Below are 120759 nucleotides of genomic sequence, written 5' to 3' on the forward strand. Positions count from 1 at the left end.
GTGAAGTAAACACAAAATAATCTGCAGATGCTGTGATCAAAGTGAAGTCGGTGTGGGCTATGGATAAGGGCAACTTCCACAGCACCGCTCGTTAACAAAAATCTTGACTCATCATCCTGACCCCCTTCCCTCAACCTCTCTATATTTTTACAGTTTTCTACTGACCCAAGTTATTCTTAATATCTTGAAAACTTTGAGCAAATAGCCACTGAATGTTTTTTTTTAATTCAGCACTGGATTGAGGATTCTCACTTTGTAACCTAAGCCAGAATCGAGGAGTCAGTCTGGGCAGTCTTCAGTGCACTCCTGCAAGGCCAGAGCATCTTCTCCGAAGGGTGAGCTTTCACTGTGGGGTAACATCCACCCTCTTGTAGCCCAGCTGTCTGGGTACAAAAGCCCACGTCATAGGGGTAGGGTATTGTCCTGATGACTTTATGTGATTTTCCTGATATTGTTCTGGCCACCTACCTAAAATAAAAAGACATTTTACTGGGAGCTCCTCTTCCTTTTCTGCTCCCTAAGATTGGTAGACAAGACCTTAATCCTATTACTAAACATACATTAAGAATTTGGTTTCAGTTTCGCAGATTTTTTGAATTAAATAATTTTGTCCTTTCTAGTAAAATAGATCATAACTATTTTTTTAAACCATCAATTTTAGATCAGGCTTTTTTAACTTGGAAAACCAAAGGAATAATAACTTTTTCAGATTTGTTTATAGGGGATTGTTTAATGTCTTTTACTCAGCTAGCGGATAAATTTGATTTATCCAATGTACACTTTTTTAGATATTTACAAGTTAGGAACTTTTTACCTACTTCACTTCCATATTATCCCTCCGTTTATCTATCTAATATAATAGATACCCTCTTCCAGGTTAAACTGCTCCAAAGAGGATTAATAGCTACAATTTATAAATGGTTATTGAATTTACAAATGAAATCTAACGATAAAATTAAAGCTGCCTGGGAATTGGAATTTCAAGAGTTACTTTCAGATAATCAATGGAGTAAAATTTTTCATCTGGTAAATACTTCATCTATTTGTGCCCATCATTCCTTGATACAATTCAGGGTAGTGCATCGGGCACATATGTCAAAGGATAAATTAGCCCGTATTTTTCCCAATATTAATCCTATTTGTGATAGATGTAATACTCAGGTGGCCACTTTAACTCACATGTTTTGGTCTTGCATAAAGTTGGAGAATTTTTGGAAAGGTGTTTTTAAAACCTTATCAAAAGTGTTGGATCTGGATTTACAACCAAACTTATTTACAGCTATTTTTGGGATTATTCCATCAGAAGCAAGATATACTCCTGTTTCTGCTCAGCGAATGATAGCCTTTTCAACCCTATTGGCTAGGAAAGCCATTTTACTTAAATGGAAGGACCCTAACCCTCCTACCACCTTTTATTGGCTTTCCTTTATCATATCCTGTTTAAGTCTTGAGAAAATAAAAAGTCGGACATTGGATACATCCTTTAAATTTGAAGAAATCTGGTGACCTTTTATTCAATATTTTTACATGATCTGATTTTTGTACTGATTCTCTTCCAGCTGTTTTTTCAGAACCTTGGATTTGATCAGACAGTCTCTGTTTTCTTGGTTTTTTCTCTCAGGATGGACTGCCCAGACCTTTTTTTTTCTGTTTAGAACAGTGTTTTTCTTTCGTTTTTTATATAAAAATTTCTAATAGTCTTTCCTTTCTTCATAAATTGATAAGAGGAGAATAAATTATATTCTTTTTTTCTGTATTATACATTCTATATCAAATTTATACTTTGTAGATCAACATTATGTGTGATTCTAATATTGTTTATTTTACCTTCTGTATATACTGTTACTGACATATATACCAGAGATATCCTCCTCCTGTTTGTATACACACTTCTTTAAAAAATCAATAAAAAGATGGGAAAAAAGACATCAATAAGATTGAAAGAGTGCAGAGAAAATTTTACAAGGATGTTACCAAGACTTGAGGACCTAAGTTATAGAGAAAGATTGAAAGGTTAGGACTTTATTGCCTAGAGTTTAGGAGAAGGAGAGGAGATTTGATAGTGTATAAGATTATGTGGGTTATGGATAGGGTAGGTGGAAGCTGGCTTTTTCCACTGAGGCTGGCTGGGTGTGACTAGAATGAGAGGTCGTGGATTAAGAGTGAAAGATAAAAAGTTTAAGGTGGAGCAAGCTGCCAGTAGAGGTGTGGATGCGGGTTAGATTTCAGCATTTGGGAGAAGTTTGGATAGGTACATGGATGGGGTATGGAGGGCTATGGTCCAGGTGCAGATCGATGGGATTAGGCAGGTTAATATTTCAGCATGGACTAGATGGGCTGAGGGGCCTGTTTCTGTGTGGTAGTGTTCTACGACTTCTATATTTTGAATGATCTGTCCACAATATCTTTGCAATTTTAGTGCCACTAAACATCAGCACTTAAGAAGTATCATTTTGATCATTTTACATAAAACATAGAACATAGAATAGTACAGCACAGTACAGACCTTTGGCCCATGATGTTGTGCTGACCTTTTACCCTACTTTAAGAACAATCCAACTGCTTCACAGTACTCCATTTCTTTCTATCATCCATTGCCTATATAAGAATTTCTTAAATACCCCTAATGTAGCTGCCTCTACCATCACCCCGGCAGGATATTTCACATACACTCTTTCTATGTAAAGAACTTCACTCTAAAATCCCTCCTAAATACTTTCTTCCAGTCTCCTTAAAGTTATGTCCCTTGTCTTAGCCATTTCCGCACACTTTGCACTCATCTGCCATAAAATCCATTGTCCACAGGTTAGCCCATGCATTAAACTTTATTGTTTTAGCTCCCCCTCCCAAACTTGCTAGGTGACAATCACCGTGATAGAAGGATACTTGGTCACATGACCTCTTGTCCCACCGTGTAGTTGGGTCCCATCTCTGGGAGGTGCTGAAGACAACACAAGGCTCACTTCAGCACTGTGAGCCCCAGTGTGATATTCCCAGCCTGTCTCCCGTGCACAACAGTCGTGGGGAACTCTGTCCTTCCCGAAATGCAGAGAGAAGTCACAGACAGACAGCCTGTTACACCCCAGCCAGAGTCAGCTTGGCCCCAGCATCGGGAATTGCTCTAATATATTTTTCAATCTCTTCCCACCTTTCCTCAATTCCCCTTTCCACCCTCGACCTTTATGATCTACCCTTGAAAGCTATTCTAGTCTGAGGCATGGGCTTCACAGTCTCTGTGTCCCATTCAGTCCGGAACAATTCTGGAAATATGCTTGCTAATATCATCTTCCTCTACCCAATTTTAACTTTCCTCCTTGCTGTCTATCTATGTTCTCTGCAAAGTGTCCCAGCAGTAAATAATGTGAGCCGTTTCTGGATAGAATGTCAGAGATGTAGAACATGGAGCATTACAACACAGGAACAGGCCCTTCAGCCCACAATGCTGTGCTGAGCTGGTCACTAGTAATCAATTTCTGATCAACTAGTAATCAGATACTGGGGTGGCACAGTAGTGTAGCAGTCAGTGTAACGCCTTTCAGCATGAGTGGCCTGGATTCAGTTCCCACTGCTGCCCGTAAGGATTTTATAATTTCTCTCTGTGACCACGTGGGTTTCCTTCAGGTTCTCTGGTTTCCTCCCACATTCCAAAGACATAGAAACATAGAAAACCTACAGAACAATACAGGCCCTTCGGCCCACAAATCTGTGCCGAACATGTCCTTGCCTTAGAACTACCTGGGCTTACCCACAGCCCTCTATTTTTCTAAGCTCCATGTAACCATCTATGAGTCTCTTAAAAGACCCTGTCGTATCCGTCTCCACCACCACCGCCGGCAGCCCATTCCACGCACTCACCACTCTCTGCGTAAAAAACTTACCCCTGACATCTCCTCTGTTCTTACTTCCAAGCACCTTAAAACTGTACCCACTCATACTAATCATTTCATCCCTGGGAAAAAGCCTCTGACTATCCACACAATCAATGCCTCTCATTATCTATCAGGTCACCTCTCATCCTCCGTCGCTCCAAGGAGAAAAGGCCGAGTTCACTCAACCTGTTTTCATAAGGCATGCTCCCCAATCCAGGCAACATCCTTGTAAAACTCCTCTGCTATGGTTTCCATGTCCTTCCTGTAGTGAGGTGACCAGAACTGAGCATAGGACTTCAAGTGGGGTCTGACCAGGGTCCTATATAGCTGCAACATTACCTCCCGGCTCTTAAACTCAATCCCACGATTGATGAAGGCCAATGCACCGTACGCCTTCTTAACCCCAGAGTCAACCTGCGCAGCTGCTTTGAGCATTCTAGGGACTCAGACTCTAAGATCCCTCTGATCCTCCACACTGCCAAGGGTCTTACCATTAATACTATATTTTGCCATCATATTTGACCTACCAAAATGAACCACCTCACACTTATCTGGGTTGAACTCCACCTGCCACTTCTCAGCCCAGTTTTGCATCCTATCAATGTCCCACTGTAACCTCTGACAACCCTCCACACTATCCACAACACCCCCAACCTTTGTATCATCAGCAAATTTACTAACCCATTCCTCCACTTCCTCATCCAGGTCATTTATAAAAATCACGAAGGGTAAGGGTCCCAGAACAGATCCCTGAGGCACCCCACTGGTCACCGACCTCTATGCAGAATATGACCCATCTACAACTACAGTTTGCCTCCTGTGGGCAAGCCAGTTCTGGATCCACAAAGCAATGTCCCATTGGATCCCATGCCTCCCTACTTTCTCAATAAGACTCGCATGGGGTACCTTATCAAATGCCTTGCTGAAATCCATATACACTACATCTACTGCTCTACCTCCATCAATGTGTTTAGTCACATTCTCAAAAAATTCAATCAGGCTCATAAGGCACGACCTGCCTTTGACAAAGCCATGTTAACTATTCCTAATCATATTATGCCTCTCCAAGTGTTCATAAATCCTGCCTCTCAGGATCTTCTCCATCAACTTACCAACCAGACATCGGACTTAATAGGTTAATTAGTCCCATGGGTGTAATTGGGCAGAGCGGGTTGTTTGGGTCACAAGGGCTTGTTACCATGCTGTATCTCAAAATAAATAAATAAGTGTGCAACTAAACTAGTTCCTTCTGCCTGCACAATGTCCATATGGTTCTAATTCCTTCTGCCTACACAATGTCCATATGGTTCTAGTTCCTTCTGTCTACACAATGTCAATGTGCTTCTAGTTCCTGCCCGTATTATTGTGCCTATGCAATGTCCATGTGCTTCTAGTTCCTTCTGCCTACACAATGTCCATATGTTTCTAGTTCCTGCCATGTTACTGTGCCTGAGAATTCATAAACACACCGATCATGCTTGTGTCCACCACCAAACCAACCACAGAATTCCAGGCACCCGCCAGTCTCTGTGAAAGTACATTGCCCTACACATTTCCTTTGAACTTACCCACTCTCACCTTGGATGCGTGCCCTCTGATATCAGACATTTCAACCCTGGGAAAAGATACTCTACATCCATCGTAATCCAACTTCAGTCAGATCCCCCCTCAGCCTCCGCTGCTCCGGAGAAAACAACCTCCCTTCGGCACGTAATCCAATATCCAGGCAGCTTCTTCTGAACTTTTTCTGCTCCCTCACAAAAACCTGCACATCCTTCCTATAAGGGGGCAACCAGAAATGGATGCAATATTCCAGATGCAGCCTAATCAGAGGTTCGTAAAGCTGCAACTTAACTTCCTAATTCTTGAAGTCAGTTCCTTGACTAATAAGAGCAAATATGTCAAAAGCCTCCTTTGCCTCCCTATAGCCTGTGTAGTGACTTTCAGGGAGGTATGCACTTGGATCCCAAAAGCCCTCTGCATATCAAAACAGTTAATGATTTCCCCATTAACAGTATACTCCATCTTGACATTTTGATCTTGCAAAGTGCAACACTTCACATTTGACCGTGTAAACTCTATCTGCCATTTCGCCATCCATCTTTGCAACTGATCAATATCACGCTGTATCTTTCGGGTGTCTTCTACACCATCCACAACAGCACCAACCCTCGTACCAATTGCAAATTTACTAGCCCACACACCCATCAACGTTTTCATCCAAGTCATTTATATACATTACAAACAGCGGATGTTCCAGTACAGTTCCCTGCAGAATTCCACTGGTCACTGAGCTCCTACCAGAGTAAGTCCTATCGACTTCTACCTTCTGTCTTTTATGAACAAGTTAATTCCGAATCCCAAAGGCTGAGTCACTCTAAATCCCATACATCTTGGTCACTGGATGAGCATCCCATGAGGGACCTTACTAAAATCCAAGTAGACGACATCGACGCCTTTATCAATTACCTTCGCCATCTCAAAAAAATTCTTCCAAATTAGTAAGACACCACTTGGCCTGCACAAAGTCACAAATTAGGCCATAGTTTTCCAAATGCGCTTAAATCCTATCCCATAAGACCATAAGACAAAGGAGCAGAATTAGGCCCTCAGCCCACCATCCCATCATGGCTGATCTCAGATCTCACTCAACCCCGTAGACCTGCCTTCTCGCCACATCCTTTGATGCCCTGACCGATCGGGAAACTATCAACTTCCACCTTAAGTATATCCACGGACTTGGCCTCCACTGCAGTCTGTGGCAGGGCATTCCACAGATTCACTTTGCCCTGGCTAAAAAAAAATCCTCCTTACCTCTGTTCTATAGGGTCACTCCTCAATTTTGAGGCTGTGCCCTCTAGTTCAGGATACCCTCACCCTAGGAAACATCCTTTCCACATCCACCCCCTCTAGTCTTTTCAACATTCGGTAGGTTTCAATGAGATCCCCCTGCAATCTTCTAAGAATCCCTAAGGATTCTCTCCAGTAACTTCTCTGCTACTGAAGTGAGACTCACTGGTCTATAGTTTCCTGGGCTATCCCCATCTCCCTTCTTGAATAATGGAATATTAGCTCATCACCAGCCCCCTGCAATCAATCACTTCTTGCCTCTCTCAGTAATCTGGGGTATACCCAATCAGAGTATGTCAGTAATGACCAAGAACAGAAAAGCCTACAGAAGCTGGAGGTCTGAGCCAAATCCATCCTCCCCACCACAGAGCCCACCTACTGGAGCACTGCCTCAGGAAAGCAGCATCCATTATCAAAGGCCTCCACCATTCTGGCCATGCTCTCTTCTAGCTAGTACCATTAAGAAGGAGGTACAGGACCCTCAGGTCCCACACCACCAGCTTCAGGAACAGTTATTACCCTTCAGGCTTCTGAACCAGTGTCGATAACCTCAACACTGAACTGATTCCACAACGTATGGACTCACTCTCAAGAACTCTACACCTCGTGATAAAAAAAATTATTTCTAACCTTGAACTTTGTACATTAACCTCTGAAACACATTAGAGATGTGGAACATAGTTGATACAAAGCATTGGGAACACGCACCACTGCGCGAGGATTGCTTGTATGTTGCCTCTTGAATGGACCGTGTGCTGTAAAGACCTCCTGGTCTCTCACCTCCCCTCACCCTGGCCTCTGCACCTTATTGTCTGCCTGCACAGCACTTCCTCAAACTGTAACACTTTACTCTGCGCTCTGTTAGTGTTCTTTGTTTTTCCCCTTTGTGCTACCTTGGTGGGTGCCGTGCAAACAAAAGCTTTTCACTGAACTGAGATACATGTGACAATAATGATCCGATTACTTACTTGCATGGTTCATATCGTCAGCCAAGGAAGAGTTAGGTCGTACAGACTGCAATATGTAATGCTTCCCTGATAGACATTGAACAAGACTGCCCGTGTCCAGGCTCTCGCACAATTACTCTGTTCAATGTGTGGGATCCAAGCTTCCTCTGTTCCTCTGTAGAGTTTGAATGACAGTCTGCAGCTTGACTCCTTGAATGGAAAGTCTAACATTTTGGCGGGGGGGGGGCTGTTTTCCTCCCCGCCAATGCAAGTTTCCTGCACCAAAGCTGAATAGAGAGAATTGAAGCAGAATTAATGAACAGGGGCAGGTCGTGTAAATAGGGAGTGTGGAAAATGTGACAACGAGGTGGTGAATGCACCAGTCAGGGTCCTTTCCTCCACCATCACTCAGTGAGCTGCACGCAGCATGCGCCCTGCCACCCACAACTGATCTCTTCTGTGAGTCTCAGCAGGTACGGTGAAAGGCCCTGTGTTCCATTGTCATTGCGCCACAAAGCCCTTCCATCGCTAACACATCATTGGCTAATTAACAATTCCCAAACACGGCATTGTTATACCGTCAATTGTATGACCAACTCAGCAAAAACCCAAGCCCGAATAATTGAGGCCAGCATTCAGGCCTGATACCGGCCATTGTAGAGCTGCATGTATCTTACATTAATCACTAAAGTCAGATAAAGCGTGAGGTTAATGGGCAGGTCAGAGTCTGTCCCTATGCAAAATCTGATAAGGTGTCAGTCCATTACTGTTCTTTATTCCCACCTCCTGATCAAGACTGGGCAGAGGAAGCAAGTCAATCTGGGCAGCCATTGCAATACATCTCCTGGCGTATTGTATAAATGAGTCCTTTGACTGCCTATTCAGGTTTCAGTAAAGATGTAGCGCCGTCTCAGAGTGCCTGGTCACCGCACGCAGTCCAGCTTTTGTGCATCTGTCAGCACCCAGCACAGGATTTACAATCTCCAATTGTAAGTGTGGCGAGTTCAGCCTTTGCAATTACTGGCTGGGTTTACCCAGTGAATGTGAGTGGTTTTCACAAGTGTGACTTTATACCTGTAGCGCTGGGCAGACTGGCTGGGGTGTCCTGTTCTCCCCCCCCCCCCACCACCCCCAAACCCCGCACTGCTTTGTTTCAGGGTCAGTGTGTAAGGTGCTAGTAAATCATACTGCAACACCTCACTCTGAATGGATGAGACAGACTCTCCCTCCCAACAACTCTCCCAAGCTGGTACCGCCAGTGCTGCAATGTTCTGGAGGTAATAATTCAGCACAGACTGCACACATCAAACCACTCTCCATAAAGGACTGAACACACCACGCTCTGTGTAATGAATCAATTCATCAGGAGAAACGTTAACGTCGTTTTGATGGTGCTCTCTGGTGGTGCGAAGTAAGCAAAGGTGGGCTGCTCCTATCAGCAGCTGCCGGAGATGGTGTGGGCACTGCCCTGGTGGGCTGTCATAAATGTGCCGTCTCTGGGCTCTCTGATTTCCCCGATCGCCGAGAGCCAGCGGTGGGTGGGGGTGAGGGCGACTCACAGGCTGCAGGAGTACAGGTGTCAGTTGGCAACCCCTCTTGCCCACCTCCCACCCTCTCTGAGCCTGGACGCGAGAGATAAGACAAAACCCCACCCTGGCCCTCCCCCAGACTGGACTGCAAGACCTCAGCCAGGACCTGTCTGGCAGGATCCTCCACTGCTGGATGTGCACTCAGTCACTCAAAATTTAATGGTGAAAATGGACAAAAATAGGACCAAGCTGAGGGCTGCTCTACTACACTGCTGGACTTACTGAACGATGAGGTGACTGAGGGGCTCAGGGCTGGGCCAGGGTGCTAGCAATGGCCAGAAAGTGTGGGGAATTTTGTGGAGACATGGAGGTCGGGGGTGGGGAGTGGTGTCTCTGCAGTATCACTAGATGGCTGATGTAAATTGCTCATGTCCCAGAAATATACAGAGTAGGGAATCACTGTGGGACGGTCACACTGCAGGAGAGAGCGCAACACTGTGGGAGGGGCTTGGTGATGCACCCCTGTTTTAGCTGAAGTGAAGTTTGGATATTGGCAACAGTGTTTGGAAGAACAGCTTTGGGAATTTAATCATATTCAGGAAAGTTATGTTTATGATGGCCTCCTTTTGGGCTCTACTTGATCAGAACTTGGTCAACACAAAGCTGGGGTCAAGTCTGTTGAGATCTCACAGAACCATAACCTGCTCAGACATGGAGGGCGATCTGTCAATGTAGTTGGGTTAAACACAACAACCGTTAGCTTCAATGCAGCTTCCCAACGTGATGTCAATCTGGCCGGCTTTAAATGCACAACCACTCCCAAATATCCTCAGTGCCGATCCCAAATCTTCACCACTGCCAAATTCACAATCCCTCCCAATTCCACAATGTCTCCCAAATAGCCAATGTCTCCAAATTCACAATATCTCCCAAATCCACACCTCTAAATTAATATTCCCTCCCAAATCAACAATCTCTCCCAAATCCATAATCCCTCCCAAATCCACATCTCCAAATTCAAAATATCTTCCAAATCCACATCTCTAAATTAATAATCCCTCCCAAATCCACAGCATCTCCCAAATCCATACCCTATCACATTAATCATCAGCCCATGCACCATTGAATGTACTCCTGCAGTTTTCACCAGAATAGACATTATTCCCAGTCAAGGCTCTTGAATTAAATGAATGGAGCTCCGAGTTTTCTGCTTGTCCATGTGAGACGTACAATCCAGCTGACAAGCCATCCCACTCCAGGTTCTGACCAAAAGCAAGCAGGAAGAGACCAAAGTTTCCCAGTCACTGCCCCCTCTCAATGGCCATTCATGTTTTGCTGCAACAGGCCATTATCTCCAAGCATGCTTTTCCCTGAGCTTTGCACCTAGCATACTGTCCGGACAGTGAAACACAAGAAATAGATCCAGGAGGAGTCCATTAAGCCCCTTCAGTCTGCTCTACCACAGCAGGTCAAGCTGGCCTTTGCCTTAATTTTCCTAGCAGGGCCAGAGAGCACTACAGTACAGCCTCTTGGCCCACCTAGTCTCTGCCGAAGATCCGCATATTTCTCCATACTCTTCCCGTCCATGTGTTCATCAAAACTTCTCTTAAATGTTGCAATTGAACCCGCATCTACTGCTACCACTGGTAGCTCGTTCCACACCATACCACTCTCTGAATGAAGATGTTCCCCCTCAAGTTCCCCTTAAACATTTCACCTTTCACCGTTAAGCTGTGATCTCTAGTTCTAGTCTCACCCAACCTCAGTGGAAAACCCATCTATACCCCTTATAATTTCATTTACCTCCATCAAATCTCCACTTGTTCTTCTATGCTCCAGGGGAAAAAAGTCCTAACCCATTTGACTTTTACCTATAACTCAGTTCCTCAAGTCCCAGCAACATCCTTAAACTGGGACTTGTCTCTGTACTCATCTAATCTTATGGATATCTTTCCTGTAGGTAACTGACTAGAAATGCACACAATGCCTCACCAGTTGCTCTCCAGTATTTGCTCAGAGGAAGGCAATTGCATTCATCTGCAGCTGCACTTGTGGGAGATGAGGGACTGCTGCGTACTTGTTCTTGCAGAAACATGGCTCCAAGATCATATTCAAACACCATTAATCTACAGGCCATGATACTCAGGGGCTTGAGCTATATTGATATTATTTTTATATATCTTTTGTATTGTAACTGTATGTTTTTCTGTTATTGTAATTATATGTGCTATGTGTGTCTTGTGCTGTGTGTGAACACGGTGCAGTGTTTTGCACCTTGGCCCTGGAAGAACATTGTTTCGTATGTCTGTATTCATGCGTATGGTTAAATGCTAAGTAAACTTAAACTTAATACTCTCAATACTCTGATTTATGAGCACCAGTTTTTCAAAAGCTATCTTTATGACCTTGTCTACCTGTGACACCACTTTCAAGAAATTATGGATCTATTCCCCAGATCCCTCTGTTCTATTGCATTTCTCAGTGTCCTACCATTCACTGTGAAAGTCCTACACTGGTTTGTCTTCCCAAACTGCAACACCTCACACTTGATGCATTAAATTCCATCTGCCTTTTTTTCAGCTCAATTTTTCCAGCCAGTCCAGATCCTGCTGCAAGGTTCGATAGCCTCTCTCGCTGTCCACTAGGCTCCAGTCTTGATGTCATTCACAAATTTGCTGATCCAGTTTACCACGTTACCATCCAGATCATTGAAGTAGATGACCTGCGACAACCTGTCCCCATATCCAATGATTCCCTAAATATTCCGAGATCTCCTCACCTCTGTTTCAAATAAACTCAACGACTGAGCCTGCACAGCACACCCAGATAGAATCCCAAAGATACACCACCATCTGACAGAAGGGATTTCTTTTCAGCGCAGTCCCCAGTGGCCGAGCCTTTATTCTGAGTGTCCCATGGTTCTGCACTTCTTGGCCAGGGGAACACCTGTCCTGCATCCTACCTGCTTCTAAACCCTAGAGAATACAATCCTTGGCTCCTCAGTCTGCAAACCCAGCACCCTGGAAGTGCTCTGGTGAATCGCTGCTGAGATGAGTTCACAGAGAAATGCCATTTCATGATTTTCTATAACGCAAAGCCAGACCATCTGTGCATGCGACAAGAAACCTAATCCATGAGAGTGAATTACATACCACAATGTGAACTACACTCAGACAGGGAACCCACAAGAATTCCATATCTCAATTTTCGGGGAGTGATTTATGGATGACATGGATGCAGCGGTCACCTTTGTATACGCTTTGACGTTAAGAGACTAATGCAGGGGTGATCTGGCCAGGGCCCCTTGAGACGTTTTTAGTCCTGTACTCAGGCCCTCTCATAATGAAAGCTAACCTACCATTTCCCCTCCTATTTGTTTGCAGGACTTGTATGTTGTTCTGCAGTGACATGAGCACAACGTCCCCAGGTCCATTCGAACATGAATGTATTCCCAAACACTCACCATTTAAAGAGCACACTGCCATTCCTGGCCTAACAGTGTATCCACTGCATTCTGTTACAAGAATCACCCCTTGTAGTAATGATCAGTGAGGCACAGAGAATCTGTATTAACCAACAAGTAACTTTTACTGTCTCAACTAAAAAGCAAGTGTATTCACCTGAACTAACTACCTGTGTGCACTCTACTGGAATTCCTGTCCATCCATGAACAGTCAATAAAGATAAGAGCTATTACCTGGGAAGGGAGTCTACGGTGGTCCTGATCTCCACGTGCCTCCATCCCATTGGCTCAAGGTCACCTGACCTACCTGGGTCACCTTCTTACTGGTTCTAGTCCAGGGCTACAACCAACATTGTTTCATGGTTCTGCCCACTCCAGCCTGTGTATTTGTGTCTTTCAACTCTGACTGGTCCAAACCAGTTAAATGAGGCAACACAGACAGAGTCTAATGAGATTACAGATTGGTTCTTTGGTAGGTCTGGCATTTTACATAATACATAACTACTCGTCTGAGAAATTTCCTTGTGTCCACATTCAATTGCTCTGATTAGATTGTCCCAGAGCAAGAATCAGTTCAGAGTTCACAAAATGGGGGTGGGGGGGGGTGGGAAACAAAGACAACCGTCTGGTCTGCCTCCTCTGTTCTTGATTCATCAAATCCACTAATTGTAGACTGTAGTATCTTCCGGCCAACATCTCCTCCATTGACAGCCCATAGGACTGACATGAAACCCCATTGGGTGTGCAACACTTACAAATCCATCTGCCACATTCTTGCACACTCAAAAATACTGAGCTTCTTGAGAAGTCCAGCTTTGTTGGTAATACAGAGGCACTGACCTACGCTCCAGTGACCTGGGTTTAATCCTGACCTTGGCTGCTGTGTCTGTTCTCCCTGTGACCATACAAGCCTCTCCCATATCATCTGAGTGCTCCTGTTTCCTCCCACATCCCAAAGACATGTGGTTTGTTAGGTTATTAGGAAGCTCTATGAATTCCTCCTCGTAAGTGGGGGAATCTGGGGGAGATGTTGGGAATGTGCGGAAGATATATCGGGATTAGTGTACACAGGAGTTAGGAAGCATACAGTAGGAGTGAGATAGATCACCTGATTGAGTTGTGTCTCAACAGCATTGCACTCAACAGCAGTAAGACCAAGGAGTTGATTATGGATCTCAGGAAGATGGAGTCAGGAGAATATTCATTAGTCTTCATGCAGGGATCAGTAGCGACATGCCCTCTATTTATTTTACAGCTGTTCAGACCAGCCATTGTTCTGAGCAGGAAATTCTTACACACCCTGAAAACTGTGCAGCACTTTAAATTGTTTTGTAATATGCATACTATGAATATTTAGGAAAAAACTGAAAAATCACATTGAATTTATTTAGTAATTGAAGGGTATAATGAAATACAGCAGAACAAAGAAAATCATCCATGTTTCGTAGTTTTTTCTTACCAGTCTTTATTACAAATCCATCGTCTATAAACACTACCAGAAAAATTCTGCATCCAGATGAAAGATACGCCTTAATCCTCTTTACATCATCCAAGTTTTCCACTTCCAGTCTGTTTCCAGATTTACATTTGATTGAATCCATGGTCACAGTCAGCACTAGAAGCTTGAAATGTTCCAATTATGTCAAAGAGAATTGGCAGTTCTTCAAATTCTTTGTTTCTAAGCACAAGTTCAACATATCAGTGTACATCTTAATAGAACCAGTCTCAACTTTCTCAGAAACAACAAATTTCAAATCACAGTATTGCTGGAATTTTTTGAGACATAGTTCGTAATAGTAGCTGCATATATTTTTGTCAGTCATATAACATTCTCTTTTACAAATTCAAAATTGGTCATGTTTGCATAGCAATAGGGCCGAAAGCTTTTCTCTTAACTCATCATCAGGAAATCTATATCCAAGTGATTGCACATATGTTGAGTGAAACAGAGTGGCAGTTTATTAACAATGAGCTACCGACTTCCATTCTGTGTGTATTGTTACAATTTGTAACAGTGCTGTAACTTGAAACACTGACAATGTAAAGACATTGAAACTCTAAAATGTTTTAAAATAAAGGTAGTGGTACATTTATTATTTAGAAAATTTATGGATTATATTTATTAACACAATTAATTACAGGGTATTCCACAATTATATTGACAGATTACTAACAAATCATATTAGCATAAGTTCAAATTTATATTAACATAATATAGAAGAAACTTCCACCTGTGCAGCAACAAAGGCTACATGTGCAGGAGCATTTCCGTTACTGTGCACCCTCACACCAATGCACCTTAGAGAGAAAAGTCAAAAGCAGTAGAAAGGGCGAGTCAAAAACCTAAATATACTATGTTCACTGTTTCCCTGTAAAAGCTGCAGCAAGGCAAGGGTAAAGATAATTGCCTACTGACTTTTAACAATTCTACCGTGAATGGTGATTGATCATGGAAATCAGGAATTTGAATATACACAGTTTACCAAATGGTCAATATCCATAACTACTAGTCAATTCTATATAAAAAACGCATTTCTCTGTTCAGACCCCAGAAAGGCGTAAAGTTGTTTTTCCTGTGCACAAGTAAATAAAGTGTATTTGAAAAATGAGTGTGAGTTATCAGATTCCAGTTAATCAGTGACAGCATTCCTCCCTTATTACAGCAATACAGACAAAATGTTGGAAGAACTCAGCGGGCCAGGCAGCATCTTTGGAAAAAAGTACAGTTGCCGTTTTGGGCCGAAACCCTTTGGCAGGACTTTTCCAGCATTTTGTGTGTGCTTCTCTGATTTACAGCACCTGCAGATTTTCTCTTGTTTGTGATTTGATTCTTCCTCTGTTACATCAGTCACATCCTCAAAGCTTTCCCCAACACGAGTTTCCTCACATAAATCCATGCTCTTCCTGTTCAACTCTGTTATTCCTTTCTGAGTGTTCTATTGTTCTATATCCTTCGTTACTGATTCCAGAGTATGCATCAAAGTGAACATTGAGCATTAAAGTGCCAGGGAGTTCTACTGGGGGCCCTGCGGCCTTGATAACAAGAAGTCAGAATAGGTGACCTACAGGCCAATAAAACAGAAATTTGGCCTTAACCTTCACCATTAGTTTACGAGAAAACACTTTTTAGGTTAGGTTCAAACTGCTGGTGGCTGATGTGCTGTCTGCGATCTCAGCCCAAGTCTTGCAAGAGATGGCATTGATCGGGTTCTGATCTCTGACAAGCAGAGGAACAGAGGTGTCCATGCAGGTGACAGGAATGACGGCCTTCATGAAAGCATGCTGTGTGTCCCTTCCCAAACAATGTCCACACTCTGAACAGAACCACCGCCCAAGGAGAACTAATTCTAATTCAGCAGCAAATGGCGGTGAAAATGGCCCACAACGGGACAGCGGCAGCTCACAGGACATTTGAACAACCCATTAAATTCCAAACACAGGCTGCTGCAAAGACACTGGCCTCACAGTCAAAACCCTGCCAGTTGCCACAGTGCAGCAAATTACAGCCCAGCCACACGCTCATGTTGTGGCATCAGGCGCTGGTTTATACCAGAACAACGCACACAAAATGCTGGTGGAACCTAGCAGGGCGGGCAGCATCTATGAAAAGAGTATCCATCACACACAGAATTTCTTGTGTTTACCATTTCCATTATCAAGGACTCCCGCCACCCAGGCCATGCTCTCTTCTCACTGCTACCACTGAGGAGGTGGTACAGCAGCCTTAGGTTCCACACTACCAAGTTCAGGAGCAGTTACTACCCTTCAACCATCAGGCTCTTGAACCAGCATGGATAACTTCACTCACCTCAACACTTTACCGATTCCATAACTCAAGGACCCTACAACTTTACAACATTATTTATTCACTTATTTATGCATTATTTGGTGCAAGATGAATAATAAAGTCATTATATCTACTTTAAAAACAATCCAAAATGCTTGTGGACCAGGTGATAACACTAGAAATCAAATTGACTTTATTTCTATAAACCAAATATTTAGAAACTCAGTGACTCAATGCAAAACATATCCAGGTGCAGACTGTAATAGTGACCATAACCCAGTAGTGTGTCATGTAAAAGTAAAACTTAAAAAACTAAAGAAGCAAAACCCTGAACAATCCCTTGACTACTCGCAATTAAAGAAAACTTAAGACAAAAATTTACAATTGAAGTAAGCAATTGATTTCAAAGTCTAGAAATAGAATCTGTTGAAGATGATAGCAATCATATAAAAATAAAATTTAACTCTCTAAAGGATGCCTTGGTAGAATCAGCAAAGTCAGTGATTTCTAAAAAAGAAAAAAGCACAAAGAATAAATGGATGACAGATGAAATCAAAAATCTCATGGAAGAAAGGAGATGGAAGAAAGCAAATCCTACGGAATATAAGTCCTTAGAAAAAGAAGTTAAAAGCTTATGTCAAAAAGCCAAAGAAGAATGGTTAAAGCAGGAATGTGAGCAAATAGAAAGAATCCCTATTACTGATCCAAAAAGGATACATCAACAAATCAAGAATATTACTGGTAAAGAGCCCCTCTGTTCTTCAGGTGGATGTTTGAAAGCAAAGGATGGTACCATTATCATGGAAAAAGATGAGATTATGAACAGATGGACTGAGTATATTCAGGAATTGTTTGAAGACGATTGAGGCAAAAAACCAGAAATTAAGAAAAACATTGAAGGTCCAAGTATTTTAAAATCTGAAGTTTGTAATGCAATAAATAAGATGAAGAAAGGAAAGGCAGGAGGTCCTGATGAATTAGTAATAGAACAGATTATCACCCTTGAAGATTTTGGAATTGAAAAACTTACTGATTTAATTAATGCCATATATGAGACTGGAACAATACCAGAAGAGATGAAAAAAATCAGTATTTATCACTCTTCCTAAGAAACCTGGAGCACTAGAATGTTAATTACATAGGACCATAAGTTTAATGAGTCATATTACCAAGATACTTCTAAGAATTTTGATAGACAAGAGCTAAAAGTAAAATACAAGCTGAAATAGGTAAAGAACAATGTGGTTTTGTGAAAGATAAAGGTACAAGAAACGCAATATTGATGTTAGGGATACTATCAGAACGAGCTATTCAAGTGCAAAAAGATTTGTTTGTTTGTTTTATCGAGTACACAAAAGCATTTGATAAAGTGAAGCACAATAAGTTATTTGAAATATTACAGAAAACCCTAGATCTAGATTCAAAAGACCTCCGCCTAATCAGAAATCTGTACTGGGAACAAACTGCCGCTGTAAGAATAGACGGAGAAGTGAGTCAGTTTACGAAAATCAAGACAGGCGTTAGATAAGAGTATATTTTCTCCCCTGATTTATTTAATATGTACAGTGAAACAATATTACAAAAAATAAGAGACATCTTCGGAATCAAATTTGGCAATGAAAACATCAATAATTTCAGATATGCTGATGACACTGTTAATTGCAAGTACAGAGGAAGAACTACAAAACTTAATTGATATAATTGTTGAAGGAAGTGCAAAAATGGGTCTATCTATCAATTGCAAAAAGACAGAATATATGGTGATATCCAAAAAGGAGAATCCTATCTGCAGGCCGAGAATAAATGGGAAGACATAAAACAAGTACAGAACCTTTGCTACTTAGGAAGCTGGGTGAGATCAGATGGCAGGTGCGACATGGATATCAAAAGAAGAATAGGGATGGCAAAAGACACCTTTATGAGAATGAAGAATATACTGACCAATACTAAACTAGGCATGACAACCCACCTCAGAGTACTGAAATGTTACGTTTATCCAGTTATGTTATATGGCTCAGAATGTTGGACAATATCTAGTAACAGGAGGAAACGAATTGAAGCAGCTGAGATGTGGTTTTTGAGGAGGATGCAAAGAATATCATGGACAAAATGAATATCTAATGAGGATGTCATGAAAAGAGCAAACACAAAAAGAGAAATAATGTATGAGATCATGAAACGGCAACGTGACTTCATTGGACATGTGATTAGGAAAGAGGAGTTAGGATGCACGATAATTATGGGAAAGATTGAAGGGAAGAAAGCAAGAGGAAGACAAAGACAAATGATGATGAAGACAGCAGCCAGAGAACTGGAAATGAATACCAATAAATTGATCCACTTGACCCAAATCAGGAGTGTGTGGGCCACAGCAGTCAAAGCTCAGACTGGGCACAGCACCTGATGATGATGATGATGATGATGCATTCTTATTTCTTCATATTTGCGCTGTCTTCTTTTGCACATTAGCTGTTTATCAGTCTTTGTGTAGTTTTGCATTGATCCTATTACTGTATATTTCTTTGTTCTACGTGAAAATGAATCTCGGGTTAGTTTCATACTTTGGTAATGAATTTATTTTGAACTTTGAACTGTTGTATTAAGCCGCGGGAGAGGCAGGAGAAGGAAGTTCATTGTGACCAGGACCCCTGTTGAAGGGTCAGGGTTTAATATTATTCTCTGTCAACTGGAAGGCTGAAACAGCAATGACACATTGAACACAAGTTCTCTCCATGTCAAAGCTGCATCCATCCCGTTCCAAGCCCTAAACCCTGTAAGGGAGGAGACTGACAATGGAGATCCTGACACCGATTGTCTGTAGCTGTTACACTTTATTCTGCATTCTATTATTGTTTTATCTTGTTCTACTTCAATGCACTGTGTAATGATTTGATCTGTATGAACAGTACGCAAGACACGTGACAATAATAAACCAATTCCAATAACATTGCCCGAGCATTGGTTTCATTTTTGAGGAAGCAGTGCCACCGTGTGGCACGAACAACACATTGCAACAAAACGGAGATTTTCCTCAAAAATACCCGGTGGTTCACCTCCGCCCCACTTCCACGTGTGGGGTCGATCCTGACCTGTGGGGGGCGAGGATCAGTGTAGGATTGATAGTAGACTTCGAGGAGAGAGGGAGCATTAGTGTGGATGACTGCAGGACTGTTGCAAAAAGTGGGACAATAGGAATAGTTTGGAATGGATGCATAATTCCGAGATTAAGAGCAGAATTCCACTGGAGTTAGTTCCTTGCCTTCTCTCTGTTCTAGAGGTTTGCAGCCTGTCTAAACACTGAAGTCGTCCAAGAGGAAGTCACATGCCCCACTGGGAGTCACGCCAGGTTTCTCTAGGTCAGTGCACATTTCCTCTGGCACGTTATGGTGACCAGGATTGACTGACAATTGATGTCACTGATCCCATGTAGATCAGGGTCACCGAAGTTTTTCGGGCAGAATCAGACCCTTCGATGCGAAACTACAAACAAGAGAAAATCCGCAGATGCTGGAAATCCGAGAAACACACACAAAGTGCTGGAGGAACTCAGCAGGCCAGGCAGCATCTATGGAAAAGAGTACAGTCGACGTTTCGGGCCAAGACCCTTTGGCAGGACCGGAGAAAAAAACCTGAAGAGTAGATTAGAAAGATGGGGGGAGGGGAGAGAGAAACGCCAGGTGATAGCTGAAACTTGGAGGGGGAGGGATGAAGCAGAGCTAGGAAATCGATTGGTGAAAGAGACAGAAGGTCATAGAAGAAAGAAAAGAGCACCACCAGAGAGAGGTGATGGGCCGACAAGGAGATAGCATGAGAGAGGGACAAGGGGATGGGAAATGGTGAAGGTGGGTGGGGGGATGGAGACATTGCCAGAAGTACGAGAAATCGATGTTCATGCCATCAGGTTGGAGGCTACCCAAACAGAATATAAGGCATTGTTCCTTCAACCTAAGTGTGGCCTTATCCGGACAGTGGAAGAGGCCATGTATAGACATATAGGAATGGGAATGGGAAGTGGAATTAAAATTGGAGGCTACTGGGAGATCCCGCTTGTTCTGGCGGATGGAGCGGAGATGCTTGGCGAAGTGGGTCTCCCACTAAACCAGTGACATGAAATTTGCTGTTTTGCAGCAGAGGTCTGGTGCAAGGACATAAAATTATTTTTAAAAATATAAATAAGCAGTTCAAATAGACATTTTTTTAAAAAGCTTTCATGTCCATTCATGAAATGTATAAAGCCCAGCATAAACCCAGCCTGTCCAGAAGGAGGCATACGTAATGTTTAGGAAGCAAGGATCAGACAAGGCTCTTCATAGTTATAAGATAGCCAGGAAGGAGCTTAAGAAAAAGGACAGAGAGCTCAAAGGGCACTTGAGAAGGCCTCGGTGAGTAGGGTTACAGAAAATCCCAAGGCATTCTACACGTACAGTGTGTGAGGAACAGGAGGTTGACCAGAATGAAGATAGAACCCAAAAGGGATACAAGAGGAAACATGCCTGGCGGGCCTTAATGAATTCTTCACTTCAGAATTCACCAGTGGCAGAGGTTCACAATCTGGGGTCCACGAACTAGGTTAATGGTCAGGGTCAATGATACCAAAAAGGTTGGGAACCCCTGAGAGGGACTTTGATGGATGTGAGGTCAGTGTAGAACAAGCTAATATACTAATGATGCACTGGAACTTTTAAAAAAGCGTTTTAGAATAAGTTCCAGAGCCAGACAGGATATGCACCACATGGTAAGATATTTTCCATCCTATGGGTCAGAACTCCAGATAAAATTTTAGCATCAACATTAAGAAAGGAAATTGGTCTATATGAAGAACATTCAGATGGGTTCTTATTTTTTTTAAGGATAAGAGAAATAGAAGCTTTGTAAAAAGATTGTGGCAACCTACCTGACTTAAAAGAATCTGAGAAAAACTGAACATAAATGGGGTATGAGCAAAAAAGAAAAAGCCTTATAAAATTCTCCAGAAAATCCGTCAGGACCTGTAGCTTTCCCTGAATGCAGTGAACGTACAGCCCAGGCTATTTCTTTGTGAGAAATACATTGATCCAACTGTTTTTGGTCATCAACAGAAAGCATGGGGATATTTATATGTCTAAAAAATTATCCATTACATTATTATCTTTAAGAAGATCAGAACTATAAAGTTGGAATAAATTTTCTCTAAAAGTATCATTTGCGTTCACCAGCAACTTTGATGTGTTATTTATTTCTAAATGATCAGTTGTCCTAATACTGTTTGCTTTATAAATTTCTTTAATCTGTCGTTTAACACTAGAAGTTTTAATTTGGTTAGCCAATAATTTACCTGTTTTATCTCCATGAATATAAAATTGACTTTTATCTTTTAGTTGAGTTTCAATTGGGTATGTTAATAAAAAATCATAGTTTTAATTTCAACCCATCTTTTATATAAGACAGGATCTGAAGTCAAAGCATATTCTTCACCTAATCGTTTCAGCTGCTTGACTAAATTAATTCTCTCTTTATTAGCTTTTTTCTTAACACTTGCAGTATAAGAAATGATTTGTCCTCTAATACATGCTTTAAAGGCATCCCATATGACAAGGCTAGAAGTCTCCTCCACCGTATTCTCTTCTGTACTTTAACAAGTCAAAGATTATGAAAATAATTTTTAAAATGGCCCCCACAAATTTTGAAAATCTTGGTTAGATTCAGAAATTGAACAATGAATCTTTTCTAAATTTAGGCATGCCATAATATCCCGTAACCACTGAGCATGATTACACGGAACAGCATCCTTCCACTTAAACAAAGGCGCCCTTCTAGCCATAAGAGAGATAAAAGCCAGAATGTGCAGATCAGATGTCTTCAAGATGATATCTTTCCTTCCAACAATACCGAATAGGGCAGTCAAAGGATTAGGCTTAAAATTTACTTCAAAGAGTACAGAAAAAGTTTGGAATACTTCCTTCCAATATTTTCCAAGACGTGGGCACGTCCAAAACATGTGAATAAGTGAAGCTTCTCCATTGTTACACCTATCACAGTAGGGAGATATATCCTTATAAAAACGAGATAACTTATCCTTGGTCATATAAGCCCTATGAACCACTTTAAATTGTAGGAGGGAATGATGGGCACATAGCGATGAAGTATTAACCAATTTAAAAATCTCATTTCAAGTTTCTTCAGAAATTGAGGTCTGTGAATCTTGTTCCCAAAGATTTTTAATTTTGTCTAAAGAATCATTTCTTATTCCCAACAGCATATCATAAATATTGGATATTGAACCATTATAGAATTTCATATTAAGAATTTCATTTAATACGTTCTTATCAGGACTATTAGGAAATGTATATAATTGAGATCGCAGAAAATCTCTAAAAAAAAAAGTACAGAAAAAATGGGTTTTTGGTAAACTATACTTAGTTGACAATTGTTTAAACGAAGAAAGACTTCCTCCTACAAACAGATCCCGGAAACATGTAATGCCCAATCTTTCCCATTGTTTAAAAACTACATCAGTCATAGAAGGCTTATAAAAATAATTTTTAAAAAATGGGACTAGAAAGGGAGAATCTCAATAAATCAAAGTGTTTTCCAAATTGTATCCAAATCCTCAAAGTTTGTTTGAAAAGGAAGTGAAGATCCCAAAAGGGAGATAATAGAAAATTTATTAACCCAGTTAGCTTCTAAAGAAACCCACCCAGGACAGTCCTCGTGCTTAATATAGTATAACAAAAACATGAGATTCCGTGTATTAGCTGCCCAGTAATAAAACCTAAAATTTGGTAAAGCTAAACCTCCATTCTTTTTAACTTTCTGGAGATGGACTTTATTCAATCGAGGATGTTTATTCCTCCATATGTAGGAGGATAAAATAGAGTCCAGAGAGTCAAAAGAGGATTTAGGAATAAAAACAGGTATCGCCTGAAAGAGGTATATAATTTAGGTAAAACATTCATGTTAATAGAATTAATTCGGCCAATCAATGATAACGAAAGGGGTGACCAATTTGATAATGTTCCTTTTATATAGTTCAATAAAATAAGAAAATTTTCTTTAAATAGGTATTTAAAATTCTTAGTAATTGTTACACCCAAATAAGTGAATTGGTTTCTTACAATTTTAAAAGGAAGGTTAATATCAGTTAACGGCAAAATATTCAAAGGAAAAAGTTCACTCTTGTGTAGGTTCAGTTTATATCCAGAAAACTGACTAAGACAAGAGTAAAGAAAGCACAGAAGGTAATGAAGTTTCAACATTAGAAATGTAAAGCAATAATAAATCATCTGCATAAAGTGAAACTTTGTGGATAGTACCCTTTCGTAAAATACCAGTGATATCGTTAGATTCTCGAAACGCAACACCTAAAGGTTCTAAATCCAGGTCAAAAAGCAAAGGACTCAAAGGGCAACCTTATCTGGTTCCACGTTGAAGTTTAAGTGGCTTAGAATTCTGAGAATTAGTAAGAACCTGAGCAAAAGGGGATAAAGTAATTTAATCCATTGAATAAAGTTGGACACAAAATTAAATTTTTCTAAGATTTTAAATAAATGTCATTCAACCCGATCAAAAGCCTTCTCAGCGTCTAAGCATATTACACACTCTGATATCTCCTTAGGAGAATAAATAACATTTAATAACTGACAAATATTAAAATGAGAATATCAATTTTTAACAAAACCAGTCTGATCGTTAGAAATGATAGATGGAAAGATTGGAAGGTGGCATAAGTTATCCCTTTATTCAAGAAAGATAATAGGAATAAGCCTGGGAATTATGGACCAACAGATCAAACTATTGGAGAGGATTCTTAGACATGATTTCCAAGCATTTGGAGAAGCCTTCCTTATAGAAAGAGTGAAGGTGAGATTTTCTGGGATGCTGCCCGGATTAGGAAACGTGTCTTTTGAGGAAAGGCTGAGTGAGCTAGGGCTTTCCTCTTTGGAGCAAATGGGGATCAGGAGACTTGATAAAGATGTATAAGGTGACAAGAGGAATTAATAGAGTGAACAGCCAGCACCTTTCTCCAGGGTGGCAGTGGCTAAAGTGAGACGGTATACTTTTATAAGTTGATTGAAGGAAAGCATGGAGAGTATGGCAGAAGTAGGTTTTTACACAGAGAGTGGTAAGTGCATGAAAAACACTGGCGGGGGTGGTGATGAATTTGAATATATTAGGGACATTTAAGAGCATCTTAAGACAGGTAAAGGGATGAAAGAAAAGTGGAGGGTGACGTGGTAGGGAAGGTTCACACAACATTGTGGGCTGAAGAACCGGTAAGTTCTATGCTCACTATTCTGTGTGATGACCTGCCTCTTAAATGCCATGATCGTGTCTGTCCCCACTGTTCCAGGCATGCACCACACCGTGTAAAAATTATTTTCCTTCTCTTCTTCAACCTATATCCTGCAGTATTTAACATTTTCACTCTGGGGGAAAAAGACTATCCTCAGTGATCTCGGCAATACATTATCTGTTCTGCCTTACCAACAGTAATAGCTAAACTGTTAATTACCATTTTGCTCTAACCTCATTTTAAGATGTTCTAGAGAGAGGTATGCATTAGCCCATAACGTTAAAAGAACGTCCAAAATGACAAAAAAAACAACTTCACCAACCAGATTAGAGTCACCGTTGAGCTAACTCCCTGAACCAAAAATAAATTGTTAAGTATTATATTCTTTAAATATAAAGTTTTAGTTTTACCCTCGTCTCACCAGTTACTTTGTCGACACTCTGATGTGCTTGGACACACTGCACCTTGGTGGAATCCAGATTTAAGTTCCAGTTACAAGAGGATTTGAATCATCTCAGAGTAAAATCAGTTAACTAGTTTTAGCTGGGAGCCTGGCAGGCAAATTGTTACCACAATTTAATGTTTGTGAACCACACATCTGAAAGTTTTTTTTCAGTCCCATGGCATTCGAAGTTTTCCCCACATCCATGATTAAAGATCAGCTTTGTCACATGTACATCTATACTTCAGGTGAAATGAGTCTTTTTGTGTCAAATCAAATCAGCGAGGATTGTGCTGGCAGCCCACAAGTGTTGCTACACTTCCAGCATGCCCGCAGCTCACTGACCCTAACGGCAGGTGCTTGGAATGTAAGAGGAAACCCAGGCAGTCTCAAGGAGAACGTACAAACTCCTTACAGGTAGCAGCGGGAATTGAGCCACGATAGGTGATCACCCGCTATAAAATGATACACTAACTGCAACACTACCATGGTCCAATTACCGAAACAAACCTGGCTGGTACCTCATTTCTGTCTGAGGGATATACCCATGTAAAGTTACAGCTGTGATTTACTGCCTGACTGCACAGTCATCATTGGGTTAAACAGGCAGTAGCAGACAACCCACAACTTGTCGCTGGGTTGGGCTTTTATTTATGAGTTAACTTGCTGACAGAGTTTAATCTGTGGCTGGGTTAACGTAGAATACAAGAACGTTACAGCACAGTATAGACCCTTTGGCCAACAATGTTGTGCCCATCTCTTGACCTACTCCAAGATCAATGCAGCCCTTCCCTCCTCAAAGCCCTCCATTTTTCCTACTTTATATACTAGCCCCCCCTTAAATTCCATGTCCTTTAAGAAACTTCCCATTAATCACTTTGACTAAGTTTATGACCATTTATCTTCAATTAGTCCCTTTTATGGTCAGTGTTAGCAGTGTTTGATAGGCTCCACTGAACTAGTTTTGTATATTCATATTATAGCAGAGTATTATACAACTCAGTACGGGGAACAGTCATTTCTGAGTTTTGCTACTGTAAGATGAGGCTTCCGTAGCTGGGGACGAGGTGGGAACTATCTGAATGGATTTCATGTGAAGTGCTGTTTAAGACACTTCCTATGGGTCCCAATGCTGGAATATTCAGTTAAATGGTGACAGAAAAGGAGCTAATACCACAGTCAGGAGGTGCTCAGCAGTGGGGGAAAGCAGGATGTTCGTTCTGCTTCCATTTTGTAAGGGAGTATTCTGGAGTTATGTCAATACAGAAGCTATTAATTCAAGCAAGAACTGGGTGTCAGTTCTTACTGTAAACTGCAAGCAGTAAATTGAAGTTAAAAAGCACAGGCTAGCCCACAGATTAATAGATACGGTTTGCAAAATGGTGAACAAAGTATATCTGCATATGCATTAGCCAAACAAAAAGACAATGGGATTGTGTTAATTGGCCTGCATCAAACCCCCAGGCAACTATAGGTTTAAGTAATTTGCACCGTTGTAAACAAATTCAGGGAGCTTGTAATTAGTTTATTGCAGCAGAGGTATTTGAACAGTCAGAGTTGTTTTCCCACTGTAGATTCAAAGGATTCACTTAGTATTGAAATAAATAATGTCATTGTAACTCTTGAAACTGTATTGAATGACCCCACTCAAACACAAGGAATTGTGCAGATGCTGGAAATTCAAGCAACACACATCAAAGTTGCTGGTGAACGCAGCAGGCCAGGCAGCATCTCTAGGAAGAGGTATTGTCGACATTTCGGGCCGAGATCCTTCGTCAAGACTAAGGGTGTCGGCCCGAAACATTGACTGTACCTCTTCCTAGAGATGCTGCCTGGCCTGCTCCGTTCACCAGCAATTTTGATGTGTGTTGCTTGAATCAGCTACTGTTACATTTGATCTCAAAAGGTATAAAAATGTGACGCACTGTTGAGTTTGAGAGACTCTACAGGGTCTCTAGAAGAGCATCTGCTTGTAGTGATGAATAAAAACTTCTATATCACCAGCTTCTGTGTCTCTCCAGTGACTTTGATCACAGTCACAACACATTTTACTGATTTACAAAGGAGTGTGCTCATTACTGATGGAAGCCACAGGTACTGAGTCTCCCAAATCGCTGGAGTGGCTTGCTTTAACACGAATGAAGTTGTCTGTTAGCGGCACCAAAATACTCCCGCATAAATGCAGAGAGATGTTGTCTCAGCAGGGCAACAATGAACACTTGGCTATGGCAGGTTCGGACGGGAAGATAAATTACACTGCATGCTGAAACAAACACAGGATCAGGTTTCAATCAGAAATATTAAAACTTAATCTTTCGGAATTATTCACTGGTTGGAATTGGGATCCTTTCAACAGGCGAGTTGGCAGAGGTTCAGCCCTGAGAAGCACCTTCATGAGCAAGTCTCAATATGGGGTATTTAAACTGAACAGTGAAACAAAGTGCATGCTAAACTGGGATATACAATCTGTATTAGAGGACTACTTTAACTCCTGACGTACTGCTGGAATAAAGGGCCCATCCACTTCACCCCATCAGGTCTGAACACTGAACAGGGGTAAATTGTGGAGAGTTCAACAGAGTTAGCAGGCGCTCTTGCAGACCCTCCGATCTTAGGCAACAAAGTGGGTAGGACGACAGGCTGAGAAAGAGGAGTGACCCACACTGATCCCAACACCTTCCGAGGCCAAGTGGTTGTGCTCAAGGACGGAATGAAGCACCCGGCACTGCTCCCTTGTGAAGGCACGTTGCTGAATGGTGCGTCTGTTGTGATGAGGAAAATACTGGGAACACTATGACTAGGTACGGCAGACAATGTCCAGAAATGCCTTAAGGAACTGAAGTGAAAATTGCCAGAGTCCAGGGTGGGGCAAGGTTATGAATCCTGTGAATTCTCCCATCTTCTCTTGCTCTGGTCTCCAAGTGGGTGTGAAGCACCATCCACATTTGTGGAACCACAGAACCAATGGCTTTAACATGCAACTTGAGGAGATCAAACAGCCAAAATGGATAAACAACATAAGAAAACTTAAAACCACCTTTATTTTTCCAGTTAGGTCTTAGTGTAAATTATCACCCATGGCACCAGGAGCTGGTAAATGGGATATTTTAGAGGCTATTGTAGTGCGAATCCGGCCAGTGTGGTTCAATACCAATAGGGAGCAGATTTCAGAAAATATCCAAGGCAAAACCTCATTTGTCGGGAGAGCTGAGTGTTTCCTGATCTCGTTCCTTCCAGGGGAGCTCTTTGTAAGAGCACAACTCCCAGCACATTCCATGGGAAAGCAGGAATTACAGAGTTAGACAGCTCCAAAATTAAACACAAAATAAAAAGCTGGATCCATTCCTTCGTCAACACAATCAGTGTGCGAACTAACAGTTCACTCCCAACACTGACCAGCACAGAGTCTACTTTTACCAGATACCAGAATTGATTCACAATCGGGCTCTGCACCATTACTAAGCTGAGAATGGGAAAGGAAACTTCAAAGCATAACACCATCACCCAGATCCCATGAGCCCAGGTTTGAAGTTCCATTGGAATGTCAGTTGTTAAAACAATGCACCACTTGCAGTCAGGATCCGACCTCCAAACACTCTGAACACACTCCTGCAGACTGGTCTCCACCGAAGGTTCTTGTCCTAGGCTCTCTTTAATACAGCAGCCCCAGTGGGCAAATCAGCCAGAAAGCCACTGTCCGCTGGCTTCTATCCTGGGAGCATGAGTCACCCGATGCAGTAACAGAAGTGCAGGGTTCAGCCTCAAAGCTTGACACCTCCACAAGGCAATCTCCAGCCTACTAAAGATATTTAAATTATTAAAATACTCCAGTCAATGTTTGTACTGTAACACCAGATAGGCCAATGACAGGGGAATAGGTCAAGTGCTTGATTGCTAATTACATGAACCAATTCCCAGGTAGATATGACCATTTCTGGCGCGATAGATTATTATAAGTTAGTTTCATCCCAAGAAAATTCGTTCCTATTCTTTAGAACTTTTCTAATGAGCTTCTCCAGTTCCTTGCGAGCTCTCTGCTCCTCTTCCAAAGAACACCACATCTTCTTGCTTTCCTAGACCACAGATACAAATGAAAAAATGAGTCAGACTGCATTCAGGGATGGAACAGAAGCTCTGAAGGAAACAGAGTCAGATTTGTACAGCACAGAGACAGGCTCTTTGACCAATCACATCCATGCATCATCTACACTGATCCCATTAACGTCCATGACCTTGGCGACTCAGTTACTTAAGCTTCTTGAACGCTGTGGCGCTCTGCCTCCACTACCACCTCAGGCAGCACATTCCAGATTCGAACCACCCAAGGTTGAAAACCTTCCTTGTACTTATTAAATGTTAAACTTATCCCCATATCTTAGATACCTGTCAGGGAAATCCGCATGTCCCCTTCTTCTTGCATGATTCTAAATACTTTCAGGTCACTTAATACCTTCAGCTAAATACTTTCACTTTGTTTCAAGAAAAACAAACACAGCATCTTTAATCTCAGATCCTGGGAATATTCCACCTCTGACAATGTCCTGGGATGCTTTGCACCCTCTCCAGTACGATCGCAGTCTTCCTATGGCGTAGAGAGCTAAACAGCACACACAGCTCCAGATGTGGCCTCACCAGTGTCAGATACTCTTCCACAAGGTTAGCTCACCAGCGTTGCATGCCACTGAACATACATCATGGGTGGGGAGAAGTATCAGTAGCCGCATGGACTGAAACTGGGTGCATTTTAATCTGCAGCTACCTCTCCAACATCAGTGCCGCCTGTAAATTCTGCCAATCAGAATGCCTGAAACGTACCAAGTGTAGTCCTGGCGCATATTTTATCCTCTTATCTGGAAACGAGATGCTCCCTCGGCACCGTCCCTCCCACAGTGTGTTCGCTCAGGAAGGCTAACATGGCATCGAGGATGCCTGCCACCCTAGCCATTCCCTTCCCTCTCTTCTACCTTCCGGCAGATACAGGTGCTTAACAGCCTGGATAACCAGACTCAAGGACACCTTCTTCCATAATACCGTCAGACTCCTGAATCAGTCACCTCTTTCACATCCTCTTCCCAACAGGGCTGCCACATTTTCAAACCTTCAAAGCTACATACCTCTTCCATTGTTATCGTGTCAGCATTTCTTTGCAGTACCTCAGTTTGCACGACTTTGCACCTTTCTTTTGCTTTATTTACGCTCACTGTATTTATTGTTGTAATATCTTTACTCTTTACCATGTGAACCTTGCATAAGAAGCAAGGAATTTCATTTCACATGGTGTACACGAGCTCTGCTCTGTGAATTTGTTCTGCCTCAGTGCTCTGTCTATCTCCCAGGATCCTCACAGTTGCCCCACAACAAGAACTATAAGCAGAACTATGGCTTCCCTGTCCCACTGCTCCCTCATATATCTCTAACTAAATGCTCCTTGGTCTCAGCCAGTGGTCTCTTGTGCTCAGTATTGTAGACTTACGTACCTGTTTCAGTTCAAGCATCTCGTCCTTTAATGCATAAACTGTGTCCACAAGGGTCCTGTTTGGAAAGGAGAAAATGGAGGCACGGATTTAGATCAAAGCAGTATTTTGCTTCCCTGGGTAATGATGGTGCAGGGAGTGGGTTAGCCATTCCATTACCAGAACCAGCTCCGTAATTCAGTGACTCTCCATCCCAACTCCACTACCCCACCTGCTCAGGACGTGGAACAGTACAGCACACCATGTCCTTACCAACCCCCCTCTTTCTGCACCTTCTGTATCCTTCCATTCCCTGTCGATCTGTGCCTGTTAAACATTGCTAAGGAGCACGATACACGCTTTCTGAACATCTCTAAAAATCTATCCCGGACCCAACCCAACATATTGAGACAATTACAAAGAAAGCAGCCAGCGGCTCTACTTCATTAGAAGTTTGAGATTTGGTACGTCACCAAAGACTAGCAAATTTCTACAGCTTCTTCCCCTCCACCAGATTTCTCAATGGTCAATGAATACTACATCACTAACTTGCTCCTTTTGCACCATTTATTTATTTTTTTTGTTTGTTTATTGAGACACAGCGTGGAATAGGCCCTTCTGGTCCTTCGAGCCACACCGCTCAGCAATCTCCAATTTAATCCTAGCCTGATCAATTTACATGACCAATTAAGCTACCAACTGGTACATCTTTGGACTGTGGGAGGAAGAAACACCTGCAGTCACAGGGAGAACTTACATTCAGCGATGGGAATTGAACCTGTACTGGAAAGCTTTGTGCTGACCACTACGCTACCATGACTCCCCATCTTCTTGCTGTAACTTGTAGCAATTTTTTTTGTGCATTGCATGGTACTGCTGCCACAAAACTGTCATGACAAATGCCAGAGCTAATAAATCTGATTCTGGTTCTTTCCACTGCTGACTTCCCTTGGGTTAGATAATTCACACACTCCAAACCAAATCCCTCATGGACCCCTCTTACTTTTCTTCGATGATCGTTTGCCCATTGCTGTTGGTTTCTTCCACAATCATCTTCTCCTCTTCTGGCAGCAAAACCTGAGGTGCAGATTCTTTACGGCTCACTGCAACACAGGTTTAGAAGTTGAAATCCCCATCCCAGGGCACCGACAAGTACACACAGACAGACAACTCTGATGTTACAATAACGGTGGGAGTTACACGTACATGTGTATAACAGATTCAGACTGAGCACATGTGAAGGTGCTCATTTTTGCATGTATAAATGTATGCACATCTACCGTAACTCAGGCACATGCAAAAGCATATTAGTCTTCCAATCTGCGCATGAACGTGTGTCAGTCGAGTGCAGTGTACAGTCCAGTGACTGTGCTTTCAGGCTTCAGCTGGTGCTGAACGCATCCACAGAATCTGCATGCATCCGTGTGCGTGAGTGCACACGTGCCCATTTGTGTGCACATACACGTCAGTCCATGCGCGGTCCGGTGTGGCCATGCACAGACGGTCATTGTCAGTATCTCACTGACTGTAACACCTATTTTGAACTCGAGCCCTTTGGTTTCTACCAGCAGTTTACTGGAAGGAAGTTATACTACACTAAATGCCAATTCCCTCCAAATGAGATAGGAAAATTGTTGGATAAATTTGCCTTTTTTTTTTAAAAGAAAAGAAAGAAACACACTAGGAGGGCCAAGCTCATCAACAAAAACAAAAAAGCCTGCCTCACATTGCTACATCTCCTATCTGCCAGTCGTCTTGATCCATACAGTTCCTGTGACTGTGTGAAGAGGGCAGATACAAGCTCAGCTCACCAGTTCCTCACCAAGACCAAGCCTGAGCTTCAGTAAAATGCTCCAAAGCATTGCTATTCACCAAGCGACTAGATCTGCTCCCCTTCCCTGCACTGGGCCTGGTAGTTGCCCATGAGTAACAGAACCCTAAAGACACCACCCCCCCACCCCGTTGAACACTGAGGCTGTCTACAAGAAGGGTCAGAGCCGTCTCTATTTCCTGAGGAGACTGAGGTCCTTTAACATCTGCCGGACGATGCTGAGGATGGTCTATGAGTCTGTGGTGGCCAGTGCTATCATGTTTGCTGTTGTGTGCTGGGGCAGCAGGCTGAGGGTAGCAGACACCAACAGCATCAACAAACTCATTCGTAAGGCCAGTGATGTTGTGGGGATGGAACTGGACTCTCCGACGGTGGTGTCTGAAAAGAGGATGCTGTCTAAGTTGCATGCCATCTTGGTCAATGTCTCCCATCCACTACATAATGTACTGGGTGGGCACAGGAGTACATTCAGCCAGAGACTCATTCCACCGAGATGCAACACAGAGCGTCATAGGAAGTCATTCCTGCCTGTGGCCATCAAACTTTACAACTCCTCCCTTGGAGGGTCAGACACCCTGATCCAATAGGCTGGTCCTGGACTTATTTCATAATTTACTGGCATAATTTACATATTACTATTTAACTATTTATGCTTCTATTACTATTTATTATTTATGGTGCAACTGTAACGAAAACCAATTTCCCCCGGGATCAATAAAGTATGACTATGACTATGTTCCATGATAGGTAACCTTCGGGTTTAGTTCTGCCATTTTAAATTCGGAGCAGTTATCAGGATCCCTTCCTAGGCCAGGTACCCATGAGCCACCACAACAGCCATTGGATTATATAGCACCTTTCCTCACAGCACAATATTGTGGCCTGTACCATAATGGTCCATGTTTGAAAATGGTGCAGGTGGCTCACACAATACTTGCCTTCTTTAGCTGAGGTACAAGGGTAGGGAAGATATGCTACAACTCAATATTGCATAGAGCACATGGGTGCAGTTCTGGTTGCCACATTATAGAAAGGACGTAGAGCGTGCATAGACTTTTCACCAGTACAGAGCACTTCAGTACTGAGGAGAGACTGGATACTAGTGCTGTTTTTGTTGGAGCCGAGGAAGATGAGTGAAACGTGAATAAGATATACAAAATTATGTATCAGCACAGACAGCAGGAGGCACTTCCCTGTGGCAGATGTGTCTACCATTGGACAGAGGGTTTGGGCTAAAAGGACAGGTTTAGAGGGATGAGGATGGTTGAAATCTGGAGCTCACTGGCCGAATGGGTAGGTGCCCTCACATCTAGACGAACCTCTGAATTGTCAAGGCACAAGCGTCTGTGGACTGAGTGGTGCTACAGGGGGCTTGTAGAAGCACACAATCAGCTGGAAAACTCAGTGAGTTGAGCAGCATCTGTGGGGGGAAAGGAGTTGTCGACATTTTGGGTCAAAACCCTGCATCAGAAACCTGACAATGTTGACAATTCCTCTCCCTACCACAGATGCTGCTCAACCCGGAGTTCTTCCAGCAAATTGTGTTTGCCAGACTGCAGCATCTGCAGGCTCTCATATCTACATGGGATTGGTGTAGGTGGGCACCCAATGCTTGTATTGGCAGGGTGAGCTGATAGGCTTGTTTCAGTAACATAAGATTTGACAACTCTCACAACGGGAGTGCTAAGTGCTCAAGTCTGAATCCACTTAAACCTAAACCATCTGCCCCAAGAGAGAATCTTAATCACTGAGCCACAGTCAATAAAGTAACTGGACAGAAATTAAGTGGATGTCATAGCCCAGACTGTCCAATCCATGCCTGCAAAAGGTACTACCTGACCCTTCAGTATGGAGGTGTGTAGCTCTACAATTACCAAGCTGCAAACCCTCTACTGAGAAAGTGTCCTTGCCAGCCCTGCTGTCCCGTACAATACTGATGACCCTTGTGTCGATCAGTAGCCTCCTTTCCCAGTAATCCGAGCCGAACTCATAATTCCCTGAGTGCTGATAAAGCCCAGGTGAGAAAGACAGACTTTTGCATCACAAAATATAGTCTAGCCCTTTTGCAAGTATGGGTGGAGATGAACTGCAGTTTGCAATGTCAATTTTACTTGGCATTCAGGATGAGGTAGTAAATTGGATTAGACATTGGCTTCACAGGAGAAGCCAGAAAGTGGTACAGGTGTCCCCCGCTTTTCGAACATTCACTTTACGAAACCTCACTGTTATGAAAGACCTACATTAGTTCTCTGTTTTCGCTAACAGGTGTTTTCACTGTTACGAAAAAAGGCAATGCACGAAAAAAGCAACACGTGATTAAAAAAAGGCAGCGCGAGCCCCGAGCAGCCGCTCCTCCCCCGGATTCGGAACGGCATTCTCGCTGGCATTGCTTAAATACGTGCCTGTGAGCATCCGTTAGCAAGATGAGTTCTAAGTTATCAGAAAAGCCTGTAAGAGCTCGTAAGGGCGTTACACTTAGCGTAAAACTAGACATAATTAAGCGTTTCGATCGTGGTGAACGAAGTAAGGACAAAGTGAGTTTGGCTTGTGGAAGTTGACGAAGATGATGTTGAAGAGGTTTTGGCATCCCATGACCAAGAACTAATAGATGAATAGCTGATGTAATTGGAAGAGGAAAGGATAACAATCGAAACCGAATGAGTAATGATAAAGTACGACTTTAATTTTGAAAGGGTACGTCATTTTAGGGCATATTTGTAAGATGGTTTGAGTGCTTACAAAGAACTGTATGATCTAAAAATGCGCGAGGCTCAGCAGTCAGGCAAGCCTTCCACATCAGCCACAGCAGACGACGAACCTCGACCTTCGACATCAAGGCAGGCAGAGATCGAAGAAGATGACCTGTCTGCCCTAATGGAAACAGAGGACGATGAGATGGCACCCCAGTGTCCCACCATCCCAACCCCCAGGCCGTGGACAGATACCGACTCGCAGAGAATGCAGCGGTAGCCGGGAGGCACACAGCACATCTTTAAGAAAAAAGCCGAAATAAAAATGCTAATTAATTAGGTGCCACCTGGCACGTAATTAATTAGCAAGCTTATTTCGGCTTTTTTCTCAAAGATGTGCTGTATGCCTCCCGGCTACCGCTGTATCCCCGCACGCTTCGCGGATCGGTATTGGTTCGCTGCCCGGAGGGTGGGGGCCACTGCACCACCCCAACCTCTGACGACTCAGCCTAACACACCATCATCAGTGTGCTCGGCAAGCTGTCTTCCCGATTCCCGTAAGTGATACTACACTGTACATACATTATTTCTACTTTATATCGGCTGTGTATTTTTACGTGTTATTTGGTATGATTTGGCAGCTTCATAGCTTAAAGGTTACTGGAGAGCACTTGCGCCGTGTTTTTGCCGACGGCGCTTGCGTGAGATTTTCGCTACGGAGAACAGTTCAGGCAATGATTGTGGAAAAGTATTTCTACTTTATATAGGCTGTGTATTTATCATATCATTCCTGCTTTTACTATATGTTACTGTTATTTTAGGTTTTATGTGTTATTTGGCATGATTTGGTAGGTTATTTCTGGGTCTGCGAACGCTCACAAAATTTTCCCATATAAATAAATGGTAATTGCTTCTTCGCTTTACGACATTCCGGCTTACGAACAGTTTCATAGGAACGCTCTACCTTTGGATGGCGGGGGAAACCTGTAGTAGATGATTGCTTCTCTGACTGGAGGCTTGTGACTGACAGTGTGCTGCAGGGATCAGTGCTGGGGTCCGTTGTCTATATCAACGATCTGGATGATAATGTGGTAAACTGCATCAGCAAATTTGCAAATGATACTAAGATTAAGGGCGTAGTGGACAGTGAAGAAAGCTATCAAAGCTTGTACTGGGATCTGGACCAGCATGAAAAATGTGCCAAAAAATGGCAGCTGGAATTAAATGCAGAAAAGTGTGAGGTGTTGCACTTTAGGAGAACAAAACAGGGTAGGACTTACACAGGCACTGAAAAGTGCAGTAGAACAGAGGGACCAGGGAATACAGATCCATAATTCCCAGAAAGTGGCATCACAGGTACATAAGAACATAAGAAATAGGAGCAGGAATAGGCCATCTGGCCCATCGAGCCTGCCCCACCATTCAATAAGATCATGGCTAATCTGTCCGTAAACTCAGCTCCATCTAACTGCCTTTTCTCCATAACCCTTAATTCCCCTACTATGTAAAAATCTATCTAACTGTATCTTAAATATATTTAGTGAAGAACCCTCAACTACTTCCCTGGGCAGAGAATTCCACAGATTCACCACTCTCTGGGAAAAACAGTTTCTTCTCATCTCCGTCCTAAATCTTCTCCCCTGAATCTTGAAGCAATGTCCCCTAGCTCTAGTCTCACCTACCAATAGAAACAACTTTCCTACTTCTATCTTATCTATCCCTTTCAAAATTTGTATGTTTTTATAAGATCCCCTCTCATTCTTCTGAATTCTAGAGAGTATAGTCCCAGGCATCTCAATCTCTCCTCATAGGTTAACCCCTACATCCCTGGAATCAACCTGGTGAACCTCCTCTGCACTGCCTCCAAAGCCAGTATATCCTTCCTCGTGTATGGAGACCAGAACTGCACACAGTACTCCAGGTGCATCCTCACCAGTACCCTGTATAGTTGCAGCATGACCTCCCTGCTCTTGAATTCAATCCCTCTAGAAATGAAGGCCAACATTCCGTTTGCCTTCTTAATAACCCGTTGTACCTGCAAGCCAACTTTTTGCGATTCATGAACAAGCACTCCCAAGTCCCTCTGCACAACAGCATGCTGCAATCTTTCACCATTTAAATAATAATCTGCTCTTCTATTATTCCTTCCAACGTGGATGATCTTGCATTTACCAGTGTTGTATTCCATCTGCCAGATCTTGGCCCACTCACTTAACCTATCTATATCCCTCTGCAGACTCTCCACATCCTCTTTTTCACTCAGTTTAGTGTTATCAGCAAATTTTGCTACGCTACACTCACTCCCCTCTTCCAATCATCAATGTAAGTGGTAAACAGCTGGGGGCCCAGCACCGACCCCCGCCCCCCCCCCCCCAGCTACGGGCATAAACAGAGCTTTAGGCACATTGGCCTTTATAAGCCAAAGTACTCGGTACAGAAGTTGGGATGTTATGTCGATGCTGTATAAGATGTTGATGAGGCCTAGTTTGGAGTACTGTATGGAGTCTAGTTCACCAACCGGCAGGAAAGATGTCAATAAGATTGAAAGATTACAGAGAAATTTATAAAATGTTGCCAACGCTTGTGGACCCGAGTTACAGGGAAAGATTAAATAGGTTAGTACTTTATTCCTCACAGCGCAAGAGAATGAGGGAGATTTGAAAGAGGTATGCAAAGTTATGAAGGTATTGACAGGGAAATGTAGCCATGCTTTTCCACTGAGGTTGGGTGAGACTAGAACTAGAGGTCATGGGTTAATGGTGAAAGGTGAAATGCTGAAGGGGAACATGAGGGGGAACTTACCAACACTCCATTTGGAAAGGTACAACAGTTTTAAATTGAAACCAACACAGCCTGTAAAATTATTTCACCTATGCAGTATAATCAGTTCCTCAAACAAAAAACAAGTGATCTGCCGAATATTAGAGTGGGCACATCTTCCATGTAGATGTTTCTACTCCTAATGGCAGGCACCCCTCAACCTCCTGAGTGGGTGTGTGTGGTTGAAGGAAATAAATTGTATAAATAAATTGCATAATGAAGAGGAAGGTATCATTCAAACAAGATGCAGTAAATCTGGAATAAAACAGGAAATGCCCAGCAAACCAGGCGGCATCTGTGGAGACAGAATCGGACGTAAACATTGCAGGCTGATGTTCTTCGAGATCATTTAATACTGTGTTCAGATGGAATGGGACAGACAGCACTAACTGGTGTTGATGGCCTCTCATTTACAACAGGTGCAACCTCTACAAGTTGCTCATTTGGAGGGGACAGAGTGACTATGGCAACTCACCTAAACGCAGTTAGCCTCTTGAATGCTACAGTCATTCGGGATGCTAAGCGCCACATGCTGAGACCATACCGCTTCAGTAAGACTGGGTTAGATACTGTGGTCCAATGTGCCAGATCCAAGCAGACTGAAGTTGAGCTTTACTTATCATATGTACATCAAAACATACAGTGAAATGCGTCGTTCACATCAATGACCATCACAATCTGAGGATGTGCTGGGGGCAGCCTGCAAGTGCTGCCATGCTGCTGATGCTAACACACATGCCAACAACTTACTAACCCTAACTTATACATCTGTGGAATCTGGGAGGAAACCAGAGCACTTGGAGGAAACCCACACATTCATGGGGAGGACGTACAAACTCCTTACAGTCAGTGGAGAAATTGAACCCAATCACTAGCACAGTAAAGGGTTACACTAACTGTCTAGCAACCAGCACCCCTAGAGTAGAGGGGCTTCTGCTGCTCATTATAGAGGGGTGTCTTTTGCTGTGGTGACAGTAGTTGTGCACTTCCCCGGCAGACAAGCCCACTGTTCTGAACATACATTCAGTGGCTACTTCATTAGCTACACCTGATTGTTAGTGTTAATATCTAATCAGCCGATCATGTGGCAGCAACTCAATGCATAAAAGCATCACAGACATGGTCAAGAGGTTCAGTTGTTGTTCAGATCAAACTTCAGAATGGGGAAGAAATTAGATCCACGTGACTTTGACTGTGGAATGATTGTTAGTGCCAGACGGGGTGGTTTGAGTGTCTCAGAAAGTGTTGACCTCCTGGGACTTTCATGCACAACAGTTTCTGGAGGTTACAGAGAACGGTACAAAAAAAAAGCATCCAGTCAGCGGCAGTTCTGTGGGCAGAAGCACCTTGTGAATGACAGAGGTCAGAGGAGAATGGCCAGACTGGTTCAAGCTGACAGGAAGGTGACAGTAACTCAAATTACCATATGTTACAACAGTGGTGTGCAGAAGAACATCTCAAAATGCACAACATGTCAAACCCTGATGTGGATGGGCTACAGCAGTATAGTCCTACCTAGTACCAGAAAGGTTCACCTAATAAAGTGTCAGTCCTGCTGCCGACTGCCTTCAAAGCTCCTCTGTCACTGTCTTCTTGTAGAATTAAACAGCGGGCAAAACAGACACTAAGCTCGAGTGTGTAAGCTGACTTCACTGACATTACAAAAAGGTGCATTCAGGGTGACCAGTGTACCTCTGCCCAGAGGCACAATTGTTCACACCAAATGATAAAGACCAGTTCAAACCAGTCCAAAATGACACCTGGACATTACACACCTGGAATTCAGGAATTCTGGGCAGCGCCTCATCACCACTTCCAAATAAAAATCCGTGGGAATTCTCAGTGGGGAAACTATCGAAACCTTTTTGAAGAATGCACCAGTATGATATAACAATCATCTGCTCCCAATCTACCCCACAGCACGAGGACAACATTGGGCTCAATGTGTATAGGGCAACTTAAATCCAATCTCAGCACAAGCTGCTTTAAGCAGGGTTTATGGTTCCAGGTTCCTGTTGCAACAACAGTGAGGTTGGAGCTGGAAGCTGCCCAGTCAGAAACCCACTTTATATCCCACTTCAGTCTTCAATAGGATGCTGTTCAAAATCTGTGCAAGATCCTTCCCTCAGGTTGGAGAAGAGAACAGCCTGGAATGAAACATTGCTGAGTTTTTTCAGATAAAGCATTGTTTGCTCTCTCCCAGGAAAGTCAAGAAGAAACAGAAGGCAATTTTGCTCCTGAATACTATCATTGTAATACTTTATAAATTAGTTGATTTGTCTGGACAGATGAAGACATGGGGCTGGATTACATTAATCACAAATGGCCATTGCTTCATGTCACTTGAATAAAAGTTTGAATCTGAAAACAGATGGCACTATGGGATTATAAATTCAGTAAAGTATCAAACATCAATATCCATTACAACTGCTGTCAGTTTTATTAGAATAATCTAGGAGCTAATGACCAGTGATCTACCTGTGAGAATGACTAGGGTTCAGATTGCAAGGTGAAAAGATTTCTTGGCTCACTTTGCTGAACACAGCATAGACAATGATCCATACAGTCCATTTCTGTTCCTACACCATCACCAGCAATGCCCTTTCATCAGGCCATAATATCAATTAATCTCAGCTTTGCAAAGTTCAACATATAATACAAAACAACACTATAATAAAGACATTTTATTTTCAACTGTATTTTACAATGGAAGTGAATTACTTTAAAAAACAAACACTTGAGTTGGATAAATGCAGATCACAAGAGACAGTCATACACTGTACAAATGCAACACTCAAATATACAAAAGATTGTTTATTTAAAGGCCTTAATTCTTGAAACTGCTTTTTTTTTGCAAACAATTAGCTATTACTGAAACAGAACTGCACAGCACAGAAGCTACCGAGTGTACAACAGGACACACTGAGTTGTGTTTGGTTAAGTGCTACCCTATACATACGAGTTGTCTCCACCCCACCTCATTATACAAGGAGCCTTCCTATGTGTTATGATAAATCACTCACTCACATTTTTTAAATACTATCACGCTCCAGTTAACCAGAAATTACAGGTTGCTGGTATAACTAGAATCCAATCAATGGCCTGAAACCATCTTATTTTATACAATGTAGGAAGGTTCAATTTGGAGAAATTGGACATTCCAGCAGCATTGTTCATTATACCAGATAATGATGAATACAGCACAAACAGTATTCTTATACACACCTAACAACCAGGAGTGCCCAAACTGGAGTTCTATGGACACATGCAACCTGTTAGCCCCAGTCTGTAGCCTCCAATCCAAGGCAACTTATTACCCTCTTCCCTTACCATTTCACCTTTCTCTAAGTGGCAGCCTATCTCAGTAGAGGATAGATGCCAAATCAGAAAATCAGGATCTGGAGCCACCAGAACTTGCTCAGGGGCCAGTTTTACAGAAGATACACCTGCTGACAACTGCAGCTGAGTGATCAAATAGAGAGCGAATCAGAACACCATGGATCTGTGATCTGAGGAAATCGTTGTGATTTTAGATTCAAACATCACCCTTAACCCCAAACTCGGAGATGCTAGACCCTGCTGGAAGTCATCAGCCAAGACCACATTTAGTGTGTAAATGAAGAGCATGCTGAGAAATCAGGCAGAAATCGATATGACAGCTGCCACCATCATGCCATGCTCTGTTCCAGGTAACAGCTATAAATCCAAGCTCCATCAGAGCAGGTTGTGGATTGAATTCAGGAAACAATCACTGCAGACTGAGAGAGGGTTATAAATTTTTCAGCTGGTTCACTGAAGAGCTTCCAGGAGGATTGCTAACATTACCCAAGCCCCAGTGAAAGCCTGATCCTCAGCTCCTGGGTGAGGCTATGAAACTTGTTGCATGTGCCACAGATGCAGAACATTGATATCAATCACAGAATTAAAACTAGCGCCATGTTTGACCCAGAACTAAAACAATCACATTGAACTGGAGGTGCCCACATAGTAATTGCTGAAATCCTGACTAGGTGTGATAAACAGTGAATAATATTCAGTGATCACTGCAGAGTTTAACCTTCTAAAAACAGATTACACATTGTGAAACAGTGACCTGAATAATTACTATGCACCAATTTACAAAAACACCACACAATATCAATGCCAATCAAACACAACCTTTCACCAAGTATCTGGCGTAAATGAAAACAGTGAAGTATTTCAAGTTATTTAAATTCTGCTGTCAAATAATAAATTACAATGTTTGGCTACTCCGATATAGAGTGATATATTATATCTTAAATAAATCAGAAATCACAGCTTAAATTCAAAGCTAGACTTTGAGTTTGAAATCTAACTTTATAATAAATAGATGTGGCTGACAAATTGATGAAGTTAATTTGCCTTTTGCTTTCACAAACACTGTTAATGCTCAACATGGTATAAAATTTAATAGTTAAAACTATGCTGTATAATTGAAATGCAGCTTTTATTTTGAAAATCTGAAAGACTCAATTGGTTTATGTAAAATACAAAATAATAGGAAAATCAATTTTCAACAATGAGGCATGTTACAAACTCACTGAAAACTTAGAGGTACTTCACATAGAAACCCACAGTAAGTTACAAACTACAGCTACAATTATGGCAAAACAAGTCTTTAATTACTTCAACTGAGGGAAAGGGCAGGGTTCTAAAGACCACACAGCCTCTGGAAGCACTGCTACCCCAACACTGTCCCAATTCTCCCCCATCAGCTTGGTGACAATTAACAAAAAAATCTGCTGATGCTGGAAGTATAAAACAAGCAAATGCTGGAAACACTTAGCAGGTCCTGCAGCGTCTGTGGGAAGAGAAACAGAGACAGTGTTAGGGTCAAAGGCCCTCTATCAGAAGCAGGAAAGGGTCCCCTTCCACTGATGTACCTTGGCCTGTCAACTATTTCCTGCATTGCGGTTCCTGTTTCAGACCCTGGTGACCAGTCTGGATGTTAATATCTCCTATTCACTAACACATCTGAGTGCTACACTCCTCCAATTCCAGCCCATTTATCATCCCTGTACTGCACTGTCCACCACTGGCAGCCAATCATTCAATGGCCTGCAATAAATTCTGGGGTTCTGTCTCTGAATGTTTCTGTCTGTCTTTTTTGTTATCTACACTAATATCTGGCTTTACGACTTGATCAGACAAAATCATTGATGTGAAGAGCACTGGGCCATTTGAAAACAGTAAAAGGTGCACAGCCACCCACACATCAACATCCGCAACTTACCCACACTTGAGCCAGACTCTACTCCACCCCACAGCAAGACCCTGCCTCACATCCACACAAACATCCAGATCCTGCCTCATAGACTGGACCACCTTACATCCAGCCACAGCTAGTGGGGAACAAGTCCATAGTGAGGATGTTGCCAGGACTGGGAGGTGCTGGGCAAGCAGTACAGCCCAATGAGAAACTTCTCTGTGTTACACCAAGTGAAAGCCCCTCCCAGCAGGAATGGCAGGTAGTCCCCCACTTCCCATTTCCAACCAAGGAAGAAAATACTTGTTGCTCAGCCTAAACTAATGTCCCTGAAACAAATCACCGCAGCACGCAGGTTGAAACAAGAAATCACTCCCACCATCTTCACCACCGGGCCTCAGACTTAATAGACAGAAGAGGGCAATATCTGAGCATGAACAGCGCAGCTGAACTTTCCATTAAGCAACTGCATTTGCTGGTCTTAGAAGTACCACATGCAAGCAGCCTAGGGGAATAGAAGACCATACACATTTCTGAGCACCACCACTGACCAAATACAGCCCATGTACTTGCCTAGGCTACTCCCAACAGCACCTTCCAAACCTGCAATACCTCCTGTCCAGACAAAGGGCTTCAGGTACATAGGAGTGCTGCCCTCTTCACACTGCACAACATCCTGATTTGGAACTTTAAGCGTTGGGTCCAAATTGTGAAACCACCTCTCTGGCACCACAGCCACAGCTGGTCAAGGAGAATCCTCACCACCACTGCCTCACAGAAGGTTGATGCTGACCTTTTCGGTAACAAATTTAGATCGACATTGGCAGATGTCAAGTTGAAGTAGATCAGCTTTCACCACAGATCTGCTGGAACTGCAAGCAGAACTTAGTGCTTCCCTGAGAGGTCAATTCCATCCAAGAACACCATCAAAAAGCAGCCTCAATACACAAGTGCTTAACCCTTCCTCCCACAGTCATTACCCAAACAGCTTCAGTCTGAAGTGTTACACCATCACTCCCAAGGCTTCTGTTTACCCTCTCCAAGCTGCAGCCAGAGTCCTCTCACTATGAAGCACACTAGGTGGTGTGGCAATGTTTAAGACAGTATTGCAAGTGCTGTCCCTTTGATGCGCATGGCTTGCTGTGGTCGTCTCCCTGTACAAATCTCAGCTCCCCAAGAATCTCAGACCCTTGACATTCATCTCTACACCAAGCACTGGGCTTCATCACCCTTGCATAATTCTGACAGGGAAACAATTCCAGGTCAATCTCTGCTTCTAAGTGCAAATGAAGCCCTGCACTGAAGTGCAAGGTCACAGAATTTAGCCGGTACTTCAAGTGTTTCATGGTCAAACATTTTATCGAGAGCTTCTCATATCTTACACTCCAGACAAGCTAAGTTTTACTTTACCCCAGGACTCCACACTACCACCCTCTGCTCAATGACCCTGCACATCTGATTTTTAAACGTTAAACAGTATAAAGCAACCACTCAATCAAAACACAACTACTGCCAAAATATTTTTGATGAGAAATAACTGACTATTCTGATGAGACATAACTGACTATCAACAAGAGCAGAAAGCACAACGTCAAATGAAAACAGCCAACGGAACAGATGCAAAGGAATGCAATGAATATCATCTTGGACCTGCTAGGTATCTGCCAAGTTTGGCACATGCCAAGACCGCAATTGAACTCAATAATTCTGGTTCTACTGAGCCTCTAAATTCAAATACTTGTTTCTGTGAGCTCTATACCCCATCCAGCAGCAGAACTTATGTTCCTCTCTGGCATTCAGTTACCAAGGACCAACATTCACCCTGCAGCACCTGCTGCATGGATGACTAAGTCACACAAAGCAGCATTCTATCAACCAGCTATCTGAACATGAACTCCCCTCCAACTCCCATCCAGAAACCACACCCACAGGAAGGTTGGTGGCTACCCATAACCAGCAGGACTCTGGTCAGTGAACTGCCCCTGGGTCAAGGTAATGAAGTCAATTGCAGCCCCAGCTCGGTCAGCAGCCTGTGTTGAGGTCTGCTAACCACAGAGTGAGTGCTCCTATACTGCCTGACTCATTAGCACCAAGGACAGGGAGATGAGAAACAGGAGCCTTGGATAGAACAGCCAAAGTATCTGGCTTTGACACATTAACATTTTGGTACAGTACAGTAGGGAAACATAAAACAGCCAAATTTATACAAGCAACTCTTACAAACTGGAGCTCTTAGTTCTGGTGAGAAATATACGAACAGCAGCTTTTACGAGAGGTTGAGGCCGTTCGGTAACTGTGGGCCAGCCATATACTGTCATAATCAGAATCCTCGGACAGGTCAGCAGGTTCGAGGCGGGAGAGGCTGCTGCGGCGAGCCGAGTCCAGGCTTGACAGGTCATCGTCACTCAGGACATGATTGTGCATCAAGTCAGTCCCCTGCCATGCTAGGGTGGTTTATAGGAAATGACAGGTACATATGAGGGCAGGGGAGGGGTCAGGGCAATGGAGAAACAAAGGAACCAATCCAAAGGTGAAATTAAAGCAAAAGTGGAGTGAAGACAAGGAGAGAAAACACAGTGTTAGGCAGTGACTAAGGTTCAGCTTCACCAGCAAGGTTAGATTCAGAATTGAGATTATGCGATGATTATAAAAGGCCTTTGATAAATTGGAGAGCATTAAATAACTACAGGTTAGAGGCCTCAAAAGTTAAAAGTAAATTTATTAGCAAAGTACATATATGTCACCATACAAAAACCTAAGATTCATTTTCTTGCAGGCATACTCAATAAATCCAATAACCATAACAGAATCAATGAAAGGCTGCACCAACTGGGCAAACAACCAGTGTGCAAAAGACAACAAACAATACAAAAAGGAGGAAATTAATAAATAAAGAAGCAATAAATATCCAGAACATGAAATGAAGAGTCCTTGAAAATGAGTCCAGAGGTTGTGGGAACATTCTAGTGATGGGTCAAGAAAAGTTAAGTGAAGTTATCATCTTTGGTTCAAGAGACTGATGGCTGAGGGATAATAACGCTTCCTGAACCTGGTGCTGCAGGTCCTAAGGTTCCTGTACCTTCTTTCTGATGGTAGCAGCAAGAAGAGAGCCTGAGCTGGGTGGTGGGTGTCCCTGATGATAAATGTTGCTTTCCTACAATAACACTCCGTGTAGATATGCTTAGTGATGGACTGAACCACATCCACTACTTTATGTAGGATTTTCTATTGAAGGGCATTGGTGTTTCCGTAGCAAACTGTGATGCAGCCAGCCTTCACCCCCAGCAGTGAGTCACAGAACCAGGAGCTCAGTGCAGTCTCCCACAGCCCTGACTCGTGGTGGGAACTTGGAGCCAGCAAATTTCTTCCTTACAAACCAAACATTCTCCATATGATTCCCACATTAGCTCACAGAGCACCACGCTAACACAAACACAGAGGTCAGCACAAGTCTAAGTAATGTCAAGGAAATAGAAGAAAGTTGATGCTGTGCTTCAGGTCCATGGACTGCAGCAACCACTCTAGGTTCGTAGGTCAGTGCTTTGTGAAGCTGATGGGAAATGAGTATTAGTAAGGACATCAATAGATAAAACACTGATTATAGTAAGCAGAGTTTACAAAAAGCAAACCTGACATTAAACCCTCTGCTCAATTTACGAGGGGTGATTGATAAGTTTGTGGCCTAAGGTAGAAGGAGACAATTTTAGAAAACGTAGCACATTTATTTTTCAACGTAGTCCCCTCCTACATGTACACACTTACTCCAGCGGTCGTGGAGCATACGGATCCCTTCTTTGTAGAAATGGTCCACAGCAGGGGTGATTGATAAGTTTGTGGCCTAAGGTAGAAGGAGATGAGTTATTAACTTCAAACTTTCTGCATTATCTCTCAAAGAGTTGAAGTGCACGTGCATGTAACAAGAGTGTCTTGGACCTCCAGGTAATCCACAGCAGGGGTGATTGATACGTTCGTGGCCTTGGGTAGAAGGAGATGAGTTATACAGCTCTTGTTACATGCACGTGCGGTTCAACTCTGAGTGAAAACGCAGTAAGTTTTAAGTTAATAACTCATCTGCTTCTACCTTAGGCCACGAACTTATCAATCGCCCCTGCTGTGGACCACTTTCTGCAGGTCCAAGACGCCGACTTCTACAAAGAAGGGATCCGTATGCTCCACGACCGCTGGACTAAGTGTGTAAATGTAGGAAAACTAAATATGCTAGGTTTTCTGAAATTGACTCCTTCTACCTCAGGCCACAAACTTATCAATCACCCCTTGTATGTTCCTCAACAGGCACCACATCGATATCCTGCATAATTAAGGATTTCACTTTGCCATTGACTTCGAAAAGTTAATTTCACTCAAAGTGACATGATAGGAGTGACGGGAACCAGCAGGTAGCCCCAGGTTTACTGAGCAAGTGCAGTTAAAGGGGCAGGAGCATCTGGGGGCCCACAGCACGGACCAATTGAAGACCAGAGTTTGAATGACTCATTGGTAGGACGTGAGTAACAGAGGCAGAGAAGATGACAGGGAGCTGGCACATTGAACCATTGATGGCACTCCTACAGCATTATTGGGAATGGATATCATGATTTAGATCAAATCCGACAAAAGAGTGGCATGTACCTATAATTCTCAGTCAGAGTGGTATGTGAATTATAAGGGAAGCTCAGGTAGTTGGGCCCTTGTGTGTCCCACTGCCCTCTTTCTTGCAGCTGGAACAGCATACAGGATTGCGAGATGCTGTTAAGTAAGTGTGCAGAGTGCCTATCGAGTAAGCCGTACTTACATCAAGCTTCTTGGGTGTGTTATAAACCCCCTAGGCTTCATTTTTTCTGTGGACTTTCACTTTAAAACGCCGAGAGAATGAGACTGACCTTTGGGACACTGTTGGATTTCTACTGACTACAAAATTGCTTGGTTACTATGGTGAGAGAGGTGGAGTTGTTTGATGGACAATGAATGTTTATGGTTTCTCGTGGCTTGTTTTGAATAAGCAAGGTCAGATGATCCTCTTACAGACACACACAATTCAGTCGAGATGGTTTCGATCAATGAAAGACACCAGTGAGTGGGATCACTGGTTTAAACTTCCAGTAGCCCAAAAGGGGTGAGTTGAGATCGATCCAGAGTATTGATAAACAACTCTCACAAAGTATTGCATCTAGAAGAAGTTGGCAGAGAGGAGGGGAGAGGAAGGTTTGAAACAGAAAGAAACCTAGTGACAAAGAGATTACTGTTTGGACTCTCCAAGTAGCCTGTAAGGGTGAGTTTCATTCCATTCGGATACGAGTGTGAGATTGTCACATAGTTAATCCACAGGAGTGGGTTCTCTGGTGAGGGGAAAACCTTTGTGAATACGTGTGTGTTTACCCATTGTCTGGGTGTGGTAGTTCACTGAGAAAGGCAAATCACTGTTGGAGTTATTTCGTATGTCATGAAAGTGGATACGTGGTTATCACGTTGTGTGTTTGGGGTAACCGTGTGGAACCTACCGGTGTGTCGACCCTGGCCTGGGTGGTGGTTCCCTTTGCGATAAGCTACTGTTGGTGATGCCTTCTCACAACACTCGCCTTTGGATTACAAACATCTCGCATTAATTAACCTGAGGATTGAACTGAACTTTCTTACATACCATCGTAAGATTGTAACTCTTGCCACCTGAGCTTGAATAAGTTTGGGAACTTCATCTATACACCTATATATGCATAATCCTGCTAACTTTTGATCACCTGGTTAAGTTACTATATTTAGTAGCTACTAACAAAGATAGTGGATTTTAACATCAAAAACAGACTCAAGGTGGGTTCTATTGTTGCTGATACTGTTAGTGTTGCTTGCATATAACCGGTACTTTCCTCAGGGTTGCATGTACCTAACAGGTGATATTGGTCACACTCACTGAGGAAAGTAGAGAGCATTTCACCACACTCCTGATTTGCCCCTGCTGGTAGGAGCAAGGATGTAAGGAGTTAGACAGTTAGTCACCTCTACAAGATTCCCAACCTGTATCCTTCACTTTGTGGCCATGCTATATATGTAGTTGCTAAAGTTTCTGGTCATGGTAACCTGCCCAGAATAGTGAGGTTGGTGCAGGGGAAGTCACCACTGGTAATACCCAGGGATGAAGGTAGATAGTTGACAGGGTAGCCTCAAAGTTGATGGCATAAATTTTAATTTCTCCTCCCCCCAACCCACTCTTTATTACATTCCCCATTCAGTTACCCTCCTACCCCTTCTCTTCACCTGCCGATTATCTGGTTTCCTTCCTCCTATGGTCCGTTCTCCCCTCCTATTAGATTCCTCCTTCTTCAGCCCTTTACCTCTTCCACCTATCTCCTCCCTTCTTCACTCCATCTCCCCTGCCCACTCACTTTCCCCATCACCTGGTCTATCTATCACCTGCAACCTTGTATTCCTTTCCTTCCACCCACCTTCTTGTCCTGGCTTCTGCCCCCTTCCTTTCGAGTCCTGATGAAGGGCCTTAGCCTTTCCAGTCGACTGCATATTCCCCTCTATTGATGCTGCCTGACCCACTGAGTTCCTCCAGCATTATGCATGTTCATCAAGATTTCCAGCATCCGTAGAATCTCTTGTGTTAAAGACAGCTAACGGCTCCTGATAGGAGTCACTACACAGAATTTGTGTAGTTAAAAAGTTTATTGCCACTGTCAACCTAAGCCTGAATGCTGTTAAAAGTCTTCCCACAGGTTGCCCGTGACCTCCACAACCAGTCAACCTTAATTAGAAAATGCACCACAGAAACAGCCCATAGTGCCCCATCCAGTTCACACTGGTATTTATCCTAAGAGGAACAACCTAACTCTACTTTACCTACTTCTTCCCATATTCCCCTTTGTTTAAACTTCTTCAAATCTGTTCCTGTTCCTGTCTCGTGTCATTTACCAACTCTGCTCATATTTTCACAACTATACATAAAACTATCCTGAACTCTAACCACAATCTACCTACTCTCTTCCTTTATTCACACCGAATTGAAAACCTCTACAAAAACACCTCAACCTCTTAATGAAAACACTCTGGAGTTGGTCACTGTTTAACCAGGATTCAATTTCTACCACTAAATGTATGCGATGTAATTGAAATACTCAGCAGATCCTTCAGCATCTCCAGCAGGGGAAAGCAGAATTGATGCTTCAGACCGATGACTTTACAGGAGAACTGTGAAGTAGTAACACTATGCTGCACCGATGGAGAGATACAGAGAAGGCCAAGTGTGAGGGCAGAGACCAAGAAACTGAATGGCATGAGGGGTGTGTGGTCAGCAGGGGGGAAGAAGGCTTGTTAACCATAGTTGTCTGTACAGAGGGAGATGAATGAAAACAGTGTTGCAAATGACACTGGAACTGTGAGACTTTCTGGAAATCTGAAACAACTTCAGAGAATGCCGGTAAATCTGAGCAGGTCAGGCAGCATCTCTGCAGAGGGAAACAGAGTTGCTGACCAAACACCAGAATCAACCAAGTCTGCTACAAAGACTGATTATCTAAAACTGGCTGAATCAAAGTCACAGTGGATACAAGATACACCTACACTGACCTTCATTGGAAGAATGTGCAAGCTCAAACAGGGAATTCACAATGAGAAATAATGTTCTGCCCTCGGGGACTAATTAAAGGTATTTGGTAAAGCAATCACTCAATCTGTATTTGGGTTTGAGTTTGCAAAAGTAACATCAATCCACCGGTGTAATCCTAAACTCTGGCTGTCCATTACGTTAATCCTCTACCCACTGTTACTCTGATCTGTTTTTTTGGATTTTACACTGTTACAATGAAACCCAACATAAGCTTAAGGGCCAACACCCTTTCTCTGACAGCACATTCCAGTCCTCACAACTCAGTAACACATTCAACCACGTTCAGAGAACCAGCCCTTCCAATTTTGATCAGTTCTGATCAAGGTCATTGACTTGACATGTTACAAACTGCTGGAGGAACTCAGCAGGTTGAACAGCATCTAGTTGGGTGGAAGATGCAGAGGGAACCTTGCCCCAACTTCATTACAGATGTCCAGTGTCTATACACATCTCATCACTAAGGTCCCACATCTTTCTGCAACAAAGATCCAACCAATTCCCCTCACCAACACTGACTCTGAACAATTTCTCCTGATTCATTTCATGTCCTACAAATTAAAGGTGTAGCCTCTGGAACCTGTATGGGCCCCAGCTATGTCTATCAATTCCTGTTCAAAATCTTTTTCGGTACTACTCCCCAACTCACTCTCCATTACAGCAATGACTACACCAATTTTATCTCTGCTACCAGCCTCCACATTGAGCTGAGGACAAGGGCCTGTGTTCCAGCCCAAACATTGACAATTCATTTCTCCCCACTATCCCTCCAGCAGGTTGCTTGGTGCTCCAGATTCCAGCAGTGTCCAACTTCACACATTAATTCTGCTTCCCCTACATAGACACTACTTGACTGAGTATTTCCGGAACCATTCTTATTTCAGATTGTAAGTATCTGCAGTATTTTGTCTTCATCTCCTTTTACATCTCCCCCCAGAAAGATCAGTTGAGAATATTAAGGTTTAATGACCTCAGCCAATACAACCACCCCTTGATCATTCAATCTCTCTGGAGCTCCACCCTATTTAAGATGCTTCCTTTCTTTTCATCAACTTGCCCAAGGAAGTTTTATTTTTAACTATTCTCTGATGGAAGAACACAGACCTGAACTGTTGACTCTTATTTCACTCGTCACAGACGCTCGTGTGCCTAACAAATATTCCCAATATTTTCTTCTTTTTGCTCACATTACCAACACATGCAGGGTTTTATTTGCTTTATGACAAGCAGCACTTCACAAATACATCAGAAATTACCAAAGAAATCATGTAGATTAGAAATCGATAACTTAAATAGGATAAATTAGGCTGAAGACTTAAATTAGGGTGTGCACTTAACACAGGAAGTGTGGTAGCAAACACTGCACTAGCAAATCTGTACATTGCTGGTAACCTGCAACTGGACATCGTGCTCTATGGGTTGGGATTACTGAAAATGGTATCAAGCAGATATTTGCAATACCTACTGAGAAAACAAAAGGTCATCTGTCTGCAGCATCAACTCTCTTCCTCCCTTGACAGATGGCCCTGATATGCTGAGTATTTTCTAGCATTCCTTCAGTAAAGGGGCGTGGGGAATTTTTTAAAAGATATTTCAAGAAGGGCATCAAAGCAGGAGAACGGAGTTGAGAGGGATAATAAATCAGCCATGATAGAATGGCTGAACAGACTTAATAGACCAAATAGCCTAATTCTGCTCCTCTGTCGTATAGTCTCATGTGTTATCACTGGCCAAGAAATGTTATTGCCCATACTTAACTATCCTTAAAGGTGGTAATGAGCTGCCTTCTTGAATCACTGCTATCTCTACAAGTACCTTCATCTTGCCCACTCCATATTATTCTACTTGCCTGGAATGCAATTAAACAGCCCATGTATTTAAACAAAAATACTCACAGTCAACACACCATGGATCTTGGCCTCAATCTAAGATAATAAACAGAATCAAAAAAAAATGTTTCTCTTCGATTGACCTTTAATCACTAATATTTAATGCCCAGCCCAGTTGATTGTGATGACACATGGTAGTCCTTCACAAGCACAGTAAAATGTGGAACTCTCCCCAGGGAAGCAGTAGACTCTGCGACGCAGTATAGTTTACAGAAGTTGTGTGGACATTCATTGGGTGAGGGGCAGGATTGGATTAAGTCAAAGCAAAAAGGCAGAATCCAGCCAAATAAAGGGGATGCGCTCAAAGGTCTTAGAGGCTCCTCCTATTTCTGGATTATTTTACCGTCTATCACAATATTACAGTGCTACAATTACAAGTTAAAGGCAATCCTTTAATCATTCAGTTATTAAGCGACCTGTGACTTTGATTTATAAATGACCGACCACAGCAATGGTCATTATTTTAGTCATTGAATCTTAAACTGAAACAGACTTCAGATACTTGGGAAAGGCATTATAATGATTTAGTAAGTTAACACCAAGATTCAAAATGCAAGGATCTCTGTGCAATCTTTGCTGAAGCATCACACTAGTCTCTCATTGAACTTCAAAACTGATTCTTTAAACTTAATGCTGTGAAACAAGAGGCCACTCCTTCTGGGAATAGAACCAGCATTCACAGTAAATGGAAACATGACCATTTGGCTTCAAAATATAATACATAATAATTCCTCTAATATCCATTCTGACTTTGTATCTGACAGTAACTATACAAACTGTATAGTAACAATGAAAGATACCATTTCTTCCATGGGAATTACGTGAAAAAAGAACTTAATCCACATTTGCTCTTGCTTCTATATACAAAAAAATCAATTACTAACACACTACTTTGAAAATTCTACAACACCTCACAAATACAAAGCTGCAAACATCCAACAGGCAGGCAGCAATGAGATGAAATGTTAAGCACTCCAGATGCTGCCTGACCTGCTCAGTACATTACCATTTATAGATTCCTTCCCTGTTTTGCTTTGGAACAGATTTTAGACATTGATACAAAATTATAAAGATGCTGAATGCTTAAAAATGCAGCTCTGATTCTAAACGTTAATTGGTTTGAAATTAAGGTATGTATTGAAGTGAAAGGTCATCACTTACTTGAGTTCAGAGTCTGACGGGTTTTGGCACTAGTGCAGTAAGCTTCAATAACTTTCAATATTTGTGCATCTTCTTCAAGAGCTGCTGTGCCTGGGTAATAAAGATAAAACCCTGGTAGAAGACAAGTCACAAAACACAAACATTGGATTGATGACACTAATGTTTTCTGGGCTTCCAAATAACTACAGATTCAAAATCTCAAATAATAGATTTGCCGGCCAGCCTGAGCTTTGAGCAGCTTGCTGACTGTGATCCTAGTACAAGGCACATTGGGCTACAATATCAAACTAGAAGCTGATTACTTCTTTCTACTCAATCCATTTTGTTGACACTGAAGCTGCCGATAGCACAAAATGTCTTATCAGAAGTTACACAGTGTCACCCACAGCTAAACTAGCTACCAAGTCTAATGGAGACACCACTTTTTCCCCTTATTAGGGAGAGAGCGAGCCTGTGTTATGTCGAATTACCAGGTGAACAAGTAGTCTCATGAAATGTACCTATTGAAACCTATTGGTTACAACCTAACGGATACCTGTGTGCCAGCATTGACCAAGAACAATACTGATTCAGTGAAGCCTGCCTCCCTTATGTGAAGCACAGATCTTTGAATGCTCTCTCTACCCTCAAATTAAACAAGATCTAATTCCAAACCAATATTGCAAAGACCTGTAGAACCCTAACCACATCCAATTCTGAACCATCAACCCACTGTTGGAGGAATGTGACAAAGAAACGGGTTGTTCTTCCTCCTTCTGGTGAACTAGCATTTCTGTTCCTTTACCCATATATCCTACCTCAACTTCCCTTGCCTCTGACGTCCCCATCATCTGACAATAGTTCAATCAGGTCAAAACACACCAGGAAGTTTCCTCCCTACAGATCATATTCAGAAATCATTGACACTGACCACATCGGCAAGCAGCTGAAGCCATAGTGACTCCCTCCTCAGCATACTGACTCAGAAAATGTTGAACACATCCTTCTCCACACAATTTCTTGTTGAACAGAGTTCTAAGGCATGGAGGGGTTGCTATGGACAAAAAAATCACATCCAATGCTCTTTTCTGATTAGAAAACAAACTCTGTCCCTCAAGTCATTAGTTTCAGTGACCAAACACATTAGGCATTGAGTAATGTCATGTTAAACTATGTTGCTTGCAAAGTTAAAGTAGACATGATGTGATCCAGCTCTTTTTGCTTTAGAGAACTAAAATCTTCCAGGCTTTTACCAACTGCTCACCTCGAGCTGGCCAAGGGGCAATGTAAGTATAATCCAAACCAGAAGAATGAAGGTGATACAGTCAGCTGAGAGAAGTAAAGAATATGGCAGAGACAGTCAACATACTTTTCCTCAGTGCAAACTCCTCATCAGAGGGTTTCCTCTCTGGTTTCCGTTTGGGAAGCAGCTTCTTCATGGTTTTAGGGCTCCTGCTGAGGTCCTGCACAAAAACAACACAAAATATGCCATCAGCCATTGCACTGCCTCTAAACCTGAGGTGGATGAGCTGCCCTGGTAAGCCAGATTGATATAATTAGTGAGAGGTCCAGGGGCACTGAGGAGGCAAAGACAGTAGAAACATCTACAAGTATGCTCCACATCAAAGAAAGTGTCAGAGGCTTTTACACAATGGGACAAGTATCATGGTGCCTGGGTAAGTCAGGATATTGTATACCTCAGGCTGGGGGGTGGGGGCTGTGGGGCCAAAGGAAAATGCAACAGCCTCAGTTAGATACAGCAACTCTGTATTCTCCAGAGCCTAACACATACCATATAGGACAACTAAACACATGCACCAAATTGAAGAATCATATCAGAATGCAGCCAAAGTAAAGACCAACCTCCTTGTAACAAAGAGCGGCAGAAGGTTTCAATGGGGCTGCTGGCCGGAGGCAACTCAAGGTCCACGGCTTTGGCATCTTGGGGGGTTCCAGAGGTCCCCAGCTCAGCGTGCTGTGGGATGTCCCATGCAGGGAAGGATGAGGAAGGGTATGGTAGGGTGGAGTCACGGAGATCGGATACCCATCAGAATGCTTGTTGAGTGGCGTCACAGGGTGCAATGGAAGCTGAATATGGAACACAATAAGTACATTAGTTCTTCAATTGGAAGAAGTCAGCTTTTATTAACATGATTCGAAAACGACTCAACCCGTGATGGTACAGGATCTGCATGAATATCCAATGTCTCACACAACCAGCAAACAAAACAAGTGCCCTGATGTGAGACTGAGCTCTGAGACTGAGTCAATGGAGCAAGTGAAAGGTAGGACTGTGACATTAGCAGGAATGGCTTTCTGCCCACAAAATACAGTTCCACAATATCCAAAACAGTTTGAGGAAGACAGAGGGGGATATATGGGTTTGCCAAGTTCAGGTGCCTGAATGACTGGATGCATAGAAAAAGAGGAAAGGCAAAAAATAAGTGAAGATGACATAAGTATTTGGATAGACAGAGACTGATTAGGGACAGTCAACAGGGCTGTGTGTATGCAGGTTGGGTCTAACCAATCTGAAGTTTTTTAAGAAAGTTACCAGGAAATTGATGAAGAAAAGGTGGTAGATGTAGTCTACATGGACTTTTGCAAGGCTTTTGACAAGGTCCATACTGGAGGTTGGTCAAGAAGGTTCAGTCGCTCGGCATTCAGGACGAGGTAGTAGTAAATTGGATTAGACATTTACTTTGTGGGAGAAAGCAGGGAGTGGTAGTAGATGGTTGCCTCTCTGACTGGATGTGCAGTTCTGGTCAACTACCTACAGGAAAGATATCAATAAGGTTGGAAGAGTACAGAAAAAAAATTACAATGATGTTGCCAGGACACTGCCAAAGACGAGAGTTAAAGGGAAAAGATGAATATGTTAGGACTTTATTTTCTGAGTGTAGGAGAATGAGGGGAGATTTGATAGAAGTATAAAATTATGAGGGGTATAGATAGGGTAAATGCAAGCAGACTTTTTCTCACTGAGGTTGGGCAAGACGACAACTAGATATCATGGACTAAGGGTGAAAAGTGAAATGTTTCGGAGAACATGAAGGCGAACTTCTTCACTCAGAGGGTGGTGATAGTGTGGAATGAGCTGCCAACGGAAGTGGGGGATACAGGTTCAATTTCAACATTTGAGAAATTTGGATTGATACATAGATAGGAGAGCTATAAAGGCCTATGCTCCCAGTGCAGGTCAATGGGACTAGGGAGAATAAGAGTTCAGCACTGACTAGATGGGTCAAAGAGCCTGTTTCTGTAGTGTAGTGCTTTATAACTCTATACAGAAAATGAAGCGGGTGTAGGGGTAAAAGGAAATTCATAAAGTTCAGAGAAGGCAGATAAAAATAAGCATTTTAAAATTACATACAGAGCAAGAGGATAACCAAGTATTGAGTATATCAGAGACTCAAAAAGCAACCTGGTGTACAGGCAACAGAGATGGGTAAGATTTTTAATGAATACCAAAAGAGATAGATGATATTGACATTGTGGTTGAGGAGGAAGTGCGTGAAATATTGGATTGATAAACATAACAGACAAATATCAAGGGATTTAGCAGCATTTGGAAGTAGATAAATCACCAGGACTAGACAAATATAGATATTCCTCCCATCACTTTCCTAGCCTCCTGTGATATCAGAATGGCACCAGAGGAGCAGAGCACTGCTAACATTACAACATGGTTTCAAAAGACAAAAGGTATAAACCATGTAACTGTAAGTGAATCAGTTGAATTTTGGTGACAGGCTGTGAGGGGCTGAATAAATGTTTGTTTAGAAAGGCACAGATTAACTCAGCCAGTACAGCAGAGATAACTACACTATATAATACTGGCAACTAAGTCAGTTTTGTTTGAGAGACAGCAAAGAGAGTCAATAGGGCAGTAGATCGATGGAGTCCAAACAGACCCTAACCAGGTTGTTCACCAGGTCCTTAAAAGGCATGCTGTTCATAAAACACACACAAACACAGAAAGCTCACGGGATCCAAGAAAGAGCAGCTGGAGCAAAGCATGAGAGGCAAGTACTGGAGGATAATGCCGGACAGGTGTTTTAGTGGTTGCTGAGGTTCCACAGGTTCCTTCTACCTGTAGCACTTAGTAACAAGTCAAACTAAACATGTCATAAAGGAGAACAGCAGCAGATGCTTGAAGTCAGAAATAAAACCAGTACTGGAAATGCTCGGCAGATCAGACAGCTCTTTGCTACTGTGAAGCCATTGGAGATGTTGCCAAGACTTTGAAAAGATTCCATAAGACATAGGAGCCGAACTAGGCCACTCAGGCCATCGAGTCTGCTCCACCATCCCATCATAGTCATAATCATAGTCATACTTATACTTTATTGATCCTGGGAGAAATTGGTTTTCGTTACAGTTGCACCATAAATAATAAATAGTAATAGAACCATAAATAGTTAAATAGTAGTACCTAAATTATGCCAGTAAATTATGAAATAAGTCCAGGAACAGCCTATTGGATCAGGGTGTCTGACCCTCCAAGGGAGGAGTTGTAAAATTTGATGGCCACAGGCAGGAATGACTTCCTCTGACGCTCTGTGCTGCATCTCGGTGGAATGAGTCTCTGGCTGAATGTACTCCTGTGCCCACCCAGTACATTATGTAGTGGATGGGAAACATTGATCAAGATGGCATGCAACTTAGACAGCATCCTCTTTTCAGACACCACCGTGAGAGAGTCCAGTTCCATCCCCACAACATCATTGGCCTTACGGATGAGTTTGTTGATTCCGTTGCTGTCTGCTACCCTCAGCCTGCTGCCCCAGCACACAACAGCAGACATGATAGCACTGGCCACCACAGACTCGTAGAACATCCTCAGCATCGTCCGGCAGATGTTAAAGGACCTCAGTCTCCTCAGGAAATAGAGACGTCTCTGACCCTTCTTGTAGACAGCCTCAGTGTTCTTTGACCAGTCCAGTTTATTGTCAATTCATATCCCCATGTATCTGTAATCCTCCACCATGTCCACATTGACCCCCTGGATAGAAACAGGGGTCACCGGTACCTTAGCTCTCCTCAGGTCTACCACCAGCTCCTTAGTCTTTTTCACATTAAGCTGCAGATAATTCTGCTCACACCATGTGACAAAGTTTCCTACCGTAGCCCTGTACTCAGCCTCATCTCCCTTGCTGATGCATCCAACTATGGCAGAGTCATCCGAAAACTTCTGAAGATGACAAGACTCTGTGCAGTAGTCATGGCTGATCTAGGATCCCACTCAACCCCATACACCTGCCTTCTCACATCCTTTGATGCTCTGACCGATCAGGAAACTATCAACTTCCGCCTTAAGTACAGGTGTCCCCCGCTTTTCGAACGTTCGCCTTACGAAACCTCACTGTTACGAAAGACCTACATTAGTACTCTGTTTTCGCTTTCAGAAGGTGTTTTCACTGTTATGAAAAAAAAAGCAGCGCACAATAAAAGGCAGCGCACGCCCCGAGCAGCCGCTCTCCCCTGGATTCGGAACGGCATTGCTTAAACACATGCCTCTGAGCAGCCGTTTGCAAGATGAGTTCTATGGTATCGGAAAAGCCTGAAAGAGCTCGTAAGGGTGTTACATTTAGCGTAAAACTAGACATAATTAAGCATTTTGATTGTGGTGAACGAAGTAAGGACAAAGTGAGTTTGGCTTGTGGAAGTTGACGAACATGATGTTGAAGAAGTTTTGGCATCCCATGACCAAGATCTGATAGATGAAGAGCTGATGCAATTGGAAGAAAAAAGATAACAATCGAAACCGAATGCAATAGCGAACTGAACGCGAAGCAACTGCGTGAGATTTTCGCTGCAATGATAAAGTACAACTTTAATTTTGAAAGGGTACGTAGGTTTAGGGGATATTTGCAAGATGGTTTGAGTCCTTACAAAGAACTGTGTGATAGAAAAATGCACGAGGCTCAGCAGTCAAGCAAGCCTTCCACATCAGCCACAGCAGACGACGAACATCGACCTTCGACATCGAGGCAGGCAGTCATAGGAGATGAGCTGCCTGCTCTAATGGAAACAGACGACAAGATGACACCCCAGTGTCCCACCACCCCAAACCCCAGGCCACGGACAGATACCGATTCGCGGAGAATGCAGCGGTAGCTGGGAGGCACACAGCACATCTTTAAGAAAAAAGCCGAAATAAACCTGTTAATTAATTAGGTGCCGCCTGACACGTAATTGTCGGCCCAGATCAGAGACGACGCAATCGGAAATCAGCACTGACCTGGGCCAACAATTACATGCCAGGCAGCACCTAATTAATGAGCATGTTTGTTTCGGCTTTTTTCTTAAGGATGTGCTGTGCGCCTCCCGGCTACCGCTGCACGCCTGCATGCTTCGCGGCAATGTATCGGTCAGCGGCCCGGAGGGTGGAGGTCACTGCACCACCCAACCTGTGACGACTCCGTCTAACACACCATCATCAGTGTGCTCAGCGCTGACCCAATTCTGGTAAGTGATACTACACTGTACATACATTATTTCTACTTTATATTGGCTGTGTATTTTTACGTGTTATTTGGTATGATTTGGCAGCTTCATAGCTTAAAGGTTACTGGAGAGCGCTTGAACCGTGTTTTTGCCAAAAGCGCTTGCGTGAGATTTTCTGGCGACGGCACTTGCGCGAGATTTTCAGTACAGAGAACAGTGCAGTAATGATTGTGGAAAAGTATTTCTACTTTATATAGGCTGTGTATTTATCATATCATTCCTGCTTTTACTATATGTTACTGTTGTTTTAGGTTTTATGTGTTATTTGGCATGATTTGGTAGGTTATTTTTGGGTCTGCGAACACTCACAAAATTTTCCCATATAAATAAATGATAATTGCTTCTTCGCTTTCCAACATTTCGGCTTATGAACCGTTTCATAGGAACGCTCTACCTTCGGATGGCGGGGGAAACCTGTATACCCACGGACTTGGTTTACGCTGCAGTCTGTGGCAGAATATTCCAAGATTCACTACTCTCTGGCTAAAAAAATTCCTCCTTACCTAATAAGATCCTGGTTATTACACAACACCCAATCTAAGATAGCCTTTCCCTGAGTAAGCTCAAGGACAAGCTGCTCTAAAAAGCCATCTCATAGGCATTCAACAAATTCCCTGTCTTGCGATCTGACACCCACCTGATTTTCCCAATCCCCTTGCACATTGAAGTCCCCCATTACAATTGTGTCATTACCCTTATTACGTGGCTTTTCCAGCTCCCTTTGCAACCCCATAACCTGGCTACTATTTGGAAGTGTATATATGATTCCCAAAATGGCTTTTTTTAACCCTGACAGTTTCTTATCTCAACTCTCAGATTCTCTGACCCTGTGTCACCTCTTCCTAAAGGTGTAATTCCATCTCTTACCAACAGAGCCACACCACTACCTATGCCTTCCTGCCTGTATTTCCATACAAAGTATATCCTTTGATTCTGACCACAGGAAGATACTGCAGCAAATGGAATTCAATTCAGAGAAGCGTAAAACAATGAATTTGGGAAGTGGCCATGAGACAAGGAAACACATAACACACAGGCAGCAGGATCAGGAGCATGCCATCCGGCACCTCAAGCCCGCTTGGCTATTCAACAAAACCAGGCCTGGACTTTTCTGGACCTGGAATATTTCTTGCTCTGTCCCCATTTCCCTTGATTCATTTAATATCCACAAATCTATCCACCACAGATTTGAACAACAGTTAGGGTAAGGCTTTCCCACCTTCCCCGTGAGAGCTTCTAAGAGAACAACCATATAATAAGGCACATCAGAAATCACTGGCAGCTCAGGGTCTAGGCATAAGCATGGCATTGGAAATTGGTCTCTTGTAGAACCTACCGAGTTTTTTTGGTAATTGTCCCTACCCTGTTACAGGTTTTAGAACCCTCTCCCATGGTAGCCCACAGGAAGAAACTCCCAAGTTACAGCTGGTGATGAGGGAATTCCCCCTTACAAATCTTGTTAAAAGCACACCCGGCTGAGATTCCCCCAGCCATCGGTGCTGCTGCTCAAAGCGGTTCCATGACCTTCGGGGCACAGGTATTATAAAGGTGCCAACCCCACCACACTCCGCAGTGGTCACCCCTTTCACTTACTGTGTGACATGGCATAGACTGCTGCCTCACAACTCCCACACTTGGGGCTTTTGTTTGCTTCTGCAGATGGTCTGCCCATTCCTGCATATCCTGGTGGTTCGAGCACGACACCAAAATCCGTTCAATCATACTTCCTAACCACAGGGAAACAAAGAGGTACACAGGTCAAAAAGGTCAGACACTGAGCTGTCACATTCTCTTGCAAGGCAATTAAAAACCTGACATTCGGGAGTTAAGATTACACATACAGCTTGGTTCAATGTCAGCTGGTGTGCTAATGACAAGCCTGGTAAAACTCAAATAAAATGCTCAACATGCATTCCACTCTAGCAGACACCAGCACCTCAAAGACCCCCTCACACTTCTGTCTTGGAAATGCACTGAGTGAAGCTCCTGGAAGTTCTTCACTGTGGGAGTACCTTCCATAACAAACAGACTGCAGCTGCTCACCGTCACCTTCATCATTAGTAACCCTTGGGTTTGCTACATCCCAGGAATGATATACTAAAGAAATGAGACACCTTGTTTTCCACCATGATATTCTGTCCTACCTGGCAATTTATCCATTTTTTAATGCTGATAAATCCTTTCATACTTCATCTCTATTGTGTTTTTTAACCATCCAATATTTCACACACTTATTCCTTAACCGTAACATCAACATCTGTCTCTTTTCTGAAGACGGCTGCAAAGTATTCATTAAAAACCTTATTCTTCTCTGCATCCACACCAACTTGTATTTTTGATGACATTCTTAACGCTTCTTGCTGTACATCATAAAATATCTGCAAATTTCATCTATCAATCAATTCAACGAGGCCAAGATCATGTGGTCCCAAGTGGCCAATCCAAGGGTGGTAGCCCAACCTCAGATCCATTTCCCAGTGAAGCTCCATATCAGGTAACAATCTCTGAACTAGCTCAAAATTATTCCTGCAAGTCACAATTTTTTTTGTCAAACAACTTCTGAAATACAAATGTAACTTTTATTTGCAATTTAAAATGACAAGAATGCACTTAAAGCAAGAGTGTGTTAAAGTAAGAACTTGTTCATCCAGCTGGTTTCTCAGGGACTGGTCTCACTGGGACGGAGCAGAGTTGGTCCCACAGACCACTGCTCCCAGGCCATTGCTCATCACAACACCGATTCCAAAACTGAGCAGCACCAAATCCTAGCTGTGTCTGCAAAGGAAGGCAAGAGTAGAACAAAACATTCTGAGCAAAATTAACTCACCAGTAATTTCAAAGCTGTTCTTGTTCTCATCACTGTCCTCTAACTTTGTGACGGTTAATCCTGTTAATGGTAATTTCCCCTAATAACCAAGTAAAACAGATAAATTGATATTATACCTCACAAACATTAAAAGCATTCCACATATGATTAATTAGCTTGTTATTCTGAAGTATTTAATCACAACTACAAACTAATAGCAATAACCTGCAATAAACAGAGATACATCAACATAACAGACATATCATCCTTATAGTAAGGTATTCCATCATGCTCCATGGATATTGTCAGAAAGGCATTCATATATTCAAATGAAGTATGTCACCTTGTTGACTTGGTACAAATACTAAAGGCACATTTTAAGCCACAAGTTGCACAGCTAAAAGGTCGTTTACAACAAAAAGCAGAGTTTTATACATGCATGTTATCTTACTGGTGAAATGTTTGTACTAATTACCACAGAGGTCTGTGCCTGGTTTTTCATCTATAACCTCATCTATCAAAGATTGCCTATGATGAAGTAAGAAGAATTACAAGCCAAGTCAGACATGACAGAACTGAATAATCAAACTGCACGCTTGGTTCAATAACGAAACTGGCTGCAGCCAGGGGAATAAGCACAGTGAGGTTGAAATACAGATGACAATGACCATGAAACTTGTGGATTTTATATCAAAATGTTCACATTTACAGCTTGGAAACACCTCATTTACAAAGTGTCACTGGCATTTTGCTTCACACAAACTTCCCCAATCTGATTGCATCTCATACTAACAACCTATCCCCTACTCTTTTTGTCTCACGTTCAGCTCAAATCTCTGAGGGAGAGAATTGTACAGATTAAAGATTAGCTTCATTTGACAAATGTGCATCAAAACATCCAGTGAAATGCATCACTTACATTGAGAATGCACTGGGGGTAACCTTCAGTTATCGTCAAGCTTCAGGCACTAACAGCATGACCACAACTTACTAACCCTCACTTGCACGTCTTTGAAACATAGGAGGAAACCCACAGGGTCACGGGGACAGCATACAAACTCCTTACAGACAGCAATGGGAAGTGAACCCTGATCTTGCGGCTTGTACTGTAAAGTATCACAATAATCACAATGCTACCATGCTGCCTCACCAATCACAATGAGAATTTTACATTTATCACCCTCTGAGTGAGTTAATTACACTTCATTGAGAAAAAATATTGGATATTACTGGATTCAGGCACACTTATTCTAAGCATCAGCATAACTTCTATTGCCAGATAGCAAGCATTTCATCACACACACACCAGCTTCCCAACAGAGTTGACTTCTACTGATCCTGGCAGTAACAGAGCAAGGTGGTGATGGTAATCTTGGATATCAGTTCTATTCCTGCAGGAGAAGAGGACTTTTTTTTTGTTACACAAGTTTTACAGACCAAAGAGACTTTGCTGATTTTGCAAATAGCCGACTATAAAGCAAGTGAGATTCCCTCACCTGATAAATGAAACCACTCATCCTGGGACTGGCAGAGAGCATGAGAAGGACGTATGGAAACAGGAGAAAATACCTCTCACATTTCTCCTAAAAAGGAACATCAGTTAGGAGTAGTTAGTTGACAACTACTTCATTCTGCAGACACACAGAATGGAGGCTGATAGAGTGACAAATTATCGGGCAATCATTTTAACACAACAACTTCTGACATATTGACTACAATTGGTGGATCCCAGTAGGAACAGTGGAAACATATTTGTTCTAGTGGTGAAAGCTCATTTCCCTAACTCCTCAAACCAGCTCTACATCGTACTTCCCCAAACCTGCACATTCCCAGACTTTTTTTTTTAAGACATCCATTAGTCTTGCGAGACCATGGATCTGCGCCTGGAAAGTCTTCACTCTCCAGGGCGCAGGCCTGGGCAAGGTTGTATGGAAGACCAACAGTTGCTCATGCTGCAAGTCTCCCCTCTCCACAACACCAATGTTGTCCAAGGGAAGGGCATTAGGACCCATACAGCTTGGCACCAGTGTCGTCACAGAGCAATGTGTGATTAAGTGCCTTGCTCAAGGACACAACACGTTCCCTCGGCTGGGGCTTGAACTCACAACCTTCAGGTCGCTAGTCCAATGCCTTAACCACTTGGCCACGTGCCCACACATTCTCAGAATGCCGCAAGTAAAATATCACCTCCCAATCCCACAGTCTCAGAGCTCTCGAACCCTGCACAAAATCCAAGCGGGAAAGTGGAAGGGAAGAGTGAGGAATCTGATGAAAGCACCAATCAGAGGCAATGACAGCCAGCAGCAAACAGGGTTTATAAATTAACATTCAGATAATCACTCTTTTCACTTTGTTTCAGGAAACAGGAAATTCCCAGATTACTTCCTGATTTTATTCAGCAAATGATGCGGGATCAATAATTCAAAAACTATTTAATTAGAACAAAACACTGCACCGCAGGAAGGCCGACATGCAGCACCAAAGACATCGACGATGTCATTCAGTTCCTCCTCACCGGATACAGTGGGGTCAATCCCAAAAGGTGGGTGGGATGAGGGGCAGAGAACCTCACACTGAGAGAGACCGGGTCCAACAATCCGTGGCTGCCAGGATCAGGCCAGAAGGTCAGTTACCTCGTTACCGCTCTGTACCATGACCTGGGACATGTAAATGACGTTGCCCAGGGATCGAATATCTTCTCCCTCCCAACCATGGACTGTTTCTGTCAGGATCTGTAGTTCCAACTCCTTTCTCTTCCGGACTTCTTGACACTGAGACTATTGGAGAAAAAGAATTAAACTTTAGCTACTGGATGCACAGACCGATAGTATTCAAGAACAGAAATAATCCATCCAACAAAAGTGAAAACACCCCTCTCTGAAACCTCCCTCTTTGCCACTGTCACTCAGAACACACTGGCAGTCATCTGGTCCATATGCCAGCAGAGAGTATGTGGCCTGAACACAGCAATCACACTCAACCACCTGTCAGTGAATCACTCCATCTGCTCTCTCCTTCTCCTTGCTAGCAGACCTTCCCTAAGCTCGGGACAATAAATGTCTACTTGACGAGAAGCAGCTCACCCCACGCACTTGAGGTGTCCCAATTCCCCTATTTTGGGCTTGGGTATCAGCCATTTAGGTGCTTAACCAGTTTCCTAGGGAGCACTGCTCTATAAAGAGTGTACACAGTGAAAAAACATTGAGAGATCTAGGATGCTGAGTACCAGATTTATATAAAATTATTTAATAAAAGAAACAGTTAAGTTAAACAAATTAATCAGTGGAAGTCTAACTCCAAAATATCCAGTCACATAAAGAATAGCAATTATGACAGCAGCTATATTTCATTAGGAGTTTGAGGAGAGTTGGTATGTCGACAAAGACTCCAGCAAATTTCTACAGATGTACCATGGAATTTCTAACTGATTGCATCACCATCTGGTACGGAGGGGCCACTGCACAGGATCAGGAAAAGCTGCAGAGGGTTGTAAATTCAGTCAGCTCCATCAAGGGCACTAGCCTCCACGGCATCGAGAACATCTTCAAAAAGTGTTCCCTCAAAAAGGCAGCATCCATCATTAAGGACCCCCACCACCCAGGACAAGTCTTCTCATGCCTATGAGAAAGGACTACAGGAGCCCAAAGACACACACACACAACACTTCAGAAACAGCTCGCTCCCTCCTTCATCCAATTTCTGAAAGAACAATGAACCCATGTACACTGCCTTACAATTTTTGCTGTTATGTAATTTTCCTTATTGAAATTTATAATTTTTTTTTGGGTCGGCTGGTGGTGCAATGACATCGGCGCCAGACCCGGGAGGGTTCGAAACCAGTCGGGTCCACTCCCAAGTATATTTCCATCCGTGCCAAGTTGAGTGTTAAGATCGCAACTCAATCTCGTAAAATAAAAAAGGGGAAAATACTGTGAAAATGTCTGTGTGAGGAGTGGTGTGTCACACAGTCTCTCTCCCGCTCTGCACCTTGTAAAAGCCATGAAAAAGACATCACGGATGCACGCACAGACTCGCACACACGCAGGCACACGCCAAACAAAAAGAGAAATTTGTAATATTTTTAATGTATTGCCTTGCAGTGTTGCTGCAAAACAACAAATTTCACGACATATGCTAGTAATATTAAATCTGATTCTGACCCGGAATAATAGCAATACACTGCACAAACACTCACAACGAACATGCTGCAGCAACTTGCACCTTACCGAAAGACTTTTGAATGCAGTCATAGCTCTCTGAATGTCAGGCCAGTCTGGGTGGGATTCCTGTGGCAAAGGGTAAATGTACACATCACACATCTAGATTTGGTACTCAGGAAGCCTTTAAGAAATTCCTTCACCCATTCCATAACTCTGTGACCTTGTTTAGTTAATTGAGTTTGTCTACTGTGAAACAGCCAACTTTCAAAGTGCCAAACCTGTCAAAGGCCAGAGTCCAACCTGCACATCCACATCAACGAACCAGGGAGATGACATATTTCAAAATCACCCGATTTGGTTAACATGTTTACAGAACTAAGCACCATTAGCAATTAGGAATCACTTACCTCCATGTGACGCTCCAGTTCCTTCAGCAGAGTCGGGTATTTGTCCAATCTCATGAAAGGTTTGCTCAAGCTGGTGGTAAGCATGAGGATCCCAGGACTGGTTGCTCCTTTCATTTCCATAAACTCCCCCAGTTCCTCACTGAAGATAACAAAACAGCTCAGAAAATGACCCCCACTAACACTCCATGTTCTCTGACAGAGCTCAAACCAAAAAGACATTCTTTTACCTCATACTTGCCGTCAGCACGCGGCCCCCTTCACACACCTGCCATCGGCACAGCCCATAGACATGTGTGGCCTTCACACCTGGTTATCTTATACTGCCTTCACTCAATGTTTATACACACATCCTCTCATACACAACACCTGGTCCCACTGCATAGACACCTTCCCACATACCCATCAACGTTCCCCACTTATTGACACAACGTTGGGCAAGGCTCAGTGCTTGGAATTTCTGCTCCTTTGGAGACTTTATTCCTTTCATTGAAATGGGCCAAATCACATACCTGTGCTCTGTGAGGACATTCACAGCCCAGGGATGGTTGGCACAATATGCAAGGTACAGACTTTTCATCTGAGACATCAGGTTTGCGAAGCAGCCACCGACTTTCTGCTGGGATTCGGGTAACCTACAGACACGAAGCAATGAGGGAAATGAAAATCAAAAACTGCTGATTCCAGCAAACTAAAATAGAATAAAGACGCTGGAGTCTGACAGAGTTAATACTTCAGGCTGAACATCTTTCATCTTAGCCTTTTTAACCTGAAACATTAGCACCTTCTCTTTCCACAGCTGCTGCCTGACCTGCTGGGTTTTTGCACCACGTTTCTTAAGTTAGGGCACAAGGTAAGCTCTGAATCAGGTTGATATCACTGACATACGTCATGAAATTTGTCATTCTGGGGCAGCTGAAACGTGCAAAACAAAAAGTACAAGTTACAAAAATATATAAATAGCGTAAAAGATGAGTACCAAGGTTGCGTTCATGGTCTGCTCATAATAGGGGAATTAAGGGTCTTGGGGAAATGGCAGGTAGGTGGAGATGAGTCCATGGTCAGATCAGCCATGATCTTATTGAATGGCAGAGCAGGCTCAACAGGTCAGATGGCCGACTCCCACTCTTATTTCTTATGTTCTTATGCTATCTGATGGCAGAGGGGAAGAGCTGTTTATGCATCATAGAGTGTGGGCCTTCAGGCTCCCTGATGGTAGTAACAAGAGGGCATGTGCCAGGTGGTAAGAGTAATTAGTGATGGGTGACACCTTCTGAAGACACCACCTCTAGAGGATATCACCTCAATGGCAGGGAGGAGAGCTTACGTTTATTCACATAAATAATGTAAATATGACTAAGCAATTAACAGAAAATTTAAGGGATAGCCAATACACGTTTGGTTTGATTTTCATTCAGTCCCTGGTGGTGGGCCTCACATCAAATGTAGCACCCATAAGTGCACCTGGGAAAGTCTGACAAACTTTCTTTAGCTCCACGGCAGCCCAGTAGTAAAGGAGTTTTGGTCTGTTGACCCAACAACAATGAGGCAACAGCAACATTTCCCGGTCAGAATGATACACAATTAGAAAGGAACAGCCGACTTATGTATTGCATTCCCAGTCCATGAGGTTCTCTGAACTATCATCAATGTAAACACCGCAACAAAATGAGGATTTCGCTCACGCATGCCTTGACACCAATCCCTACATTCTCCTCAGTGTCAAACAGTTCAGGACTCAAAATATACAGTGCATCCCATGTGATTCTGCATAAAGATCAAGTAATGTGAGACTAGGAAGGAAACGTTAAGGCAGTAGCATGGAAAGAGGCATCACTGAGAAGGCATGCAAATGCACAGCTTGAGGAAACATTGCAGCAAAGGCCGCAACACGAGAGGAGGCTGGACTAAAAGCAGTATTGTGCTCTCTGTTGCTTAAAGAGATCCCAACAGTCCTTCCAGATGAGATACACAATTCTAGAGGCCTACTGGAAGAACAAGGTCTTCCCCGCAGTACGCTGGCTGAAATTTACCCCTCAGCGAAGGGTATCACCAGATGGCTGTTTATGAAACTTGCTTTGTGCAGGTGGCTGCCACATTTTTGACGATATAGTAACATCAATTAGCTACAATAACGTTGCTTCTGAAGCGATTAACTGGTTGAGGAACTCTTTGGAATGTCCGAAGGTTGTGAAATGCATCAGAGATCAGTTTGATCACAGGTCATAATGAGAGAGAGCACCAATTCCTCTGCCTGGTAAAGACCAGAGCCGCTCAGTGTCAGTTGGAACGCCGTGCTCAAGTAGCCAAGCCTTCTGTGAATCTCTGATTCCCAACAGGAGATGGGAAATGAGAACCAAGAGCAAGAGGAAAGTCACAGCGACCTGCTGACAGGGACAGATAAACCAGATTGCTCAACCTGTATGACATTAGCTACCTTCAGCTGGAACTAAAGATCATCCCTTCCCAGTTACTCACTTGGTACAATCTTCTAAAGACTGAACAAGACTCTGCTGGAAAGAGCAGATGTCCTCCAGATTTCCCATCAAGGATGTGACTTCAGCAACACTTAGCCTGTAGATGTAACACACAGGAATAGGTCAGCATTTTTGACAATCACAGACCCAACTAGTTCCATGCTAAACAGATTTTCAGGATATGGGGATGGTCCTGCCCACCAGTCATTACCTTTCAGCACCAGACTTCTGACAGATCAGCTCAAGACCATTAGCTTCCATCCCTAATGTTAATTTTATTAGATTCCAACAGCTTCAGACTGGTGAAGAACTCTCATCCACTCCACTATTATCTGCAGACACACTGCTGCTGTTTGCTCCAGCTTCCCTCCGTAAACATGTGCGAACCAGCATCAAGTCCCATTCACCATCATCCCTTACATATTGATTTACAAGACAATTTTCAAATTTCTTATCATTATACACTAAATTTTCAGTGGATCATACCCTTTCTACCTCTACCAACAACACCCCCTCCCCCAATCCACACACTATTCCAGTGATTATCTCTGTAATGAGACTGATCACTCTTCCTGGCTGTTTGCCTTTAACTACCATGTTCTGGAGCTTCCTCTGCATCAGTCTTTCATGTGGCTCATAAGAACTGGGAGCAGCAGGAAACGATTCAACTTCTTGTGCCTTTTCCACCATTCAACAAGATCATGGCTGACCACCTACCTCAAAGGCATTTTCCTGCACTATCCCTGTATCCTTTAATTCCCATAACATCCATGAACTTAACAAGTTTGGTTTTAAATCAACTTAATGACCAAGTTGCTACACAGGTAAAAATATATTTCAAATATTCACACCCTCAGAATTAAGAAATATTACCCTATCTCCATCCTAGAAGGTGTACCCCTTATTCTGAGCATGGTCCCTTGTCCTAGACTCTTTGGTCTGGGCAAACATTGTCTGTGTAATCAGTCTGTCAAACCCCTTTAAGAAATTTGATGATATCTGTTCTTTTTTCTTCCATACTATACAGAATAAAGTCCATGGACTCAATCCCTCCTCTCTAGAACCAATCAGTAAATACTCCCTCCATGGCAATGCTATCCTTTATTAGTTAAGAGTCCAGATTGTATATAATACTCTTGGTGTGATCTCACCAAGGCCCCATGTAATCGCTGCAACAATTTTACTCCTGTATCAAACTCTCTCATAATAAAGGATAATGTGCCCCTTGCCCTCGTCACCACCTATGTATCTACACGTTGGGCTTCAGTGCTTATGTAAGGACACCAGGTCCCCTTGAACATCAACACTTGCCTTTCTTTCACTGTTTAAGAAATACTCCGCTTTTTTGCTTTGTGGATTGCTTCACATTTTCCCCCACATAATGTTCTTGCCCACTCACTCAGCTTGTCAGTGTGACCTTTACACCCTCCTCTTCTCTCTCGACCCTACCCAGTTTGGCCCAGGCTCAAGCTCAAATTTTATGCAGGCTATTCTGAGCAGCAGGGAGCAATGTTCCCCATATTGAAGTCTATGATAAATAAAAGTTATGTGTGAAATACTCACCAACACAATGCCCTCCTGTTTTATTCTCCTAAAATTGTTTACTTCACTATTTGTACAAAGTGCTGAGTGTGGGAAACAAAACCCATTACAGCAGGCTAAAAAATATAACAGACAGACAAAGAAACTAATCTCACTTGTCGCTGGCTTGTAAAGGTCGCAGGAAAGTTGACAGAAGCATCGTTAGTTCCTCTGCATAATCACACTCTGTGTCAAGAATATTCTGCAGCACCTGCCCAGTAAACGACAAAAGACAGGACAATTCACAAAACCAATCACAGAACAGAGACAGTAAAGAACATCATGCTGGGACCTGGAGAAAATAAAGCCTAACTGCTGGAGGAACTCAGGGAGTCAGGCAGGTTTTGTTAAGAAGAGTTAGGCAATGTTTTGGGTCGAAACCCTACATCAGGATCTGACCTGCTGGATTTCTCCAGCAATTTTGTTTTCTCTTCCAGTCCCAGAACAATATTTGTTGGAATGACCTCGCTATTTCCCTTCTTGGAGAGGGAAGGAAGCAGCATTAGGAGTGGAGGCCACAGACTGTTTCACGGTTTTGACACCATGGAAACTGCAGCATCACAGATTTGGATACAATCACCAAACTTGGGTCACACAGCCAGGACACTGACTCAGTTCCTCAGAGGAGCGAAAAAACATAAGGACATTCTCCACCCCTCACCCAGTCTCCCAACTCAGAATCCACTGGCACTGTGGATATCCAATCACCTGTGACCATTGGCAACTGTACATTTTACTGCGACTGAAAGTGAAAACATATATTTTTAATCATTTATCTTATTATCTACATCAGAAAGACTGAGTGGGCATTGAAACAGGTCATCATCCACAATTCTCCACCTACCTTATTTCTCCTTTAGTTTCAATGATATTCACCTCAACCATTCCCTGTGGGAATGAACTACACACTTTCTATATATAGTTACTTCTCCTGTGTGCCCGATTAGATTTAATCCCTATCATTTTACATTTAAACTCCACCTGTGTCTCCCCAACAAATGGAAACACTTAATCTAGGAATCCTTTCAGTAAATTTTGAACAGCTCTCCCCGGTCACCTCTCAACCTTCTATTTCCTGGAGAGAAAAAAGAAACACCAGTCTCTTTTTCATAAACTTCTTGTTTGGCTAAAATCTCCATTCAGTCTATTTGTAATCCAACAGGGAGACGTTGGTGAAACAGCAGACAACATGGACCTGGGTCTCAGATGAAGCATACCAGTAAGCCCTTCCAGTCAAGACAGCACAGAGCTACAATTTCTGTCGAGGTCATAGCTCAGACTTAGTTGGTTACTTAAGTTCATTGCAATGCTTTTGGTGAGAGTGAGGTGAGCTAGGGGGTCAGATTAGGGCTACAGGGACAGGGACGTGGAGGAGCTGGAGGTCAGGCCAGAGTATATAGGCTTCCACTCTGCACTCGAAGGGGCAGAAAAGTAGACAGGTGACGAAAGACATCCGGAGTCCAAGCCTCCGACTGCACCTGAAAGCCAATAAAATGGTTGGGCGACAAAGGACATCCGTCCCGAGTCAGTGGGTCCTGGGATCAGATGTCCGTGCGACTGGGAGGAATGAGGTTCAGTGAGTCGGTGAGCCTTGAGTTCAATTGGAAGTCCGGAGGTTGAAGCCCAGTGCCTGAGGCATGGAGACTGGAGGCCTATCCGGGTGTGTGGGTGGGTGGGTGGGTGGGAGGGAGGAAAGGGGATTATTTTGCCCAACATTGTGGGCATCATATGTTGCCACCTTAGGTTGTGTTGGTTGTTAACACATCACTGTATGTTTTGATGGATATGTGTCAAATCTGACTAGTACAGAAGTATACAGCACTATTAATTGTGAAGAGGGCGAGATGAAACTTAAAGTTCCTTCATAGATGACTTCATAGACTAGCAAATTAAACCCAAGGTGATAAATTTTAGGAAAAAATAAACATATAGTAAAACATTACAGAGTGAAGAGGAAGAAATACTTAGTCTTTAGAGGAAAGACTGGTAAATAATCATTCGCACCTGTAGCACTTCACATCCAGAGCTTTATGAATGAAGATTAGATTAGATTCAACTTTATTGTCATTGTGCCAAGTACAGATACAAAGCAGTTAGTATCTGATCAGAAATGCAAAGAATAGTGTTATTTACAAAATAACTGCGAATAAAAAGTAAGTGCTACAGCACACAAATATAAAAGTACGGAGACAGTACAATATGGGTGCAATACTGCTTAGCACTGTGATGTGAGGTTCAGCAGGTTCACAGCCTCAGGGAAGAAGCTCTTCCTGCACCTGCTGGTGTGGAAGCGGAGGCTCCTGTAACGCCTACCGGATGAGAGGAGAGTAAAAAGTCCATGGTTAGGGTGAGATGTATCCTTGATAATACTGTCACTGAGTACCACATAAATGCAATCATCTCCACAAAAGACTGGACATGCTGCATGCGGAACAGGTTACCTGCCTTTGGAAGGATGCTTGGGATTAATTCTGGAGTGTCTATAGTCTTAGGACCAAGCTCTCTCTATTACAACAGAGTTAAGATGTGTTCCAGCAGAAGAATGACAGCTGTGTCCCTTTTTATGCTTATAAAATCCAACCGGTATGGTGTAGCAGTCTTTCCCGTGGAGTTGTAACCCAGTCACTGATCAGTGATAGGGACCGACTGCACTGATGGGTACAGGTCAGTACAGCTACTCCAAATCCAAATAGTGGGAGGAGAAGATGGTGGCGCGTCTGCGTGTGCGCAGCCCTCCGGTGAAAAATGATATCGTATCTGTTAAATAGGGGCCGTGGACAATTCTGATTTGACAGAGAATGGATGTGAAAGCACAGAGGAACATCTGGAGAAATTTCTGAAACGCCTGTTCACTGCTGTCAATACCGTGTGGTCGGGAATCTTTCAGAGGGTAGGCCTCAAAATCCCCAGCCTTGCCTGCTTTTGGCGACTGAGAAGGAGGTCGAATCGCTCGGACAGAGATGGCGCTCAGTACTCGGTGTCGGAGAGCTGATCAGAGCTCGAAGTTTTTGGATGACTCAGAGTCAGATTGTGGTCGGCATGGCAGGGAGAGTTTTTCTTCCTTCTCCTGTCTTGCGTAAGATGTGGGACATTTGAGAAACTTTGAACTTTACTGTGCTCATGGACTTCTTCATCAAGTTATGGTATTGTGCACTGTTGTAACTACAGGTGTTCCCCGCTTTTCGAACGTTCGCTTTACAAAGCCTCACTGTTACGAAAGACCTACATTAGTACCCTGTTTTCACTTTCAGAAGGTGTATTCACTGTTACGAAGAAAGGCAGCGCATGATAAAAAATCAGCACGCGAAAAAATCAGCGTGCGATAAAAGGCAGCACGCGCCCCGAACAGCCACTCTGCCCCAGATTCGAAACGGCATTGCTTAAACACGTTGCATTGAGCAAGATGAGTTCTAAGGTGTCAGAAAAGCCTGAAAGAGTAAGGGTGTTACACTTAGCGTAAAACTAGACATAATTAAGCGTTTCCACCGTGGTGAACGAAGCAAGGACAAAGTGAGTTTGGCTTGTGGATGTTGACGAAGATAATGTTGAAGAGGTTTTGGCATCCCATGACCAAGAACTGATAGATGAAGAGCTGATGCAACTGGAAGAGGAAAGGATAACAATCGAAATTGAATGCAGAAAGTGAAGCAACTGCGTGAGATTTTCGCTGCAATGATAAAGTACGACTTTAATTTTGAAAGGGTACGTAGGTTTGGGGGATACTTGCAGGATGGTTTGAGTGCTTAGAAACAACTGTATGATAGAAAAATGCGCAAGACTCAGCAGTCAAGCAAGCCTTCCACATCAGCCACAGCAGACGACGAACATCGACCTTCCACATCAAGGCAGGCAGTCATAGGAGAAGATGAGCTGCCTGCCCTGATCGACGATGGGATGACACCCCCGTGTCCCACCACCCCAACACCCGGACCCCAGACAGATACCGATTTGCGGAGAATGCAGCAGTAGCCGGGAGGCACACAGCACATCTTTTAAGAAAAAAGCCAAAATAAACATGCTAATTAATTAGCACGTGCCACCTAGCACGTAATTGTCGGCCCAGATCAGAAGCGATGCAATCGGCAATCGCCTCTGATCTGCGTGGACATTTACGTGCCAGGCAGCACCTAATTAATTAGCATGTTTATTTCGGTATTTTTCTTAAAGATGTGCTGGGTGCCTCCCGGCTACCGCTGCGTTCTTCACGGCAATGTATCAGGTCGGCGGCCCAGAGGGTGGGGGCCACTGCACCACCCAGCCTGCGACGACTCAGTCTAACACACTATCATCAGTGTACTCGGCGCTGTCTTCCTCATTCCGGTAAGTGATACTACACTGTACATACATTATTTCTACTTTATATAGGCTGAGTATTTTTACGTGTTATTTGGTAGATTTGGCAGCTTCATAGTTTAAAGGTTACTGGAGAGCACGTTTATGCCAACAGCGCTTGCGTGAGATTTTCTGCCGAGAGCGTTTACATGAGATTTTCGCTACGGAGATCTGTGCAGGCAATCATTGTAGAGAAGTATTTCTACTTTATTTAGGCTGTGTATTTATCATATCATTCCTGCTTTTACTATATGTTACTGTTATTTTAGGTTTTATGTGTTATTTGGCATGATTTGGTAGGTTATTTTTGGGTCTGCGAATGCTCACAAAATTTTCCCATATAAATAAATTGTAATTGCTTCTTCACTTTACGACATTCCGGCTTACGAACCGTTTCATAGGAACGCTCTACCTTCGGATGGCGGGGGAAACCTATATATGTTATAATTATGTGGTTTTGTCAGTTTTTTCAGTCTTGGTCTGTCCTGTGTTTTGTGATATCACACCGGAGGAAATAATGCATCATCTCTTAATGCATGCATTACTAAATGACAATAAAATAGAGGACTACGTGTCTTCATAATCTAAAAATCTCCCCATGTGCCAGTGTCCATTGTCTAGCAGTTTCGATACCGACCTTTGTTGGGAAATGAAGTGGGATCTTGTATCTGGAAGTGTGGGCTAATGACACTGGCATATGGGGAGGTCCATTGAGCACATCATCTATCATTCTGATAGTTGCAGGATATGACAGTAATTGAACTGTAACTAATCCAAATAATCAATCTCTGTTAACAAGCAAGTTACCAACAGGCTGAAGAGATATCCACAGGGAAACATTCCAGAAACTCCAGGTCTAAACTTACCTATTTCTCTGAGTCATTCAAGATGCCCACCCATAAACATGGCTTCAAACTCAGTTTGAACTAGGGACGAAGTGCTGATCACTTGGATTGATATAAACAAATAAACCCTACCTCCCCCACTACCACAATAAACCTGTGCTACTATAGCCGTATATTATTTCCATGAGCAAGACAGTACTGGTCTGCACAGACGTGCTGTACTGAACAGCCTCTGTATGCTGTGAGATCCATCTCTGATGACATTCGTTGTGGGGCTCCTTCGGCACCGCCACTCCCACTGTGTGGCGCCCCCTTTGCACTGCCCCTCCCACAGTACTGCCCCACTGTGCCGGTCTGAAGTCGTGTTCAAGCTTTCAGAATAGGGTTCGAGCCCAGAGTTCCTGTCTCTGAATGCAATCCAAGCAACAGCCACAACATGCTTCCCTTCTTGTGCAACGATTTCTAGCAGTTTATGTAAACCCATTCCCTTTGCTTTTTGCCACACTGAGAGGGGGTCATGCAGATCAGCATCAGGGCACCAGGGGCTCACAATGTCTCGGGGCATAGCATTATTGCTGGCTGCTGCAGGCACAGGGAACCAGAGTGCCCAGCCACTTGGTGTGGCAATCTATGGCCCAGCTGCTCTTGCCTGTGCCATTGTTCTTCAAGCTGTACACTGTGTCAATTATGCTTAACAGCTGTGTGCCCACTTGGGAGTTAGCTGAACAGGCCATCTTCAACATCACGAAAACCATCGCCATAGCAACCAGGTCACATTTATCACAGTAATCTGCTGACAGAACAAGCAGTGAAAAGCTCTCATTACCCTCCACAGACAAACCAAACAATGATCAACTGTCCTCTCAGTCCTCCCTTCAATTCCTCAATACAGGAATAATTCATTGAAAAATATCCTGGTCCAGCATCTCCCTTTTAGTGACCAACTTTACTATTTAGCTTCCTACAGCATTAAGAGCAGACGTTCCAAACCCAGCTGGAGAGGTGCTCTGAAAAGTCAGGTTCTCCCATAGGGTCTGGAGTGGTAATCCACAGCCTGCTGACAGTGACTTGGAAACCAACCAACAGCTCCATCACCTTCTACACCGAAAGTTTTCAATAAAATTGGAAATACACAAAAATAAACTTCATCAGTTTATTTCTGTAGATTATTTCATTTCACATTCCCAAAACCTACAATTGTTCCTCATTTTCTGTATAGTTACAATGACAAAATATACAGCTATATGAAATTAGTGGTTCTATCAAACAGTCCTCACCACTGGGGACCTTGCCTTTAAGCTGCCCAAGCTGACTTTCAAAGATTCTTGTCTTCTCCTTTAAAGCATTGCTTAAAACCTGTCTCAATGAGCTAATTTTTCATCAGTTGTCCCACTGATTCCTCCTGCAGCTGGGTTCATCTGAAGACACTGCACTGAAAAGCCTGAGGACAATTTATCATGCTAACTGAAAATGCAAGTTTTTGGCTATTATTTCATTATGCTGCTAAACGATTTTTTTTTAAGAATATGTTTTTGAAGCTCACAGCATTTGATGGACGTAGTCTTTTCTGCAGGAAAGGCAGATTGACAACCTTAATTATTTCAAAGCCAGGCATGTGAAGCGTGCTTTAATTCGACCCAGATGTAATTAACAAGATACTGATAGCTTTTATCAAGAAAACGTTGATGTATATGCAGTTTGCTAACAATACACTTCCTGTCTTCCAGCAAACAAATCAATTACGGTTTCTTTGTTTAAAGTTCAGGGAGTAAGGGTAGTGTTTTTGTGTTTCTCAGCTGCAAAATCAGGGCAGAAATAATAGCCTATATTACTGTAGATCCTTAAAAACCAGTCTTTTCATTCAAGCAGCATCTCATAATTAACATTAAAATATTCACTGTTTTATACATTGAATATTCCCAGCACAATGTCTTACAGCATCAGCTGGAAGACTGGGGTTAGATTCCCACTGCTGTCTGTAAGGAGTTTGTACCTTCTCCCTGCGACCATGTGGGTTTCCTCCGGGTGTTCCCCTTTCCTCCCACATTCCAAGGGCATACAATTACGATTGGTGAGTTGTGGATGTGCTCTGTTGGCACCAGAAGCATGGCGACACTTGCAGGTTGACCATCACTATCCTTACTGATTTGATTTGATACAAATGACATATTTCACTGCCTGTTCCAATGTACACGTGATAAATAAAGCTAATCTTTAAATTAAAACTGTTTACATTCCGTTTTCATCTCCTCCAGTTCCTTATTTCACCAAACTTTTATTTTGCCACTTTTGCTAGGCTTATTCTATATTAATAACCATCCAGAGATTGAAATTTCTTTTCATGGAACTCTATTCCACAGACTATTACAAGTTTTTTTTTAAAGTTCTTACATTCTCTAACAGCTATCAAAATTTTAAACCATCAATGAAACATTTACTTTTCTGCACTTCTTGCTGTCAGATCATATATGCTTTCTGCCTTTTTGTTAAACTAAATGAAACATTTTTCAGTTAATATTTCAGAAAGTGTGGTATCTTTAATAATTCATTGCCTTTCAGAGCCTTCCAACACATCTTGTATAAGACTATTTTGTCTTCCAATCTCCCTCCATCCCTTTGCACTCAAAAATTTTAGGGCACTTCAGTCAGTCAAAAAAGATTTCTCCATCATCTCTAAGAGTTTTCAAGTCAAGCCAATTAAAAACTGAAATTTCCTAATTTCTCTTTGTCTGATTCTTTGAATACATCATCTCACCATAAGCCTTGTTCCTGTTAGCTTACTGGTAGGTTTTCTGAACTGAGCACAGCAAACTTACAGGTAGGTTCACAGAAGGTAATCTCCAAACACACACAGTGTTTAACTCAAACCATCAGAATAATCTTAAAGCAACAGGTGACTTCCTGCCGGTAAGGCAATGATGTTACCTGTCCAAGTGGATCTCCAGCCCATACCAGAAGTTCTGGGAGACCAGTGCTGCGACTAACTGACCTTGCAGTACTTGTCAGGCTCTTGGGTAGGTCAGAGCTAACACTTTGCAGCCTGACATGAATCACAGGGCTGGGCATTACACTAATTATGTAATAGTTCATATAAAAAGCTTACGAAAGTCAAACGAATAAAATTGCCTTCAAAAGCAGAAATTAATTTTAAATCATATTCCCAAGTATTTGCCCAAATTAATCAGGCAAATTCCTTGCCGGCTGCCTAACCAACTCATTTTGCTTGGCTCCTTTCCAATTAAAAATTACCACAAGGACATGACAGGAGTCCTAGGATCCTGTTGACTCAGTGTTTTGCAAATTCAGCCACTGTACAGGTACGATGCCAGAGAAGCCTATACACAATTCAATTTTGTCCACCAAGCTGAAACACAACATGAGCTTTTAAAACGTCTCACTTTAGGAATGTGTTAAAATAGCAAAATTATTTTGCAGGAAGCTTCAGTTAAATCCAACTCAACATAAAAAGCAAGTCTCACTCACCACATTGTAGTAGCTTTTACTAACAGGAGGAGTTTCAAATCCTTTGGGTGAACTTTTCAAAGTTGCTGACTTTGGAGAGGCTGGTTTTTCTGCGGAATGAACCAATTGTCAAGTGTTTAAATCACGAAATTCTTCATCGTGATCATCACACAACATCAATAGATGTCTGGAAAATAAACTCCCTAAATTAAGGCATTATTATTTAAAAACAATAACAACAAATATTAGCATAAATGGCAAGTTGGAGATGAATCATTCTTGTGAAGACCATTGCAGAAATCAGAGCATCAGTACTGGGATGAGGGTGAAGAGGAGCAAGGAAGGAGTGGGACAGGCATTGTAGGGTGACAGAAACACTCTCACCTCACCACGTTCATAGCTATACAGGCCTCATCCCAAGGAGGCCCTTAATTTTTTTCTAGGGAAGATGAGCTTGTAGCTAAAGAGACCATTGCTTCAGGACATCACAGAATACATCCAATGAATTACTACTGTGTGCGTAAACACACCATAAAACTGTCTCGCAATATATTCCCACAGAAAGCAAAGATGATAAATGTCCTTTAATCTGATCTTTGCATTCACCTTTGTAAGAACAGGGAACAGAGTTCAGATTGTCTTCAAATATCGACAAACACGAGCCAGCATCTCCCAGTACTGCCTGCAAACACTTGTGATAATGGTATGATCTCGGCAACTCTTCCCACAGCAGGTGTTGCAGTTACAGCCTGGACTGAAGAGCCTCTGTTAGTACAGCTAATTGTACAATGTGAAAAAAAACAGCAAACCAGCTTTGCTGCAGACCCCTACACTATCCAAACTACTGGATGCTGAGTGGACCCACACTTAGCATATTGGCTGTGACCTTCTGACTGAAATCTAATCTCCACTAATTTGTCAATAAAATCCAGAATCTTAATTGCTTTGCTCACTGCTGTCTGCAGAATCGAGAGTCAAGGACAGAGTAAGCAGTTACTCATTGGCAGAAGAAACAAAACTTGGACAGAACTGAGAAAGTGAGATTAGCTTTAGGTTGGAGAGAGGGTGGGGAAGGATGGGAGAGGACAATGGGGAACATCTGAGTGGCTGAGGTTAGGTTTGCCGTGGTAACAAGCTGTTGAAGATGACATCTGGTTCAAAAAGGGTAGGGTGGAGATTGGGGGAAGGGGAAGATAACAAATGGACACAAAACCTGTGAATGTTCAGCTGCCTGGCAGAAATTGGGTTGAGCGTGATGGAAATTGCAAAGGAAATCTGTTGAATATAGAGACTAATCATAGAGGCAGTTCATTCTTACTCTGCCCAGCAGGAGGGGTAGAAGGCAAGGACCAGCACAGAGGGATCTTGGGATGGGATCCAAGTCCTAAAAGTGGCAACACAAGCAGACAGATCAGTAAAAGCATGCTTGCCCTCATTGTCAGGCCACAGTCTACAAGAATCAAGAAGTCATACTGCAGTTGTACTGAACTTTGGTTAGGCTGCACTTGTGTCAAGATCTGGTTGCTCATTGCAAAAACGATGTCAAGGTTTTGGAGAGACTTCGGAAGAGGTTTACCAGGATGCAGCCTTGGATAAAAAGAGATTCGATAAACTTGAGTTGTTTCCTCTGGAACGGAGGAAGAATGGAGACATGATAGATACTTATAAAATTATTGATTGGTATTAGATAGGTTAAAGAACATCTTTTCCCCAGGTAGAAAAGTTGAATACTAGAGGACTAGAGGGCATAGCTTTAATGTGAGAGGGGTAAAGCAAGTGTGTGTGCATGTCTTCTTAAACCACCTTATGCACCTGTGTTGCCACTTTCATGGAATTATTGACTTAAATCTCCAAGACCCCTCTGCTTATCAACATTCCAAAGTCCCCTAATAATTAGTGTACATGTCCTACCCTTGTTTGACTTCACCACACATTTCATCTGAAGAAAGTGAGTGGAGATGATGGAGAAGTTGCAGAATATGGCAAGAACACCTTCAGGAGGGAATCCAAACACAGACTGGATGACCACTATGTGGCACACCAATGTCCAGTCACAGGCCCCCCAAGCTTTCACTGTCTTCCACTTTAATTCTCCACTCTACTAGTCACCTGTGTGTTCTAATATACCACTATACTAGTATACTACTGCAAGATTGGAGAACATAATCCCACCTGCAGTCTTCCACTCAATACTGAATTTAATCACTTCCAAGAATGCACTTGTGCTGTGAGTTCTGCTGTAGCTTATCCACTTGTAATACTGACTCAGCTTTTCTCTCTGTTACCACGTCCAGCCCAGCGTTTCCTGCAGCTCTGCATTTCATGGTACTTAGATGGCCGTTGATTCTACTCTCTCTCCAATATCCCTTGCTAACCAGAAATTGGCATCAACATCATTGTCAATTCTGACCTCACCCTATCAGAGATAAATTCCTTTATCCTATCCATCCATCTCCACCCTCACCTCATCTTAAAATTATTATTCCAGTCCTCACAAATGGTCATCAGGTTGAGATAACCATTTCCCTCTCCATGGATGCTAACTGACCTGCATGCTCAACTATTCTGTCTCTGCTCATGCTTCCAGCACCTGCAGTGCTTTAGAATTGTTGGGATTTAGATTTGGTACCCCCTTGCTGCTCAAAGTTAGGGGAACCAGTTCCGATGTAACAAGACAGTAATGTGGGTGAATTCACTGGTGGAAAATTCATTCCACCACGGGAGGAGGACCTCTTTGGTACACAATTGCTCCATAAAGCAGTACTACAAATATTTTAGAGATTAAAAAATAATATCCTTCCCATGTGGGCATCAGTGGAAAGGCCAATACTACATATGCCTCCTTAACTGTCTCTGGAGGTGAACCAACTTCTGGAACTGTGTAAGCTACTGACGGAGCAACTTACACATGTGACTCTCAGCAGCGCTCAAATATGGCTAGGAAGTTGTATCAAACTACTGCCAGATGAGCCAGCACATCAAAGCTGACAAAGGTATCTTGAACTACCATAATTCTATGTGCTCTTTTATGTAATAATGGCATTAAAAACACTGTTTCAACAAGCACTATTAATCATCACTTTATGACTGTATGGACATTCACAATGAAATGCTTAGCTATGCAGAAGTTTGCTTTGAACAAAGTAATTCCAAGATCAGGCCTGAAGCTGTAAAATTCTGTAGTCTCTGTCCCAACTCTGTCACAAATTTATTCCACAAGTGATACGCCTTCCATTATCTTTTGAGCTATCTATCTAATACAAATACTTTTTTCAACTTACCACTCAATTTGATTTCTCTCACATAGTTGCTGGGAAACCACCCATTTTTCCCATTGAGTGTTCCTTCCCACCAGCCCCCTTCCTCGATTCTGGTCACATGGATGACATCGCCCTTGTTAAAGCAGAGTTCATCCTCATTGGTCTGATAGAAATTGAATTTTGCTTTCACCACCATATGATGTTTGCTGTTATCTGACATGTCCTTCCAAAAAAAAGAAATAATTTCCATCAACATTCACTCTTTCACTGAGATATTTGCAATAAAAGTTGAAATAGAAATCTTTATAAACAAATGGTGTGCACTGTGGCCAATTCTGCTGACAAGGTATAGGAGAAGGTGCAGTGATTTACTGCTCTCAGTATGAAGAGAAGCATGATTGTTCTTCAAGCAGATTTAATAATGATTCAGAGAATGAAGAACTTGATAGAGTAGGCATTTTCATTCACAGAACGGTCATTGGCCAAAGATGCACAATTGATAACTGTCCTGTATTAATGGGTTTTGAAAATCTGGCCAATACCGATTGAAAGAGAAGCACAAAAAGTTCCAGATTGGCACTTTCTGGAGAAATTTGGCAAAGGAATTAGTATACCAAATCTTATTTTCTGTAATTTATCGTTTTCAGATCCTCACAAATGAGAATCTACACCACAGGAAGGGGTAGAGATGGATACAATTACAACCTTTAAATGACAGTTAGAGAAGTACATAGATAGGAAGGTTTTAGGGGGATATGTGCCAAACACAGGCAGCCAACTTGGTAAGGATGAACAAGTTGGGCTGAAGGATCTGTTCTTCTGCCAGCTAACTCCTTGAATCTTGGCCGTGCACCTGGGACAACCACTATTCCATCAAAATAGCACCTGCCTTCACCACGCTGTCCTTTTGAGTTCCTTGCTTTGTGGGTCTTGGTGCCCTTTCTGCTGCTCTGTGGCCTCCACAGTTGAAGGCTCTGAGCCAAATCCTTCGTGGACACTAAGGTCTTCAAAAACTCTTCTCAACTTAAGGAAACAAACTATCCAGACACAAGAAAAAAGGGTAGTGAGATTGTGGACCATATGCAGATTACAGAAGAGGATGTGGTTGCCGTCTTTAGGCGAATTAGGATGGAAAATTCTCCAGAGGCTAACAGGATATCCCCTCAGAACTTGAAGCGGTAAGTGCAGGAATTGCAGGGCCCCTGGCAGAGAAACTTAAAATGTCCTTAGCCATGGATGAGGTGCTGAGGGATAGCTAATCTGCTTCACTGTTTAAAGTGGCTCTAAGAATAATTTATAATAATTTATAGGCCAATAAGCGCAATGTTAGTCATGGGTAAACTACTGGAAGATATACCAAGGGACAGGATATATCACTGTTTGTAGAAATAGGACCCAATTAGGGATAGATAACGTAGCTTTTGCATGGCAGGTCACGTCTAACCAATCTTATAGTGTCACAGAATCATTTAAAATCATGACTAGGTTAATATCCCGATATTAATATCATGACTAATTTGTTGTTTTGCGGCAACAGTACATTGGAATACGTTATAAACTGGGTTCAGTGGGTGAAGGCGGGAGGACAAGATGGCAGCGCGACGCAGCTCTCCGGTGAAATGATATCGTATCTGTTAAATAGGGGCCGTGGACAATTCTGATTTGACGGAGACAGACGTGAAAGCACAGAGGAACATCTGGAGAAATTTCTGAAATGCCGGTTTGCTGCCACTGTTACTGCGCGATCGAGAATCTTCCGGAGGGAAGGCCCCAAAATCCCCGGCTTTGCCTGCTGCTGGCGACCGAAGCTGAAGCCGAACCGTTCAGCAGAGATGGTGCTCGATACTCGGTGTCGGAGGGCTGATCGGAGCTTGAAGTTTTCGGATGACTCAGAGTCGGACTGTGGTCGGGCATGGCAGGGAGAGTTTTCTTCCTTCTCCCGTCTGCATGAGATGTGGGACATTCGAGAGACTTTGAACTTTTTTTACTGTGCCATGGCTTGTTCTTCATCAAGTTATGGTATTGTTGCACTGTTGTAACTATATGTTATAATTATGTGGTCTTGTTAGTTTTTCAGTCTTGGTCTGTCCTGTGTTTCTGTGATATCACACCAGAGGAATATTGTATCATTTCTTAATGCATGCATTACTAAATGACAATAAAAGAGGACTGCGTGTCCTCATAATCTAATCTAATCTAAAACTATAAATTACTACAAACTTATATAAAAATTTAGTAGGGCAAACAAAGAAAGAAAATAGTAAGGTCATCTATGTGGATTCATTGCTTGTTCAGAAATCCGATGGTGAAGGGAAGAAGCTGTTCCTGAAACGTTAAGAGTGTGTCTTCAGGCTCCAGTACCTAGTCCTTGAAAGAGTTACTATTTTAAAAAAATGTCAACCTGTTTATAAGACCATAAGACTTGGGAGCAGAATTAGACCTTTCAACTCACTGAGTCTGCTTCGCCATTTGAGCATGGCTGATTTATTTTCCCTCTCTACCAAGAAAATTAGAAGTAAGGTAGTGGACATTATTTACATGAACTTTAGCAAGGCCTTTGACAAAGTCCCACATGGTACGCTGCCAAAGGGATTCGGCCTGAAACATCAAATGTTTACTCTTTTCCAGAGATGCTGTCTGGCCTGCTGAGTTCCTCCAGCATTTTGTGTGTGTTGCTTGGAGTTCCAGCATCTGCAGATTTTCTCTTGTTTATGACACGGGAGGCTGGTTCAGAAGGTGAAGTCACTTGGCATTCAGTATGAAATACTTAATTGGATTCAACACTGGCTTAGTGAGAGAAGCCTCTCTGACTAGTGGTGAGCCACAGGGATCGGTGCTGGGTCCGTTGTTATTATATACTGTTTTAATTATTTAGCTGATAATCTGGTAAACTGGATTAGTACCTTTGCAGATAACACTATGATTAGGGGCATAATAGACAGTGAGGAAGGCGATCAAAGCTTGCAAAGTGATCTGGACCAGCAGGATTCATGGGCTGAAAAATGACATATGGAATTAATGTCAGGCTTGCCCTGAATGTGTGTGATACACAAAAGGACCTGGAAATGGGGTAGTGGACATATAATTTGTCCATCTGTGCTGATCACCCCATCCTTGGCTAAGCTGTTCCACCGTGAACACGATCTGTTATGAGTCAACATGATGCTTTCAGATCAAGTCATGCATAGCACATACCTCCGCCACACTGCTCAGGTATGTTTCTGGGGTACAGGGACTAGCTAGCCTTGTGCCTGTTCTATGTACTTGACATATGATTTTTTTTTGTGTTCTATCGCTGAGCAGTAGTGAACCATCTGATTGGCCTATCAGAGTTCTCTTTGGGAACTAGTTGACTTGATCAGCATTTCTGATCTGGCTATTGTTCACAATTGCACTTAATAAAAAAAAAAATCCAGATCCATAATTCCTTGAAAGTAGAATTGCCAGCAGACAGGGCAGTAAAGAGAGATTTTGCCATATTAACTTCATAATTCAAAGCATTAAGTACAGAAGTTGGGATGTTATATTGAAGTTGCATAAGACAATGGTAAGACCACATTTAGAGTATTGTATTCCATTCTGATCTGATCACCTATCTTCAGGAAAGATATTAATAAGCTTAAAAAAGTGTAGAGAAATTTTACATAGATGTTACAAGGACTTGAGGACCTGAGTGAGAGGGAAAGGTTGAATAGGTTGGGACTGGAGGTGCAGGAGAATAAGGGGAGATCTTATAGAGGCATACAAAATTGAGAAGTATAACATGCAGGCTTTTCCCCCTTAGATTGGCTGAGACTAGAACTAGAGGTCGTAGGTTAAGGATAAAAGGTGAAATTTAATTGAAATCTGAGGGGGAGCTTCCTTCCTCAGAGTGGTGCAAGTGTGGAATGAGCTGCCAGTTGTAACATTTAAGAGAAATTGGATAGGTACATGGATGAGAAAGTTATGGAGGGCTGTGGTCCAGGTGGAACTAGACTGAAAACCAGGCCAGCAGACTAGATGGCCCAAAAGGCCTGCTTCTGTCCTGTAATGCTGCTATTACTCTCTAAAACAAAGCTCTTTACCTCAGTGGAGCTCTGCCCAAGCATGTGTGGGAATACAACTGCAGTCTGTCAAACAGAATTCCTGCTGGCACATGGAGGTCTTCCCAAGAAGCAACAGTGGTACTGTACAAAGCAGGAATCCCATCACAAGACGCCAACCCCTGGGACCACAGCCTGCACTCAGTGACATCAGGGAAGCTATCTCCCACTGGAGATCTGAGCAAGCACACCAGCAGCTCTACTGCATTAGGAGTTTGAGATTTGGTATGTTACTAGAGACTCTGACAAATTTCTATAGAAGTGCAGTGGAGAGCATTCTGACTCCTTGCCTGGTATGGAGGCTCCAATGCTGCAGAATTTGCCAGCTCCATGTGAGCACAAGCCTCTCCAACCTCCGACATCTCCAAGAGGCAGTGCCTCAAGTGTTATCATTAAGGACACTCACCATCCAAGACATGGCCTCTTCTCATCACGACCGTCAGGAGCCCGAAGACCCACAATAATGGTTCATAAACAGCTCTTCCCCTCCACTATCAGCTTCCGTAATGGTCCATGAACACTACCTCATTATACCTTTCTTTGCACCATTTTGTAATTTTATGTGTTTGCACTGTACCACTGATGCAAAACACCAAATTTCACAAACATAAGACAGTGATCAAAACAGACAGATCTCTGATTTTTTCTGCAATCATTTCCTCTAAATCACTTATGTAACTTTGTTCCTCCTACCTTCAGACTTTCCCCATCCCCACACCCACCCCAACACATCAAACATTCAAATTTCACTCACTAAACTTCGATACTTTCCAGGAAAATTTTTGGAAGTTCTTCCAAGTGACAAGTGGACTCCAGTGAAAGAATCAGCTGACTTTATTTGATGGGATTGGTGACGTGCACATACCGAATCACTTCCAACACCAATATCTGCAGAAGACAAATCCATTAGTTGCACAAAATTTGAATAATTATTTGTACATTTAAAAAAAATAAGATGTTACTGTTTTACAGCGAACATTATTTTAGAATTGACCTCAATCAATGAACATTTGCAACTTCCTCAGCACATTTTAAAAGACATCTGGATTGCCTCCCAGACCTAACACTTCACAGAAGGCTTAGACTCGAGGAGAATGATTCCTAATAATGAAGCTACCAATCAACCGGTATATAAGACCATAAGACATGGGAGCAGAATTAGGCCATTCAGAGCCTATCGAGTCTGCTCTGCTATTCAGTCATGGCTGATTTATTTTCCTTCTCGATCTCATTCTCCTACCTTCTCCTCATAACTTTTGACATGTTTCTAAATCAATAACTTATCAACCCCTGCTTTAAATATACCAAATGCTTGGCCTCCACAGCTGTCTGTAGCAATGAATTCTACAGATACACCACTCTCTTGGCTGGATAAATTTCTCCTCATCTGTTCTAAAGGATAACCTTCTACTGAGGCAGTGTCCTCTCGTCTTAGTTTCTTCCAGTACTGGAAACATCCTCACTATTTCATTCTATCTCGGTTTTTCAATATTCAGTGGGTCATAGTGAGATCCCTCCTCCTCCTCCTAAACTCCGGCAAGTACAGGCCCAGAGCCATCAAACTTTCCCTCTTTAAAGCGCTGAGTTAAATCCACATTATTCCTACTGCAGTAATTCATTGTGTGGCTCAGTGCCACATTCATGTGGTTACACTTCAGCGAGGAAACTAAGACAGTTTACTTGTTTTAGACGTAATATAAAACAAAGTTGTTGCTGGTCAATATTTCAGTGACAGTGAGATTATATCTAATGCACATGACAGTTCCCAGCTCATCATTTCTGCACTAGCCAGGATGGAGCAGCTGCTCTGCCCAGACTCATTTCAATATCTTCACTTCAACAGCAAAACAAAACCTGTGATGATGGATTTCCTGTAAACATTTGGCTGCTTTCAACTAGAGTTGCCATGGAGATTGGGATTCAGACAAACTCCAGACTCCATCTACTCTCCCAATTTTATAAACTTCTATCAGGTCACCCTTCAGCATCCAACACAGAGAAAACAATCCAAATTTGTCCAGCCTCTCCTTGTACTTAATACTCTCTAATCCAGGTAATATCCTGCTGAACCTCATTTGCACCATCTCCAAAGCCTCCACATCCTTCCCAATTCTATACATAACATCCCAACCAATAAAAGTAAGTATATCATATGCCTTTTTTTAAAATCACCTATCCACTTGTGTTGCCACTTTCAGGGAACTATGAATTTGTACCCCAAGATCCCTCAGTGGGTCATGCCTTTTACTGTACATCTTCCTCTTGCATTTGAATTCCCAAAGTGTAACACCCGCATTTGTCCAAATTAAACTCTATCTGCCATTTTTCTGCCCATATTTGCATCTGGCCTACCTAAATCCTGCTGAATCCTTTGAAAACCTTCCCCACCAGCCACAACCTTGTCAAATTGTATGCTGCCTGCAAACTTGCTAATCAGCCTACTTACACCTTCTTCCGAATCATTTATATCACGAACAGATGCAGGATGGAAGATTAGCAAATGTGTGGACGTGAAAGTTACTGGCATGGATAACAAGAAAGAAGTCTAAGCTTACATCACGATAAAGACTGGATGGAAAGGTGGGCAGAGCGGTGGCAGAGGGAATTTAATTCTGACCTGTGCTAGATGCATTTTGGAAAGTCAGATAGGGGTAGGACATATACAGTAAACGGTCAGGTACTAATAGATATTGACAAACAAGGAGAACTTTAAGGTTGAAGTCCATAGGTTTCTTAAAGTGCCAAAGGTGAAACGGTCAGCTTAATATGGCCTAGTTCTATGTTATATAACTATGACAAAGGAGGAGGAAGTGGGAATGGTACCAGGTCCACCAGCAGGACAGAGTGGCACTAAGGTGAAGGGCCAGCTTGGAAGAACACAGCTGCAGAAGCTTTTCCAACCTCTATTATGTGCAACTGGATGAGCAAGCTTTCCAATCTGTGATATTATTTAGTGCCTTTGATGAGAAATCTGATCCATCAAGCCGTGTGTTATAATATGGTAGAATTTCTGGTGCGTGAGAATCAACTTAAAGCAACTCCACTGTCAAAGTTCACCTTCTTAATCCTGATTTAATGTGAAAAAGTAAATTTATACATTGTACAGATCCATTTAAAAATCATTCAATGGACACCATCAACACACACTGGTCCAACACTTTCTGAAAAACAGATCCTCATTTCTACACTAGGGTGTCCTGTTCTATGTCTGTAGTTCCAGACTGCAATGTGTTAAATCATTTTTGGATTACTCTGGGAACTATTCCAGGAATTGAACTGCTTGCCAAAGTGGTTCAGCTTTCACTAACCTGAAATCTAAGTTACTGCATTTGGCAAAGGTAAAAGAATAAATGCAAGTGGATGGTGTTCTAGTACAAGGTTAGATTGTGTCTGCTCTCAACTCTCCCCAAAGTGTTAACTTATTGTACCTCTCCTGCAATGACCAGGTCTGATCAGATTCAGTCTACCATCCCTGCAGGATCTGTGTGTCCAGGACAAAGAAGCAGGCAGGGAAAATCATTGCGGACATTACCCACTCTGCAAACTGCCTATTCCAAAATCTCCCTTCTGAAAAGCACTACAAACTTCATTATCACCTTAAAAAATTTCTTCCCTCAGGCAGTTAACCTGATCAACCATTCCACTTAGCCCCCCGCACCCCCCATTACTCCTGACACTGCACTACAAGCACTTTAAACCAGTTTTTATAATGCTACTTACATTGTAAAAGATGCTGGTACTTCTGCACATTTTATTCCATATCCATACTTCAACCACTACCTTTATATTTTATAAAATTCTTCATAATTGTTGAATGTTGTTGTTTGTTGTTCCATGTTGTGCCAACACCACAGCAAATTCCTAATACGTGTAAATGTAAAGGGTAAATAAAGTTACCCTTGATCATCAGTGTTACTGTGTGAATGCATTAACAACAGCTTAAAGCTTAGCCTCCAAACACACGCAAGTGCAAACGTTGCCTATTTGATGCAGCTAGTTGACTGAAGCTTCAGTGAACTTTTTGAAGTTCTGTCCCCAGAGGTTCAACAGTTTCCTCTTACTTTCGGGAATTAGTTCCCTTCTTACATGAAGCTTTCTGAACACAAGTTGCAACGTGCAAGGCAAAAAGGATGACTAAAGAAAGCTTTGGGGCAATGACAGTTTTGCTTGACACCCACCTTTGGTGAGATCGCCTCTGCTTAGGAATCACAGATCTGATGCAAGGTTTTGATTTAAAATGTTAACAGTGGAATTCTCCCCTCCCCCCTCCCCACACAGATACTGCTCCACCAGCCCAAGTTCCTCAGCAGATTGCTTATAGCCCATTGGTTAGTTCTACAATTTACATAGATCAGGAAGCAAATGTAAAATGGAAATAAATTTCTGTGGGCAGCCAAATTTGAAAAGGGTGTTCTACAGTCCCCAATTAATGGGCCCAAAGTCTTTAATGAGGTCAAAGTCAGCCATGCATAACGGGTAATGCTGTTCTCTACATTTGTCTTCTTGCCGTACCATTGAAGTTACCAATGACTCCCTCTTTTGGGCTACATGCTTCATTTTAATGAGAATTATGACAAACAGTGGTAATTAAAACTCTCTAGCAACACACATCAAAGTTGCTGGTGAACGCAGCAGGCCAGGCAGCATCTATAGGAAGAGGCGCAGTCGACGTTTCAGGCCGAGACCCTTCGTCAGGACTAACTGAAGGAAGAGTGAGTAAGGGATTTGAAAGCTGGAGGGGGAGGGGGAGATGCAAAATGATAGGAGAAGACAGGAGGGGGAGGGATGGAGCCGAGAGCTGGACAGGTGATAGGCAGAAGGGGATACGAGAGGATCATGGGACAGGAGGTCCGGGAAGAAAGACGGGGGGGGGGGTGACCCAGAGGATGGGCAAGAGGTATATTCAGAGGGACAGAGGGAGAAAAAGGAGAGTGAGAGAAAGAATGTGTGCATAAAAAAGAGTGACAGATGGGGTACGAGGGGGAGGTGGGGCCTAGAGGAAGTTAGAGAAGTCAATGTTCATGCCATCAGGTTGGAGGCTACCCATACGGAATATAAGGTGTTGTTCCTCCAACCTGAGTGTGGCTTCATCTTTACAGTAGAGGCGGCCGTGGATAGACATGTCAGAATGGGAATGGGATGTGGAATTAAAATGTGTGGCCACTGGGAGATCCTGCTTTCTCTGGCGGACAGAGCGTAGATGTTCAGCAAAGCAGTCTCCCAGTCTGCGTCGGGTCTCACCAATATATAAAAGGCCACATCGGGAGCACCGGATGCAGTATATCACCCCAGTCGACTCACAGGTGAAGTGATGCCTCACCTGGAAGGACTGTTTGGGGCCCTGAATGGTGGTAAGGGAGGAAGTGTAAGGGCATGTGTAGCACTTGTTCCGCTTACACGGATAAGTGCCAGGAGGGAGATCAGTGGGGAGGGATGGGGGGGACGAATGGGCAAGGGAGTTGTGTAGGGAGCGATCCCTGCGGAATGCAGAGAGAGGTGGGGAGGGAAAGATATGCTTAGTGGTGGGATCCCGTTGGAGGTGGCGGAAGTTACGGAGAATAATATGTTGGACCCGGAGGCTGGTGGGGTGGTAGGTGAGGACCAGGGAAACCCTATTCCTAGTGGGGTGGCGGGAGGATGGAGTGAGAGCAGATGTACGTGAAATGGGGGAGATGCGTTTAAGAGCAGAGTTGATAGTGGAGGAAGGGAAGCCCCTTTCTTTAAAAAATGAAGACATCTCCCTCGTCCTAGAATGAAAAGCCTCATCCTGAGAGCAGATGCGGCGGAGACGGAGGAATTGCGAGAAGGGGATGGCGTTTTTGCAAGAGACAGGGTGAGAAGAGGAATAGTCCAGATAGCTGTGAGAGTCAGTAGGCTTATAGTAGACATCAGTGGATAAGCTGTCTCCAGAGACAGAGACAGAAAGATCTAGAAAGGGGAGGGAGGTGTCGGAAATGGACCAGGTAAACTTGAGGGCAGGGTGAACAACACCTTATATTCCGTATGGGTAGCCTCCAACCTGATGGCATGAACATTGACTTCTCTAACTTCCGCTAGGCCCCACCTCCCCCTCGTACCCCATCTGTCACTCTTTTTTATGCACACGTTCTTTCTCTCACTCTCCTTTTTCTCCCTCTGTCCCTCTGAATATACCTCTTGCCCATCCTCTGGGTCACCCCCCCCCCGTCTTTCTTCCCGGACCTCCTGTCCCATGATCCTCTCGTATCCCCTTCTGCCTATCACCTGTCCAGCTCTCGGCTCCATCCCTCCCCCTCCTGTCTTCTCCTATCATTTTGCATCTCCCCCTCCCCCTCCAGCTTTCAAATCCCTTACTCACTCTTCCTTCAGTTAGTCCTGACGAAGGGTCTCGGCCTGAAACGTCGACTGCGCCTCTTCCTATAGATGCTGCCTGGCCTGCTGCGTTCACCAGCAACTTTGATGTGTGTTGTTGATTAAAACTCTCTAGTCTGTTCTATCACTCATTTATATCATGACCAGAGTTTTATCCACTTGCACCCAAAACAAAACAAGTGCACTGAGATTTTGGATTGATGCCCTGGACGTTATCAAAACATGGACAACACAGTGGTGTAGCATTTAGCATAGGGCTTTGCAGCACAAGCATCCTGGGTGGGTTCAATTCCTGCCCTTGCCCGCACGAAGATTGTACATTTCCCTTCTGACCACATAGGTTTCCTCCAGGTGCTCTGGTTTCCTCCCACATCCCAAAGACGTACAGGTTAGTAAATTAATTGATCAGATGGATGTAATTGGGTGGTGCAGGATCAGTAGGCTAGAAGGGTCTGTTACCGTGCTGTACCTCTAAATATATAGATTTTTAAATTATCTAGTCCATTGTACATGTGTTGGCTCTTTGAAAACAGTTTAGTCACATTCTCCCCCCAACCTCCACCACAAGGTCCCTGGTCTTGCGAATCAGTCTCTGAAATTTCCAGATCCACAAGTTTGTGCAATCTATTCCTCTCATTGTACTTCAAGATCCCTTCACTGAAGTTGTGAATCTGAGACATCTTGTTATTGACCTGTTCACCAGAGGAAATAGTTTACCTACTTCATCAAATCCTGGCATCTTGACCTTACTGATTCTTTGCTGCATTTCCACATCTCTTGAAGGATTTGGGAAGACAAGGGGATTCCAGTATCACTGACTACTACACCTGCAAGAGTTGCAACTTCTTACAGACCATGTTAGAGAACTCGAGTTGAACGAACTCCAGATCATTCAGGAGACAGAGGGGTTAAATGACAGAAGATACAGGGAGGTAGTTACACCTAAGGTGCAGGACACAGATAAATGGGTGACCATCAAGAGAGGGAAAGGAGATAGGTAGCCAGAGCAGAGTACCCTTATGGTTGTTCCCCTCAATAACAAATACAGCACCTTGAAAAAATATTCAGCCTCCATCCCCTTGTTCACAGCTAATAGAGACTTATCCAAAAGGACTACTGGCTGTGGTAGCTGCAGGAGGTGGCTTAACTAAGAACTGAGCAAGGGGGATGAATACTTTTGAACTGCTGACATTTCAGTATTTGATTTTTTAGTTTTTCATGCTTTGTAATTTTTTCCTGTTTTTGGCTCGACTGTGGGAAAAAGGAGCATGTGATTCACAAATAAAAATTCTCAGTTAAATTGATCAAAATCCCTGGTTGTAACATTTATGCCAACAAAGGGTTGGAGATTGAATACTCTTGAAGACACTGAACATTGTTTTAGGACAATTGGGGTGGGTGGGGGTGGTGAACAATCTAGCAGAGGAAAGCCCAGCAGTCAGGTCTCTGGCATGGAGCCTGGCTCGGTGTCTCGGAAAGGAAGGGAAGGGGGAGGGCAGAGAAGTGGGGAGCAGCAGTGATAGGGCATCCATTGTTAAGGAAACAGACAGGAGGTTCCGTAGATGAGATCGAGATTCCCAGATTCGATGTTGCCTCTCAGGTGCCAGGGTCAGAGACATCTCAAATCCAGTCCATAGCATTCTTAAGGGAGAAGATAGGCATCCGGCTGTCATGGTCCACATTGATACCAATGAAATAGGCAGGAAATATCCTGCAAAGTGAGTACAAGGAGTTAGGTGCTAAATTAAAGTACAGGATCTCCAGGGTGGTGATCTCAGGGTTGCTACCAGTGCCATGTGCTGGTGAAGCCAGAAATAGGAACATAATGCAGGTTAAAACTTGGCTAAGGAAATGGTGAAGGAAGGAATATTTCAGATTTTGGGAATATTGACTTCTCTTCCTGAAAAGGTCTGATCTGTACAAACTGGATGGTCTGCACCTGAACTGAAGGGGGACCAATATCCTTGCAGGATTTGCTAGTGCTGCTCCAGGGGTTTTAACTAGAGTTGCAAGGGGATGGAAATCAGAATGCCAGGGGAGATAGTGGAGAAAGTAGATGTTAAGGCAGGAAAAGGTCAAGCACGGTGGAACTAATAGGCAGATGAGCTTAAGAGCAGGGAGCAGCATGTGTTTTATGATATTGTAGCCCATGGTGAGACGGTTGCAGGAGGAGTGAGACTGACAGCTTAACATTCTAGGCACGATAGAGAGGGAGGTATTAAAGGGGGAGGGGTGACATTACTTGTCAAGGACAAGGTCACGGCAGTGTTCAGACAGATCAGACTGGAGAACTCATCTACTTTTGCTACATGGGTGGAACTAAGCAATAAGAAGGGGATGACCACATTAATGGATATTATAAATTATAGTATAGACCTCCCAATAGACAACAGGATATAGGAGAAAAATTGTAGAAAGACGGCATACAGTTGCAAGAAAAATAAGGTTGTAATGGTAGGTGATTTTGACATTCCAATATTGACTGGGACTCCCATACTCTAAAAGAGCTGGATGGGGATGGAGTTTGTTAAGGCTCCATTAAGTTTGATTAAGTTTCTTTAATCAAAATATAAAGGTCCCTACTAGCCAAAGTACAATACTGGATCTCCTATTAGGAAATGAGTCAGGACAGATGACAAATGTGTATATGGTCCTCTGGGCCTTATAAGGTGCCCCCTTGAACCTTGTGGGAGGCTAGTGCAGAAATTGTACGAGTACTAACAGAGGTATTTAAAATGTCCTTAGCCACACGAGATGGCAGAGGATTGGAATATAGCTAATGATGTGTAGTTCCAGAAAGGTTCTAAAAATAAGCCGCGAAATTATAGCCAGTTAAGTTTGATATCGTGGTGGGTAAATTATTGGAACATATTTTAAGGGACCTGACAGGTATGAACTTGGATAGATAGGACTGATAAGGTGTAGTCAACATGGCTTTGTCTACGGTAGGTCATGTCTAACCAATCTTGTGAAATTTTTCAAGAAGGTTACTAGGAAAGGTGATGAAGGAAAGGCAGGGGACATTCTCTACATGGACTTTAACAAAGTGCCGCATGGAAGGCTGGGTAAGAAGGTTCAGTCGCTTGGTATTCAGGATGAAGTAGTAAACTGGATTCAATGATGGCTTTGCAGAAGAGTGGTACTAGAGTGGTACTAGATGGTTGTCTCTCTGGCTGCAGGCCTATAACTGGTGGTGTGCCACAGGGATCGGTGCTGAGTCCATTGTTATTTGTCATCGATATCAACTATCTTGATGATAATGCGGTAAACTGGGTCAGCAAATTTATGAAAGACACCAAGACTGGGGGTATATTAGACAGTGAGGAAGGCTATCAAAGCTTGCAGAGAGATTTGGATAGCTGGAAAAATGTGCTGAGGAATGATGGATGGAATTTAATACAGACAAGTGTGAGGTGTTGCACTTTGGGAAGACAAAACAGGTTCGGACCTACACTGTGAATAGTCGGGCACTGAGGAGTATAGTAGAACAGAGGGATCTGGGAATACAGATTCTATTTCCTTGAAATAGGTAGATAGCTAGCTTTTGGCGTATTGGCCTTCATAAATCAGAAAATCGAGTAAAGGAGCTTGACTGTTATATTGGAGTTGTACAAGACGTTGGTGAAGCCAAATTTGGAGTATTGTCTGCAGTTCTGGTCATCTACCTACAAGAAAGATATCAGTATGAATAAAAGAGTACAGAGAAAATTTACAGGGGCATTGCCAGGATTTGACGACCTGATAAGAAAATGATTGAATGGGTTAAGCCTGAATCGTAGTAGAATGAGGGGAGATTTGAGAGAGTTATACAAAACAATGAGGGACTAGATAGGGTAAATGCAAGCAGGTTCCTCCCCCCCTCCACTGAGGTTGGGTGAGACTAGAACTAGAGGTCATTGATTAAGGCAACACTCACAATACGCTGGAGGAACTCAGCAGGTCGGGCAGCATCCGTGGAAAAGATTGGTCGACGTTTCGGGCCGGAACGTCGACCAATCTTTTCCACGGATGCTGCCCGACCTGCTGAGTTCCTCTAGCGTATTGTGAGTGTTGCTTTGACCCCAGCATCTGCAGATTATTTTGTGTTTAGGTCATTGATTAAGGGTGGAAGGTGAAATATTTAAGGAGTACTTCTTCACCCAGAGGGTGGTGTGAGTGAGGAACGAGCTGCCAGTGGAAATGGTGGATGCAGATACAATTGCAACGTTTAGGAAAGATATAGACAGGTAGGGGCATGGAGGACTACGGTGGAGGTGCGGGTCAGTGGGATGGCAGAATAATAGTTCTGTCCTGTCCAAAGGGTCTGTTTCTGTGCTGTAGTGCTCTAAGACTATTTCAATCTTAATAAATCTCTTCTGTACATTTCTATTTGCCTAAACCAATGCCAAAGTGGTCAACAATACTAACAAGATCTATTTGCTTTTATATTTCGCATATTTATAACACATGACAAGCATTTTTTAATAACCACTATTAACTTCCCCTGTCATCTTCAAGGATGCCTATTGACATGAAGGCTACTCTGTTCAATACTGTAATGCTTTTCAGTACTACGGTAAATAATTAGAACTGCCATTCCATATTAATCCGCATAAGTGCAGCTCTTCTCTAAAAGTCAGAATCAGGTTTAATATCACTGGCATATGTCGTGGAATAGGTTGTTGAAAAGTTTCTCTGTAATGAACTCTATCGGCTGTACTTGCACACAGATTATTGCATGCGATCAAGTCGTTCTTTGCACCCAAGCTATTGAGCAGTTTTAGGGAGATGCTGTGAAATCTGTATTTTTTAGGCTGATAGATCATCAGTTTAAATTCTGAATTATCAACCTATGATAGTCACTGAAGCCAAGCCAGTATTAGTGATTGCAAGCCTAGCTTTGGGAATGAATTGATAGAGGTCTTTAAAAGCCAAAATATACAGAAGCTGACCTCTTCCACAATCAAAGATGAGGATCTTCCATACATAATTCCATTTTGACACAGTTCACTCCCTCTACCCTCAGCCATCATTCCACAACGTTTGAACCTCAATTCACCAAAATGTACCACTCGTCCTGTTCCCCTTGCACCTCATACTCCCAGAAGAGAATAACAGAGCTGCAAGGGTATGGGGAGAAAATTTGAGAAAGGACAGTAAACATGACTGACAAAAGGCAGTAGCTGCTTGGGTAAATGTCCTCACTTTACAGGGATAGGGCATCTGCTAATTGGCTTCATTAGCTACCACACATTCTGGGCCATTCAGAAAGATGTAAACATCTGTAAATATCTGCATGAAGGATATGTAGAAACATTACTTGGAGCAAAAGAGCTGATGATTACTTCTTAAGCCAAATTCTACTAAAGTATAGTACCACAAGGAGTACAATTCTCAATTTCCTGAAAACTTCCAGTCTACAGGGTTCCATCAGGAGTGCATGCTGATGAATAACTCGAGCAGTTTCGCACTGTCCATTACAAGTTCAATAATGCAAATTCAAAGCTTACTAATTCCACAACTATAAAAATATTGCTACAGTTCATTTTGTTTACTCACTCTCTGAGCCCAATACACAGGGAAACCATGTCCTTCCCCACTATGTCCTCTTACCTGCTGTTACTTTATTCAAGGTGACCAGGGAACTTAGAACCTTGTTGAAGTTCAGTCCTTGATAAAGATCATTGGCATCAAAAGTCTGCAAGGAACAAAAAGCAAATCCGTAATTTCTTATTAACACATTTAAGCCAGTCCTTCTGATGTAAAGCTTCTAGAGAAAGAACTCTTGCTCATCGACAGCCAACAAGTCGAGAGATGTTTGCAGCAATGAACATCCCAGAACTTAAAAGAAAGGCACCAATGTATACTTGAATGCAGCTAAATCTGTGAAGACTTGTCTTCATTCCTAAGAGCAACCAATAAAAAAGAGCATGCACACACCTACCTCTGACTTCTATCAATATAAATGGAATTCCTGTCAAAGTGTACAAACTGCTGCTTATGCCTTTGATTTACAGACTAGGCAACAGAACTAATCTCAATGCAGAATCACAGGACTTACTACCATTCTATACCGAATCTACAACAGCAAACCAGAACTGTAAATGTAAAAAGCTCTCGCTGCAAAAAAAACCCTGAATGACGACATGAGTCTCTCACTCAACAGAGCATGCTCCACTATTTCAGCTGTTTGGAAGTTAATCCTGGATATCAGTGCGATTTTAAAATACTTTAGAGCACAAACTAGATCAAAATGTTCTATTCTGTAACACCCCTGGGGGGAGAGAAAACATGTAGAATTTAGAAAAGGAAGTAAATTTATAAATCATCCAATGCTGTTAGGCCGCCTTTATATTGCAACAAGAGTATTCCAGTAAAAAATACCCCCCTTATCAAACTCTGCAGTGTTCAACATAGAATCTAAAGTGGTCTTGCATTAGTTCTAACCCCTCCATGATGTCAGTGCAAACTATGCACACAGGGTGCGTGTACTGAATTTGGAATTATGAATACTTGCTGACTTTACATCATGTCTGTCACCTGCCCACACAAGATCTCACCAACTTACAGCAGCTTGATGCAAGGTAGAAACCTTAGCACAGCTTCTCTGAGCAAACCCAGGGCACTATTTCAAAGAGTAGTGGGGAAAGATTGTCACAGTCAATGTTCGTTCCTCATTTGACGTCCTTTAATCTGGTTCATCTGATCATTACCCCATAGGATTGCACCATGAACAAATTGGCTGCTACACCCCCAAATTTACAATGTTAACTGTGTATCATCGAAAGTCGGCTCTCTCGGACATCCAGATAACATGAAAGGTGTTGGTGGAAGTGCAATTTCTTTCTAACAGTGGGATCTCTTCTGCTGCACCAGAGGAGGGGAGAAGGGGTAAGTACATTCACTCAGGAGGCAGGTTACATATACATGCACAACAGGCACACACGTCCTTCCTTACACCTTCTGCTCTCTCTCCCACCCTCACAAGCAGAAGCACTTCTATAGCCAGTTGATGATCTCCAGGGGAGCTATGACTGCCTGTATAAACTGAGCTGTTAGCATGGCATCTTCCACCTTTCACACAGGGCTATGGAGTAAAAGTAGAACCTTGCTACTAAAGCCAGATTTTAAACCACACAAGCAATTGTCTTCCTGGTGATAAGGAAACTAAAATGAGTTTCAATGAGTTAGGTAAAAAAAAGGTTGCAGCATAAAAATCAGAGACTGATGTACCACAGGACGCTGCGCTCTGTCAGGCATGAGCTGTATCTCTCAAGCTGCCAATCATTTGGTCAATCCCACTAATAAATTTTACTTTTTCCAGAATTTACCCAATTCCCTTTTAAAAGTTGATGAATCTGTCTCTATCACCCTTTCAGCAGCACCTTCCAAATCACCACTGTTACATATTTTTCCTAATCTTCCTTCAATTCATTTCCAATTATCTTAACTGTGTTCTGATTCCAATCTAGCATCCAGAAACTGTTTCTCCTCATTTATTCAGTCAAAATCCTTCATGATCTTGAACACCTCCATCAAATCCCTTAACCTCCTCTGCTCTCCCAGCTTCTCCACACAAGTGAAGCTCCTCATTTCTGCAAACTCAGTAGCACTGACTAATCCAGAAAAATAAAATACAAGAGAGAAGTCATGGCTTAATCACCTACGTAAACTGCCAAGGCACATAATTTGCGATGCATGAATTAACACATCCTGTTAAAATTTGGAAATGTTAAGAAGAATTAAAATCTTCCAGGCAGCTGAAGTATAGAGCCTGAAACCAGTTTTGAGAATGTAACAATTTAGGATGATTGCTTTTTACCTAACGCACATAAATGTGTGGAAATAGAAATATTGAACCCCATTGCTGATTAAGTTGTTAATGTTTTCTATTAAGATTTGTTATAATCCACATTATAAATTCATATTTTTAAAACTTGACTACCTCTTGACACATTAATTTTAATATATTGTTTAACTACTGAGCACAAATTCTCAATAGTTTATTAAATTGGTAATCACATTATAAATACACTAAAACACTTTGGCCATATTTATGATGAAAGTAAGATGCTTATCCAACTACTAGAACAAAAAGTGATATTCCTCCAGATCAACAATGATACAGATGAATAACAGAAAATCGCCAGTCCTCAAATTCTGTGCCACTCAATAAAGATCGTGTCTAATGTGCGACCTAACCATTAGCCTCCCTTTGCCTCCATTCTTTAAAGTCTTTGCACTATAAAATCAACCATTTAGTCTCCAATGTCATTGCAAAATAGCTATTAACTATCATGCAAAGTGGTTTTCCCAACCTCATTCTTGAGAGAAAAATATTCTGAGAAAAAGTATTTTTGCAACTTAATCGAACCTATCTTTAATATCCTGAAAACATTGATCAATCCCTTTAACCCTGTAGAATAAAATTAAGCTCTTAGCTTCATCCCTCCCCCTCCTGTCTGCTCCCATCATTTCAGGTCTCCCCCTCCCCCTCTCAAATCTCTTACTATCTCTTTCTTCCGTTAGTCCTGACGAAGGGTCTCCACCCGAAACATTGACTGTATTCTTTTCCATAGATGCTGCCTGGCCTGCTGCGTTCCACCAGCATTTTGTGTGTGTTGCTCGACTTTCCAGCATCTGCAGATTTTCTCGTGTTTGCAACAATAGGTTAGGGTAGGATCAATGTAAATGGGTGTCAGATGGTCCGTGCAGAATCAGTAGGCCAAAGGGCCCTTCTCTGCAGTGTATCTTTAGGTTTCTACACACCTACTGCTGCAGCCCACATTGCTTTATCCTTAGAATCCAGTTAATGTGCTTAGCACTCCCAAGCCAATCTCCTTCCAAATAGAAAGTCTCTGATCCTATTTGCCCACATTCCCTGCTACTATGTTCATGTGATATTTCAACCCCAGCTTTTTCCACTATTAACTTCCCACATAAACACACCAACCTATCTGTAGCTGGTGCTGCAATTATCTGTTTCATTTGAAAAACACTCCTACTCTATTCAACCCTAAGCTTCTGCTTCTTAAATTGCCTGAAAGCTTGTTTGAAATAAAATGCAATAATTTTAAAATGAAATTAAAATCACATCCTTTTTCTCTTGAGGAATTATCAAGTTTATTGTCATTCAACTATATACATGTACACCACCAAACGAAATAATGTTCCTTGGGACCAAGGTACACAACACAGTACATACAACCCACACACAACACAAAATACTATTACCACAAATAAATTAACTAATAATAAGGTGAATTTATGACAAGTTAAAAAGTAAACAATATAACATTACTGGCGCTTCATACATGGTGAGACATAGGTGGTGGCAGGGAGTTCAGTAGTCTCACATGCTGGGGGGGAAATGCTGTTTCCCATCCTATCAGTCCTTGTCCGTAATACTACGGTATCTCCTACCTGATGGCAAGGGGTAAAAGAGATTGTTAGACGAATGGGAGGTTCCATGGGCAATGCTAAGGGCCCAGTGTACGCAGTGCTCCCGATAAATATCTCAGATGGGTGCAAAAGAGATCCTGATGGTCCTTTCAGCAGTCCTCACGATCCTTTGGAGAGTCTTGTACTCAGATGCCTTGCAATTCCGGTCAGCACACACTCAATAGTGCTCCTGTAAAAATTGGTTAGAATGGAGGTGGGGAGGAAAGGGAAGTATCACTAGCTTTGACCTCCCTCAGGAAGTGGTACACATGCCGGTGATAATAAACCTAATTCTGATTCTGCTGTGCTTTCGTGACTAAAGAGGTAGCGTTGAGGGCCCAGGTGAGATCATCCATCATGTGTAGTCCACATCCTAACCCCACTTCACATGAAGCTCACACATGCTCCAGCAGCACACTGCTCCTTCACCCGAACCCTTAAGTAAACACTCAGCACTGATTTCACTTTGAATGTCAGCCTGATACTATAATCATGTAGTCCAAATTACGTGAGCTCTTTGAAAAAAGTTATTCCCAGACTCCCTGATCTTTTCCCATTGAAAGAGTATTTACCCAAGTCCTTTTGCATTTTACTGTGGAATCTGCTTCCACTGATCTCACAGGCAGTAATTTCAGGAGACTTAGGGGGTAACCTTTTAGATGCATAAAGTTATGAAGGGCATAGATAGGGTGAATGCACACAGGGAAAGGGAAATAAAAACTAGAGAGCATAGGTTTAAGATGACAGGGGAATGATTTAAAAAGAACCCAAGTAACAATTTTATGCAAAGGGTAGTGGGTAAGTGGAATAGCTGCCAGAGGAAGCAGTTGAGACAGGTACAATAACAACATTTAGCAGACATTTGGACAGGTACAAATAGGAAAGGCGTAAAGCGTTATAGGCTACGCGCAGACAAATGGAACTGTGAGATGGAAAAGTAGGAATCTTGATCAGCATGGATGAGTTGCCCGTTTACCTTTATGAAGGGCTTGTATTGTTTTATGGTTCAGTTATTTGTATTGAGGGATTTGTTAAATGAAGTGAGGAAGGGGTGAAAACAGGCTCTGTTATAGAGTTGAATGTAGACAGAAGATAAGGAGGAGAGGGAAGGTTGTAAATGGAGATACAAGAGAGATTGCAGATACTGCAAATCTGGATCAACACAGACAAGATGCTAGAGGAGCTCAGAGGGAAGGCAGCGTCTATGGAGGAGAATGAACAGTCAATACTTCAAACTTGATGAAAGGTCTCGGCCCGAAATATCAGCAGGTTGTAAATGGAGCAGCCAGCAGGCAGGAGATGTGGGGAGGTAGGGGTAATGGAAGCCAGGGGCTGAAAGGTTCCCATGTCTAAAGCACCAGCGCCACAATGCCCCTCTCCTCTCATACCCAACTCCCTCCCCCTTTAGTACAGTGCACGCAAGCGGGCTGTGCCACCATCCCAACCATCCCACATTAACCACCACACCCAGCATCACAGCACTATGAAAACATCCCACACAATTCACCAAGGACAGCAAGCACAGGAACCGGTGATGTTGTGGACAGACAGCAAGTTTATTAAAGGATACAGCAGGATATAGACCTATATGAAATATGAGCAGAGATAATGCAGATGGGGTTAAATCCAAACAAGATGTATGGGTAAAGAATATATAATGGCAGGATCCTTAACAGCACTGAAGTACAGCGGGATCTTGGGGTCTAGTCCAGAGCTCCTTAAAGCGGCAACGTGGGTAAAGGCGGCATATGGCATGAGTGCTGAGAATAAAAGCCCCAGAAAGTCATGTTACAGCTATACAAAACTGACTTGGCTATGTCTGAAGTACCACTGGAGCTGACAGCGAATTACAGGAAGGATATAGACGCTTCACAGAATGTGTAGAAGAGGTTCACCAAGACTGGAGATTAGGAGCTACAAGGAGAACCTGAAAGAAGTTTATAAAATTATGAGATGTAGATAGGTTAGGTAAGTCTTTTTCTCAGAGTCAAAATGTCAAATACTAAAAGGCAGAGGTTTAAGGTGAGGGGTCATTGTACTGCTGCTGCAAAACAACAAATTTCTTATCACATGACAATGTTGATAAACTTGATTCTGATTCAGAAAGTTTAAAGATCAACAAGGCAAGTATTCACCCCCACACACACACAGAGGCAGGTACCAGAAATGCACTGCCAGGGGAGATATAATGACATTTTAAAAGCCAATGAGTCGAGCACATGAACAGGCAGAAATGGAAGAATTTGCAGGCAGGTAAGATGCTGGATTGGCATCATGGTTAGCAGAGACTGGGTGGGCCGAAGGGCCTGTTCCTGTACTGCCACAACATCCTAACTTGGAATCAGTGGTACTTTGTTATGTCTAAATCTTTGAATATTCAACCCAAGAGCTATGTGAAAGCACCTCCACCATTCTGAATGGTTCAAGAAACCATCATAGTCCAAAATATTTCAGAATAATCAACAAATGCTAGTTTGCTGGTGATGTTCATATCACAAAAATGAATTTGAACCTTTCGCACCTCGACTCGAAGTGCCCCGCAGGCTTTCAGAAACTCTTTGATGTTATTCAGACATTCCGCCTCTGATTTGGGTTCCTGGTGTATCTGTAAAATTAAAAAATAGAGATACAATTGAATCACAAACTAAGCTCCCAGCATGAACTGAACATCCCCATCTCTTAAAACAATTAGAAAACTGCACGCAGCTAAAAGTCAGCTACACAGGATGGTGAGCATGTTAGTTAAGATCACTATTCCTACTTGTCATTTAAAACCAGTGCAAGTCTCCCTTAATTTTCTAGAGACATTGTAACCACTCTCACTGAACATCCTGAGGTATCCAAAGCATTAAATAAAAATCTCTCACACATTCGTAACCTCCTCAGTTACAGCTGGGGATGGGGTAGAGGCAGAACCAGAGGAGAGCTCAGGGGTGGTAGCAGGTGGTCAGAGAGATTAAACTTTGGACCACATCAACATATAGATTAAATACAACACGTGTCAACACCTAGTTCAATGTCAAGACAGTAGTCAGGTACAAAATAACTAAATTATGCTTTAACTTAGAGCAAAATTACAAAGTCAGTAAACTGTTGTCTATCAGTTATTACAGGATCGTGTGGCCATTACAGTTGGACTCTGTAATAAACAAAGCTCACTGCTGTCCAGTACAAAACTGACCATCCTCTGGTACAATGGTGATGACACTGGTTAAACCAGTCACCAACTTTAATGGAAAATGCCTCATACATGTAGATAAAATGATCCTGATGCATGCAGTTACTTAAATGTTTCCCAATGCTATAGGAAGTAAAGATCAAAAATCAAATCAGTCCTGAAAGAGGGTCCCGGCCCAAAACATTAACCATTTGTTCAGTTCCATAGATGCTGCCTGATCAGTTGAGTTCCTCCAGCAGTTTGTGTACGTTGCTTTGGATTCCCAGCATCCACAGAATTTTGTGTGTTCAAAAATCATGTGTTCAGTTTACCACAAACTCACAAATTAATGTTAAAATGCACAAGCATGGACAGTGCAAATATGGACAGTGAACCAGCCCACGAATTCTACCTTGTACTTCTATGCTCTCTTTTTGTGCTATTTAATTTTTTGTGTATTTCTGATAGTAATTTATAGATTTTTTGAGTACTACACTTGAATGCTGCTGCAAAACATACTTCACGACATATGTCAGTGATACTAAACCTGATTTCAAGATGACACACAAAAGAGTTCACTGTATGTAATTGGCCACATTTAGATTTTTGCTTGCACTTTGGTCAATAGTGACTGGAGAGAATTAATCTTTCAGTTGGCTGACTGATCCTGGGTTACAGGGTTTTTTGTTGAACTCCCTTGAGACTTAGTCCCACTTGATTACTCAATTCTTAAAATAATCCTGCTTCAAATTCTTGCAAACTTCATCTTCTGATTGACATTTTTCTGAACTTTTCTTGCTGGTTGTAGACTGACATTTCAGATGCTCTATGTTCCTCAAGTCTCTCAACTCCCTTCTGCTTCCCTACATCTCCAATATTCATCTTTGTCTAGTTCACTCTTCAGACTGGAACCTCTCAACTCACTCGGTCTTTTTTTTCTTTCTGATGTGATCATCAAAATTTTAAATTCCTTATCAAAGTGCTGTTTAGCTTCCCCCTTTTAACCTTTAGAAGTTACAGTATTCAAATATTGAACAGGTACAGCACAGGAACAGACCCTTCAGCTTACAATGTTGTGACAAACTAATTAACTCAGAAATCAAATGCCCAATTAAAGCAACCCTTTCTGCCTACACAATGCTCATATCCTTCCATTTCCTGCACATTTGTGTACCCATCTTCCTCAAATAACTTTTTCTATGAAGCCACTGAAGTAACTTCTCAGAGGACTGCCTCTAAAACAAGGTAGATGACTGCTTTGTTAACTTGCAGTACAAGCGGGAAAGGTCATCACGAAATTTTGTGCCACAAGCTAACAGTCTGAGCTTTGCAAATTTGTGAAATTAACTAGTACTGTTCACACCTGGACAGCTTCCTTTCCAATTGAAAGGGACCTCTCTCTGATGCTCAGTTACCAGCTCCCATTGCACAGGGCTTATATAATAACCCCAGTATTCTCAATCAATCATGATCAGATATGTGCATGGGTGCCTGCACACATCTCTAATTACAGTCTCTCCCTCACTCCCCTGTTCATGACATTTACAGGGAGCATTGCATACAACGGGCCCGAAGCATTGTTGAGGATCTCACCCACTACCATCCCACAGTCTCCTTGATCCACTACCATCCCACAATCTCTTTGACCCACTACCATCAGGAAGGTGGCAGAGGAGCATCAGGACCAGGACTGCCAGACTGGGTAACAGCTTCTTCCCTCAGGCTGAGAGACTAATGAATACCCTGCCACCACCAAGGACCTGTCACTAGGATAGTGGGCTGTTTACTATTTACCTGTGCTGCACACTACTTATATTTGATATAATATTTTACCAATCATTATATTTTATTAACATATTTGTGGTAATATTTTGTTTTATATGCTGTGGGTGGTATGTTTTGTGAGTGCACCATGGCCCAAAGGAACATTGTTTTGTTTGGTTGTATAAATGTACAGTCATACGACAACAAACTTGAACTAAAACTAACTCCAGCCCTGCCACTGATAAAAGACATGTCTCCGACGCCACTGTTGTCTTTGAAACTAACAGTTATAGTCGAGAGGCTATCTTCTGCTGTCGTTGGATTTGATCAAGTTATTGGTTTGAAAGAGTTAACACTTTACTGATGCTCTTTCCTCCTAGGATCAGCTGCCTCTCACACATCTTATCAAGGTGTTAAACCATGGCCTTGGGATCACACTTGTACTCCAGTCACATGGTCTTGGATTCAAATCCTCTCCAGAGACTATGGGGATAATTTCAGGCTAAAATTTTTGAGCAGTACTGTCAGAACGTCCATCTTTCAGATAAAACAACAGACATTGAGAGTGGAAAAAGAAAAAAGAATTATTCATAGTTGTTTGGTCAATTTTTTTTACATAACAGCAGCATAAATTCTGTTGGGAGCATTATCTTGTTATGTAAACAAACTGATTGCCACGTTTTCTGCATGCAGAAGGACCATTCAAAGGTCCATGCTGTGAAGCATTTGGGAGACTGATAATAGTCTTAAAAAATATATCTTCTGTAACAAATGCTGGAAATCTGAAAAAAAATAAGAAAATGTTGCCTGACCTGCTAAGTGGTTCTAGCAGTTTCTGTCTTTATTAAAATTCAAGTTTATTCTATCACATTCTCACAGGGCAGTGAGGAGGCTATCAGTCCTTACTCAAAGCTTACACACATATCAAAAATGACAAAGGAATTAAACCATTTAATAGAATGAGACTTGGAAATGTCTTTTTGGGAATGTGGAATTTTACCTCAAATTCTATCTTTCTCAGAAGGCCGATCTTCAACTATTTTGGGATAAGGCATAGCAGAATTAGGTCATTTTGCCCGTCGTCTGTTCTACCATTCCATCATGAATGCTTTGTTATCCCTCTCAATCCCATTCTCCTGCCTGCTCACTGTAACTTTTGACACCCCTATTAATCAAGAAACTCTGACACAATGGGGAAAAATTACAGAAAAGTTGATCCTGGACACAAATGTTTGGCTCAAACAAAACCAAGTATACAATCAGACCAAGTGTACTAATTTTAACCCGAGGTTACAAGATTTGCTGTTATCACCCAGGGGAAACATTACACATTGTACCCAGTCGGACTACACCAAAATGGTGAACAATCGGTCCCGCTGGGCTGTACCTCTGCTGATCAGAATCTTAGCCTGCTTTTGTGAACTCTAGATGGGGGAGCTTCAATGGATATCCAGATATGGAAAGTGATGATGGATCAAAATGATGGAGGATGCTGGAGGCAAACAATGCAAGAGCTGGGAGCAGGTTGGTGAGGAGTGGGAAAATGCATCATAGTACAAGGGCTCAAGCAGTTTGACAGCAGCTGTAGTGGGGGATAGGGAGAAGAAAGGAGACTGAGTAATATATGGATCTAATGGGTGTGATTGGGTGACAAATAGGAGAGTATTGTGTGGGATTTATAACGGATGTGGTTTGTGAGAGGGTGGTGAGGTAGGGAGGGTATGGGTGAGAGAGAGAGAGAGAGAGGGTGAGAGAGAGAGAGAGAGAGAGAGAGAGAGGGAGTGAGAGAGTGTGAGTGTGAGTGTGAGTGTGAGTGTGAGTGTGTAGAATGGAAGTGGCGGGTTCAGATTATGGCGGTGGTTAATAGCGGTGGAGGGCGACAGGGGTGTGAGATATGGAAAGGGGGTGGAAGGATGGGGGTGACGGGGTGACCGAGTGCTGGGTGTGAGTCTTGAGTGATATTGCACGGGATGGGGGTGAGGCTTGGGGACCTTGGTGGGGGATAAGATTTGGAGTGGGGGAAAATGAGGTTCGGGGGGGGGATGAGACTTGGGAGCCGTGCGTGGTGTTAACGGGCGGGGGTTCGGGGCCGAGCCGCACTCACCCGCTGCACCGAGCCCGGCACCAGCCTCTCCAGCAACCGACACAAGGCTACGCCGTCCCGGAGCGCAGCCCGCAAGAAGGCCTCGGGGTCCGACACACTTTTCTTGGGGGACTCGAGCACCCCGAGGCTGATGAGCCAGGTCACCGTCTGCTCGGCCGAGCTCATGGCGGCCGCGGCTCAGCACCGCCGCCAAGCCCTGGCTGACAGCTCGACGTCCGAGGCCGCGCTTACAGCGCCAAACCGTCCCCCACCTCCCCCGGAGAGCCCACCATGGCGAGGCCGAGGCCGCCGTCCGTCTCGGAGACTCGCGACTCCCGCGGCCCAGCGTCCGCACCGCTGCTGCCGCCACCTAGTGCCAGCCGGTTGGGCCCGCGACCTAGTCCCCGCCCACTCACACAGACCCCGCCCACCACCGAAGACCACGCCCATCACCCCCAAACCATTCAACGAGCCAGGCCGCGTCCCCAACGCCAAACCACACCCCACGTCACAGACGCCGTCCACAATCCCAAACCACGCCCCTCACACGTCGATCACGACTCCCAGTCCCAGCCCCAGCCCAGGATACATTGCCCCGCCCTCCCATCCCAGACCACACCCCTCACCACCGTCTGGCCCCGCCCCTCACCCCAGACTCCAACCACAATACACAGGCCTCACTCCCCACCCCACCCATAACTCACTTACTTCACCCTCAACTCAACCCTAACCCTCACCCCCAAAACCAACACCCCATCTATCAGGACTAACGCATCCATCTCCTACTGAGCCCCCACCCAGCCCATAACCCACTGACCTAGACCCCACTGTTAACCACAGATCCCACCACTACCACCAGGCCACCTCCTCACTCCTGACCCCACCCCTCACAGGAGACTCCTCCCAACCCACACCCAAAATGCACAGACTCCATCCTTTACCACAAACCCTACCCACCTCGTCCTCCACTTCTAGACACAGCCACCTACCTGCTCTCAGTCGCTGACCCTAACCAAGGCCCACTGACCACATCCAACTCCAGATCACACCCACCCCTCAGCACTTCCTAAAGGAAACGTTGGAATAGCTTCCCTTTTAAGATGGCGCTAGTGAAGCCCAGCGACTACTTACTGGCAGCAAACAAAACAAGAATAAAACTAAATACTTTATTAATATCACTTTTACCTGTAAAATTTATGGTAAATAATCACTGTAAAAGATAGCGAGTGTGGGTGCGAGGTGACGTTGAGGTAAGGTCAAGGCATATTCGAGGCAAAGTCAGGATGAGCAGAGTGGAGCCAAGTCGGAACAAAGGAAAGGCAGATTCAAGGCCCATCCACCTAAACTGAGAGCAAGGTTTGGTCGATCTAAGAACCAGGCCAATTTGGAAAGTTTGGGTACAGTGTGAAATGTGACAGCGGGGTCCAGGCCCAGAGTGTATGGATGCGATAGAGACCAGGTCTTAGTATGAGGAATGACTCAATGCTTGTACCATTTAAATGCTAGGCCAGATGGATTGAAAAAGGCAGAGTTTTGGGACAAGAGGCATAGGTCAGGCCAGTTCTGCTCACTGCTCTGCGATGGTTGCTCGGCTCTGCATTGAACTGAAGCTGAGGCTGTAGTCTGCTTCAGGTTCTGTGACGGTTGCTCAGCTCTGCATGAACTGAGGCTGAGGCTGTAGTCTGCTTCAGGTTCTGTGACGGTTGCTCGGCTCTGCATGAACTGAGGCTGAGGCTGTAGTCTGCTTCAGGTTCTGTGATGGTTGCTCAGCTCTGCATGAACTGAGGCTGAGGCTGTAGTCTGCTTCAGGTTCTGTGACGGTTGCTCGGCTCTGCATGAACTGAGGCTGAGGCTGTAGTCTGCTTCAGGTTCTGTGATGGTTGCTCAGCTCTGCATGAACTGAGGCTGAGGCTGTAGTCTGCTTCAGGTTCTGTGACGGTTGCTCGGCTCTGCACTGAACTGAAGCTGTGGCCAGCTCCAGGCTTCATGTCTATGGACTCACTTTTGTTCTGAATCCTGTTTACCTAATTTATTGTTTGCACAATTTTTATCTCTGCGCATTGGGAGTTTAGTAGTCTTTTCTGTGTGTCCTTTTGGGTTTCTTTGTTTTGTGGCTGCCTATAAGGATGAATTTCAGGGTTGTATAACGTATACATACTTTGATAATAAATGTACTTGAACTTTGACCTGCCTATCACTTGCAGACCCTCACCAACTACTAATGGACCTCGACTCTCCCCAGACCACACTTTTCCAACTCAGACCCTGCTGCTTTGTTCCACCCATACGTACCCACAACTCAAGCAAGGATCTGGCAGATGGAATACAATGTTGGTAAATGTAAGGTCATCCACTTTGGAAGGAAAAATGGAAGTGTAGATTATTACTTAAATTGTAAAAAACTGCAGCATGTTGCTGTGCAGAGGGACTTGGGAGTGCCAGTGCATGAATCACAAAGGTTGGTTTGGAGGTGCAGAAGGCAAATGGGATGTTGGCCTTCATTGCTAGAGCGATTGAATTTAAGAACAGGGAGGTTATGCTGCAACAGTACAGGGTACAGGTGAGGCCGCACCTGGACTACTGTGTGCAGTTCTGGTCTCCATACTTGAGGAAGGATATACTAGCTTTGGAGGTGGCGCAGAGGAGGTTCACCAGGATGATTCCAGAGATGAGGGGGTTAGACTATGAGGAGAGATTGAGTTGTCTGGGACTGTACTCACTGGAATTCAGAAGGATGAGAGGAGATCTTATAGAAACATATAAAATTATGAAAGGGATAGATAAGATAGAGGCAGGAAAGTTGGTTCCACTGGTAGGTGAGACTAGAACTAGGGGACACTCACAACACACTGGAGGAACTCAGCAGTCAGGCAGCATCCATGGAAACGATCAGTCAATGTTTCGGGCTGGAACCCTTCGTCAGGACTGAAGAGGGAAGGGGCAGAGGCCCTATAAAGAAGGTGGGGGGAGGGTGGGAAGGAGAAGGCTGGTAGGTTCCAGGTGAAAAACCAGTAAGGGGAAAGATAAAGGGGTGGGGAAGGGGAAGCAGGGAGGTGATAGGCAGGAAAGGTGAAGAAGGAATAGTGGAAAACACAATGGGTAGTAGAAGGAGGCGGAACTGTGAGGGAGGTGATAGGCAGCTGGGGGAAGGGGCAGAGTGAAATAGGGATAGGGGAAGGGAGGGGGAGGGAATTACCGGAAGTTGGAGAATTCTATGATCATACCAAGGGGCTGGAGACTACCTAGACGGTATATGAGGTGCTGCTCCTCCAACCTGAGTTTAGCCTCATCATGGCAGTAGAGGAGGCCATGTATGGACATATCCGAATGGGAATGGGAAGCAGAGTTGAAGTAGGTGGCTAGGAACATAGCCTCAAGATATGGGGGTGTAGATTCAGGACGGAGATGTGGAGGAACTGCTTTCCTTAGAGAGTGGTGAATCCGTGGATGTCTCTGCCCAATGAAGCAGTGGAGGCTACCTCAGTAAATATATTCAAGACAAGGTTGGATAGATTTTTGCATTGTAGAGGAATTAAGGGTTATGGGGAAAAGACAGGTAGATGGAGCTGAGTTTACGGACAGGTCAGCCATGAACTCATTGAATGGCGAAGCAGGCTCGATGGGCCAGATGGCCGACTCCTGTTCCTGTTTCTTATGTTCTTAATTTCTTATACACCTCCACCATCTCCAGACCTCTCCCCACTCCCTGATCCTTCCCTGTTCCCCTCAAAACCCATTTTCACCTGTCATCCATTAACCCATTCCCCACAATTCCACCTCATTGACCCCACCTCTTCCCTTCAGACTCTATCCAATTCTCCTTAATCCACTTCCTCATCCCAGACCCTACCTTCCCCCTAAGGAGCCAAACTACCCAGTAGCCCCACTCACCCTGCGGACCTTGCTAACTCCCCACGGATCCCAGCTCCTCCCAGCAGTTCACAGAGCTGCTGTCCTGTTGAAGGGTCTCAGTCTGAAACGTCAATTCCTTGTTCCTCACTATAGATGCTGAATACTTCCTTCATTCTGCGTGTGTTACTCCGGATTATTGAAACTACAAACATCTCCATGCTGGTGGGAATGTGTTGCTTCATCGACTTCCAGAATTAGAATTAGGTTTATTAACACTGGCATATATCTTAAAACTTGTTTTGTGGCAGCAGCACAGTGCAAGACATAAAAATTACTATAAGTTGCAATAAAAAATAAAGTATATAAAAGAGAAATAGTGAGGTAGTCTTCATGGGTTCATGGACCTTTCAGAACTCTGATGGTGGTGGGGCGGGGGGGAGGATCATTGAGTGTGGGTCTTCAGGTTCCTGTACCACCTCCCTGATGGTAGTGACTATAATGAGAAAAGGGCACATTCCGGATGGTGATGGTCATTAATGATGGATGCCACCTTCTTGAGGCACGGACATTAGAAGATGTCCTCGAGGGTGGGGAGGCTGCTGTCATGATGGAGCTGGATGGGTCTACAATCCTCGAAAGCCTCCTTTGATTCAGTGCATTGGAACCCCCATACCAGGCAGCCATACAATCCGTCAGAATGATCTCTGTGGCACACCTGCAGAAATTTGCTGGAGTCTTAGTTCACAAGACAAAAGGGCAAAATTAGGCCATTCAGCTCATCGAGTCTGCACCATTGTGGCTGATTTATTATCCCTCTCAAACCTATTCTCCTGCCTTCCCCTCATAACATTTGACATCTTAATTATTAAATATCTACTGTTGGAATCCAATGTTTTAAGTACTTCTTATTAGATATTGGATGAATTAATATAAGACTGAAGTTGTAGTTTAATCATTTGTACTTTTTTTAACAAACGCATGTATTTTTCACATGTGGTGGTTCAACCCCACTTACTGGCAGAAAGCGGTATAGCAGTTACATATACTGGTACCTTCTTTTTCATTGGCGAAGTGTTAGCACCTTACCCATGAGCAATCATTGATTAGTTTATTCTTATCTAAGGAATTTTCTATTAGCTCGGGTTTAAAGGGATTTTTCAGAGGTGCCATTTTTTTTATCTTTAACTTTTCTATCTTTGCTTTTCATTGAATCTTGCTCTTCACTAGGCTTACTTAGGATTACTAGCAACATACATCAAAGTTGCTGGTGAACGCAGCAGGCCAAGCAGCATCTATAGAAAGAGGTGCAGTCGACGTTTCAGGCCGAGACCCTTCGTCAGGACTAACTGAAGGAAGAGTGAGTAAGGGATTTGAAAGCTGGAGGGGGAGGGGGAGATGCAAAATGATAGGAGAAGACAGGAGGGGGAGGGATAGAGCCGAGAGCTGAACAGGTGATAGGCAAAAGGGGATACGAGAGGATCATGGGACAGGAGGTCTGGGAAGAAAGACGGGGGGGGGTGACCCAGAGGATGGGCAAAAGGTATATTCAGAGGGACAGAGGGAGAAAAAGGAGAGTGAGAGAAAGAATGTGTGCATAAAAATGAGTAACAGATGGGGTACAAAGGGGAGGTGGGGCCTTAGCGGAAGTTAGAGAAGTCAATGTTCATGCCATCAGGTTGGAGGCTACCCAGACAGAATATAAGGTGTTGTTCCTCCAACCTGAGTGTGGCTTCATCTTTACAGTAGAGGAGGCCGTGGACAGACATGTCAGAATGGGAATGGGATGTGGAATTAAAATGTGTGGCCACTGGGAGATCCTGCTTTCTCTGGCGAACAGAGCGTAGATGTTCAGCAAAGCGGTCTCCCAGTCTGCGTCAGGTCTCACCAATATATAAAAGGCCACATCGGGAGCACCGGACGCAGTATATCACCCCAGCCGACTCACAGGTGAAGTGATGCTTCACCTGGAAGGACTGTTTGGGGCCCTGAATGGTGGTAAGGGAGGAAGTGTAAGGGCATGTGTAGCACTTGTTCCGCTTACACGGATAAGTGCCAGGAGGGAGATCAGTGGGGAGGGATGGGGGGGACGAATGGACAAGGGAGTTGTGTAGGGAGCGATCCCTGCGGAATGCAGATAGAGGGGGGGAGGGAAAGATGTGCTTAGTGGTGGGATCCAGTTGGAGGTGGTGGAAGTTACGGAGAATAATATGTTGGACCCGGAGGCTGGTGGGGTGGTAGGATTACTATGTTTGTTTAAACGTTAAAATAAACGATCATTGAGAATTAAGACTTCTCACCATTCTTGACCCCAAGAAGAACCCCAAGGATCAGAAAACCAACACTGCCAACCTCCTCTTTAAATATACCCAACAACTTGGCAATCACACCTGTCGGGGCAATGAATTCCAAAAACTCACCACTGGCTGGCTAAAGAAATTCTACCTCATCTCTGGTCTAAAAGGATACCTTCCATTCTGAGGTTGTGTCACCAAATGATCCTGGGAATGAAAGAGTTAATGTATGAGGAACCTTTGATAGCTCTGGGCCTGTACTCACTGGAGTTTAGAAAAGAAGCATCTCATTGAAACCTGTTGAATATTGAAAAACCTAGATAGACTGGAGATGGAGAGTATGTTTCTATAGTGGGTGAATCTAGGATCAGAGCCACAACCTCAGAATGGAAGGTATAAACCCAATCAGCAGTGACTGTGGTCTCCCAATGAGGAAGTCAAGAATCCAGTTGCGAGGGAGGTACAGAGGCCCAGGTTTTGAAGCTTGTTAATTAGTACTGATGGGAGGTGGTGTTGAACACTGAGCTGTAATCAATGAACAGCAGCATGATGTAGATATTGCTATTGTCCCAGTGCTCCAAAGCTGAGTGGAGAGCCAATTAAATTGCTGTTGGTCCAGGTCTTTACATAGTCAGGAGTTAATTCTAGTTATGGTTAACCTCTCAAAACACTTCATTAAATTAGAAGTGAGTGCAACATGGTGAAAGTTGTTGTGGCGACTTAAACTGCTCTTCTTGGGCACTGGTATGATTGTGGGCCTTTTGAACCCCTTTCTCTAAAGAAACATAGAAAATGGACAGCTGAAAAATAGGATCTGCTCTGCCTTTCAATGGGATCGTGGCTGATGATCCAAATCTAACAGGCATCTAGCCATAGCATAGTAGTGGTTAGCACAACACTTTACTGTACAGGCGAACTGGGTTCAATTCCCACCACTGCCTGAAAGGAGTTTGTACATTCTCCCCTTAACCGCGTAGGTTTCCTCCAGGTACTTTGGTTTCCTCCCACAACCCAAAGATGTACTGGTTGACAGGTTAATTGATCATTGTAAATTGTCCCGTTATTAGGCTAGGATTAAATCGGGGATTGCTGCGGAGGTGTCACTCAAAGAGCCAGAAGGACCTATTCCAAGCTGTATATCAATAATAATCTTCCACACTCCTTCATCTCTCAGACTGTCCAGTTCTGTCAAATCCCCTTCCAATTCTTCTAAACCCTACTGAGTAAAAGTCTAATTGCTCACCAATCTTGTCATTCCCAGGTTTATTCCAAAGAACTTTCATTGCATTCCCTCCACAAGTACCTTCCTCCTCAGACAATGAGGCCAAAACAATACACAATACTCAAAGTCCCATACAATTACCATAAGACTTCTTTGCTCCTATACAGGCAAACCCTGCACTACAGAGAGGCCCACTTCCTAGAAAATGATCCATAATGCAATCTTCTGTCATTTGTGTTATGTGTCAAGTAAATTTTGACTGAAGTCACTTACTTTTTTCACATAAATTCAGTGAGAGTGAGTTTTATTCTACACCTACAAAAGTTGCTGGTGAACGCAGCAGGCCAGGCAGCATCTCTAGGAAGAGGTACAGTCGACGTTTTGGGCCGAGACCCTTCGTCAGGACTAACTGAAGGAAGAGCTAGTAAGAGATTTGAAAGCGGGAGGGGGAGGGGGGAGATCCAAAATGATAGGAGAAGACAAGAGGGGGAGGGATGGAGCCAAGAGCTGGACACGTGATTGGCAAAAGGGATACGAGAGGATCATGGGACAGGAGGACTAGGGAGAAAGAAAAGGGGGAGGGGAGGAAAACCCAGAGGATGGGCAAGGGGTATAGTGAGAGGGACAGAGGGAGAAAAAGGGGAGAGAGAAAAAGAATGTGTGTATATAAATAAATAAATAACGGATGGAGTACAAAGGGGAGGTGGGGCATTAGCTTAAGTTTGAGAAGTCGATGTTCATGCCATCAGGTTGAAAGCTACCCAGACGGAATATAAGGTGTTGTTCCTCCAACCTGAGTGTGGCTTCATCTTTACAGTAGAGGAGGCCATGGATAGACATATCAGAATGGGAATGGGACGTGGAATTAATATGTGTGGCCACTGGGAGATCCTGCTTTCTCTGGCGGACAGAGCGTAGGTGTTCAGTGAAATGGTCTCCTAGTCTGCGTCGACTGTACCTCTTCTTAGAGATGCTGCCTGGCCTGCTGCGTTCACCAGCAACTTTTGTGTGTGTTGCTTGAAATTCCAGCATCTGCAGATTTGCTCGTGTTTATTCTACACCTCAACTTTTTTTGAGTTGGACTTTGTTGCGTCTATAGCATAGCATAGCAGCTGGTGCAACGTTATTGCAGCTCAGATCATTGAAGTGCAGAGTTTCATTCCGGCGCCCTTTGTGTGAAAGTTTGTACGTTCTTCCAGTGTGTGTGTGGGTTTCTTCTGGGTGCTCTGGTTTCCTCCCACAGTCCAAAGACTTACCGGTTCGTTGGTTCATTGGTCATTGGAAATTATTCTGTGTTTAGGCTAGGGTTAAATCTGTGTGTTGCTGGGCAGCACAGTTTAGTTGGCCAGAAGGGCCTGTTCTGCACAGTATCTCGAAAGAAAGATACAGAAAATAAATAAATTCTGTAAGGGTAAATTTCTGTTATCCAAACTGCTGTAATACGGCTGCACTCAAACACTCTTGCCATGAAGGTCGATGTAAAATTTGCCTTTTCAAGTACTTGCTGTGTCTTTGCACTGACTTTCACTGTAGAGCATACAAGGACAGCCAGGTCTCAGCACACCTCCATTTTCCCAGTTTTGCTGTTCAGATAACAGCCTGCCTTATCAACACCAAGGTTATCATTTCCAAAGTTAGAACCTCATATTTACTCATATTATACTCTACAGCCACGCATTTCCTTCAGACTCACTCAATCCTCCTCATACCTTGCACTCCCACCAAGCTTTTACAGATGTTATATTTAATTCCCTCATATATTAGGGGCATTTAAGAAAGTCTTAGTTAGACGCTTGGATGATAGAAAAATTTCTGCTTCTGTTGGAGGGAAGGGTTTGATTGACCTCAGAGTAGGTTTAAAGGTCAGCACAACATGATAGGCCAAAGGGTCTATAATGTGATGTACTGTTCTATGTACTTTGTTCTCTCTATATCATTACTATACTATATTATGAATAACTGGTGTCCCATGTTTTACAACAGACTCTAGTTTTCCTGATCACTGATGTCAGGCTAAGCTGATCTATAATTCCATCCTTTTAAAAACAGTGGTTGTATTCTCTAACCTTCAATCTGAGCCTAAGGAATCCTACAAGAAGTCCAGGCATGACTTGCAGAGAGTACCAGGAGAGCAAATGGGTGTGCGAAATCAGGAACACAATCAAATGCACACCAGCTGGCAGGGTTTCTATTACTCTCTATAAGCTGTAACCTAACAGCATAAATGGCTGTGATGTTTAGTTCCCCAATGAGCCCAACATCTTTTATGCATGCTTTGAAAAGGAGAAAAACAGTTCACCTGTGTGAATCCACACAGCATCCTGATTGCTATTTCAGAGGCCAATGACAGAACATTCTACAAAAGGATAAACTTTCTCTAGATGCTAGGCCCTGATGGTAACCTGACGGGTTGACCAACTAGATGGAGTGTTCAAGGACATCTTCAACCCTTCACTGCTGTAGTCAGACATTCCCACCTGCTTCAAAAGGTCAACATCACATTGGTGTTTAAATTGAGCAGGTGAGCTGCCTCAACAACTATTGCCTAGTAGCAGTCATATCTACTGTGATAAAGTGCTTTGAGAGGTTGGCTAAAATTAACTCCTGCTTGAGCAAGAGCCCAGACCCATGGCAATTTGTCTACAGCACACACACTCACCGGCTTTCCACTCTGCTTTGGAGCACCAAGTTAACAGTAAAACATACAGCAGTCTGCTGTATATAGACTACAGCTTGGCATTCAATAATGTCATACCTTCAGTATTAATCAGCAAGCTTAAAAATCTGGGCCTTTGTACCTCCCTCTGTAACGTGATCTTTGACTTACTCATTGGGAGCACACGGTCAGTGTGGATTGATAATAACATCTCCTCACTGACGATCAACACTGG

At 43.1% G+C, this 120759-nt stretch overlaps 1 protein-coding gene across 6 annotated transcripts; it reads right to left on the reverse strand.

Annotated features, from left to right (window-relative positions):
- Positions 1-28181: 28181 nt before the first annotated feature.
- On the reverse strand, positions 28182-110894 carry LOC134346739 (rho guanine nucleotide exchange factor 7-like). 6 transcript variants are annotated; one of them, XM_063048321.1, is made up of 22 exons: positions 110525-110894; positions 106021-106104; positions 99672-99756; positions 88483-88616; positions 83668-83869; positions 80408-80496; positions 71864-71958; positions 70168-70263; positions 68202-68324; positions 67693-67831; positions 67352-67411; positions 65759-65902; positions 64622-64708; positions 63147-63225; positions 61913-62046; positions 55673-55897; positions 55179-55272; positions 53831-53920; positions 45439-45624; positions 31616-31715; positions 30637-30691; positions 28182-29232 (listed from the first exon to the last, which is right to left on the reverse strand). In XM_063048321.1, the coding sequence occupies exons 1-22, from the start codon at positions 110687-110689 to the stop codon at positions 29110-29112; spliced, it is 2589 nt and encodes an 862-aa protein (XP_062904391.1). In that variant the 5' UTR covers positions 110690-110894; the 3' UTR covers positions 28182-29109. The 6 variants fall into 6 exon arrangements, with proteins under 6 accessions (XP_062904391.1, XP_062904390.1, XP_062904393.1 ...); XM_063048320.1 differs by having other exon boundaries at positions 53831-53941; XM_063048323.1 differs by lacking the exon at positions 45439-45624.
- Between the last annotated feature and the right edge of the window lie 9865 nt (positions 110895-120759).

The sequence above is a fragment of the Mobula hypostoma genome, chromosome 5, assembly GCF_963921235.1.
Source record: "Mobula hypostoma chromosome 5, sMobHyp1.1, whole genome shotgun sequence".
Lineage (NCBI taxonomy): Eukaryota > Metazoa > Chordata > Chondrichthyes > Myliobatiformes > Myliobatidae > Mobula > Mobula hypostoma.

Coding starts and splice junctions, on each gene's coding strand:
- LOC134346739 (XM_063048320.1), bottom strand. CDS start 110,689: ATGAGCTCGGCCGAGCAGACGGTGACCTGGCTCATCAGCCTCGGGGTG. Junction 55,898..61,912: donor AGTCTATGCCATGTCACACA/GTAAGTGAAAGG, acceptor TTCCATATTCAG/CTTCCATTGCACCCTGTGAC. Junction 31,716..45,438: donor AACCTCTCGTAAAAGCTGCT/GTTCGTATATTT, acceptor CCTGTGTTGCAG/TGAGCCGTAAAGAATCTGCA.